Below are 144179 nucleotides of genomic sequence, written 5' to 3' on the forward strand. Positions count from 1 at the left end.
AAATGCTCATAACTGTGAAAACGAAAGTGAAATGACTTGGAATTTTCGACGATAACTTAATAAGACATAATGACCACTCTTTTATGTTCGTTACCCGGTTTGACCAGAGGTGGGCCCACAACACCCGAGACATACGTATAGGGTTTTATTTGCCTTATTTTAGTACGATAATTAATGAAAACTTTTGACTAATGTTCTGAGCTTGTTATGAGTATCTGGTAACTTAGATGTGGATGCGCTGATTTGACTATTCTGTTATAAACACTCCGACACGAATGATCTGATGTGAAAATTTGGGTAAGCAGTCCGGTGTAAATATTCTGAAATAGAAATTCTGTTATAGGTATGCAGATATAAGTATTCCGCCATAAGTATCTGGATATGAACATTCTGGTACGTGTGTCTGATATGAGCCTTCTGATCTGAGTATTCTGATATGAGCGTCTGATATGAGATTTACGATGCGAATATTCGCTATGAGCATTCTCTCGTAAGTCTTAATGTTCTCCACATACGACCCGGATCGCTTGGAAAGTCCGAAGAGGTTTACGTATGTTAAATGCTTATGACTCTTCGATGCTAATTCGGAAGAACCGAGAGTTGTTCGAATCCTCGGATGTTAATAAGTGTATGTATTCATCGAGTCGATTTCATATGCATATGTTTTACGCACTACTCTGCTCGTGCGCGACTCAATGTATCTTTCACTGAGTCCCGGGCCAGGGCATGTTACGATCTCGTGTGTACGTTTCGATACGATTCTGATTCACTGAGTCCCGGGCCAGGACATGTTCTCGTGCGCACTTCTCTGCATATATTCACCGAGTCCCTCGTACTTGCGGGCCGGGACACGTTATCTGTATGTAATTATGATGTGATGTTATGGGGACGGTGGCCAGGATGGCACATGATTACTATTCACCGAGACCGCGATAGAGGGGCGGGACACGTTATGTATACATGATTCGATATGCATGATTTTATCTACCGAGTCCCTTAATAAAGGCGGGACACGTTGTTTGCATATATGACATACGATTACGCTATACATGATCCTATTCACCGAGTCCCTTAATAAAAGGGCGGGACACGTTATTTGCATATGAGACATCGGGTTTCGTTATACATGATTCTAATCACCGAGTCCCTCGTTAGAGGCGGGACACGTCATACACCTTTGAGATTTATGATGTTGATATACATTACGTAATGTCGTCCGATATATGTCATCTTCTGAGACTTCGGTATGTTTTGTACTCTGTCCGATATCTGTCAGTATCTGTACAATCTATACGTTCTGTATTGTATTATGTCCGGTACATGACCTCTTCTGGACATTCTGTACGCTCTGTACTTCGTCTGACGTGTAACATCACGGGTTCACTCGGTATTTCTGGCACCTCTTCGGACATGCGGTCTGTGATTATAAATAAGTATTTTGGTACTCCGTTTGATCCGTTTATTTTCTGTATACTTTTGACATAAGGAGCAGGTATGTGTAGGTTGTGTCTGAAATGTAAGCATCTGTTGTTCAGTATGTATGTACTTGATAGTTACATACATTTCGATTATAGATACTTTTTACGTATTGTATGCCTTACGTACTCGGTACATTTTCCGTCGACCCCCTGTCTTCGGGGCTGCGTTTCATGCCGCGCGGTACTCCCGGATGAGTGATGTTATTATAGAAGACGTTCCCGGCGGAAGATGGCAAGCTCCATTTTCCGGGTCTTCTTGCCGAGTCGAGTTTGTACGTTATGATTTGATTTTACGGATCCGTGTTAGAGACTTTGCGAACGACATTGTGGGTATGGTGTGTGTTCATCAGCGGCTCCATCAGCCGACATGTTAAGTTATGTTATGTAGTAAATTTTGTACAATTACAGATTTTGTCAAGTTTGAAAGCTTTATTATGTATTTCATGATTATTCAGTTTAGAGATCTGAAAGAAAAAAAAAAAAAAAAAAAAAAAAAAAAAAAAAAAATTTTATGTGTACAATAGGAATCCGTGGGTTCGCTCGGCTCCGGATGTGGGGTCGGGTGCCCATCACGTCCCTTGGAAATTGGGGCGTGACACTTAGATAAACTAAGTTGGGCAAGAACCCTCTCTACCATTTTGGCGACATCCTCGCCTTTTTCTATGGTGTTTGCGGGAGATCTCATGCCTTTTGAAGAAGAACCAAAGACGACGACGATTCGGCGTGCTTGCGAAGCTCGTTCTCTTAGCAATTTGGCTTGGTTGACGGGTCGATGCTCCCACGAGTAACATCTAGGATGTTTTCCACGACGGCGAGAATTTGGATCCGATAATTTTTGCGGATGCGGATTTCGAGTTTTATCTTGGAAGCCATCTTAGTGTTTTTGAACTTCAATTGTTGGAGAGAAGAGATGAGAGGTAAAGATTGTCCCAGCTGGCGTGCCAAATTTGTAACGACTAATCTTTCGTTCGAAAATAATAATCAAGACAAGAAAAATAGCGACAAAGAATAATATTTGATTTCAGAATTTGTGCGGGGTTACAATCTTTATGAAATCTTAAATAAAAAGATGTAATCCTCTGATTCTTCTTCTCACGATACGGCCGTTAATCAAGGGCTTTACTTGTTCTTGAATGGATAGATCACTTGTTGTTGATATTTCACTACGAATGCGGAGTCGAGCTTTAATCACAAACGTAGAGGTATGGAAACTTGCGGCTCACCACTTGGAGCGAAGACTTCTTAGTATGCAGAAGACTTGGTGCTGAGAGCTTCTCTATGTATTTTTTTTTCTTCCTCCTCCTTTTTAGCTTTGTGAAGACCCCTATTTATAGTTGCAGGGGAGAGCTAGGGTTTGTATATGATTGGTTGAACCTTGTCATTTGAACACTTGGCGACATTTGATTGGTTCTTCTATTGTCTTGGCATGCTGCGTCACTTATGCACGTGGCATGATTTGACTGGTCCTTGACTTGACTTGGAGCGCCACGTCATTTGATACGTGGCACGGACCTTGGGCTAATAGAGTGGGCTCATCATGTGAAGTCCGACAAGATAGACTAGCCCAATTAAATTGGTCTTTCAATTAAATCCATACTAATTGAACTTAAGCAATTAATCCAATTATATTAGCCCATAATATTTGTTCGGACTAATATACCTTGGATTTAATATAATTCGAATTTCTTGTGAATTTACTTTTAATAAAATTTCATCATCTACAGATCCAAATATACAAACAGTAAACCATCAGCACTCTTGGAAAAACTTTTTTCAAGAAACATCATTTAAATGCAGAAAACAAAATTTCAGTAACCTATTTTGATTAATTATGATCTTTAAACTATGTCCCTCATCAGTCCAGGGGCTAAACTTCTCCATAAAAAATAATTCGATGTTTCTTTTTTTCTGGACAAGTTATGCCAAAAGTGATAAGGGAGATGAATCACTTTTTGCAGACAATTCAATAATCTTCTTAATAATAATCTCTTTTTAACTAAACGGGAAAATCTACTCTGAAATTGTTGGAAAAATATTAGAGATGATCACATTAAGAAGAAGAAATAAGAGACAAATAAAACATAGTAATAACAATAAAGATAAACATAGTTGAAATTGAAAAATCCGGTTCAAGGCACGCTATGGATGGCGCTATCTTCAGAGTAGCATTTCGTCGCTACCCTCGTGCAAATAGCAAAGTGACGTTCTACTCCCAAGATACAATGAACCACTCAGGAATCTTCTAATGTGCACTCAAATAGAAGTTCCGGAGAACCCTTTTAATTTCTCAACTGCTTTCGTAGGAATTCGGAATAAGAAGAAAAAAGACTCTCAAACAGAAAGAAAGGATAAAGTACTTAAAGATCTGAATTTCCTATTTCATTATTTTCTGCAGCAATGGGATAGTATTTATAGAAAGTGATCACACCTCTTCATGAATGGATGTACCCTTTAAGATTGGATGACACCTTTTCACAATGAATAGGTGTATCCTTTGAATGGGTAACACCTTTTCATAATATATTTTGTCTTTAAAAAATGGTGCTTTCTAATTTTGAATCACTTCTAAATAAATTCCAACAATTTACAGCCGCATAGATGTCTAAGGCTTGTTTTGGATCACAAATTTAAAAGATCTTCCTTTCTTTTTTAAACTTTATGCCTAATCAAGTGGTGTACATAAATTAGAACGGAGGGATGATCTATATTTGGAGCATCTGTTACTGCCACTTTCCAATATTTAGTGCGGTGCGGACATTTCTACTGTTTAAAGTTTGGTGGGGTTAAAAATCTGTTATTGGTGTGCACGGTTGTCTTATGGATCATCAACTTTGCTTAAAATGCATGCGCAATCTCTCATTCTTTATTAAAGATAATGTACTGTTAAATTTACACAAATCTCTCCATTAGTGTTCGCTAGTAAAATGGTGGAGATGCTTTTATAGTGATGGTGGGTCGTGGTTGTGGGGGTTTGGGGGAGGGGGTGTTGGGTGGGGGAGGGTTGGTAGGTGGCGTGGGCAGTGGGTCTGGGGGTATGGTTAATGAAGAATATCCAAATAAAGCATGCATATTTTGGTGCTTCTTCGAAGCTGCAGATATTTGCTTTCAGGGAAATACATTTCTCGGTCAAATACTAATTGGCTTCAATCTCTGAAAGAACATTGGGCCGTCATAGTATCTTTTCTCCCACTGGGCGGACTACCAAATTGGACCTTGACAATGATGAAACTTGGAACTTCTCCTTTATATAATAACGAACATTAATGTCATTAAGCTAAATTTTTTGTTTTTTTGTTTTTTTTTTTTTTTTTGTTTTTTGTTTTTTTTTTTTGTTTTTTGGGATAAATCACATCAAATCGACAGATTGAGTTAAACAGAAAAACAAATCCATTAGTGATTTGGTATTGAGAAAAAAAAAATCAACCATGACTGCTTTGATTTGGTATTAATTTTTAAAAACAAAAAAGTCAAACCGAGAACACATTAAGCGGAATATATATATATATATATATATATATATATATATAATTCTTTAAAATTATTTTATATATAAAATTATTTAAGTAAAAATTTCTTTAACTTTGTCATAGTTTTATTTTGTTAACATTTTAACACCATTTTTGGCTTTGCATTTGGTCTCATTGTCTATATACATTAGCTTGAATGAAGCCCAAATCAAGACCAAATATCCCCCCATCCCTAAATAGTAACTTATATTATAAATGAAACCATTACACATCTCTAATGATTCCCTTGTCGATAATAACAATCCATCCATTTTTAATAAAGGTTTTTCATGTATATAAAGTTAGAAAGAGCTCAACTTCTAATAGTAGTTTGGCATTGTGGTTGATAGTTCTGTGTAATTGATTACAATGAACTGAATTAGCTAGGTATAATTGTATGAAATAGTGTGACATATACATCATATTTCACAAAAATAAAAAATAAATCTTGAAAAAAATCGAGAATGACAAATTCGATTATTTATTGCTTTGATTTATAGATATAAAAAACAAATACATTTGATTTGATTTAATAAATAAAAAACCCGAATCAACCCAATTCATTAGGTGAGAACAGAGAACCTTGTGATTTGTGAATGAATGACTGAATACTAATCCTTCTTTTGTTGAGACGTTTAAGCAACATCCACTAGACTAATCTACAGGTCAACAAAAAGAAACTACAAACTAACAATGGAAAACGAAAAATATTATGATGCGACGTTATTGAATTTAGAGCTATATAAAGAGCCAAAATCATAGTAACAAAGTCTACAATAAAAATTACGGTTGGCAAAAATTTAGTTCTCCAAAAATTGTATATGGAATATTATTTTTTCTAGATAATTTCATATATATGACCAAATTTTTTTAATTACTTATATTCCGTCTTCCATTTCTCTTATACAGTTTTTCCTTCAACTTTAATGTTATCGGTTAAGGCCCAAATATGAAACCGCTTTACGACCAGTCAAATCTTTCATTCAATTTAATGACAGCCACCATCACCCCTCGTTGCCACCCATGACTCTAACCCCAGCCCTTTGTGGAAGAAGTCAACATAGAATCCACTTTTGGTCAATGGTCAAATATGACTACGACATTTCTATATATAGTCATGTCCATGCATATACCTTAACTTCCACACTCTTTAATTAGCACGCTATCCTCTACAAATTCAATCCATATAACGAGAAACATAGAAGGTGGCCAAGGTGATGGATAACGAAGATCATGGAGGAAGAAGAGAGAACAAATATCGAGGCATACGACGAAGACCGTGGGGAAAATATGCAGCGGAGATACGCGATCCTAATAGAAATGGCTCACGTCTCTGGCTAGGTACTTTTGAAACAGCTGAAGAGGCGGCCCGAGCTTATGATCGGGCCGCCTTTTCTCTGAGGGGCCATCAGGCCATCCTCAACTTCCCTAACGATGGACATTATCATACCAATAATCATACTAATGTACCTCTAGGTCCTGGACCAAGCTACACTTCCTCGATGGGAAACGTGCACGTGTCATCATCTTCTTCTTCAACTACTGGTTCTCATCATCAACAAGAGGATGTGAGATTGGAGGGACATGATCATGGAGAGAAGGTTGAATTTGAGTATTTGGACAATAATCTTCTCGACGAGCTTCTTGGCTCACAAGTTCATTGTCAGGCTAATAAACGGCCCAAGGTTTAGATTGTTTCGAAAAGCTTGAAATGTTTAGGCCCTTTAAGGACCTTCTCAATCTGTTGGTTGCATGTTATTTCCAACTCCTTTAATTTTTTTCTACTACTTAATTTTACGTCCAACTTGCTTTGCTATATCTGTTGTATTTTATCATGATCATTTATTTCTATACTCATAAGTTAAGAGGATGATCCAAATGTTTTGACAGAGACATATAACCCCTAATTGATACCCTCTTTTTATTGTACTGAGCTTCTCATAATAATTTAAGGAAGCATATCGTTCCATGTGTAAAAAAATTAAATAGAGCATCGATTTGGCAACAATAAAAAAATTAAAATGACAGACATTAAAGTTTGTGTAGGAAGCCTTAATTTATTAGCCCAAGTACTAAATTCTTACATAAGTTTTTGTCAACTATAAGCATTTAATTATCTCGCAGCTGGTTATTACTTTAACAATTTGTACCGCGATGTTTCTCTAGTGAAAGTTTGTATAGGTCTCAAGTGAACAATTAAATTAGGAGTTTGATAATTGCAATAAATAACTTAGATTTTCAATCAAAGTAGAGAGATCACGAGCTGATGTTCGAATTCTTTCATTATATTGGGTTCGTACCTAGTTGAAGAGAGAATTGAAGGCAACTGTACATATTGATATCAGTTGAAATTAAGAGGACAAATAGTTATCCGAAAGACAGTTATGCAAGCCGGACTTAACGACAGATCTGTTTTCAAAATATATTAAAGAATCTGTAATAATTCTATTGATATGGATTAAAGTAGGTATAATATCTAGAAACTTAAAAATCCTCTGATTCTAATTTATGAATTGTTATAAATCTAAGGGGTTGTTCCTGGATTGAACATGGATTAATCTTCTCATTTTCAGTAATAGTAACCTATAAAGATTGAAAGACTAGCCAAGTGCAAAATAAATTGAGCTAAATTCATAACATAAAGAGAGCATTTTCGGAGAAACGAAAACCCACTTTCATTCTAACTAAACGGAGTCTACAGAACTATCCAGAATAATGCCTTATAAAAATCTGAAGGGAATTTTACATAAATGACTACACTTTGGGGGTTTAAATTTTGCCATAGCTGTAGTTTCAATATTTACATTTCGTAGCTACGATTCTACCCATTTGTATTCGAAAAATGACTGTTGTATTCATAAAACTACTAACAAAGATTCATGAATACGAATAAAAAATTTCAAAAATTCTTTTCATTTGTATAAGTCATATGTATTCAACTCAACTGTATTCATGTCAAATGTATTCATCTATAGCTACTTTTACATTGTATTTAAAACCGATTGTATACAAACAAAAAAAAAATCCTTCAAATTAAATACACCCCAAAATACAGAATTTTGCACTAAAAAAATTAATGAATACACTAAAAAAACTGAATACAAAGAATTAAATTTCACTATATTCATTTGTATACACTTCAAAATTCACTGTATTCAACAACAACTAACGAATACACTCAACAACAACTAATGAATACACTCAAAAACTGAATACAGAAAATAAAATTCAACAGATCTGAAGAAGATGATGACGGAAGAAAGAAGGGGAAGGAGCAGTACCGATGGTGGTGACAGATCTGGAGGAAAAATGAGGTGGTGTGTCTTAATTCGACCCTTTTTAATTGATACATAATGGCTCATTTTGCTCTTCTCCATGTTCTGGTAAGCTTCCCCAACTTCTGTTTCTTTTTCCTCCATCCTTATTTCTTGAGATCGATGTTCTGTAAGCTTCCCCAACTTCTGTTTTTTTTCCTCCATCCTTATTTCTTGAGATCGATAAGAAGGGGAAGGAGCTGAGGATGGTGGTGACGTCGGCCATGGTGGTGGAGGTAAGGAGAGAGAAAATGGAAGAGAGAGAGCGAAGGGACGTTAGAGAGAGAGAGAGACAGACAGAGAGAGAGTTGTAGACGTTAGAGAGAGGAGGAAGAGGAGAGAGTTCTGTATTTTTTACATTAATAGCTAATAAGTGTCATTAACATACAACTTTTAGCTATGGAATGTAATTATTTTAAACTATAGCTACTATATATAAATATGTAATAGAGTTAGTTATGCTATGTAGAATTCCCAAATCTGAAATATTAAATCTACTTATATTACAGTGGGCTGTACATCCGAAAACCCAAAAAATGAGTATTGGCCCATTTACATTATAAAGAAAAGATTCGGGCAATTCGCATAATTGCCCTTCTTTTGGGGTGGTCTTTAAATTTTACCCCTCATATTTAAAATCTTTAAATTTTGCCCTTCGGCTAAAATCCATGGGTTCCAGGTTCGAACCCCCACACAGTTAAAATTTTAAAAAAAATTCGCAAGGCAGAGTTTAAATTTCGCTCTGCCCCCACCGGCATACACTTGTGAAGGAATTACCAAAGTTATGCCGGACCCGGCATACTTATGCCTTATGGGCAGACTTGGCATAAGTATGCCCGGTCCGGCATAACTTTGGTAATTCCTTCACAAGTTTATGCCGGGTTCGGCATAAAAGTTTGCCCATTAAAAGTATGCCCCCACCGGCATAAACTTATTAAGGAATTACCAAAGTTATACCGAACCCGGCATACTTATGCCAAGTTTGCCCATAAGGCATGAGTATGCCGGGTTTGGCATAAATTTGATAATTCCTTAAACAAGAGTATGCCGAGTCCGGCATACATGCGACCCAAACCTTGCCTTGCAATTTTTTTTTTTTTTAATTTATGCTTGAGCGGGGGTTCGAATTCAGAACCTCATGATTTCTGCGTGAACGCTCAGAGTTGCAATGCGAAGGGCAAAAATTAAAGACAAAGAATATGAGGGTATAATTTAAAGATCACAAATATGAAAGAAAATTTAAAGACCACCCCAAAGAAGGGCAATCCGCGCAAAAAAATGAAAAGATTCAGTAGCCCAAACATTACCGTAACTCCAACACCCCCCTCAAGTTGGAACGTGGCCCAACTTGTTGAGCAAAAAATGATGTTGAGCACATGTTAAAGACTTTGGTTAAAATATCTGCGGGGAAATAGTAGCCACATGGCTTAAAGAAATGAGAACATCAGCCAACTTGGTTTGAATGACATGGTAGTTCGCTCATGAAAGTCAGGATTTTTGGTGATGTGAATATAATGGCTGTGTAACCGTCACAAAAAATTGGAATCCTTTTACTGATATTCAATCCTAAATTCAAAAATGAACCCACCATCTAGGACAACTCAACAATAATCTAAAATGACCGCACGTCGTTTCGATTATTAGGACCATTTTTCCCTAAATGACACTCTCGTAGGCCTAAATGTGGATTATGACTTACAAGAACGGGTGGCATAGGACCCAAGGATCCGGACGCATTTCAGAGAAGAAAATAAATAACTACTGCCTCTGTTTCAATTTATTTGTCTTGCTTTCCTTCATAAATTTGTGTCATTGCCCTAGAGGAACTATCCTGACATTGATGGATTAGGGTGCTAAAAATATCTCAATAAATTACCTCTTGAACAAAGAGGAAAAGAAAAAGAGAAATGTCTACTATGCAAATGTAAACTGTACTTTTTTAGAAAAATCTGTTCGTTAAAATGTTCGTTTTTATAGTGGTGCTCGTTTACTTGTATTTATGAATTGTGTGAATGCGTCTACTCTAGAAAGTTTAAATATTAGAAAGGAACACTTTTGGTTATTCAAGACTACAGAATTTCTTAATAAGTTCTCCCTCTCCATTTCGTCAAACTAGGCCTTGGGCCTAATTCACACCCTAGAAACTAGCTCAAGGGAGGAAGATTGTCCAAGCCTTATAAGGAGTTTAGAGTTCTCGCCCGTCACCGATGTGGTATAATCTCTTCACCCCTCCCCCCTCACGACTAGATCCGGACATTCTTTTTATTCGGGGTTCCATTATTCGGTCTGGAGCGTGCACATTCATGGACTGGGGCCATTTTTACCCCCATCGGTCCGGTACCCATCAATTGGTCCAGGGACATTCTGCCCTCCTCTTTTTCTGGGGCCCACATCAGATTGGCTTGGGCCTGACTCTGATATCATGTCAAATTAGATCCTATGTCTAACTCATTTAAGCTTATGTGACTCAAACTCCTTGCACAAGACTTGACTTAAACTTTTTTTTTTTTTGTTAATTTTTAGTGAACATAAATTTATTATTATAAAAATATTATGAAATGTTTAAGGCCACAAATTTGGATGTAACATTTAGAATAGAGAGAAATTGAAAAGGACAACAAACAGTAATGCTTATATGAACAAACAGTAATGCTTATATGAACAATGCGTCCATAAGATGATGTTTTCAAGCACTAGAACGTCATTCATTTAACAGAGATTAATTCGAAAAGCTAATTAATAAATAATAATACCAATGTCACAATTAAACAGATTTGACAAAAGAATAAAAGAAAATAAGGTCTCTGTCGATTAATTTCACGTTTCAACAAGATTGACGTATATTGATATACACTACAATAAAAGAGGCTTTTAGTGGCAATATATTTTCCTTTTAACGGCAATAGCTATTGCCTCTAAAACATTTACCAGCACTCGATTAAATGCCATTGCATCTAGGGTCGCTGAAGCCTTTAGTGATATTTATGTCGAGTCTTTGGTAAAGACCCATTTTATTGCCGCTAAAAGTTATTGCTAAAAGTAATTACTCTTAGCGGCATTTATTTAGCAGCAATTACTATTGCCAGTAAAGCTGCCTTAGAAATGTGATATCAAACATATTTTGCGGCTTTTGTTATTGCCGACAAAAATGTAATAATTGCCACTAAAGGAGACCTATTTTAGTAGCAATTATTATGACGACTAAATTTGCCCATGAATTTGCCTTAATCGACATATTGAACCAATCACTCTTTTATTGCATCAAAAATAAAAATCAGAAGAGAAATCAATTTGAAGGTAGTAATAGAAGAATTACCAAACTCAAAACGTCATTTACTTAAAACAAGAACAATCAAACTCAATAAGTCCACTTTCTTATCTTCTACCGATACCAAAAAGTGTGAATTATCAAAACAAAAAGAATTCGTCCAACAATGGATCGAGTAACTATGGCAGGTTCCTGGATCACGACCATTTGCAATATGTGCCATTTCTTGAACAAGCCCACAGTTTGAAAAGATATCCGCTGTACACATATTTAACAACAGATGGTCAGATGACTTGGAAATTGACATAACAGTTGCACATCTTACTAACCAGGAACTAAATGACTAAAATCTGAAACACAAAGACACAATAGAAAAGCACCAACCCTGGCAAAATGTCTCAGAACATGGTTCTGTTGTGTAAATCCCTATGCATTGGCTACAAAAGCAAAACATGATGGACTCAAGTTCCATTGTCCTATTCCTCACTTTTTTTTTTTTTTTTTTTGGGTAAATTTGTATTCTTCAGCATTATGGAGATGTTGGGGACCTTCAAAAGAAACAAAGAGAAAGAAATACTTACAGAGATCCTAATAATTTTACCAATTGTTCTGTTTCCTCTAAATCTTTTTCTTTACACCAAAAATAAAAACGATATATTCCACTTAACCTTCTGAATGGAATTGGACCTATCTTCAAAATTTATACTTTTCCTTTCTTTCCACAACGTCCACCATATGCAGTGTGTGATTATCCTCCACCATGCCTTCTGGCTCTTACTTCCCCCTCTTCTAATCCAACCTCTCTATTTTTCCTTTCTCAAATATGATATCAGAATCAATATATTAACCTACGAAATCATGCTAAATTTAGCATTTATGTAATGACACACTTGCCAAAAATCATCATTTTGAACTTTTGAATTACTATTGTTAGTCCAGATCACTTCTCATGCGAATTTTATCTCGAGCCACAGTACAAGTGAAGTCAAAATTCAAGTTATCCATTTCCTCATTGAAATATAAAGCAACTAAAAAAGGAAAGCAACAACCCTAGGAAAAAGAAACAACCCACCCACTAAGCAACACAGCTCCAGCTAAAAAGCTCTAATTATCTGGAAAATATAGCAACACAGCTCCAACTAAAAAGCTCAAATTATATGGAAAATATATGACACTCTCGAGTGTTGGGTGTGCGAACAAAGTACCACATTGATAGCTGAAAAGAAAAAGGAGCTACTTATAAGGAGTTGGATACTCTTAATGATGTGAGGCCTTTTGGGAAAACCATACGGCGCTTGGCCCAAAGCGAACAATATCACATCATGTTAAGAGTATCTTTGGGCCGTTTTAGCCCAACAGCGGTATAGAGCAAATGGTTTGGCGGGACGAGTATGAAGATGGCGGAGTGTGGCGTGGGGCCCGGCTTAGTGACTTGGCCCGTCTATGGGCCGGTTTACGACCTTTACCCGTAGCTTTGAAGACGCATTCACAGCCTTTGGGCTTCGGTGGCCGTAAATACTCTGACAGTGTGGGTGGCACACAGACATGTTGAATCTCTGACCCGTGGTATGATAATGAGCCATGTGGAACTTAGTTCGAGGGGGAGATTGTTGGGTGTGCGAACAAAGTACCATATTAGTAGCTGAAAAGAAAAAGGTACTACTTATAAGAAGTACTCTGACAGTGTGGGTGACACACAGACAGTGTTGAATCTCTGACCCGTGGTATGATAATGAGCCATGTGGAACTTAGTTCGAGGGGGAGAGTACCACATTGGTAGCTGAAAAGAAAAATGAGCTACTTATAAGGAGTTGGATACTCTTAATGATGTGAGGCCTTTTGGGGAAAACCGTGCGGGCTTGGCCCAAAGCGGACAATATCACATCATGTTAAGAGTATCTTTGGACCGTTTAGCCCAACATCGAGAACTGGAAAAAAAGCCGCACAAATTTATCAAGTACACATGCCCAGAACAATATAAACCAGAAAGTTTAGATTAGAAACCTGTGTATATCGGTCATGAACTGTTGAAACTCCACAGAATATAGTCGGCTTTAATACTAGAAGATCCTCAATCAAGTATCTAATGTCCTGTTAGTCAGATGCAAATATCTGCTTGCATCAATTGGCCTTTTAAGACACAGAAAGTTTACAGTAAAGAAAGTTGTAAGTAATTTGCTGCACAAAATATATATGGATCCACGCCTTGCCAAAATCCTGAAGCACAGTTATATGTGCAATATGTCTCAATGCCTGTCAGGATTTTCAGATGATATGATATCTTAAGTTCAAGTAGTTCCATTAGTGTACCTAATTGTGCAAATATCAGTCTTCCGTTTCTGAGGAAGTTGATGATCCAAATTCTCTGCATGGATTGACATAACGCTTAAGTAAAGGGATGAATAACCAACTATCAGAATGCAGATCACTGAATATGACATCTGCATTAATGTGTTGCCTTTACCATTTGAACAAACTCTTCCCATGAGAAGCAAAGCTTCCTGGTCCCTCAGCTTCACTTTTCTGTGTGCTGCAAAATGTTTCCAAAGCTGACGATAGCTTAAGAAAAGATATACAAGTTACTTTTATTGTACTTGCAAATACCAGCTTTATTTGGGAAGGTTAATAATTTCACGTACTTTTTAGGAAAGAATTGCACTTTGACAAACATGATAAAATCTGCAAAAGAATTTAATCGTTAGGTAACTTAAGCAATGTCACCTAAAGCTAAATGTCCCTAAAATTTGGATGATATATCTATCAGAAGTATTAATGCATTAGAATTCATTGAAAGATAATGAGCAGTTCAATGAAAATCCACATAGAAATTTCGGAACCATCAGTTTAGTCCTCATTGTCTCAGTCCTAATGTACAATGTAATTTGCAGTTCACGAATAACAAAGCAAAACTATGACATTAAGGATAAGAAAAAGAGAATATACAGCCGGTATCTTGATTTCTTGGGCAAAAGCTACTGAAACTTCAGCATGGTTTATGATATATTCCACTGCATGTGCACCTGCAATTCAGACAAGTTCAAAGAACAAATTTACAATTATGCTCTTGTGGGACAGAGGGATTGAGAGCAAGAACATATGAAATTGCTTGGCTGTTACAAGTCTGTGATAAAGAACAGAACTTTTAATGGCGGAAATGATGCCTCCTAATGGGTACTTTTCGAAATTTGATGGTACATATCCAGCTTTAAACAGAACTTCCTGGCATTGCGTTTGAGTGCGTTAATGCTAGTCAAGTACCACGCATAATCACTATTTGATTAGTTGACTAACAATGAAGAAAAACTTGTAAATATTCACAGCATATAGAAGAAAACTGTAGATACCAATCAATGAGAAACAGCATATTCAATTATCAGGCATAATCACTACATGGTTAGTCAATGGACATTGAAGAAAAACTTGTAAATAGTCAATTGAAAACAAAAAGAACACGGCATGACCAAAGCCTATCGCTTCAGCCTTTGTCAACCCCTGCAAATGCTAAACCTAACCTGAATTTAGCAACCAAAAGATAAAATTATGTGCTACTTTCAAACTAGGAATCCAACATGCAGGAAAGTATGAAAAGGTATTCTCTAATGCAAAAAGTAGTCTGTGTGGCATTTTCACAAACAGGTTAGCCACAAGCTTTATTATTTTTTTTTTTTTTTCTGTTCTCCCAAATAAATAAAAAAAAACCTTGGATCATAACTACTCTCAATTCAATGAGTTAGTCGGAAATGAGTAAATTGACTTTAAATCTGAATAGAAATAAAATATTACTACATTTAGAGGGAATGTTATTACCGGCAAAGGTTCAATTGTACCCTAATAATTAACTTCATTAAGCAAATTAGTGGCAATTATCTAATGGCCACTAAATAAAGGTAAAGCGCTCAAATATGCTGTCAAACAATTAGAAAAGGTTCATTCCCACTCGTTAATAGTTGGGCTTAAAAATATCATCGCCGTTACCATTTTGAGTCATATATGCCATTACTTACTAACAGAACTCTGCTACTATCAAATTTTGCCACGTGACATTATCTAAACCCTTCATTTTAGGAGTGGCATCTATGAACCATTTCGTAGTTCAGTGGCATAATTGAGCCTTTTCCCAATTTATATATAAGAGCCCGTTTGGATTGGCTTATAACTCAAAAAAAAAAATTCAGTTTTTTTGAGTGTTTGACTGGCCAGCTTATAAGCCATTTTGTGCTCAAAATAAGGCCAAAAAAATAATTGGGCCCGTTTGGCTTAACTTATCTAAAGCAGCTTATAAGCTGAAATAAGCCAAAAAAAAAAGTTGGGCTACCCCAATTTTTTTTTTTTTTTGGCTTATAAGCTGCTTTTTTTAAGCCCATCCAAACAGGCTCTAAATCTTCATCTTTTCTATTTTATGTAACAAGCTTATAAGGACAAGTTTATCTCTTTTACTAATAACATTATTATTTTACATGGAAAAACTATGCTCTTTTATTTAATTGGATTATGAATCTAATTATTCTAATTCCTTCGCAATTTTTACGTACTTTATGACTCTTAAAAACACAAAAAATTTATTAAGCAAGAAAAAGAGAGATAAATTTGAAAGAGAATACACTAATGAGGTATAGATGGGTTTGAAGAGTTACATATGAGTGTAATTTCGGGTGTTAATAGTGGTCAAGAGAAGACTCAAATTTGTCACACTCATATGTATTTTTCATACCCATCTCACCGCATTAGTGTCCTCTCTTTTAAACCCTTCTATGTTTTTCTTGAACAAATTTATGATTATTTAGATCTTTTTAAAGAATCATAAAGTACGTGAAAAATGTGAATGATGTATAAAATTAAAGACTAGATTCATAATATAACTAAATAAGAGAGTATATAGTTTTTACATGTAAAATAATAATGTTATTAGTATAAGGAACAAACTTGTCCTTATAAGCTTGTCACATAAAATTAGAAAATATGAAGATTTATATAGGAATTGGAAAAATGCTCAAATATGCCACTGAATTACGAAATGACTCATATATGCCGCTCATAAAATGAAGGGTTTAGATGATACCACGTGGCAAAATCTGGTAATAATAGAGTTCTGTTAGTGAGTAATGGTATATATGACCCAAAATGGTAACGACAGTGGCATATTTGAGCCCAACTATTAACGAATGGCAATGCCACTAAAAGGTTGTTCTGTTGGGATTGAGCTCCTCTCCATTTTTCCAACTTCTACCTTAGATTAGAGACACATGACATGGGTTAGAATTAATGGTTAAGATTTAGTTGGCTAAAATAAGACGCTAACCATTATTTACATAATTAATAACTTATCCATAAATACAATATTAAAATATTTCTTACTCTTCCAATTTTGATTTTCCATTTTTTTCAATTATGACAACTCTTTAATGGTGATATTGTCCTGATTATAGACAACCCTTTAAGAAATATACAATTACAATTGAATAATGGGGTCTATATTCTGTGAATTAGTAAGCATTATAATTGAAGAAAATGAAAAATATCACCAATTGAATAATGGGGTCTATTTCTGCGTAGGGAAAAGAGATAAGTGGGAGAAATAATCGGTTAAAGGAGTAAAGATATTTTACTGTGTAAGAAAATTAAAATAGGAAGAGAGAGAAAATATTTTAATATATTTAAAAAAAAGTTATTAATTATGTAAACCATGATTGGGGCCTTGTTTTAGCCAATTAAATCTTAGTCATTAATTTTAACTCATGCCCTGTGTCTCTAATCTAACGTAAAACTTGGAGAAAATAGAGAGGAGCCCAATCCGTTCCGTTGTAGTGTAAGCTCATTTAGATGACGCATTATTTCCTCGTCAGATATCTTGTATCAGAAACTAAGTCATCACAATTTACTCCATGACGCAGAGGACAATATATATTTTCTAAATTAGTGTGTTATTAGATATAGAATTGAATACACTTTTTTCTATTCCTCCTACGCAATTGGTTAACGTAGACTCCACAATCTTTACTTTAGGGAGAACGAATGTCGACATTACTATTACTACTATATAGAAGCATGGGTCTCAACCCATGCTTCGTCGTCCGTTTATTAAAAAAAAAAAAAAAAAAAAGTGTGATCCCCATATTAAACACCAACCAATATTAAAAAAAAAAAAAAAAAAAGTAAAAAAAGTAGAACCCGCCATCTCCAAACTCATGAAGCATGGGTCTCAACCCATGCTTCGTCGTCCGTTTATTAAAAAAAAAAAAAAAAAAAAGTAGAACCCGCCATCTCCAAACTCATGAAGCATGGGTCTCAACCCATGCTTCGTCGTCCGTTTATTAAAAAAAAAAAAAAAAAAAAAAAGTGTGATCCCCATATTAAACACCAACCAATATTAAAAAAAAAAAAAAAGTAAAAAAAGTAGAACCCGCCATCTCCAAACTCATGAAGCATGGGTCTCAACCCATGCTTCGTCGTCCGTTTATTAAAAAAAAAAAAAAAGTGTGATCCCCATACTAAACACCAACCAATATTAAAAAAAAAAAAAAAAGTAAAAAAAGTAGAACCCGCCATCTCCAAACTCATGGGGAAAAAAAAAGTGAACCCCATATTAACAAAATCAAGCAATATAAAAAAAAAAGTGAATCCCATATTAAAAAAACAAACAATATCAAAAAAAAAAAAATTGCAGACTTTGTATTCTTAGCAAACACTAATATAATAAAGTTTTAGATACGAAGCACAAACTATAATGTTATATTAATCGTGTTTTGAACATAGTATATATATATATATATATATATATATGATCTGCATAAAAATAGTGCAAACTAATAATGTCCAAAAGGGTGGGCCCCATACTAAACAACACCAAGCAATATAAAAAATAAAAATAAAAAAAAGAAGAAACTATATAAAGCATGGGTCTTCGTCGTCCGTTGTCCCTTAAAAAAAAAAGGGGTGGGCCCCATACTAAATAACACCGAGCAATAAAAAAAAAAGGAAGAAAAAAAAGTGGAACTCACCATCTCCAAACTCATGGGAAAAAATAAAGTGGACCCCATATTAACAAAATCAAGTAATATCAAAAAAAAAAAAGTGAACCCCATATTAAAAAAATATATAATGTTAAAAAAAAAAAAAAAAGTGCAAACTTTGTATTCGTAGCAAACACTAATATAATAAAGTTTAGATACGAGCACAAACTAAAATATTATATTAATATATGTTTTGAACATAGTATATGTATATATATTATATGCATAAAAATAGTGCAAACTAATAATGTCCAAAAAAAAAATGCATCCCATAAAAGGTGGACCCCATACTAAACAACATCAAGTAATATAAAAAATAAAAAATAAAAATAAAAAGTGGAACCCACCATCTCCAAACTCACGGTAAAAAAAAGTGGACCCCATATTAACAAAATCAAGCAATATAAAAAAAAAAAGTGAACCCCATATTAAAAAAAATAATGTTAAAAAAAAAAAGTGCAGACTTTGTATTCGTAGTAAACACTAATATAATAAAGTTTTAGATACGAAGTACAAACTACAATATTATATTAATCGTGTTTTGAACATATATATATATATATATATATATATATATATATATGCATAAAAAAATAGTGCAAATTAATAATGTCAAAAAAAAAATGCACCCCATATTAAAAAATCAAACAATATTCATGTAATTTTCAAAGTATCTCATTAAGTCAATAATGATGAATTCATTGCCACATGCGTATCAATCCATTAGTGGGAGCAAATGAAATTGCTTTTCTTCAAAAGGTTAAGTAGTCAAATTATACAATTTTTATTTTATTTTTTTATATTAGCCTGAGATCTAATCTAGATATTAATTTTCGTTGTATTTGCTATTCCGCCATGTCATTTATTTGTTATGTTTACTAAAATAAATATACTTAAAATATTTATATTTTAAAATAAGATAGAATTTAATTACTTTTTTATTTTTATTCTTACTCTAATAAATGTGAAAAGAGATTAATGTCGTAAAAAAAAAAAATCAAATGGAGATCAAATAATGAATAAGGTAAATTAGTCAAATTATAATTCTAATCGACGTTTTCTTAAAAGACCATGCAAAAGACAACATGACAAGTAAAATGAGCTAAACCGAGAATATTTACCAAAAAATAAAAAATAGTATTTCTTCGTTTAAATAGAAAATCAATTTCTACTTTGTTTCGTTTTAAATATGTAAAATTAATTTAATAATTTGAATTAGAATTATCCAAATCAAAATTTGATAAAAAATAATAAGTATTTTACACCTTTAAATTAATCGAATTAAAATTGAAAGTATCAACTGATGCTTAAATATTGCTATTGTTTTATCTCAAAGAGAGGAAAATAGTTTCCTTTTAAACAAATCTTCTCTTTTAAAAAATATTAATAAATTTGCCAATTTTGTATTCGTAGCAAACATTAATATAATAAAGTTTTAGATACGGAGCACAAACTACAATGTTATATTAATCGTGTTTTGAACATAATATATATATATATTTTTATATATATATATAGTTGTCTTTGAATATATTATATATATATATAATATCATTTTTATTCAAAGACAACTACATACACATAGACGCACTATAATCAAAGTGTTGGTCCGCGCGCACGGGCATACATCTTGACCTAGTTTCTACTATATAGAAGAGTGAGTTTTACTCACTCTTCGTCGTCCGTCGTGGGCCCCTCCCCATAAATAAAAAATTTTGGCCCCCCACCCCCATAAACACCCCCATAAATTAAAAAAAAAATCCCCCCCCCCCCCCCCAAATATTAAATAGGCCCACAAAATAAAAAATAAAAATTTTGGGTCCCTAAAAAGTGAAACCCATCACATCCAAACTCACGGGAAAAAAAATTAGACCCCATATTAACAAAATCAATCAATATTAAAAAAAAAAATGAATCCCGTATTAAAAAAAAATAAACAATGTTAAAAAAAAATTGTGGGCCTCATATTAAACACCATGCGTATCGAAGAAACACTAATATAATAAAGTTTTAAATGCGGAGCACAAACTACAATGTTATATTAATCGTGCTTTGAACATAGTATCCCATATTGACAAAATCAAATATATATATATATATATATATATATATATATATATATATATATATATATATATATATATATATATATATATATATATAAAAAGAGTTAATCTCATATTAAAAAAATAAACAATGTCAAAAAAAAAGTTCAGACTTTGTATTCTTAGCAAACACTAATATAATAAAGTTTTAGATACGGAGCACAATAAAATGAGTTAAACGAAAAATATTTACTAAAAAAAAAAAATGAATCCCGTATTAAAAAAAAATAAACAATGTTAAAAAAAAAATTGTGGGCCTCATATTAAACATCTTATGCGTATCGGTAGCAAACACTAATATAATAAAGTTTTAAATACGGAGCACAAACTACAATGTTATATTAATCGTGCTTTGAACATAGTATCCCATATTGACAAAATCAAGCAATATATATATATAAAAAAAAAGTTAATCTCATATTAAAAAAATAAACAATGTCAAAAAAAAAAGTTCGTACTTTGTATTCTTAGAAACACTAATATAATAAAGTTTTAGATACGGAGCACAATAAAATGAGTTAAACGAAAAATATTTACTAAAAATTTAAAAATAGAAGTTCTTCATGCCCCATATTAAACACCAACCAGTATTAAAAAAAAAAAAAAAAAAAAAAAAAGTGGAACCCACCACATCTAAACTCTTCGGAAAAAAATGTGGGCCCCATATATATTAAACAACAACTAATATTAAAAAAAAAAATGAATCCCATATTGAAAAAACAAATAATGTTAAAAAAAAGTGCTTAGAAAATCAAACAATTAAATCAATAATGATGGATTCATTGCACACGCGTATCAACCCATTAGTGGGAGCACATGAAATTATTATATACAGCAACATACTTAAAATACTTATATATTAAAATAAGATAGAATTTAATTACTTTTTCATTTTTCCTTACTCTAATAAATGTGAAAAGAGATTAATGTCATAAAAGAAAAAATAATATTAAATAGAGATCAAATAATTAATAAGGTAAATTAGTGAAATTCTAATTCTAATTGACGTTTCCTTAAAAAACATGTAAAAAACAACATGACAAGTAAAATGAGTTAAACAAAAAATATTTACTAAAAAAAAAAAAATAGAAATTCTTCATTTAAATAGAAAATCAAATTTCTACTTCGTTTCATCTTAAACATATAAAATTAATATAATAATTTGAATTAGAATTATCCAAATCAAATTTTGATAAAAAAAATTATATGTATTACTTTACTATTACGTATATAGAAGAGCGATTTATAGAGGCAACATCGCCATCGTATTCGGTCCTATTTTTTTACTTAAGAGTAAAAAAAAATCCTTTATATTACCAACTCTTCTAAAAAGTAGATAGAAATGCTTTATTATATTTATTATGTTTACTAAAATAAATATACTTAAAATATATATATTTAAAAAATAACATACAATTTAATTACTTTTTTTTTATTTTTATTCTTACTCTAATAAATGTGAAAAGAGATTAATATCAAATGAAGATCAAATAATAAATAAGATAAATTAGTCAAATTATAATTCTAATTCGCGTTTCCTTAAAAAACCATGCAAAAGACAACATGACAAGTAAAATGAGTTAAACCGAAAATATTTACAAAAAATTAAAAAATAGCATTTCTTCGTTTAAATAAAAAATTAATTTCTACTTTGTTTCGTTTCAAACATGTAAAATTAATTTAATAATTTGAATTAGAATTATTCAAATCAAAATTTGATAAAAAATAATAAGTATTTTACACTTTTAAATTAATCGAATTAAAATTGAAAGTATCAGCGATGCTTAAATATTGCTATTATTTTATCTCAAAGAGAAGAAAATAGTTTTCTTTTAAACAAATCTTCTCTTTTAAAAAGTATTAATAAATTTTCGTAGCAAACACGAATAAAATAAAGTCTTAGATACGGAGCACAAACTACAATATTATATTAATCGTATTTTGAACATAGTATGTATGTGTATATATATATATATATATATATACAACTACAACTACATAGATACACTATAATCCGAAATGTTGGGCCCGTGCGCAGCACGGGCATAGGCCATCTAGTTTGGCTGATAAATGGAAGGTGTTTTGATGGAAAAAGTGCGGATAAAAGATTAGATTATAATTAATAATTAATTTCTGCTCCAGTCATTATGCATCAAGTCATCCTTCAGCTTATATATTTTACCTACAAAAATTAGTGAACTAGAATACTAGGTGATGAACTGATGATCATCACGCCATGTTTCGTCTCTTCTTCTTTTTTTCCTGAGTGGGGACTTAAATATGGAAATTATGTAAAAAGAAAGATTTCTGACTGTAAGTCTGATATGAATGTTTTCTCTGCTATCTAATTTAATTTTTTTGAGCTACTTGAAGGGGTTAAAAGCTTAAACTAATAGTTTGGAGTCCGGGGCCAAAATGGCTTTTTTTTGGAGCTAATAGCCCAAAATAGGATGCGTTTTTTTTTTTTATTATACCAAAATGGGTATTTCGTTGGTATACTGTTCCTGTCCGGATTTGTTGCATTTCGCTACACTTGTACCGAAATGTAACAAATAATTTTTATTTATTTTTCTGCATTTCGTTTGTATTCCAACGAAATAGGATTTTTTTTTTTGTATTTCGTTTATTAAAAAACGAAATAGGAAAATAATTTTTTTTATTTCGTTTATATAAAAACGAAATAGGAAAATATAATTTTTTTTTTTTTTTTTGTATTTCGTTGGTATATGAACGAAATAGGATTAATTTTTTTTTTTTTTTTTTTGTATTTCGTTTATATAAAAACGAAATAGGAAAATATTTTTTTTTATTTCGTTTATATAAAAACAAAATAGAATATATATATATATATATATATATATATATATATATATATATATATATATATATATATATATATATATTTTTGTATTTCATTTATATAAAAATGAAATAGGAAAATAATTTTTTTTTCGTTTATATACCAACGAAATGTTTTGTTCCATTTCGCAGGTATATAACGAAACACCCCCCCCCCCCTTTTTTTTACCGTTTTTCTGCTCTCCATATCGCTATGGTTTTAATTTTATTTTTTTGTTCATTTCTGTTGGTTCAATCAGTTTCAGACGAGCATTGAATAGTTGTCAAAATAATATCTTTTACATTTCGTGACTTAATTTGCGAAATTTTTTACTTTTCTCCGTTTATAAATATTGTCCGAAAAAAAAATTATTTTCCTATTTCGTTTTTATATAAACGAAATACAAAAAAAAAAAAAATTATCCTATTTCGTTCATATACCAACGAAATACAAAAAAAAAAAAATTATATTTTCCTATTTCTTTTTTAACTATAAACGAAATAAAAAAAATTATTTTCCTATTTCGTTTTTTTATAAACAAAATACAAAAAAAAAATATATATATTATCCTATTTCGTTCATATACCAAAGAAATACAAAAAAAAAAAAAAAAAAATTATATGTTCCTATTTCGTTTTTATATAAACGAAATAAAAAAAAAATTCCTATTTCGTTTTTTTATAAACGAAATACAAAAAAAAAAAATCATATTTCGTTGGAATATAAACGAAATGGAAAAAAAAAATTATTTGTTACATTTCGCTACAAGTGTAGCGAAATGCAACAAATCCGGACCGGAACAGTATTGATTGTGGGTATTTCGTTGGATAACCAACGAAATACCCATTTTGGTATAAAAAAAAAAACACATCCTATTTTTGTCTATTAGCTCCACAAACGAGCCATTTTGGCGCCGGACTCTAATAGTTTGGCTCATGTTAACTTAAATTTTATGCAATGATATGATAGTGAAATTAAAATAGTATTAGTATATTCAATTAAGTCGTCACTGAAAAGGTAATTACAAGTATATTTCTAGGACCCGCAAGGGTGTCTGAGTTGGTTGAGTAGGTGATCTCCCAAATGGGGGGTTTTAGGTTCGAAACCCCCTGCATGCTTGCTCGATCGAGCTCGTCACACGAGGTTTGCCTAGTGCGGTATGATTTACCTCTCCTATGTGATTTGTGGACTATTATACTGGGGTGGGTTTTATCTCGTGCACATCCAGGACAACGGCCGCGGGTAAAAAGAAAAAGGAGGCCATGCATATTTCTAGGATAGATAATAATCAGTGATACGGTAAAAAAATAATATCTAACCTACTTAACTCAAGTTAAACTACAATAATAGTGTAAAACTTTTTTGTACACTGTCAATATAATAGTGTGTCTGATCCTATAACATGAGTCCTAATTGAAATGTTCTTTTGTCAATACTCAATAAAAGTCTTTTGACATTTTCCATCTTTCATGTCAAATTTCAAAGTCAACTAGAATAGAACCGTGGAAAGTCAGAGACTATACATTCCCTTTTCTTTTCCATAGGATTGTTTCAAGCGCAATTTACGAATAAACATTAAGCTTTTTCTTACACTATCAATTTATTTTAACTACTTATAACATGTAATTTTATTTAGGTCTATTTTTATATCATGTGAATAAATTCTTACACTGTTAATATACTTAAATCAGTTGTACTAAGTAGTTCATTTTATTTTTCAGGTTACTAATCTTATTTTTTATGAACACTTTACATATCTTTTAGGTAACATAATCTACACAAATTAAACTTGAAACATAAAGAAAAGCGAAAATTCCATTTGACAGGTGAGAAAGGTATACTGTGTCTCAAGAAATGACAGCAATCTTCTTCTTAAACATGCATATATAAGCAAACGTAGATAACCAACAAAACACACATTCATTCTGGTAGCTAGCTACTTAAAACGGGTAGTGTCATCATGAGATTCCAGTCCAAGAAGCTCCTCCAACAATTTGTCATCCAAGTACTCAAATTCAATCACCTCTTTCCCTTCATGTGGTTTATATGCATCTCTGTTGTTATCCACATTATAATTGTAATTAAATGTTGAGGATAAGGTTGATAATGAGGATGACGATGATGAAGATGACGATATTAGACATGAAGAAGATGATGATGAAGGACATGAAGAGGAGAAAAATGGATATTCATGGGGGAAGTTAAGAACTGCAAAACGACCTCTCATTCCAAAGGCTGCTTTATCATAAGCTCTTGCAGCTTCTTCTGCAGTGATATAAGTTCCCAACCACACCCTAACCCCATGCCTATTGGAATCTCTTATCTCCGCCGCGTATTTCCCTGACGGCCGCCTTCTCACTCCTCTGTATCTAACTTGTTCTCCTCCATTTATCTCCTCCTTAGTGCTGCTGGAGTTCTCTTCGTCCATTAATTAACTTAGACCTTTTCTTTTCAATGATTTTGGAAACTATATTAGTAGTAGTATTATAAAAGGCAAACAGTAGTGTTTACAGTTAATATGCTAGCGGCTATTTATAGTGGAAGGGACCTCGTACAAGAACTATTCAAGATTATTGCTATCTTAGTACGTGATGGATGGCTCTAAGGGGCCTTTTCAAGTTATTTATTTTTAATATATATTCCTCTTCAGATGGCTATTAGTAAAAGTCAACTTTTGGGATGCTAGATTAATTGTACGTAATTGGTAATTTATAAGCCTGCTTATTTAATTCATGAGCAGCCCTTCTTTTCTACTGTTTCTTTTGACAATATTCTATATTCTATATCTACATGTTAATTAATATTCCCTTTATTTCAATTTATGTGAACCTATTTCCTTATTAGTCCATGCCAAAAAGAATGACATCTTTCTATATTTGAAAACACTTTACCTTTATGCAATGATTTACAGTCACAAAAAATAAATGTGACTTATTTAGGACCACAAGTTTAAAAGTCTTCTCTTATTTCTTAAACTCCGTGCCCAGTCAAATGGGTTCACATAAATTGAAACAGAAGGAGTATATCATAAAGTGATTATTAGTTAATTAATTAGAATCTATGAAGATGCTAATAGATTACTACTAGATACAGAGATGCATGGATCCGGCTCCTCTCCATTTCTCTTCTCTCCATTTTGCCCAAGTTCTAGCTTAGATTGGAGACACATGTCATAATTCTAAATCAACGGCTGAGATTTAATTAACTAATACAAGCACTAACCATAGTTAGAAATTAGAATAATTAATTACTTACCTATATAATTTGAATCTCACAATTCTAGATCTACATTATATCTTTCCTAAATATATTAAAAACTTTTCTTTTTTCCTTATTTCCTCTACGTAAAAAAATATTAAACGGTATAGTTAACCGAATATTTTCCACCTTATACAGTATCCTATTTAAAGCATTTACGAGTTAGAATGGTTCTAAAAAAAAGTGGACATACAGTAATCATCCTAACTGAAAATTATTTTTGGACGGATTGTACAAAATATAAAGGGTAATTCACTAGATAGAAAATTACTCCTTTGTGCAAATAACGATGGAAAATTTATAAATATTCTTTTTTATTTTTTAAATGTTAAAAGTTGATTCAATTTGGTCTTACTCTTCCCACTAAGCTAATGATGTCGATTTCTCTCATATTTGATAGGAATGTAAAGAAGAATTAGGTAAAAAAAAAAAAAAAAGTATAGAACTAGTAGTTTAGTACCTCTACAAAAATAAAAATAAAACCAGTTAAAAAACGGAACTAGTAATAAAGTAGGAAAAGAAAGAAAAAGAATTAAATATATTTATGAATGAGATAACGTTTTAACTTGAATTGTGGGATTGCCAAAAACTTTTAGAGTAAATAAAGGAAATATATGTTATTCTAATCATGGTTAAGATTTTACTTTGGGCAATTAAATCCTAACCTTTAATTTTTTACTATGACATGTGTCTCTCATCTAAGTAGGAACTTGGGGAAAATGGAGAGGAGCCCCATACGAGATGCATGGTACTCCGCCGTGAAAAGTCCATAGGGATGACGATCAGGTTGTCATGTTGATTACGTACTCATTAATTAGAGGCTTATAAGGATTAATTTAATATATAGTGGTGAAAACAGAAAATAGTATTAGCATAGGTAGATCCCCCTAAAAGATTCTTAAAGTTAATATAGAGTTGTATTAGATTTGGTTGGTGTGCAAGTGGCTTGATATTTAGCATGTGTTAGTCCTACTTAAGTGAAAACGATGAGATCATGCGCACCAATATGTAAGCATAGTCTGTATTCATAGAATCACATAAATCCTGTCTTTAGAGTGACTGAAAACACAAAACCAAACCAATCCAATCTAACTGCAGTAATTAAATAGATCAATGCGTATTTGCTGGATTTGATTGTTTCCAAATGCTTTATCACACTTATCACATCAACCTGCTGGTCTTAAATATCTTGGAGGAATATTGATTTTCTGGTCAGGTAATTATGTTGAAAATTTCAAAATCCTTAATCCACCGTCACACGAATCAGTATGTTCAAGTCATAATGCACCATAAATATTCATATTATAGCTTGGTTATGATTATTGTATTTACAATGACAGTGTTAAAAGCTTTTACACAATCATCATATACTTTTAATTTCTTATTTCTTATAAGAGGTAATCTACCTTGTTTGTAGGTTATCAATCACTTTTTGAATAATTCCGTGTAATTATTTTTCAAGCATCTGAGTGTAAAGTGTATTTTACATTATTTTTAGTGTATAATAGTTAAACCGTAAAAAGAGATGTACGTCTACCTGTAGTGGATAACTTAATAAAGTCGCAATTTTCACAAAAGCTAAAGACGTCAAGATCATTAAAGGATTTGAATTTCTTGAGTCAATAGACCTTTTGACTTCTTCTATGTTTCAAAACAAAAATTTCAAAGTCAAAACAAACAGAATCGTAACCGTAAAGAGTCAAAGAGTACATTCCTTGTTGTTTGCTGAAGAATTCAGAGATTGACAGAATTAGAGTAGGAAGAAAAGAACTAACAACATTCAAGAACACAAGAAAAGGGAGAAGAAGGAAAGAGAAGATAGTAGTTTTAGAGAGAAGATATATTCACTTCTTTTATTGATTATTGTAAAAGATGATTTTCAATCTAATGTACAATCATGTATATATACAAGTAATTAATGAAGTTACTAAGCTCACTCATTAATCTGCTAACTACTTGTTTATTTGTCTAAGCTAGTAACTAACTTTGGGACTTCATAACTAACTTTTGAGTCTTCCAGTAATTGCATCTTGGTCCCTGTGTTTCCACTTCACTTACTTTGACCCTTCTTCACTTACTTTGACACTCCCCCTCAAGCTAGGATCTGTGGCCACTATGAAGATGTTTAGCAGTCCTAGTTTGGAACATAGGTGTTGATGTTGGAGTCTAGTTAAGCCTTTTGTAGGAATGTCAACGGGTTGGTTAGCAGTGTTGATGTATTCAGTCTTCACCATACCTTCTTTGGATTTTTTCCTTAATGAAGTGTAGGTCTATCTCAATATGCTTTGTTCTCTCATGGAACACAGGATTTGCTGCAATTTGAATAGCAGATTTGCTGTCTGTGTAGACTGTGATTGGAACATTAATCTTGATTCCAATTTCTTTCAGCATCCCAAGTATCCATGTTAGTTCTGCAACTGTCACTGCTAGACTTCTGTATTCAGACTCAGCAGAACTCCTGGATATGGTTGATTGTTTCTTTAACTTCCATGAGATGAGTGACTCTCCAAGCTTTGATTAAATAGCATGTGACTGATTTCTTTGTATGTGGGCCTGCAGCCCAGTCAACATCACAATATGTTGAGATAGTTTCCTGTGACTTACTAGATAAAAGGATCCTTTGACCAGGCTGTCTCTTGATGTATCTGACTATTCTAAGTGCAACATCATAGTGAGATTTCTTTGGTTGTTGTAAAAACTGACTGAGTGTCTGTACACTATAGGCAATATCTGGTCTAGTGACTGTGAGATAGAGAAGTTTTCCTATCAATCTTTGATAAGAGTTGATATCTTGGATAGCCTGATCATCTGGATTCTGTTTTTCTAGCATATGATCATCATACTCCTTTGTGGTGAGTTTTGTACTGCAGTCAATGGGAGTGTTGATTGGTTTTGCTTTAAGCAAGTCCTAGTTCTGAAATCAGTTTTAATGCATACTTTCTCTGATGCATTAGAATTCCTTTGCTTGACCTTGCAAATTCAATCCCTAGGAAATATTTTAATTCTCCCAAGTCTTTCATCTTGAATGCCAGTTGTAGTGCTTGTTTTGTTTCCTCTATCTGTGTCATGTGATCACCAGTGATTAACATATCATCTACATACACTAGTACTAATGCCATTCCTTTGTCTGTATGTTTTATGAACAAGGAATGATCATATTGGCTCTGTGTAAATTGCAGTTGGAGTAGTGCTTTTGTTAGCTTAAAGTTCCATTGCCTTAGAGCTTGTTTAAGTCCATACAAGGATTTAACTAGCCTGCACACTCTATGCTCCCCCTGGCTTGTGAATCCTTGTGGTAGTTGCATGTAAATTTCATCATGCAAGTCACCTTGTAAAAAGGCATTATAGACATCCATTTGGTGTATGCACCAGTTTCTAGCAGCTGCTATAGATAGGACTAACCTTACTGTCACCATTTTAACCACAGGAGAGAATGTTTCTTGGTAGTCTATACCTTCCTGTTGACTGTACCCCTTTGCTACAAGTCTAGCCTTCAGTCTTTTAATCTCACCCGAGGCTTTGTACTTTATCTTATAAATCCACTTACAGCCTATAGGGGTCTTTCCCGGTGGTAAGTTGACAATTTCCCATGTATTGTTGTTTTGAAGTAAAGAAATTTCTGCCTGCATTGCCTCAACCCACCTAGGATCTTTAAAGGCTTCTATGTAGTTTTTAGGTTCAGTCACATCTGAGAAAGCAGTTAGAAATGCTTTATATTTTGAAGCTATAGAGTCATAAGAGATGTAGTTGGCTATGGAGTTTTTAGCAGTTGGATTTGGTGTAATGAAATCCTTCATCCATATTGGGGGTTGTTTTGACCTTCCTGATTTTCTAGATGGGGCTTGTATTGGGACAATGAGCTGATTTTGTGGTTCAGTATTGCCACAAGGTATTGTAGGAACTTGATTCTGAGTTTCAGGTATAATATTAGGATTTGGTGTTTGAGGTTGAGGGACTTCTGAGATATGAGGTGAATCAGACACTGAAATGACCTGGTGTTGGAGGTTTTCAGGTGGATCACCTTGAATTTGATCAGATGGTTCAACATAGTTTGGGAGATTTTGATTTATAGGTTCTTCATTCGGTTCATAGGTCATATCATGTAGGAAAAAAGGAGTTTCTGAAGTGTTCCATTTGAAGGGAAATTCAGTTTTTTCTAAAGCTCACATCTCTATTTACACAGAATACCTTGTTCTTTATATCATACAATATATACCCCTTTTGCACTACTGAGTATCCCATCATCACACAAGTTCTTGTTCTTGACTGCAGTTTATCAGAAACTGTCATGTCTTTGGCATAACACAAGCATCCTAATACTTTGAAGTGAGATAATGAAGGTTTTCTGTTGTACAACTTCTCATTGGGAGTCATGCCAATAACAGATGTAGGAAGTCTGTTTATTATATACACAGCTGCTTGAACACACAGACCCCAGAACTTGAGTGGGATATTTGCTTGAAACCTGACTGCTCTGGTTATTTCAAGTATGTGTTTATGCTTCCTTTCAGCCACCCCATTCTGCTGTGGTGTATAAGTACATGACCTTTGGTGTATAATACCTAACTTTGAAAAGAGATTGTTGCACACTTCATTTACAAATTCTGTACCATTGTCACTTCTTACCATTTTAACAGTTTTGTTGAATTGGTTTTTGACATAGTTTAAGAAAAACTGTAAAACCCCACACACATCTGATTTCATCTTGAGTAAGTAACTCCAAGTCATTCTTGTAAAATCATCTACTATTGTCAGAAAGAACTTGTTTCCATCATAAGTTTGAACTTTATATGGCCCCCATACATCTGTTAGAATGAGATCAAAACTGTCTTTACTCTTAATGCAACTAGTAGGAAAAGGCAGTCTCTGTTTGTTTTGCACAAGGACAAACATTACATTTATGAAGTGTATCTATTATTACATCAGACTTAGCAGAAATCAATTTACTCAAGGTACTACTAGAAGTATGTCCAAGTCTCATATGCCACAAGTTTATTTCTTCTTCATTGACTGAGGTATCCTTCTTGGCTGTCAGACTGAGCTTTAGTTGGTTATCAGCTAGTTCAGCATTTGACTTATTCAGCAGTATATACAATCCATCTTGTACTCTACCAATCTCCTTCACCCTCCCATTGTAGAGATCCTGAAATAAACAGAAGTTAGGGTAGAAGGAAGCAGCACAACACAACTCTCTAGTCAACTTTGACACTGACATCAGATTATACTTGAACTGAGGTAAGACAAACACATCCTTAGGTGTACTTCTTTCTGAAACTGTACTTGAACCAGTGTGTGTGACATATGTGGCATCTCCATTAGGTAAGTATACTTTCTTTGGATCAGTAGTTTTTATAACTGTGGCTTTATCCAATAAGTCTATATCAGACACCATATGATTCGTAGCACCAGTATCTATGAACCATTGCTTCAAAATATTTGAAACTAAAAGTGCTTTATGACAACTAATACCTGCAGCATTGGCAGAGGCACTTTGATTCTGAGTTTGGGCCTGGTTTCCAGTTGTTTGATGATGACTCATGTTTGCATTCAGTAGTTGGACTATTTGCTCATACTGTCCTTTTGAGAAGATTGGAGAACCCCCAATCTTTACTTGACTGAGATTACCAGTCAACTTTGTTGATCCACTCCTTACAGCACCATCATATGTCTCATTGAACCTGTGCCCTGGTGTACTGTTTTGTTGATATAGACCCTCAGTATACACATTATATGTAGCATGTTCTCTCCTCTTTGACTTGAAACCAGGTGGATATCCAACCACCCTATAGCAAAATTCTTTGGTATGCCCTTTGAGCTTACAGACTTTACAGTACAGATTAAGGTTTTTCTTGAACTTTTGAGGGCCTGCTTTGGAATACATTCTTTGTAGGGTCATGACTTGTACTACCACTTTGATTATGGCTCAAGCCACTTGGTACTGAACCCAACAACCCTGCAGACCTTGCAGATACACTTTTCTGATTTTCATCACCAGTAATCATAGAGTAAGCTTTGTTCACAGATGGCAGGGGTGACATTAAGAGGATTTGACTTCTTGCTTACATATAATTCTCATTTAAACCCATCAAGAATTGATATAGTTTCTGTATCTGCAGATATTCTACAAAATCTTTGGATTTTTCACAGTTACACCCAGGTGCAGGAACCAAAGACTGAAATTCTACCCACAAATTCTTAAGTCTTGTGTAATATTCAGACACAGTAGAGGAACCTTGACTTAAGGTAGCTATTTCTCTATGTAGGTTATAAGTTCTTGAACCATCTACCATAGCAAACCTTTCTTTTAGGTCCTCCCACACCTCATAAGCAGTCTCAGCATACACCATACCACTCAATATACTACTTGAAACAGTGTTCATTATCCAAGACTGCACAATGACATTCATCTCATCCCATTGATCCCACAACTCCTCTCTATAGTTTTCTCTCTTACAGGAACCATTCACCAAGACAAATTTATTTCTTCCTAGTAAGGCTAGCCTCATTGACTGACTCCATAAAGAATAGTTTTCACCAGTTAATTGAAGAGAAATGAGAGAAATTCCACTTACATCAGAGGATTGAAGGTAAAAAGGGTGGTTGTGATCAAGAATTGCTCCTGATCCATTTGAAACTGATTGAACACCATTGTTGTTGAGTTCATTTGTAGTCTGAGGAATTCCACTCGAAGAGTTTCCATTGGTCTGCACTGGAGTTGTTCCATTCGTTTCAGACATCTTTGACTAGCAGTTTTCAGAACTGATATCGTAATATACTTGATATTCTTGAAAATATATACTCGCAGAACTATGCTTATGAACTGCAGTTTTTGAACAAGAATGCGGAAGCAAGATCGAACAAATGAGTAGTGTACTCACTGCTCTGATACCATGAAGAATTCAGAGATTGACAGAATTAGAGTAGGAAGAAAAGAACTAACAACATTCAAGAACACAAGAAAAGGGAGAAGATAGTAGTTTTAGAGAGAAGATATATTCACTTCTTTTATTGATTATTGTAAAAGATGATTCTCAATCTAATGTACAATCATGTATATATACAAGTAATGAAGTTACTAAGCTCACTCATTAATCTGCTAACTACTCGTTTATTTCTCTAAGCTAGTAACTAACTTTGGGACTTCATAACTAACTTTTGAATCTTCCAGTAATTACACTTTGGTCCCTGTGTTTCCACTTCACTTACTTTGACCCTTCTTCACTTACTTTGACATTTTCCCTGAGGAACATTGCTATAAAAAAAAATGAAAAAGAACAGAAAACATAAATTTGCCATTAAACAGCTGAGAAAAGTACGGCTATGTATCTTTATTAGAATGATCAGCTGGGAATAGCGGCTGATGCAACATAATAGTAATGGATTCATATGAACTGAGGACTTTGACGCGAGACATAAACTTATGTATAAACATCCATTAAAATTGAAATAAACAGTAGACATGAATATATAACTTTAAAAGTACAATGTGTTTAATGCTAAAAATCTTAAAATTAAGTTGAACACATAAAGTTTAAATTCTGAATCCACCAATGACCGGGAGCGACAACGATCTCCTTAAACATGCATATGCAAAAGTAAATAACTCAAGACACCTAATAGCTCATATCTACTTGTACTGGGATTTGTCATATTCGAAACAAAGAAGCTCCTCCAATAACTTATCATCCAAGTACTCAAATTCAATCACTTCTTTTACTTCATGCCCATTGTGAACAGACGAATGGGACGTTGATGATGATGACGAAGATGACAAAGAATATGAACAAGACGAAGAAGAAGAAGAAAGATGGTGAGAGGATAAAGATGGATACTCATGGGGGAAATTGAGAACAGCAAAACGACCTCTCATTTCGAAGGCGGCTTTATCATAAGCTCTTGCAGCTTCTTCTGCAGTAGCATAAGTCCCCAGCCACACCCTTGCTCCGTTTTTGTTAATATCTCTTATCTCCGCCGCGTATTTCCCCCATGGCCTCTTTCTCACTCCTCTGTATTTAATTTCTCCTCCACCTGAATTAGACTTATCTTTATCCATAATGTTTTGAATTATATTTTCAGTAGAAGGTGATGTGAATATGGTGCTATTTATACTGGAGGGGAGTCCTAAAAAAAGCGTTCAAGAATAGGACATATGAATTAAAAATGTTCTCAGGATGAATCTTAGCACGTCATGGCTTAAGGCCTGGCTTCGTTTGTTATTTATTCTTTATAGTATTATTATACTAATGTCTCTTTTTCAGATGGCTATCCAAAGTCAAACTTTAGGGAATTTTGATTGATTGTGTAATTGGTAAGCCATGCTCCAATCAAGACGCGCAGCAGTTTCATTTCTCCTATTTCCTTTATTCCATATTTAAAGCGCAACTACGTTTTACTATACCATATTTAAATGTATTCTCTAATAAATAGTCTATTAATTAGAATCTATAAATGTTTTTTTTTTTTTGTTTCCCACCCGGTGTCTGGCATTCTCATTGGAGCCCGACTATATCCAGATTCGCGTCGCGTAGAGCCCCATCCAAGGGAAAGCACTCCCTACTAAGGATTTTTTCATATCCAGGGCTCGAACTCGAAACCTCTGATTAAGGGAGGAGCAACCCCATCCGCTGCACCACATCCTTTGGTAGTAATCTATAGATGTTAATTAATTAGTCTCTAAGAGGTGATGTCCATAGGGATGACGTCCTTGAGGTGGTCCCGTTAAATACGTACTGAGTTACAGGCTTTTGGGGATTTATTGAGTTTAATTTATTATAAATAGTGGAGAAAACAGAAGTATAAGGATATATTAGTTTGTTTGGCCAAACTTCTAAATTATCTTATTTTGAAAATTGCTTTCTATATGATATTTTGCATAATCAAAACCACGACATTTTGATTATAATTCGTAAGCCATGCTCAAATCAGGACGCAGCCCTTCCTACTCTCCTATTTATTTATTTAAAGCGCAACTATACTTTACTATACCATAGTTAAATATTATCTACAGTAAAAATTCGATTAATTAGAATCTATAGATGCTAACTAATAGATTGCTAGATACCAAGATGGTCCCTGGAGGTGATGTGAGGTGGTCACGTTAAATGCATACTGAGTTAAAGGCTTTTAGGGATTAATTGATTTTGCTTTTAATATATATAGTGGAGAAAACAGAAGTGTAAGGATATAGATAGGTCCCCCTAAATGATTCTTCAAAGGAAGTAGGTTAGATTTGGTGTTACGTTGCTCCAGCAGCCTAGTTTAGTAGTTGTAAATAAGCTTGCTATGGAGCCTTCCTTGAGAGGTTTTGGTTTATGTCTTCCTCTGTGTGTAATTATTTTATTAAATATATAAGGTAGGGATCAATGTCAAACCCCTTATCCCCTCAGTTGTGCATAACCTGGGTGATGGAATTAAGGGCCTATTTGGAAAGCCACCTGGTAATTGGAATTGGTGTGATTACTAGGGTAGTAATTACACAGTAGTGTAATTACAACGATCAGTTTGTTTATCATAACATAATTACAGTATAGTTACAAGCGTGTTGTTTGGTTGCAGAAGTGTAATTACACAGTTAGTTTAATATAAAAATAAAATTTAATAACAAAAATTTAAAATTAATATTTAAAAAATATTTGCCTTTATAAATGATATTAAATTAGTTATTTAATAACACATTGTTCTTGAAAATACATTAATTAATAATCAGATATTTGAAACTAATATTGTAAAAATAATTGATATATATTTTTTAAATTAATAATATTTAATTTTAATTACTTATAAAACTTAAAAGAAGACTTTTTTTTGTGAGAACATCATGGATTGAATGTTTGACAAAAAGATAATATTTATAAATATTATACTCTCTCAATTACACTCAATTCTCACCTAACTGTGTAATTACTTGATCAAACAAACATGTCAAACTGTGTATTTACATTCAATTCAATTACCTGGGTGGCTTTCCAAACAGGCCTTAAGGGGGAATGGGTTAGATTTGGTTGGTACAAGATAAGTGGCTTGTTAATTTTATCATGAGGAATCGTACTTAATTGCAAAGGATATATATTATGAGATCATGCACATTACTGATGATGTAAGGCATCGTCTGAAGATGTGATTACATTACTAATGATGTAAGCATAGTCTGTATTCATAGAATGAGGAAGTCACAGATGTTATGTTGAGCTTAGATATCAATTGGCGTAATACTACTCAATGATTAAATAATTATGTTAATCGATGGGCTGTACTCTCTTTCTATAGAGTATATACCACATGTTTAATAGTTGTCGCGCCACAAACTATAGGCGGCATTCGACTAATTAATCCTCGTCGAGGGAAACACTAAACCTCCTGCTTTACAATTGCGTAAGCACATGAAAATTATTTCCTCCGTCTCAATTTATATTGCACCTTTTTCTTTTTAGTCTGTCTCAAAGAAAATGCCATCTATCTACAATAAGAAACAATATAACTTTATAAATCTTCTCTTACCCTTAATGATGTCTATAACCATACAAATATTTAAGATTTATTTTAGATCACACATTTCAAAAGTCTTCATTTTTTCTTAAATTTTGTGTCAAGCTAAAAGTGTTACGTAAATTGAGACGGAAGGAGTATAACACTGACAATTTCAATCAAACATACTTGTTAGCCAATGTATCTCAATCATAACTAAACGTTGTTTACATCTGAAATCAGTCATGAGCCATCTCGATGAAATAGGAATGCGACATTAGTCTTGGGTTAAATCCCCAAACAAAAAGAAAAAGACAAAGATAATAGGTAGAAAGATCAGAAAGTCACATAAATACAACTTTTTCAAATGGTAATTAAAAAATTACAACTATTTTTAAAAAATTACATAAATACAACTTATTCAAAATTTTAACTTCTTGATTACAAAAATACAACTTTTTACATTTCTAAAATATTAATAATACTTAATTTTAAGAGTTACTACCATTAATGCATCTCCACTTTTTACTTTCTCTTTCTTTCAAAATCATTAGAATGTAATTTTCCAAATAAACATAACAAAATCAACTTCAAATCTCATATTTCATCTACCGTCTTAAAAAGACTTTTTTTCTTTCGTTTCCTCCTTTGTATTCTTTTTTTTTTTTTAAATTTCACTTGATGATGATTCAATTATTTTTTTGTGACTAAAAGAAATTATTTGAATATATTAATATTAAGAAAATTACATGAAAAGATATGGTATATGGAAATATGATATAAGAAATGTACATGAAAATATACCTTAAAAAGTATATGGTATATTCAAATTGGTATATTTAACTAAAAAGATGATAACAAAATATTTGTGAATATAATAATAGAAATTAGTATATTTAAGTTTGTATATTATATATAGTATATAATATAATAATATTATTTGTGTATATAGTATGTACGATATACCTAATATATGAATATATTACTCTATGTGCCAACCAATTGTACTCTACAATAACATATACAATATACAATTTATAGAAAGAATATTATAATTACTTATGGATTACCACTAAAATAGGATCTTAATAAATAATTGACACCCCTTCCCATAAAGCTTGGCTTCCTTTCTGCCATCACATATTAATTATTCAATTTTTTTTCTCTCTTCCATGAAATAGGAAAATTAACTCAATTAAATTTATATTTTTATACATTTAATATAATAAACAATATATGCCTAATATATACAATAATGTATGTGGTCATATATATATACACACACACACACACAGAGAAAGACATACATACATATACGTAATATATAAGTACAAGAATATATATACTTGTTCAAGGAATTGTATAATATATATATCATATAAACAGTAGTATACTATTTTATGGATTAAAATGCTAGTAGAATATATTGGGATGTTTAGAAAAGTAATTAATGTATTTTGATATGTATTTAATTTGATTATCACTAATATAGAAAACTCCTTATTATTAGCCTTTTATTCATAGCAACAATTTTTTATTTATGGTATAAAATCATACATCTACCCTAACTATAGAGTATATATTGTAGATTATGTAATTTAGTTAATAATTGTAGATTACGAAATATTTTACTTATTTACTTGTATTTATGTAACTTCCCCTTCTGAAAGGCAAGCAGGGCTCACCAAAAGTACTCATGAGGATGCGAGCTTTTAGTTCATATCCGAACAGATTGAGTACTCGATTACAATACTAAGCAAGTCACATTGGAAACCTACTAAGAGATGGGACTAGAAATTAAAAAAAATATAAAATGCACAGATAACACAAATTCATTTCTGTTGGGCTAAACGGTCCAAAGATACTCTTAACATGATGTGATATTGTCCATTTTGGGCCAAGCCCGCACGGTTTTCCCCAAAAGGCCTCACATCATTAAGAGTATCCAACTCTTATAAGTAGCTTCTTTTCTTTTCGGCTACCAATGTGGTACTTTGTTCGCACACCCAACAATCTCCCCCTCGAACTAAGTTCCACATGGCTCATTATCATACCACGGGTCAGAGATTCAACATGTCTGTGTGCCACCCACATCGTCAGAGTATTTACGGTCACCGAATCCCAAAGGCTGTGAATGCGTCTTCAAAGCTACGGGTAAAGGTCGTAAACCGGCCCATAGACGGGCAAAGGCACTAAGCCGGGCCCCACGCCACACTGTGCCATCTTCATACTCATCCCGCCAAACCATTGGCTCGATGCCGATTGTTGGGCTAACGGCCCAAAGATACTCTTAACATGATGTGATATTGTCCGCTTTGGGCCAAGCCCGTACGGTTTTCCCCAAAAGTCCTTACATCATTAAGAGTATCCAACTTCTTATAAGTAGCTTCTTTTTCTTTTCAGCTACCAATGTGATACTTTGTTCGCACACCCAACAATTTCAAGCTGTAAAATAATAATTGCAAATTGAGGAAAAACAGAATACTTTAAAGCATAGTATGTAAGAATAGTTTGTTAAATCGATGGAATTTAGTGACACTTTCTCACATCTGTGGTGAAAGGCTTCTTTAAGAGCCTTATAAGTCTTTGTCCTTTGTGTACTTTGATAGAATACGCATATTTCTAAGTATGTGTAGATAAGTATATTATATATTATATTTTAAAGTGGTCGGGTCGGATCCAAAATGAAATATTTTATTTTTATTTCTGTACCAAAATAGTAGTTTATTTGAATTTCAAATTTTAATTAAAATTCGAATAAACAAATGTGTCTATTTATGAAATATACATCTTTTCTGAAAGGGTCTGATGGTTGCCTATATAAACAAGGATTCCCAACAAAGTAGTATAGAAAAATCCGCAAGTATATTTTGGTTTTGTTGCATCCTGAAGAGAATCGTTTGTATTTCCCCAGAAACAGTATATGAGTGATACCTCTTTAAGGACAATCGATGTTTACGCCTCGAAGCCATTATTTTGTTTAATTCTCTGTTAATTTTTCTTTCTTAGTGTGCAGCTAATTAATCAACTGAATAACGCTGAATAATTAATAATCATAATTGTGGTTATGCAAACATGTTGATATGCTTGGAAGTGTCAAACCTTACTCTAGTAAAGTCAAGAAACTATGGCTACGGCAAGCAGACACACCTTGTTAGGATAACGTTGTCAGGAAGAAAAAACAAGCAATACAATTGTACAACAAATTAATGGTACCTAGCACTCTGGTATATCTTCTGTTGGTAGTAAGAATCACGTCAAGGGTAATAACACTGAACTGTTGGAAAATATTATCCGAAAACACAAAAAATATATGAAGTAGACAAAGATGAAGGTTTGATAATATGAACAATGAACACAGGATTGGAGACTTGAAACACGTGCGAAACGCTTTCCTAAAAAAGACATTTGCTCCCTCTCCTTTGCGAGATTGCTATGAGATCTATTAATAGCTTTTTAGTGGATATTTAGTCTTTGAATTTTTGCTAAGCAAATAGTGAAGAAATTCATGTAGGAAAGCAAGAATTCTCAACTTGATCTTTTTGGAATTGGAGAAGAATGAGTATTTTGTAGATAGAAGAAAGTTACTATGCAGGATTAGAAAGTTACACTGTAAAAGTTTCGTTGAAATGTTAATAAGTAGACTTTAAATAGAACTGGTGGTAACCAAAAAATGAAAGGACACACCCTTTCATCTAAAAGACACCTTTTTATTTAAAATACTTCACTTTATTCAAACAAAATTCCAACATGAACGTGGTTCTAAAGGGAAATAAGGGAGTTCTAAAGGGAAATAAGGGGGCAGTAAAGAGGCTGAAAACAATAAAACTTAGTGACACTGGGAAACAAGGAAGTCAGCACTTGTCCAGGCAGAATTTTTTGGCTAGAACCAAGTACACTACTTCTAATTCTACGATGGGTGATAATCAACGTTATTAAGTCCCAATTATTTCCCTGTTCTTGTGTGGTCCCCTACCTTCTGGACTTCATATTCTTCTCCCCTCATGAAGGACATTTGGCCCCAAACATCAAATCCAAGTCATTCTCAAGTCCAAAAAGATCCTGGAATTAGAATTCAGTCCAGTACTATTTGGTCAGATATTGTTCAATGACTACTTAAGATCATGTCACATCATCAAAATTGAATCTAATAGCTCTAATTTATTTGTATTAAATTAAAACACAAAAGATAATTCACAGGGCAGCCTTTTTCTAATAGGCACTGTGTCCTCGGAAGGTCGAGCCTCACTTCAACAAGCTCAAAATGAATTAGAACCAGTTCTCTAACTTATCAAAGCAATACATGAGTCTAGCTTTTTCGATTAGTAGTAAAAACAAAGGATACTAAGCTTCTTGGATTGGGATCCAGTCCAATACTATTCAGTCAAGTATTGTTCAAGGACTTCCTAAGATCATGCCACGTCATCAAAATTGAATCTGATAGCTCTAATTTATTTGTATCAAAATTAAAACACAAGAATTGAATCTGATAGCTCTAATAAGTGAGCTAAGTTAGCATAATCAGTGTTCTTAATAAATTCATGGGTTCTTATCTCTCCAATTAACTATGATTTTTCAAACTTAATACCTCCCATGTATGTCTTGTACTCATATTCGTCCTTTGGGAAGCAACAATCAAACACAGTAAAGTGTGAATTAAAAGGAAAAACAGAGAAGGATCAATAGTTATAAAATCAACCACATAAATTATTGGTCTAAATTACATCCACCTTTAAGATTATGATAGAAAGCCACAAGGCTATAGCTTAAAATTGTAACACGATGTCTTGAGCAAGTTCACCTTCCCAGCCACAAAGCTCAATAGCTAGGCAAGCTACCAAAATGATGGAGCATTAGAAAGATGATCATCAATAGCTAGGAATGATATGGAAATTAGATAAAACCGTAAAGGAGCCAAAGGTTCGATAGCAACAAGTTCATAATTAGATCTCTGAAGGAAACAGGGGAAAGAGGTAGGATTAGATCTCTGAAGGAAACAGGGGAAAGAGGTAGGAAAGAGAGAAGAACAATGATGAATTATCCTTTACGGAGTATATTTTAATTTAATACAAATAAATTAGAGCCATCAGATTCAATTTTGATGATGTGGCATGATCTTAGGAAGTCCTTGAACAATACTTGACAGAATAGTATTGGACTGGAACCCAATCCAAGAAGCTTAGTATCCTTTGTTTTTACTACTAATCGAAAAAGCTAGACTCATGTATTGCTTTGATAAGGTAGAGAACTGGTTCTAATTCATTTTGTGCTTGTTGAAGTGAGGCTGGACTCCTTGAGGACACAGTGCCTATTAGATAAAAGGCTGTCCTGTATATTCGGTCCAACTAATAGCCAATGCCCATGCCTACAGTTTGGGTTTAAGTGTTCAAACCATAGATCTGTTAAAGCCATTCTTTTAACAAATCCATTTTATGTGTTCGTGTCTATGTATTTTAAAACGAAAAAAAGTACCAGATATACTGCAACTAGGCAGTAGGGTAGAGCAGGAGACCCGAAAAATAAAAGGCTTAACCTTGCAATATTGGCTCAACAAATATATAGCTTATAGTTATAGCTTGACATCATTATAAATTCATCTCAACTTTCATTCAAGAGTTTCAAGAGGAACACCGTCCATCTTTTTTTCTTTATTAACTGCAGAAGATACTAATCAATATTAAACTATGCATATATTATATGACATAAGGGAACATTTCTAGTGAAATTTGTCCCTAAACGGTTCTTAAAGTTTGTCTATTTAATTAGCAATTGGTTCAGGTTGAAGCTTGTAGACCTCTAGTGTCTTCTTATATAGGATCCTTTTTGGCTATATAGTCATCAAGAAACTCATGATATTTGAATGCCCGGAAAAGTGCAGGACTACCACCATTGACAAGTGCCTTTGTTGGCTCCACTATGCAATCTCCAAGAGGACCAGCAAAGGTCCCTATCGATGTTCGAGCAGTTTCTGGATTCGTAATTGCATGGTGTTCGCCAGCTACTAGCTTATTGTTGCTGATAATCTGCATTTAAATTTGTTAAAATTGAAATATCAAACAATAGGAATTGGAAATAGCAGGTTACTTGCTATTTTACCATATTATAAGCTAGTAAGTAAATATTTATTTTAAAGATTGACTTGTAATTACTTTGATCTGATTGTGTATGTGTATTTTACACCATTAGTACATCAAACTTAAACTCTCATCAAAATAACTTATTTCGCACCAGGCTGGATGTATCCTAAAAGGCAGGGGCGTGCGTGCATATTCATGACATTTGACTTGATTGAATATCTAACTGAATTTTTCTTTGTAAAACTATATACATGAGTTAAATCTATACTCATTCATCCAAAGCAGTCAGTGCAATGACCAGGCGTGATAAAAATAGTTCATAAATACATAATCCGCTCAAGTCCCAAGCTTGGGCACGTTAGTGACCCAGCTATTAATTTGCTCAACTCATTTTGACCTGTCTGAATAAATATCTAGCCTAAACTGATACATGATAAATCTTGTCAAGATATTTTAATTTTTTTTGTTTGATTTTTTTTTTTCAACAACAATAACGTACTGATCACTCTCTATAACTAAGACCCGCATATAACAAAGAATCTCTATAACAACTAAGATTTTTGGAACCGATTTTTTATGTTATATTTTACTTTTTATAATAACATTTCACCTATAAAAAGAATGTACCAACTTTATAGCAAAGACGTTTCTTTGTAAAATTACCCCCCATATAACGACTATCTTCTTTTTTTGGTACTATAATAATTAACCATCTTTATAAAAATAGAATATCTATGATTACCAATAATAAGAGTAGAAATTTTGACCAAATATTTGATCATTTAATACACTATTTATGACAAAAAATATCATATGAATATAATATATTTTCATCATTAAACGATTCTCCTCCGTTATACAAAGTGTGATTAAGCTTAGAATTTGACAATTAAAAATGAAAATTTGATTTTATGCATCTTTTTTGCCTATAACAAATAAGTATTATTTAAATGTCAACGTCGTTATAGGTGTATAACGACCATTCTCTATAATAAATGAAAATTTCGGACCCAACCATGCTGTTATAGAGAGGTTTGACTGTATCCGGTGTAATCTCACAAGTGGGGTCTAGAGAGGGTGGTGTGTACGTGGACCTTACTCCTATCTTGTGGAGATAGAAATGTTGTTTCCAAAAGGCCCTTGGCTCAAGTAAAACATTTCAAAGCAGGTTTGAAAAGGAAATACAATAGTGAAGAAGTAAATAATGTAGAACAAAACAATAGCAACAACAAATAATATGATGACCAAAATTAAAAGTATGTAATAGTTGGGTGGGTTAATATACCTCCTGTTGGTAAAAAATGTTGACAACAAATGCATAGGGAAGAGGATGATCCCCAATCCAGTGACCACCTTTGAAGATCTCAAGTCCATAAACTTGCTGTTGAATGAAAGTTTTGAGGTTAGGGTCACAATGAGCAGGTTTTCCATTGGCTGAACTTGGATAATGGTTCACCACCAGAGTTTGGCTTTTGATCAGCTCATTGTTAAATTGTACTCCCAGTCCTTCACCTATCAGCTCCAATATCCTCATGCTCAACTTCCTCATTTCACTTGAATATGTTTCAACTAGCTCCCTATACACACAAAATTGCTCTTTCAATTTCTTTATATATGATACTCTATTACTCCCTCTGTTTTCAATTTGTTTGGCTTGATTTGGATTAGCACAAGGGTCAAACTAACTAATGTTCGGTATGAATTCGGACATAGGATCTTCAATTATTTTGAAATAAAATTCACAATAGTTAACAATTTAAAGAAAAAGAAGGTATTTGAAAAAATTATGGTCAAATAAAATATCTTTTAACTGCCCAAATAGTAACTAAGGCCAACAAATTGAAACAAATGGAGTACATTTTTTGTTTCATTCCAGAAACAAAATGTGTTTTTTTAAAATATATATATTTGTAAACTCGTCAATTTAAGCATTTTCATTTATCTCTGATGACAATTTTGACATGACATTTTGTTGATTACGAGATACCAAAGGTATTTTGGGTATATTATGTACTCCCTCCCTCTCTTTCTTCTTATTAGTTCTCTTATACTAGAATAAAATATTCCTTTTACTTATTCGTTTTAGAAAATCAAGAGAAATTTATTATTTTCTTTCAAATATTACCTTTATCACTAAGTTAATACATAAAGTACTACTCCACTAGTCAAATTTAGATTTTCAAAACATAGTTAGAATGGAGAATTTAGTAAAACAAATTTATAATAATTGCTTTCTTAAGAAGAGTGTCAAATCAATAGAGACTTAGTTAAAGAGAACGGAGGAAGTACTTTAATTAGTTTATGTGAAACTCTGCATATATATAGTCAAATTAAACACCACAATATGAAATGAAACGAGGGAGTACTTTCTTGGCTTTTGGTTCATCAAAACTGAGACATGTTCATTGTAATACCTCGGCTAATATAAGCAAACTCTGTACCTAGAATAGATTGATTATAACTTAGTTGTAATGTACCTGCTGAATAACCAAATTTCAATTGAAATGAAATTTTTAGGATAAATCAATGTAATTTAGGAGGAATCCTGATTTCTCGAATAGAGAGAGAGATCATACCTATATCTAGGTGGATTGTCAAGCCAATGTTGTGTCTATTCTTAAATAGGAAAGACAGGTTGTATGAGAAGATCTTTCCAGTAACGAACCTCTTTGTTGGCGTGATTAATAACCCCACTTCCATACACTTTGCAACTCTTATTTGAACCCTCGAATAACTCCTTGAATAAATCCATCACATCATCCATTAACTTTTCCGATACTCCATGGTTTACAATCTGTTCATAATTGAAGCCAAAATGTTTATTAGCCATTAATTCATTAGTATAAAAGGAAACAAAGATGATTTAATAGAAACCTTACGAACCTGAAATGAACCAAATTCTTGACTGGCATTTAGCATTTCTTGGACTAAACCAGCATGATTAATAGTGCTTGATGATGCTTTTGCTAGATCAGTCACTGGAATATTGCTACCAATTGAGACAAGTTCACTAGGCTTTTTATCAGGTGGCATTACATAATTTTCAGGCACGATGTAAAAGTTTTTAGCCCCGTCTGAAACAAGATTTGCCATTTGATCTCGATATTATGTTGACATTATACTAGGCAAGCGCTAAATATATATACAAGCATTAGGCAAGGGTGAGGGTGAGATTTTATAGTCACAATTGGTCAATTTATATGGTCAATGTACTTTATTTACTCTACATAGTAGTAAAGCCATACAACATTTTTAATTTGTCACATTAAAGTAGCTAAACTATGAGTGAATTGTTCAGAAACTACAAATGACGCGAGGTAAAAAAATCTGGCACCCAGTTATGACATGTGTCCGCTCTTTGCCACTATGTTAGTTCCACGTCAGAAAATTAAAAGGAAAAAAAATACTTGATCTTGATGAGAATAGGACAAGAAGAGAGTTCGAAGTGTTTAGGCAATCGACCCAAAAACTAAAAAGAGCAGAAAATGCCCAATCTATCTATATATAATATAAAGTTAGGCATAGACAATCCTGTGTGGCACCTCTCAATGGCCTCCATTGACATTTATCTTTTTTCTCATTGTTTTGGATTTTTTATGAACTTCTTTTATATAATAAATCAGCCAAATCATCTAAAAAATGCCTCACAAAAATAAATGCATCTGCAGCCCACGTTTGAGTAATCAATATAGCCTTTTACTAAAAACCAATAAAGCCCAGCCCACGTAGTAGCACCTTAAACCATATTAAATTGGTTGGCATTAAACCCCAAAGAAGCGTTTTCCAATTTCATCCAAAACCTGAACGGTAAAACCAAACAAAGCGTTTTTTAATTTCCTCCAAACTCTGTAAGGTACGCTTTCTTCCACACAGTTTTCTGATTAAAGAATATTCATCTTCATCATTTGCAATTACAATGACTTTTAATGTTCATTAATCCCTGAGTAATTGCACTGGTAATTATTTCTTGTGCCTCTTCATACTCTAATTCTTACACTATATATAGATTAGCAGTGAATCTTCTTCATATTGTAGATTGCTTAGTCTGTCTTGCTTTATATTGAATTTTAGAATGACAAATTCTTTTCTTTCAGAGTTGGTTACTCATAAAGACGATTGGATCATAAGGGTTAGGATTTGTCGAATGTGGGATGCCATTAATCCCAAGAATAACGGCGAATTGATCAGTTTGGATATGATTTTTATTGATGAAAAGGTACTTTCGTACATGATTTTTATTTCATATATCAATTTTTTTGATACTTTTGATCCTCAATTCACTTTCGGGTTTCTTATATCAGGGAAATTTGATGCATGCTATTGTTAGAAAGAGTCATGTTCACAGGTTTAAACACAAGTTGATTGAAGGTGCTTTATTTACCATCAAGAACTTTAAAGTCGTAGAAAGTTGTGGTGGATATAGACCTGTCGAAAGTTCATTGAAAATTATTTTCTTTGCCTCAACTACGATCAAGAAATTATCCGAAGATATTGGTGATATTCCTATTAACGGATTTCAGTTTATTAAACCTGATATGATTGAGTCAAGGGTGCACAACAACACTATCTTATCAGGTATATACACTTAGTATTATGAATTTTTGTGGTTAGTTAATTAAATATCAACGATATTCTAATAAGAAATACTTTTTCGTCTACATTTGTAGACGTGGTTGGTTGTTTATACGGAGTTGGGGATATGGAGAGCGCTGGATCAAAGTGGAAAAAAAGGGACACCCAAATTGTTACGGATTAGTATGCCCCTTATCTCATTTTAAGTATTTTTTGTTTGTAAAGGTGATTTTGTATTACAAAATACACAACCTTGATAAATTTCATCGATCATTGAGTCTTTTTAAACTATATTCATTGGATTCCGGCCTGAACAGTGTTTTTATGATAATCTAGATGCCAACGAATGTGTACTCATTATTGGAACTCTTTTTTTTATACCTGTTAAATTTCTACATTATTTGCACATGTCTATAAGTACATAACCTCTTAATCTCCTCTTTACAGTCACTCAATAGTCAACATTATTGGAACCAGATGTTGGTCGCTTCTTTTTATTAGATTTAGATGAACTATTAAATTGTGATTTGTCTTTTTTCTGCATAGTTCGGCAAAATAAAAAATTACCTTATGGGAAGAATTTGGAGAACAGTTTGCTCCTTATTTGTACAAGAAGGATTCTGGCCCGTATATAGTCATTGTAACTTCCACCACAGTTAAAGAATTCCGTGGTAATTGTTTCAGATTTAATTTTCAGTGTCATGTATTTATCTGTTAACTTTCTAAGTAATGTCACGGTTATTTTCTATTGCATCCATTGTTAATAGGTGAGGTTAGCTTCTCCACCACCTCTGCAAGCAAAGTATATGTAAATCTTGATATAGATTACATAAGATCTTTGATGCAAAAGTTTTCCACCATGTCCGTGGGAGTGCAAATTATCGAAAGCTCTAATGTTAATACTATTTGTTGGCATCCAATTTTGTCCCTCCTTTATTTCAATTTATTTTCTGGAGCTTCTAAATTTACTAACGAGCTAAATATTTTATTTTCACTGCTATTTTTATTTCTACTACTATTAATACAGTTACCTTCATTTTTCACTATTTTTACTAGTATTACTTTATCGCAAATTTCAAAGGGGTTCATCATCACTTCATTTTCGGATTTTGTACTCGTTAAATTAATTTTACTTTATTAAATCCTTTACTTTCTACATACTAATTATTATTTGTCTTCGAATGATATATATTGTACTAGTTGTTAAATTAGAAGCCCACAAATAATTTAAATAAAGAAAGAAGAACTCGTATTTTCGGACCAACATTTGATCCCAAATAACCAGCCCATATATTAAATTTAATAGCCCAAATGATCAAGCCCATTATCCATCAGTTCACCCGACCCGATCCAGCCCACAATTTACCTGACCCGGCCCACTATTCTTATACCACTAAAACCTAATGAAAGAAAGGAACGCAGCCACGGTTTGTCGTCTTCTTCATTTTCGTTCTTCTCCTCTTCCCCATTTCTAGCAAAAACCTAATCATCTTTAGCCCCAAGCAGTTTGTCTAACCATTTCCATACAAGATTTGTCTCCATCTTTGCTTACGGGCATATATTTGGTCATCAACAGAATAGATTTTCCATTTTTTGGTTTCGAATCACACGGTAATCTTCAAAGACCAGTTGGTCGAACCATCTTCGGAAATACCAAAGCCGAATCACGTGATCATCTGCTCCTTTTTCTGATTTCTTACTGGCGAATCCTTACAAAGTCTGAAACGTTCAAATTTTGAATTGGTTTTGACCCAATTTCGAATGGTAGATTTTAAAATCCCGCCCAAATTTTCGAACCCAGCAAACCCTAGAAATCTTCCTATAAATGTTCGCTTTTGGGTCATTCGAGAGGGGGGTTTTTTTTGGGAGGAAGGGCGAAATCTGTTCTCTAAAAGACATAGTGGTAGTCTTACGAAAAAAAAAAGAGAAAGAAAAGAGAGCAAAAATCAGTCAAGAAATCATTCTATCGTTTTGATTTGAAATTGGGTTACGATAAGTAGGTTCGAGTTCGTCGCGTTCGAGCGTAGATCGAGGACCTCACACCCAGTTCACTGCACCAAGAAAAGGTAATTTACTATTCCTTTTATTATTTTCAATAATTATTTGAGTGTTCTGTGCTGTTTATGTGGTCTGCTTTTGATTAATTTTATATCGGTTCAGGTTTATAGTGTTTTAGCTATGTTATATCTGTCTAATTTAGATTAGTCCTGTTTAGTTTAGTCCTGCAGTTGCTTAATTCCGATTTGTATGCTTCATTGGATTGGTCATATGTTAGTTTAGATGGGTAGTCTGTTAATCATGTCTATTTGCTTAACTTTTCCGATGATTAATTGGTCTGTAGTGGTTTATTTAGGTTTTGTTCTGATTAGCCATGTGTTAATTAGTCTATAGCTGTTTAAGTTTAGACTGTATGTTTAATATTGATTAGCCATATGTTAACCTAGGTCTAAATTGCTTAGTTGTGCTATACAGATTCAAATTTTGGTTAGTTATGTATTAGTTAGCCTGCAGCTTGTCTAATTGTGCCTTTATATGTTTAATTTCTACCTATAGGTTAGTTTGAGTCTATTATGTTCCAGATGCTTAGTTTGGCTTTATATCCTACTGTTTTGGTTTACAAGTTTATATATTTAAGCATTGTGGCCTGGGTTCTAGTTTGGTGTGTTTTGATTGGTATAAGTTTTCTTTAGACTAAAAATGACTTCTGAAGCCTATTGACACTTGGTTTTGCTCAGTGTTAGCCTTTGCTCAGTTTTAGTTGGTTTTAATCATCTATGACTTGATTAAAGTGAAGTTAGTTTGGTTAAACTTACTTATTAAGTTCAATATATGGATCCTGCTTATTCAAAATGATATCTGATTGCTTGGGGAATTTATGTTAGTTTTGTTAGTTGGACCTTGGTTACATATTGATTGATGAACCTGTGAAGGCATACTAGTTTGAACCTAAATGATATGAAAATCTTGTCTCGTTTAATCCAGTTTGTACATGTCACCTTAAATTGGTCTTTATTGCTCGGTTGTTTTTCCTTGTCCTAGTCCTATATGTGTTCATATATAAATGCATACACTAGGATGTACATCTCATCCTGTTTTGATAGTAATATTCACGTCTGGAGTGCTATAATCAGGTGAGGCATTTTCTTCCTTTTGCTTACTAGAAAAAGCTTTAAACAGTTCCTTTTAAACGTATGTGTGCTAGCAAATGAGTAGTTTAAATTTGAGAACCAGTGCCCACGGCTAGAACTGACTAATTGGGTGCTGTTGTGTTTATAATGATTAGTTTAAGTTTCTCCACAACCTGTCTTGTTACCATAGTGTGAAATATGCCAAATTTAGAACTTCTTTAAATTTTGAGTGTTGATTCCAAGTTCAGTGGCTAACTAAGATTCTGTCAAGTTGAAATGCCTTTTTTCAAGTGTTAAAATGCCAAACTTCAGTTTTTTCTTTTTTTTTCTTTTTTGGAAACTGCATACTTTTTTACTTCTCAAATGAGTTGCCCAAAACATGTTCAAATAGTGGAATGTTTTAAAACTGGTGATAACTTTCGTTAACAGTCTTTCTTTGAAATACTAACTCTTGACCTTAGTACATGCTCGTTAGTTTGGTTTAATATAGCCCAGCGGGTGTATAATTAAGTCTACTAACCATGTTGCCGTATTATTGCGATGCATTTTGGACATTTTTTGTGCAACCCTGTCTCCATTTCATTTTTGAAATATACACGTATTATATACATCATCTACTGATCTATTTTAAGTTCATGTTTCACATGTCTTACCTTGTTCGTTGAGAGTATACTAATCCTTTTCCTTATCTTTCTTTTGCATGACCATCGCATATGAGTCCGAGGGACTCGTTCTTCTTCCGCATTCGATGTTGGGCTGAGGCCCAACGAAATACTATTTCCCTCTGTTCCAGCCCTCTGTCCGCAGCAAAATAGAAAACATGATATTCTTGGCCGAGGCCCAATAGCAGAAACAGTCCACAGCAGCTATTAAAAGAGAATTTCTGGGCTAAGCCCAACAGCATGCATGATCACAGTAGCCCAAAATGGGCTGAGCCCATTTATTTACATTTCTTGTGCCTCTATTTTACTTTATTGCATTCAACTTGTGTTGTTTTGACTAACACTTTATTTTATTTTGTCTCTTAGCTTAGATGAATCATAGGAGAATTTATAGGGATTTAGTGTGATTAGTTTTAGAATGATGGGTAGTTAATTTAAGGAAACTAATAATTAATTCCGCAAATTACTTTCTCTGCTATTTATGTTAAAACTATTTATAGCACCTATAATATTCATTTTTATTGGAATAATTGATTTTCGAAATAGCTTGAATGTATATTTTGAGCTAAAAGGGATCATGACTCATTCGTGATATATTAGAAATTTAAAATGTCGTTAATATGCGAATATGAACCCAAATATATCTTAAATACAATTTTTCAAGATTTATCAAATTATACATATTTTCAAGCCGAACACAGTGAATAAAGTTAGTAAAAAGAGAAAGAAATTCTATCACTTTTTGCATTCTATTTTAAGTCTAGATTTTCTACACATAATGTAATTTTATTCCAAGTTTAAATTGGCTAGATCTTCTTTTGAAAGCTTCTATTTATATGCAAATCATTTATTTTGCAAGTCTTACTTTCAGAACAACATTATTATTCAAAGTTTAGCAATATTATTTAAAACCTTAGCACATTTTTTTTAATCTTATTTTAAAATGGCATTCTATTTGAATCTTATTTAAAGCCTTTTTGTGTAAGTCTTGTTTTTAGTTGGCATTTTTATTTAAAGTCTTAGCATATTTTAAATCTTATTTTAAACAACGCTATTATATTTTTCTTTAAAACCTTAGTAATGTTATAAGCTATTTTCTTTTCTATAACGCTATATTTACACTTAGCCTAACTAATCATAAGTCCGGTCGGTTAACCATTGTTAATGGGTCTTAAAGGGTGCCTAATACCTTCCCTTTAGACTAATTGAACCCGTACCTAGAATCTTTTTGGTTTCGTAGATTTTAACACCAAATCAACTTTAGGTAAATTACTTTAGGTGCCCTAATTCACCATAAATAATTAGGTGGCGACTCTTAACTTTAAATAACCCCGGATGTTGTAAACTATTTTGACTTAGGTTAAAATAGGGTATAACACCATTCCTATAGAGGAAGAGATGTTTTTTAACCGGATGGACATTAAGGAGTTGTTAGAGTCTGATTGGAGTCCTGAAATACAGGTTATATTTTCCTCCTTAAGTTGTTGATTTCCCTTTTAAGCAAATCAACCAGATTACTATATACTTGTATTTTTTTTTAAACATTTGTAGGAATATGTTGTTACTCTAAGGGGAAAAATTACAGGAATATGGGACTATTTTGGCTGGTACTACATTTCATGCAATGTCTGTTCAAAGAAGATTAAACCCGCAGATGGTGTATATCGATGTCACCGGTGTAATAAGGATTGCAAGTTTCCTTTGGTGAAGTAAGGAAGAAGTACTATGAATTTGCTTTGTATTGTGATTTAATCTAACGTATTATCTAAACATAGGTACAAGATACACATAAAAGTGAAAGATAAAACTGGGGACACTACCGTTGTCCTATTCAATGATGTGGCTGAGAAACTCCTTGATACATCAGCTCACAAGTTGTTCAACAAGCTGCCGTTGAGTAACAATAATGATGTGCCTGCCCAAATCGAAAGCCTCTGCGGGAAAGATTTTGTTTATAAGCTTAAATTAAATAAGTTTAATTTGATAGAGGGGCTTGAAAGTTTTACAGTATCCAAGCTTTGGATTCCAGATGAGGATTTGGAAGTACAATACAAGCTGAGGAAAGAGGAAACGGTATTGTAATATAGATTGTTTAAATATGTAATGCACAATTAGAGTATAATCTGTAAATAATCTATTTTTTGGTTGCTTTTGCAGGGGAAGAACTTACTAGAGGATGAAAGCGAGCCTAAAGATCAGGGGAACGAAGGATTGTTCAATGAAACGGTAATTCAATTAACTGTTTTAGTTATGAAGCTTAAATAAGGTATACATGTTTAATAGAAATGTTGAGAAATTTACTTTTCCAAAAACCAACAGGCATCTGCTGTTGTTGTAGTGGATAGCTTGGAAGATCCTGAGGAAGAACTACATGCCATTGATGGGGCTAAGAGTAGAAAAAGAAGAAACCTAATCGTAGATGACGACGAATCAAGTGATGAAGACACAAATAAGTGCAAGAAATAGACTGTTTAGTGTTGCCACGGAACTTTATCTGTTGTTTGAGCTTAGACAAAATTGTTCGGTCCTTTTTCCTGTCACGACCCGGCTAGATAAGTAACAGAACGAGCGGTGTTCGGTGGTTAGCCCCGGATACCCGTCATGGCCCGTAGCCGGGTCGTGACATTTCCCTTCTTAATTCAGTGTCCCTAGTAGAAGTATGTTGATGAAGAAAATGCTTTGTTAATGTCATGTAACTATAGTCTGAAGTGATGATATCCATACTTGTATGGTTTTATCCTGACTTTTATTTCCTCTGTTTTTGGCTAAATAAAGAGTTTGCTGTTATCGGATATTTGGTTGATCAGTGTTTAATGTTTATGTTTACATTGTGATATAAACTGCAAATTTGGATGGGTAGTTGGATTAAAATCTCCTTTGATCTCAACTGTGATTGACTTAGTGTGGAATGGGAAGAAGATATAATAGATGGTGACAATGTCTGGGAGAGAGATTGGAGCAGGGGATATGAAATTGCAAATAAGAGGAACTCTGAGACTTTATTTTTCAGAGCTTGAAGTGGAAACTTTTAATTTAATTAAAGATGAAAGATTACTTATTACTATGTGGTTAAAAAATGACATTATTTGTAGTTACATCTGAAAAGTGAAAACATTGTTAACTTTTAGGAAATTTCGGACAAGTTACTGGCTGGAATTTCTACTTTAAGAGATGCCAAATAATCTTGATCCGCCTCTCCCTCGAACACCTCCCCATTTTAAACGTTTGTAACATTATTTGACAACTGCAAACTTGGGAAATCTTATGGATAGTCATTCCTGCAATTTGCAAAGAACATGGCAGCCTATTTGGTGATCATAAATTTTGTGCATTTGTTGCCCTTTCCTATGGCTCTTTCTCCATGGCAGTTAGTTTTTCATCCTCTTTACAACACAATTACTTTATCTCCTTTTATGGTTTTATGTTCACAGGTGTAAAAGGCTACTAATAAGTTTCAAGTATCACCACAATAATTTCCTTGAATTTTGCAGGTTGGTGGTTTTTACATATGGACATACACTTAGCAGCAAATAAGAAGCTCATCGTTGGAATTGAAAGCACTAAAATAAGCAGAGGGAGAAGTTGTTAAGGAACCAAACAAGGACTTCATACAAATTAAAAGTCTTACCTTCTTGGCAACAATTCTCAAGATCAACTGCCTGTTAGTGTGACAAAATCCACGAAAAATCAAACAGTACTTTGAATGCTACTACCAGTAATCATATTCATTTTTAAGTAAGTGCACACTGATAGAAATTAAATATTTGCCATATTCTTCTTTATTTGATGAAAGATTGATTGGACTTTTAGTGTTATAGGGAAAAGGGTCAAAAATACCCCTCTCATCCTTAAAGTTTTCAAATATACCTCTGTCTTGACGGAAATTAATAAGTTCGGAGGATATTTTTAGCCCTTTTTCCAAAGTAGTTTTTTACCCTTTTCCCTTTTATTTATTCACCATCTGATTGTCCCTTTCTTTTTCTTCTTATCCCTCTTCCCTTCACCAACAGTTACTTTTTCCCCACCAAATCAATAACGGCTCTTTCCTATTAATTAACTAGACAAATCCCTTAAATTACTCCTTATCTTATTCAGTTACCCTATTTACACAAATCACTAACGATTCTTTACTGTTACATGACTACAACAATCCCTGATCCTCCTTCTCTTATTCAAACTTATGGTACTCATCTTTCCAAATTCTACAGCCATTCAACCATCCATCCATTTTTCCCCTTCAAAGTCAAGAAAGAGCACAACCTTAGAAGGGGGAGAAGCTTATTTAGTAATTCAGGAAACCTAACGTAGCTGCAAGTTCACACATTTCATTCCATTTAATTTCATTGTCATCATCTGGGCTGCGCGTTTTGTGTTTTGGCTGGTTTGTAGACTCATTCCTATTTTACTCGAACAACATTCTTTAGTTCAAAAATCACTTTCAAGATGAAGTACTGTTTGTTGCTATATATTTTAAAGAGTCATTTTCTCTTCTCCTCGGCAATTAAATTTCTTACATTTTCAACAATGAAGCAATTGAATGAATACGCTCACATCTTCCCATTATTTCATCCTTACATATATGTTACATGCTGTACATAATCCTAATTATTAAATATCCTCTGTGTTCCTTACCTGACAATTAATTTCCTTGCCTGATCACACACGCATGTTTTCTTCCTGTTCATTTAGTATATTTGGATATAGCAAAAATATCTAATTTTCATATATTCTACTCTTCCCAAACATTTATAACAGGTTAAATGGAATTGGTATCTGCTACTGTGAAGGAATACAGTGGCTCGGTGAATATTCCATTGGAAATTAACCTCCTACAACAGCTTCTGCCCGATTTAGCTCGGCAAGAACGGATACTAAAATTAAAAATGAAGAGATATGAATCAACAGACGAGTGCACACAACTGAACAAGGAACTAGGTCTTTGTAAAAAATAGCCGATGCAAGTATTCCAGATTGACGCGAAAGGTCGCCTTAATTAGAAAACAATACAAGTACCATCCAAAAAAGAAAATTATTCAGCTTCTACGTTTCGTGCGAAGATTCACAAAGTTGATGAAGATGACAAACATCTCAAGGAGACATGTTCCGATTCATCAAAATGGTATGTTAATCAATACCATGATTTATGTATTAACAAAATGCCAAAGTTAGACTTTTTGATGATATGTGAAACTAAATAAAAAATATGAAAAAACATTAGGCATGTATAAAATGCTTATGTTTATACTTGGATTCCTGAATTTTGCAGGCCACTACACAACAACTTGGAATTTTGGCCCCCCAACGTACACATGCCAATATTGTGGAGCCCTTTTATGGTATGAAGAATGGAGAAGAAAAACTGTGCAGCCAACAAATCCTATATTCTCATTTTGTTGCATGGAAGGAGGCCGTGTACAACTGCCGTTAATGAGTGAACCACCCCCTTATCTCAAGTATCTTTTGGGAACAGAATCCGGACAATTAGGTATCGACTTTCGTAGAAATATCAGGGTCTACAACTCAATATTTTCCTTTACATCTATGGGAGGCCGAATTGATGGATCTATCAATCACTCAAAAGGGCCATACATTTTCAGGATGAGTGGTCAGAATTACCATCGCATAGGCTCTTTGTTGCACGAAATTGGTAAAAACCCCCGGTTGCTCGGCTATATATATATATATGATACCGAAAATGAGATAAACAATAGAATGAATTGTCTCTTGCAAGAAGAAATTGATCCAAAAATTGTTCAAGCCTTATCTGAAATCTTTGGACAACCACAATATTTTGGAAAAATCATTTCGAATGGCTAGGGATAGATATAGAGAGCATCCTGAATCTATGTTTCGGCTACGACTCATATCTAACGGGACAAGAGATGGTCGACAATTCAATATGCCAATAACTTCAGAAGTTGCAGGATTAATCGTTGGTGATGTTACTGAAGAAAACTTCTAGCGAGATATTATTGTAGAACATCGCAAGAATGGGCTTCAAAGAATTACAGATTTACACCCAAGTTTCATGTCTATGACATACCCATTAATACATCCGTATAGCGAAGACGGATATAGACCTGGAATTCAATTGGCAGATGTGAACAACAAAAGTTACAAGCGTCAAAATTTGTCAATGAGAGAGTTTTATTGCTTCAGGATACAACAAAGACTTAACGAGGGGCAAACTTTCTTAGTAGCTGGTAGACTATTGCAACAATACATTGTTGATGCTTACATGGAAGAAAGGTTTTGTTATATTCGGAATAATAAAAAAAAACTCAGAGCTGATCTTTACTCTGGCTTAATGGATGCCATACTCCGAGGTGATTCAGATTGTTCAATGATAGGGAAATCTGTTATCCTGCCTTCATCGCACACTGGGGGGCCTCGATATAGGGCACAAAATTATCAAGATGCAATGGCAATTTGTAGGTGGGCTGGGTATCCAGATTTGTTCCTCACTTTCACTTGCAATCCTAAGTGGCCAGAAATAAATGCAATGCTCAGCTTACTAGGGCAGCAAGGCGATGATAACCGGGTGGACATTATATGCAGAGTTTTCCAGATAAAATTATTCCAACTAATGCAAGATCTGAAAAAGCAACAACCGTTTGGGAAAACAATCGCATGTAAGTTCAAATTTATACATACCCATTGAAGGCATCAGTTATTATTTCATCTAATCTGTTTTGCATTAGGTAATAAGGTTGAGATTATGCTTTTTGTTAGCTCAAAACTGAAAAGATTATTGGGAATACGCAGCTATCGTATAATTTACTTGGTTATTCATCTTACTATTTTGCTGTCGTTATTTTCTTTTCTATCGGAAACACCTCACAAGGTATAGGGGTAAGGCCTGCGTACATCTTACCCTCCTAGAAAAGTTGGATGTAATAATTAATATCAACCAAAATACCTAATTTCTGACCTTTTTAAAATACACTATGGAACCAATCTTCTTAAAGTGTGATGATCATCGATAAAACTTCAACCCTTCAGAATCACATGTTACCTTCCTCTCTGGTTCACATATATATTTAACAGACCAATGATATTTAATTCACAATGAAAGATGGGAAAAAGGGAAACTGTTGAGGCTTTTGATCTTCCAATTGGAAAGAGCACGATTATCCCTTAATTAAAATGAAAACTGTTGTTGTCCACTAAGAAGTGCTGGTAATTAAAATTTGGAGGTTTTGGAAAAATTAAAGGGAAAAGTGGGGTATTAATTATTGTGTCATTTAATGTTATTACAAAGATACATAAAATTAGTAGGGAAAACCAAAAAAAAAATAGAGAAAAGTCAAAAAAAGGAGAAAAAAGATAAATATGAATGGAAGCCATGGAGAGGTATTTTCTTAAGAAATCTTTTTCTTTTTTCTTAAAAGAAAATTTAATAACAAAAAGTAATTGGCCATCTAAGCTCATATATATATATATATATATATATGTGTGTGTGTGTGTGTGTGTGTGTGTGTTGAATTAATCTTTTTTGTTATATACATGAAATTTAACTCTTCTATCTCCACTATGATGCATAAAAAGTTTAGTTTCAATATTTCATTGATGTTACATATCCTGCATCCTAACCAATACTATACCATTAATTCTATAGGTTTATATACGATAGAGTTCCAGAAAAGAGGACTGCCTCATGCACATATATTGCTCTTCCTCCATCCCACATTAAAAAGTCCCTCCATCGATCATATCGACACAATAATAGCAGCTGAAATACCTGATATGGAAGTTGATCCGGACGGCTATAATGCTGTCAAGAACTACATGATGCACGGACCTTGTGGAGAACTCAATCCCCAATGCCCATGTATGAAGCAAGGAAAGTGCACCAAGCATTTTCCGAAGAAATTCAACAATCAAACAACTTTTGATGCAGATGGATTCCCTATTTATAGGAGAAGGAACACAGGTACTCAAGTCAAGAAAAACAATGCTCTCTTAGACAACAGATATGTCGTTCCATACAACAGGAATTTGATTGTCAAATATGATGCACATATAAATGTTGAATTATGCAATTACTCAAGGTCGGTGAAGTACCTATTCAAATATGTCAATAAAGGTTCGATGATGAGATCAAAAGATATCTGGCGACATACATATTCGACATGGAGGATCTTTGCATTTGACATACACGCTGGGTGTTGCCATTCCATTTACAGGGAGAAAACACCATAGTATTCGAAGAAGAAAAAAAATGGAAAAAGAAGGAAAACAAAATGGGAAGATGCGCGAGCCGACATTTGATTTTCCTACACCTTTGGGTGTGGGATGCAACAGCGAAAAAATGGAAAAGAAGGCAAAATGGGAGGGCAGTTGGTAGGATTTACTTCGCACATCCTGCAAGTGGAGAACGGTTTTACATGAGAATGCTGCTTAATTTTGTCAAAGGAAGCACTTCCTTTGAAAGCATCAGAACAATAAATGGAGTACCGCACAAAACATATAAGGAGGCATGCTACGCATTAGGATTATTGGAGGATGATAAAGAGTGGAATGACTGCTTGGCTGAAGCTGCGTGCTGGGCATCAGGAAACGAGCTGAGAAATCTCTTTGTGACGATACTAATTCACTGTCAAGTATCTGATTCATACAAACTCTGGAGGACCAACTATGGAATTTTATCAGAAGATATAATATCATTACAACGGAAGAGATTTCAATTGAAAGAATTACAGCTAACTGAAAAACAAGTTGAAGCATACACATTATTTGAGATTGAAAGCATCCTACGAAAGATGGGAAAAAGTTTAAAAGACATAGATGGGTTGCCACTTCCAGATTCTGCTTTAATGAATGAGACAGGGAATCGTCTAATCAATGAGGAGCTAGATTATGACAAAGGAGCTTTAAAGAAAGTGCATGATAAATCATTTGCCCTCTTAAATGATTGCCAAAAGTCGGCGTATGAAGCAATTCTAACATCAGTTGAAAAAGAAGAAGGCCGTTTATTTTTTATAAATGGACATGGTGGAACCGGAAAGACATTTCTATGGAATACAATAATTTCCAAGCTGAGATCACAATCAAAAATAGTTCTCCCAGTTGCTACTTCGGGAATAGCAGCTTTATTATTACCAAATGGCAGGACTGCTCATTCACGGTTTCATATTCCTTTGGACATCAGTGCTGAATCAACTTGTGAAATAAGACAAGGCAGCCAGTTAGCTGAACTACTCTTAAAAACTTCTTTAATCATTTGGGATGAAGCGCCAATGGCAAATAAATTTTGTTTTGAAGCCTTAGACAGGACTCTGAGAGATATCCTCCGAGTGAAATACGAAAACAGCTCTGACAAACCGTTTGGAGGTCTTACAGTCGTATTTGGTGGTGATTTTCGTCAAATACTACCAGTAATTCCAAAGGGTAGACGAGCTGATATTGTTGATGCATCGCTAAACTCCTCATACTTGTGGCCATTTTTAAGAATATACGAATTGAAGCATAATATGCGACTCCGCAATGGAAGAGTAACTGATTCTGAGGCAGCTGAAATTGCAAATTTCGACAAATGGTTGTTACAAATTGGAGATGGATCCTTTTATGATGATACTGACAATGAGCTTATTAAATTACCTCCCGATATATGCATCGCATCATCCAGCGATCCAATCGGATCAATTGTCAAGGCAGTTTACCCATCACTCTTGCAGAAGTACAATGACCCAACATATTTGAAAGAAAGAGCAATACTAACGCCAAAAAACGAAATGGTGCATGAGTTGAATGCCACAATTATGCAAATGATACCAGGTGAAGGAAGAACATATTTTAGCTCGGACAATGTGTGTAAAGCAAGTGTGAACACTAATGGCGAAGATCTGTTGTACCCAACTGAATTTTTGAATAGCCTAAGATTTCCGGGAATCCCTAATCATGACATACACTTAAAAGTAGGCACTCCAGTTATGCTTCTCAGAAATCTAAACCAAAGTGAAGGCCTATGCAACGGAACAAGATTGATTGTCACACATCTTGGTAATTGGTCTGTTAGCGCAAATATCATTTCGGGAAAGAACATTGGCTCAAGAGTAACAATTCCAAGAATCATTATGTCTCCTAATGATTCAAAGTGGCCATTTAAGCTTAAGAGACGGCAACTTCCTTTAGCTCCATGTTTCGCCATGACAATTAATAAAAGTCAAGGACAATCCCTTAACCATGTCGGATTGTATCTTCCGAAACAAGTATTCACCCATGGCCAGTTATATGTAGCTATATCCCGAGTAACAACAAGACAAGGATTGACTATACTGAATGTTGATGACGACATAGAAGACACTATGTTTATTAAAAATATTGTCTACAAAGAAGTATTCCAAAATATATGTCCACCAGCTCAACACACAGAAGGTATTTCTTCTTTTATCCCTATAGTATTATATAATCTAACAAATCCTAACTCATTATGCTCATCCAACATTGCTATGTTTTTGTATATGTAGGTATACAATAGAAGAATGATGGTGTAGCTGAAGCACAAAGAACTCTCCGAAATGCTCTCTAACGAATGAAAAATGATATTTAGGAGGTAAATGTGTTTTGTCACATAGCTAAAACTATAAATTTTCTCAAGAACATGTTACATATCCATGGTACTTAATGATCTTTTACTACATCAATAATGATCTTATATATTATTGTTCCTTTATATTTTTAAAAGTTTCCAACGTATCATATACTATAAATAAATAGGCAACAGGGAAAAAAGTCATTCTTTTATGTAGCTTTGATTCTTTTGTGATATTTGTAATTATCATTGCTCAGGCACAAGTAAAAATGCAAACATGTGCGAAGAGAATAAGAGCTCCCAGGAGGAAGAAGGAAGAAGAGGACCTCCCCCTTTTAGGTGCCTCGGGAAAATGCAAGCAAAAAAACAAGTTATGACGTTGCTTTTATGGTTTGGCTCACGTACCTACTGCTGAATGTTTTATCTGCTTAACTACTCATCTCAATGGAGATGCACACATTAAGGACACCAAAACATGTAATAGGTATATACCAGTAGATTACAGTGACTTGGGAATGCCCATTTCACAACCTAATTTTGTGGGGGTTAGGTGACATGTTCCCCTGACTTGATTTCACTTTTCAAATTTAAATATACATGGTAGGGGTCTTTGCCAAACCCCCGCCACCACAAGGCGGCTTTTGCAAAAGAAGAAAAAAGACAAAAGAAACAACAGTACCAACTGAAAAGTAGGCCATGGAGATTGATTACGAATAATGCTATTCCAAGGCAAATATGGACATGACGTGGAAGTTTTCCCATCATATGAAATGTGTTACATTGAGAAGGAACCGGAACAACCAAATAATCCAACAATACATATTTCGGAGGTTGCATATCAGATGATGCTCAGTTAAATCAAATCGGTATATGCTCCGGACTCAATCTATCTGCCAATTATAACATCATAAAACGCCTGAAAGCTACTGATTGATCCATGACTATAGATTTGGTTAGATGAATTACCGAGTAGCAAACCTACGGAAAGAAACTCTCCAAGAATTAATCACATTAATGTTTATATTTTGTAACTATTTTTAGTTATTCAAAAAAATAACTTTTAATTGTTATTTTTAAAAGCATAGCGTGAGATTAATGAGCTATCTTCTAATGAACACCACAAAAAACCAGCTCTTAAAAAACGGAAAAAGGCTTTCGGGTAGATCATACAAGAAGAGGAATCACCTTAAACTTGTGTCGACTTACCTAAACAATATGGTAATATCGATTCTTATGATTTTATAAATTACAATTAACCCATACACCTGTATGTTTAAACATCCCAAGTTACTGCATAAATACGTTACATCACTTCCCACTTTATTAAAAGGGGTAAAATATAAACAAATATTATAATTCAAAACCAACAATGATGGAATCAGGTAACATTTGCCATTAGTGATATTTATGGTTAACTTTTCAATTTATTACACCATCCATAACAATTTCTCTACACCTTCCATTCACTCTATTAGCGTCACAAATGAATAACGGAAGTTTCAGAATAAATAATAACAAGGCAAACCACTAATCTTCCTCCTACTATTAATTCAAATCATGACACTTATCTTACTCATCAAGGCTCTTAAACATGCAAATATTTGCTCATTATTGCTACGAAATTGACCTTACTTATTTTTAGATAGCTTTTAATTAATTACACCATCCTTAACAATTTCACCCCACCATACCAATAACTCTATTACCAAAACAACTAAATAACGGTTGTTTCGCTTCCAAAAATAACAACGTTTCAAACATCCAAATATTGCCTCATTATTGATGTGAATTAAATACAGCACAATCAACGTAGAGGAAAAGATGTTTAAATACTACAAAACACTGGACAACAACCGCATACAGTACACTCCATAAAGCTACACACAGTCATCATCTGTCAGAGTGTTTGATCTAGGTTGGTTTGCTAAATATAACGTTCATTACTATTGCACCTGAATAAATTCTCTTTTGTTCAAATATCGACTTTGTTTGAATTTGTCAAATACTTATACAGGATTACTACAATGGATGAAATGATTAAAGATCAGGCACGTCAAATTGGTTCAGATAATGGTGCAGGTAAATTTTACATGGCAACTTCAATAATTTTATTACTTGGTCCTGCATGCTATATTATTAACATCAATTTATCTTTGCTTACAGATGCAACTGCAGGAAAAAACGTATCAATAGAGGTGATAGTATGCAAAACTTGAACAAATGCGAATTGAGTATTTGAGAAAGGAACGACAGCGATTGAAATCCATATTATATAAAGGAGTACCAGATCGATCTGACAAAGAATGATAGGACGTGCTGATGTATTTGTTTGGGACCTCCTGTCAGATGCCCGTCCACTGCAATAAAAATGACCCCAATTAGTTATAATTGTTCTACTATGCATCTATTATGCCTTTAATTTATAATTAGCATGTAATTTTTAATTAACTATAAAATGTTTGCCTCTATGCTTATGACTACCAATTCGTTTGCGATTTTGATTATCTTTGTTTATTAATCAATTGGATACCTTTTGGACAGAGGATCGTGACAAACAAATTTGTGATATCCTCCCATTCCCCTTTATTCTCCATATGTATTATCTACCGGTAAATTTACTGTCATTATGTTTTTTCGCATATCCATTTATGTTATAAAATTTTCGCCCCTTGGTGCAAACACATATTTCAATAAACTAAATGTGAGGAATTAAACTCTATATATTTATTAAACTTAAAGACATTGATTTTCAATCGCGCGAAGCGCGGCCAAGTTACCTAGTTACATATAAGAATGAGGTGAAGCAAGACTAACTCTATCGATCGAGCTATTTTTGAACAAGAAATTAAAGTCAGAAATCATAAATATAACGTAATTTCTTATCTTGGTTAAGCACGGCAGTTACAAGTCCCCTTTTCTATGATGGCCTATCTTTTTTTAAGGTATTTCTTTCTCTGGGGAATGAACCTTACTTGATTGTGGCTGCAGATAATTGCAGAAAAAAGAAATCAAACAAAAATCAACAACTGCATATCACTAATTAATTCATTCACTAATTACCCAAAAAAGAATCACTAATTCTTTTGTTTACTCCCATCAGCAAGCTACAAATATAATAGAAGTAGCTAACTTTTGATGCATTCCAGCATGCCTCTCTTGGATTAAGTTAACTGACAGAAAATCATTTCAGGTTAATTTGAGCTTAACTTGGTTAACATAACATATAAATGGATTTTATTTATATTCATTGAAAGTTTAAATGAATTTTCATACAACCAGCTGAGTTTACCATATACTATAAAATGTTACTTGCCTTATCTTCGAGGTACGTAATCGATTTCCTTTATTCTGAGTTGTTACCTCAAATTACTTTTTAAGTGATCTGATATATAGTGTAAATATTTTTATACTGTATGTGTATAAGCTAAGACACGTAACACGTTGTAACATATTAACGTACACACATAGTATAAAACTATTCACATAATTCATGTATATAAGTTAAATTCTTTAAATTAATGCAATACAATATGATTTTCTTATTACTGATATAGTGTAAAAGTAGCTACGAATGAATACACTGAATTGAATACATCCGAATATCAATGTATTTCTTTAAATTTTTATTGTTAGAATACAACCGAATTGAATATAGTGTAAAAGTAGCTACGTATGAATACAACGGAGCACAACCGAATATTGAATACAGCAAAATACATAACTATGAGTCGTAATTAGCTAAGCCATAGCTAAGGCTTGTTAGAAGCCTCCAAACTATAGTTTTTGTAAGTTACCCTTAAAAGTATATACGCTATGTAAATTCTTCTTGTTTTAGGTAATAATTTTTCTTATTATAAAAAAGATTCTACTTATTTTTCAAAATAATTTAACTGTATAATATTTGTATATTGTGAGTGTATTATCTGAGTTGGTACTGGGACCTAAGTGTTTTATCTTTTACCATGAGTTAGACCAGACAAGATAAGGATTACGAGGAAAAATGACAAGACAATGATCTTAATAGGAAAAAGACAAGATAATGATGCTAATGGTAAAAGTTATCTAAGTAAATCACTTAGCACAGTCTAATTAATGATAGGATTTGTTGATATATAATAATCAAGGATGTCAATGCATAGTCTTTTAAAAACGTCTGCATAGCAGAAGGAAATCAAAAAAAGAGAAAAAAAACGCTTTCAACAATACAAGAAAATCTATCACATACTAGTAATTACTCTTCATTACTAAATATGAAATTTATGAAAAGGTAACTGTGTGATATATTAAATATATATTATGAATAAATAATAATAACAGAAGAATAAAACTAAGGTTGTGGAATGAGGCAAAAATGGAGTTCCCTCGCTATTATTAATGCCACATGGTCAAGACGGGGACAAAGGTAACATGTCTTCGATTAATGGTGTTAATCAATCGTATATTTTAGTCCATATGTTTTTATTTTGTTCCACCTTCTTCCAAATGAATGAATTGTTTTTTAGTAGTCACACATCGGCGCGTATGATGATGATTTGTCTTTTTTATATGATTTTGAATAATTCTCACTTTTTGAGCTAACTTTTGAGATTGAGTGAGACTCAAAGTTCATTCTCCTATGTGATACCAGAGCAATAGATCTAAAAGATTCAATATTCAATTTTTTTTTAATAAACCACCTATAGGTGGAGAGGGTTAGGTATAAACCCCGAATATTTAGTAGAGTTCCTTTTTCTTTCAATCTTCTATTCTTCATTTGCACAGATATGGGATCCACTTCAAAGGTGACTTCTAATTATACTAATTTCTACCTTAAAGAATGACAAACTCTCATCCCTTCTATTTGGCTCCCTGAGATTCACTTGGAGCAGTGCTGGTGAATGCCATCTTTGAGAGTTGTGATTATGTTGGTGGGCGCAGGGCAATGCGCATTGCTCTCTCAGGTTAAAACAAGATCAACGAGAGCTTCTCAGAATTAAAATCAGATTTCTTAAAATTCAAATTATGTGTTGATGCAATGATATAGTAATTTCGTGGATTCCGAACTCACTGATCACTAAAAAAAATGTAAGATTGAAAGAGAGATTTGGTCACGTCTATAGGATCTATTTGGACAATTTAATAGCGGCAAACAATTTATAATCTGCCGAAGGAACTGAGTGAGTTGACTCAAGGGTCAAATCATATTGCCAAACTTATTTTACTAATATGAAGAAACTATATATGAGATGAGTTGGATGCATGCATTGAATACATGTGTTACCTGCACTTGCAACTGCGAGTGTGGAGGAAAAATCAAGCTGCAAAAGGCTTTACAAGATCAAAGACTCATCCAATTTTCAACGAGGTTGAAAGAATATTCTTCCGGATCAGTAAAGACTAAAGAGTAACGTAACATACTTAAAATTTCACCTCTGCAACTGTAAATCAAGCACAGTTACTTCCTATGCAAGATAAAAAGCAAAGGAAGGTTAGAGTCAGCCAACCATTCCCCCATAGATTCATCTTCTTTCCCAGCTAGCATCAAACACACGTCAAAGAGTTATCTCAGATAGTTCTTCTTGTAGCTTTGGTTTTCTATATATATGGTATCAGAGCCAGATCCATCAAATTCTTATTTCACCAGATGTTGTAATCCCATGTGATCATGTTGTGCTCCAGTTGCCATGCCAAGGCGTGGGTGGTGTTAATACTACCACATCGGTGGGTGAGATGTCAATTTATCTTTTATAGGATCTTGAACATTAATGCCACCTCTTAAATTAGCTTTTGAGGTTGAGTTAGGTGCAAATTGCATTTTCATAAGTAAACGCTAGTCATTTTCACATTGAGGGACTTTGCCCGCCAAATTTCAACTATAGAATATATATTATATGACCCTATCAGTTTTAACTTTTATATATTGATGGAGCAAAAGATATTAAAATCACCAGATCAACTAAAAGATAACAAGTAACATCCAACAATGTAACAACTGAGATTAACAATATAGAAAATAAGGTTAAATCCATTATAACCCATGTTTAGTTCAACATTGCACTAATTATAGACTCGGTATTAAATTTTAACATGTCTATATTTGGTAAAATGAGTAAAATAACCCGGTAACAAATCTAGCTTAGTGACTCTATAATGTGTATGATTCGGTTGCAATTTCTAATTTCTTGTGTTTATATAGTTATGTATGTATCTAAGATTCTCAAAATCTTACCATGGACGACAAAAATGGCCGGCTACGTTTTGTATTTAAACCACAAGTTGTTCAAGGTCAAATAAATTAGGCACCTTAAAGTTGGAGTGATAACGTGACACTGAACTAAGAAAGTGAACTTTGCAATAAAATAGTCATGGGAGTTTGTGGGTTAGTTGATTAATTGAAGTATGTGTCTCTTTCTTTTAATCAATAAAGAAATAATTAAGCAACTATTTGCATGACCACCAGCACATGTACTTGTGTATTATTATAGCATTAGCTATTGTAATCCATGTTTAAATTTTCTGAAAGAAGATTTCAGGGCAATAATGGAGAAGCATAACTCAAAATGGTTCAATGTTCAATCTGTGCCTCAGTGCTATACATTTCCCCTAGAAGAAAGACCAGGAGAAGCCCCTATACCAATATGCAAGAAAATCCCAATAATTGATCTTGGAAAATTCCTAGTAAGTTCTTCAGAAAAAATGGAAACAATCAAGCAAATTTTGCAAGCTGGTCAAGAATTTGGTTTTTTCCAGGTAAGATCGACTTTTTTTATAACTATCTAGCTTTTTATTTCAAGAAAAACAAGTAGTATGTTATTTCAGTACCAGTGGTAGATCTAAGTCTTTGACTCGAACCATGTTTATCCTATATGTGAAAAATTAAACACTAATAAATCTTGTATGTGTAGAGATATAAAATAGGTCGAACTCACTATGAATTCGCCATCTCCAAAACTTTAAATCGCTTCTAGTTCGAGACTAAAATAATGTGTCATTGATTAGTGGCGGATCAAAAGGGGCTAGGGGTTCAATGGAATCTCCTTCGTCGCAAAAATGGGCTAAAAAAAAATTCTTTTTGTTATATATAAACTGTTGAATCCCTTTTAGATAAGAAAACATTCTACTACAATGGTAAAGAGGGTTCAGAGTTTAAGTACTATCTTAGATTACAAATTCGAATGCTAGGTGCGACACTAGTGTTTTCCTGAATCCCTTTGTATGAATTTTTAGCTCTACCACTGCAGGTAATCAACCATGGAATACCAGAAAATGTGGTGACTCAAACAATGTCTACCTTTAAAGAGTTTTTCAACATGGCTGACGAACAAAAAACAAATGTACCTTCTAAGAAAGGATGGATCTACACAGGGAGCAAAGATGAAGTTAAAAATGGTGTCCATTTATGGAGGGATAATATAAAACACCCTTGTCATCCTCCTGAGAAATGCATGCAAAGTTGGCCTGATAAACCAGCTAGCTACAGGTAATTAAAGAATACCGCTACCCAAACTAATATAGTTGTTCAACTACTTCACATCCAATTTTAGTGGATCTATATAGTCTTTTGGCTAAACTTTCAAAACCTGCTTATTTTAAAAAAATATTGTTTGTTAAAAATATTTTTCGAAAAAGTACTTCTGAAGAGAGTAATACTTTGTGTTTAGCTAATCAATTTAAAGACACTTTGACAACATTAGTGCGTCAGTTTGTGCTTGGCCAAGATTGCAGATGTGGTTCTGGTTAAAATAAATACTTTTTTGGCTTCTAAAAACTGTTTCTGCTACTATTCAGAAACATTTATTTTTTTCCTAAAAATTTGACCAACTCCACCTCAACTCTCTAAAATAAGCATTTTTCAAACTATATATAAAAAACACTTTTAACTATCCAAAAGCTTGGTCAAACAGGCTCATATAATCTAGTAAAATCCAATTAAATTACTTATAGATTTTGTCATTAATTACAGAGAAGTAGTGGGAACATACGTAGAGGAAATAAAGAAGCTGAGTTTGACAATTTTGGAGCTGATATGCCAAGGATTAGGAATTGAATCAGGCTATTTTGAAGAACAAAGCCAGGTTCAACTGTTGTCAGCAAATAATTATCCACCATGCCCAGATCCAAGCCTGACTTTAGGCATATTAAAACATCTTGATCCAAGCCTCATAACAATAATTTATCAAGGGAATGTGAGTGGGCTTCAAGTTTTGGTAGATGGACAGTGGATGTGCATTGGGGCTCTTCCTAATGCTTTTGTTGTCAACATAGGCAACCAGCTAGAGGTATTCTACTTTTTGCGTATATATATATATATATATATATATATATATATATATATATATATATATATATATATAACTTAAACTGGTCTTGCTCTTCTTGGATTTTAAGTTATATACATTGATAATGCAAGAAAATAAAATTACATTATCAATGCGATTTAATTTGTTATAAAAATAACGTGATTGTGTAAAACAATGTATTCTATCAGTAGATAGATCTAACTTAAGCTCATTGTGATTTCATCTCTAACTTATTTACATTAGAGTGAGTCGTTACGATAAGCTAATTTAATAACTTGGACCAAAAACTTAAGAAGAAATTGCACGGTTTCCCTTCAAATGGACTGGTCTTTAATTTTCGTCCTTCAAATGAACTGGTCTTTAATTTTTACCCTTCAAAATCAAACTTATTCCTAACGGGGCATAACTTGTGAGATATTTTAAAGCAAAAATATAAAAGAACTTATGCCCCACTAGGCATAAGATTGATTTTGAAGGGAAAAAATTAAGGACCAGCTGATTTGAAGGACAAATATTAAAGACCGGCACAAAATAAGGACAAAAGTGCAAATGACATGAAGAATCTTTTCCATTATTAGTGTGGTGGATTTGCAGTGTGCTAAATGGACATATAGTCAAACCCCAAATGACCTTTTAATGCTGCAAGAAAGCATCCTAAGCTCTCTCATATTGGAGTTAGTATCATGTCATACGATGATATCTAAGTCCATTAAAGGGCCTCATCCTTCGCTTGAAATGAAATACGTCTTCCATCCATTCAGTGTGAGATTCAATCTCTGTTTAAATGTAGACATAATTATTTAAATTTCAGTTTTTAACTTAAATAGAAACTAGCTAGAGAGCATAAATGATAGAGTAACTTTTTATAGTGAAAAAGTATTTCTACAAAAATTGTAGTCGAGGATAAAAAAAGAAATTGATTCTCCAGTAATAATATGCTATCATCATTTTTTTTCTTTGGGATGGTATATACGACATATATGCAAACATAAAGTTCTATATGTATATAGGACACTTCATGGTGTGCATGATTTAATTTCTCACTTTTATTTTTATTTTTTAATGAATGAAATAGATAATCAGTAACGGGAAGTTAAAAAGTGTGGAGCATAGAGCAGTGACAAATTCAAGGGAAGCAAGAACATCGATTGCCATTTTTGTAAATCCAGCTCCCAACTGCATCGTTGAGCCAGCAAAAGTACTGTTGAATGAGTCTAATCCCCCTCTCTACAAATCCATTCTTTACAGAGATTTTATCAATGCTTCCAAAGCTTTTGGTATTCATACTGATGCCATACAAAATGAAGCTTAACTTAATGATATGTACTAGTATTATCGTTAAAATTTCACGGGGTATTCTATTTGGTCGTCTTCGTTTAACATGTATCAACTTTTTTGGAAAAAAGCTTAATTGGTACTCATATTATAGGTAACTTCATTCAAAATTACTTCTGCTATGCTTTTCATCTCCTCTTTCTTCTTCTTCTTAGTTGTTGTACAATAATTTTTTTCGAACTTATAGCAATTGAAAATTGAAGTATAATGTTTTGAAGATGGTAGTTGAAAAAACTTAAAAATTATGACAAATCACCATTGTCGCAAAATGAATTTGTAAGATTTGTTATTGTTTTGTGAAATTGATGATTGGGTTTGTTCTTTATGATATATGAAACTAATGCTTCGAATTTGAGCTCATTTGAGGTGGATTTGAATATTGAATTGTTGAAATTCGAAGAACAAATTGCTGGTTATACATAAAAATATATTCACTTGAACTTCATGCCAAAATGTCTGGAGTGCAGCCAAATATATGTTTGGCCTCATGCTAAAATGACCAAAGTGAAATATTATATGTCTGAAGTTTGGTCATGCCAAGGCCACAACTTCAATTAAAAAAATGTCAGAAGTTGGTCTTGACAAGACATTATATGTCCGAAGTGCAACTATTATATGTCTGAAGTTAGGACTTGTCAAGGCCACAACTTCAGTAAAATATGTTTGAAGTTGACCTTGGCAAGCCAAACAAAAATGTCTGATATTTGATCTTGACAAGGCTACACTTCAGACAAAAAATATCCGAAATTTGTCAAACTTCAGACATGATTTTTTGCAAATTCTGTGCCATATGTTTGAAATGGTTCCAAAGTGATATATTTACAAAAAAAATCAACAACAGGTACAACTTAAATGGCAACCCCCAAACCGGGTATTTGTACACTTTGTCCAGTATTATTGTAGCACTCCCCAATCATTTGATTATATTTTCTGTTCTCTTTGTAAATAACGAGTCACAAGTTGTTAGTTTTGACTTTTGACATTACCGTTGTAACCTTAAAGGACCATGCTATAAAACTTTGATGATGATTAGGGTGTCAAATGAGTGTATTGGGTTTAATTGGGGCGTGTCAAAAGTTAATAAAGTTAAAATAGGATGGGTCAAAATGAGTTAAATAATGGATCATGACCCAACTCGCCAATTCTTATTAAATTTTCAATTGGAATATTGACATCAATATACGACTTCCAATTGATATTGGCATATTTTTGGCCAAAATATATATTTAGCTATTTAAGCCTAAAAGTATTGGCATTGTACCCATATATCCAGCGAAAATAAACTAGCTAATAGCACATTCTGAAATTCTCCTCCTAATTTCATCCTTAAAATATATATCCCCTTCCAAAGATTAAGTTAGCTAGTTTCATCTCAGATCAAAGAACACCAAAAGCAAAAATCAAGAGAAAAATGAAATGAATGGGTGTGAGTGGTGACATATTTAATACCACAAGATTAAAGGGCAAATTGGTACATTAAACATATCTTTCGTTTAAGATAACAAGATTCAAAAGTCTTCTCTATTTTTTTAAACTCCGTCCCAGTCAAACTAAGACGAACAAATTAAAACATAGGGAATACAAAATTCGGAAAAGGCTCAAATATGTCATCGAACTATCAGAAATGGCTCATTTATGCCACTCGTCAATAGTTTGGCTCATTTATGCCATCGAACTATCGGAAATGACTCATTTATGGCACTCATCAATAGTTTGGCTCATTTATGCCATCACTGTTACCAAAATGACTCATCCATGCCATTTTTCATTAATGCCGATTTTATAATACCAGATATGACACGTGGCCTCCAATTAGATGTCTACGTTGTTTAATTAAACCAACCCAATTTTAAATCCCAAATTAATAAAAATCTGACCCATACACCCGACCCACCCACAACCATAATTTAGTTGGAGGTCACGTGTCATATCTGGTATTGTAAAATCAGCGTTAATGAAATGACATGGATGAGTCAGTTTGGTAACGGTGATGGCATAAATGAGCCAAACTATTGATGAGTGGCATAAATGAGTCATTTCTGATAGTTCGATGGCATAGATGAGGCAAATTATTGACGAGTGGCGTAAATGAGCCATTTCCGATAGTTCGATGGCATATTTGAGCCTTTCAGTACAAAATTTGAGAATTAATAGAAGGGATATGGACTTCTTTCAAGAAAAGACCTACAAAATGCATCTGCCACCTGTGTATATGACATTGTATATCGTGTCTATTAATGTATATCATATGCAGGTTTTCATGAACGTTACTGCGACATGTGTATATCACGTTGTATATAGTGTACATCAGTGTATATCACTCACACACACATGTATACACAGGCATATATATACCTACACGAGGATTAGAAGATAAATGGATGTATAGTGTGACATACATTGATATACATGGGATATAATCGATACATGATGGAGTCGTCTTCAACCTCAAGTTTTCAATTTGCTCAAATCATCTCCAAACACCTCTAAAATTGATACTCCCTCCGTTTCATATTATTTGTCTAAGTTTGACTCCGCACGGAGTTTAAGAAAATAAATAAGACTTTTGAATTATGTGGTCTTAAACTAAAGATACGTATAATGTACCAAATTGGTCTCTAATCTTGTAGTCTTAAACATATTATGTGAGATGTTGGGTGTAAAGAGTTACTAAATATAGATAGTGACATTTTTCTTGGAACCGACTAAAAAAGAAAGTAAGACAATTAAATTGAAATGGAGAGAGTATTCACGATTTTTAAGATGTTTTCAACGAAGAATCGCAAATACACGTATCAAAATTACAAACGACAATTTCGAAATTTTATTACAATTGACTAAATTGCCCAAAAAACCAATACAAACTGACATACTGAATTGGTTCACGAAGGATGGGAAGCAGATGGAACGGTTAAAACATGAAACCCAACAATCATAGTCATTTTTTTAGTAGAAAACAATCAAAGTCCTTGAAGTTCTACGAATCAACCTCGCACAGACAAATATTATCTTCTTTCCCGAACTCCATCATTGTTGATATCTTTCAATATTTTCTTGATAATTCATACTATTCGTAAGTTTTTGAATTGTCGAAAAAAAAAGAGAAAAATTAGAGAGACAATGATATAATGATAGAGAGATTTTGGGAAAATATTTGAGAGATTTGGAAAAAGTAATTACATAAAACCTTAAGAAATAAGAGGAAATTTGCAACTTTAAACCTATTTTAAGGAAAGATTTATGAAATACATATTTTATAGCCATGAAACATGAGTATAGGCTATGGGGTTCCAATATATAAACATGGGGTTGTTTTATGTCAGTTATTTCGCCAACTTGTCACATAGTGTCAAATTTTCTTTTCAATTTCTTTATTTGTTTTTTTATAAATTGTTTAGAAGTATTTTGACAAGATCTTTGAGGGTCAATTTGAACTACATGTCAACTCAACTTTTACAAGATTTTCATGGATCAAAATGGATTGAGTTAATAAATAGGCTAGTTAATGACCCGCTACAGCTTCGGCCGGTTGGGCAAATCATATTTTCATTGACTTATTTTGTCACCCCTAACGATAGCAAACTCATATTATATCATTTCAGCTTAAGTTTAATTTCGCAACTTATAAGGTTTCAAGAATATTTCTGGATCACCAACCTTTGCAATATAATTGCTTAGAAATTCTTTGAATTAAAAAGTTATTGTTGCTTGTGTCTTTAATTTTTGTGAATCTTGATTATGTTAAATTTCTTAGTGGGTTTGGGAAACCTATTTTCGTTATATGTTTGAAAAATTATTGTTCTTTTAGGTATGGGAATCATTCTTTATAGAATTAGGAACCACTTAAGACCCATATAAAGGCGTTGTAATTGAGGATTCTTTGGCTCTTATTCGTAATGAGAATCTCCCTCTGTTTTTACCCTCAGGACTAGGCTTGGCTGAACCTCGTTAATTCCTTGTGTTACATTTTCTCTATTTGCTTTGATTGTGTGATTGCGTGCTAGTTAACTCACGATCTTCCGCTACATTTGGTATCAGAACCTAATTAATCTAGGGTTAAAATGACGTCTTCATCTTCAACAAAATACAACGTAGAAGAATTCAATGTTTCAGTCTATGGAAAATTAGGATGAGATCGCCTCTCGTGCTACAAAGGTTATGGAAGGCAATTGCTGATGATTTCCTAAAGAGATAGAAAGAGTCAGAGAAGGCAGGCCAGCATACTCCTTTTGATTTATCACATCATTTTTCACTTTGAACAGGAAATAAATGAACACTTGAATTAAATGAGACAATAATTATATTCCTTTAGAACTTACTCAACATAATATGGTTGACCAAAGAAAATTCATGACATGTTTTAGTTGTTTTCATTCCAAGAATGAAATTTGTCTCACCAAGATCTTTCATATCAAAATGGTGCTTTTAATTTCTCCAATCACATTCATGTTAGGGTTAAAGATTAACAAATCATCTACGTAGAGACAAACAATAACATGAGAATTATTCCAAAACTTATGATCACTTATTACACTCGTTTGATCTAAAATCACTATCAATAAGTGACTATGTATCTTAATAGTGACTAGTTTATAATGTTTGAGATTTTTGAAGTCCGCAAGTAAATATTAGTTTAAAATGTTTGAGATTTTTTAAGTCCGCAAGAAAATTTTAGTTCTGCGAGTGTGATTCCCAAATACAGAAAAAGGTGAGCTATTTTCTAGGCCGCGACAGTGCCCACTGGTTCATGCTTAGGAAATGGGTCAAATACCCATGACATTGAAACCCTTTGGTTCACACATAAATTGGGTGTATGTGATTTTAACAACAAATTTTCTGGGTCCTATAACATACTCACCTTTCATCATTAATTCAAAGGAGAAAGAAAATGGAAAATCTTTGATGTGGCTACCATTTTAATTATTCCACAGCTACCTCAGTGATTTTTTCAGGTAGTACAATATGCTTGATAATTAATGTCACTATTACGAAACAATCCAAGACAAAAAAAAAAAAAAATGAAGGGATCACTTGTATTGATTGGGTCTAATTCATTTTCATGTCGTTTAATTTACATACCCTTCTTTGTGCTTGATAAGCTGCCTCACTTTTAGGCAGCCAAATCACCCCAAATGAATGGTTTTGGAGTTGAAAACTATGTAGCTTTTATTTCTTTTGGGGCTACGCGTTCCTTCTGGGGTAGGAAGTTCATGACCCCAGTGTCTAATCAACTAGACCTAAATTCTTGTATTTTGTTCTCTCTTAACGATGCACTTGGTGCTTTATACGCCCTGAAGGCTACACAATGTATTGCACCCGATTTTCCATCAGCACTATAAATTAAAAAAAAAAAAAAGGACGAGCAAATAAGTAATGTCCAATTGAATATAACAAATGCACATTTAAGTTAAGTCTGTCTTTAACGTGCTTTTATTTCACCCACGCATTTAGGAAGACGAGAACATGTTCTCCGTTATATCACCTCCTTAAAAAGAGAACAACATATGTGGTGCAACCCGAGCATATCCATTAGCACCCCACATAATGATGCTCCAATTTTTGATGATGAAATATGGTTTGTCATTCACAATGTCGAACCCGATTACAAGTACAATCAGTGGCGGAGCCACATAGAGCCAAGGGTGTTCATCCGAACCCCCTCGGCGGAAAAAAATACTGTTTTTACAAGGTTAAAATTATTTTTTATGTATATATAGTAGATGTTGAACCCCCTTAGGCTTCTTTGTATGTTTACTTTTTTATATTTTGAACCCTTACAAATGGAAATCCTGGCTCCGCCACTGAGTACAACATGACACAATGGGCTTCCATCCTTTTGTAACATTAGTGCTTCATCCGTTTATAGAAAATAGACATTCATTATGTCTACTACAGATTTATGCGGATAATAATTTATGAAGCGGTAAGATGTCTCACCCATTTTGGATAGAATGGTAAGTCTAAAAAGAGATTTTGATCCACTAAAATTGGGCTTCATAAAATAATTGGCCTAAAGCTAATTTTTAGCAAGAGGCCTTATACATTTAATATAATCTATATATATAAGCGTCACATTCCTTTATTTTTCATACTTATTGTTTATATGATGGTATTTGTACAAGACATGGAGTCTATTATTTATAATAGTAAGGGTTAATTCAAGTTTATAAGATGTTAGTCATATGTTTGCGATACATTACCTTAGATCTTGTTGTAAGAAACTTTATTTACTAATATGATGATTTGAGTAGTTTAATTCAAATTCTAAAATATTTCTACTGTTAAAAAGAAGACAATCTTTCTTCCCTTCACTTTTTATAAAGGGTTTGTAATTTTTTTTTTTTTACAAACTACAGTATTTTCTAATTAAGTAAAATAAAATTGTAGATTCACTATTAAAAAAATTTGAGGGCCTAAAGCGAAGGATTTATTAGCATACTCCTTGAGCCACCCCTGTGATCCGGATCAAGACACTTACAAGAAGAGTTATATTCACTCAAGTACGGGTAATCTTCCTCAGTATGTAAATCCCTCCAAAACACATAGCCATAACCCATTAAATAATAGGTCCTTGTATGAGTAATGGGTAGGCAATCTAGAGGGCTTTGAGTGTGATCTTCATGAGCATTATGAATAGCATTCGAGGTTACTGCAAAATCTTTTACAACAATGTCATGGAAGAAGCTGGAAGATCTGTATTCTACGGAATCGCTAACAAATCGTGTAGCCCTGGAATTCTAGCGGAGTTTGTGAGTCAGCATTGGACAATAATAGCAGTTTCGGTGATGAGTCAACTGTCTTATTCAACGGCAACATTGAGTTTCTTCATATATATGTAGTTATTTTTCTTTTGCTCAACCAGTTATTGTATTTGATGCTCATGGTTAGTTTGTATCAGGTACTATGTAAATGTGATTTGGCTTTCACATCATAGTCAAATATTCGTAGACGATTATTCTATTCGTGTCTTTTACTTAGACTTGATATCTATGTGAGTTCAGATTATTGGTTTTATGTCTATGATTCGCTTGACAAGGGGATTGTTGGGTGCCAATCATGGTTATGATAATTTGGATAGTGACATTTGTCTAGTTGAAATTGAATGCATGCTATATTATACCTCGTATAATCCAATTTTAGTCCTATGAAGTATGAACCAAACATAGTATATCCGCTAACTAATCACATCATTATTTAATGTCATATTATGTATAATCCTCCTACTATAATTTCGGTATAACTTATTTGCAAACCAAGCGATCCCTAGCTATTGATTTTTGACATAAAAAGTGCAAGGTAGTTGCTCTTTGCTCAAGAAGTGGATGCAACTTATAATAGCATCGGGTTCATTTGAACCTAGTACTTTCATTGCGGAATATAAATTTATATGTGAAAATTTACTTAGGATCTGTTTAGAAAGTCACATGGTAATTGGAATTAGTGTAATTACTAGGGTAGTAATTACGCAGCCTAGTAATTACACAGTATAGTAATTACGAGGACCTGTTTGTTTGTCATAACGTAATTACAAGCATACTGTTTGGTTGCACATGTGTAATTACATAGTTAGATTGATTTTATAAAATAAAAAAATAGTACTTAACAAATATGTGCCTTTATAAATGATATATTAAATTAGGTATTTAAGATACATATTGTTTCTTGAAAATATATTAATTAACAATCACATAGCTGTAAATAATATTGTAAAAGTAATTGTATACATTTTTTAAATTAATAATGTTTTAATTTAATTAATTATAAAAATTAAAAGCACACATTTTGTAAGAACATCATGGGCTGGATCTTTGACAAAAAGATTAATATTTATATATATATAATGTCATAACATTATTCAAATGTTTGACAAAAAAATAATCTATCAATTGTAAGTGGAAAATGAATAACATGTAATGTTAAACAACAAGTGAATAGTACTAAAGCAAATAAATTGAAATCGAAAACATAACATAAATTCAAAATTAAAAAAAATGTTTAACATGATACTTTTATGTCAAATCTCAACATATCATAAACTAAGTTCCAACATAACTTAAATAAATATAATTTAAAAGAAAGTGAAAACAGATATAAGTCTATAACCTCATTCAACAACGGAATTCTACTTTAATAACATCACTCGTTATATGTCAAGCTTGTTAATGACTAATTCTTTCTAATATTAGGAAGTGTAATTTCAAAAACTAGAATAATAACGTAATTACGTTAAATGAAGAAAATAAGAAAAAAAATTAAAACAATACGAGCAATTACATGAAATCAAAAGTAAAGGTTAGGAAATGAGAAGAAAGAAAATGAAAGATAAATAATATAAAAAAATAATTTAAAATGTAAAACTTAAAAAGAAACTAAAATAATAATCTAACATTGATGAGGTCACCCACGCCGGGAGTTGCATGGGCCACTTTGGTCTGCAAGATTTTGACGTTAGTTAGGGTCCATGTCTTTTCCAGTTCCAAATTTCCACCTAGCTAGCAGAAAACATTAGGAATCGTGCAATATACTTCAAAGTACTACTTTAGGTCTTGTGAATTATTATCCGATTAGGCGCCCATATTTTCTTCATTCATGACTCATCCCATTTCCTATCTACACATGAAAATGATGTTTCATTTTTTTTTTTTTTTTTTTTTTTTTTAATTTTCTTTTACTTCCATACCATTGTTGTTGTCCACGAATATTTAAGTTTCAACATTTGACAAATTTGAATTTCATTGTACTTCGAATCTACAAGTAAATGATTCTTCATTCTTGTCTATGAATTATGATACGCAGCAATTTAGGCTGAGGGCTTGATCATTCGTATAGAGCACAAAGAAAAAAAGAGCTCCACCAGCTAGAATAGCATATTAGCATGTTTACACATTTGAAAAACATTTAATAGTCGTACTCATAGAAGTATATATTTAAACTTTAATTTATTTTTACTTAAATATCTCACTTAAGTAACTGAAAGATTTGAAAAATGAAACTTATTTTTCTAAAACGTCAAATATTTTGAAATAAATTCAATTTGTTAAAAACAACTACTCCTTCCCTCCTAATTTTGTTGCGTCGTTCAGATTTCGAGAGTCAAACAAGTTTTTTTACCGCGATTTTTTCATGTCTTATAAATATTTTGAATTGTCAATTATTGTGATTTATAGTACTTTTTACCTAGGTTCCAGATATGCAAAATTTATTTCGAAAAAATTAAAGATTTCATGTTCGAATACACAATCAAAATTGAAAAGTTTGACCCTCAAAATACGAACTGTGCCACATAAATTGAGACAGAAGTAATATTTAGAAGCGGAGGTAGTATTTCAAACTTACATATAAATACTGCTGCATTATGTTGGGCTAAACGGCCCAAAGATACTGTTAATATGATGTGTTATAGTCCGCTTTGGGCCAAGCCCGCACGGTTTTCTCCGAAAGACCTCACATCATTAATAGTATCCAACACCTCATAAGTAGTAGCTCCTTCGCCACACTCTGTCATCTTCATAGTTGTTGGGCTGAACGGCCCAAAGATACTCTTAATATGATGTGATATTGTCATTTTAAGCCTCGCATGCGGTTTTAAAATGCCTCACATTATTAAGAAAGATTCAACTCCTTATAAGTAGCTCGCTTTTTCTTTCCAAATTTCCGTGCGATACTTTGTTCACACACCCAAGACATTAGACAATTTTTTTTATGTGTGACGCATTTACTCAAGCATAAGGACACAACGCAAAGTAAAGGGAAAAAAGAAATGGAGCACATACCAAGTGGAAATGTGAAGTCTGCTTCATACTCTATTGCTCTTGTAGTTTAATACTCGAGTCAACTTGCGTTTTTTGTTAACTCCAGCTCCCATCTCCTAGTCTCAGCATTTTCAAACACTTGTGTTTAATTTTTATCGGCATCTAACAGCAATTATTACACATAATAATTAAGTGCATGTGTTCCTCAAAACTCTCCCCCACTTCATTCAATGCTATTATTTCTTTATTTATATTTGACTTCCGAATTTTCAGCTCTTGATAAAACTCATTCACCTCAATGCTAACCCCTTCCTCCAAAAGAAAATTTTTCTTTTTTGACCTGAAACACAAATTTTACCAGCCAAATCGATCTGACCTTCGAAACTCTTTTCATACTCCTCGTTCGTCTTTCTAACATCTTCCTCCAATTAGCTCTTCTCTTGCAAAACCTTGTATGTTCGATTGTTTTCCTAGTCTTCTTCCTGCTTCAATTTTCTCTACTCCCTTGTTTTTCTTCACTAGCACAAAACATATATATGTGACTCCATTTAGATCTTATCAAACTCATCATATTCCTTCACTATTCATCTGTATTTCAAATAGTCTTTTTCCTTATAAGCAAGCATAGATATTACATGGATGCAGTAGCAGCACATAAACACAACTCCATTCATGTATCACAGGTTCTTTTTTCATTCAAAAACCAGCAAAATAACATTAGTATAACTCAAATATCTCCTATGGCTTCAGTTTCAGGGGAAGGCTTTCCGATAATTGGTGTTGCAATGTTAGGAATCATGGCTATAGGTTTTTTGCTTGTCAGCTACTATATCTTTGTCACAAAATGCTGCATCAACTGGCAACAATTCGACCCTTTAAGGCGCTTTTTCAATACGCGGTCACGACAGTATGAAGACCCTTTAATGGCCTATTCACCTTCAAGAGAAAGCAGAGGACTTGATGAATTGGTTATAAGAGAGATTCCAACTTTTCAGTACAACAGAAACAAAGTTGGTGAAAGAAGTTTTAGGAGATGTGTGGTTTGTTTGAATGAGTTTAAAGAAGATGAAATGTTAAAACTTCTTCCAAAATGTAGCCATGCTTTTCACTTGGATTGTATTGATATTTGGCTTCAAAATAATGCTAGTTGTCCTCTTTGTAGAACTAGCATTTCAGGCACTACAAATAAACATCCACTTGATGTTATTGTTGCACCAAATTCATCACCTCAAGATCCACATATTCCACTACTTAGAAGAAGCAACATTTTAGGAAGTGATGAAGATTTTGTAGTGATTGAATTGAGTGGTGAACTTGGAACCGAGGCACAACAAAATAGAAGTAACTCTATTAGCAGGGAATCAAGAAGTTACTCTTCAAGAAAATTTGCCAAACAACAAACAAGAAAGTTGTCAATTATGGGTGATGAATGCATTAATGGAAGAGGAAAAGATGCTCATTTTTCAGTTGAGCCAATTAGGAGATCTTTCTCTATGGATTCTGCAGCGGATCGACATGTTTATTTATCAGTACAAGAGATGATATGCCATAATGGGCACCTTAGTCAGGTGAGAAACAATGGTGAAAGCAGTAGTAGTAGTAGTAGATCAATTCGAAAATCAATCTTTTCTTTTGGACATAGAAGATCCAAGACTTCAGTTTTACCCTTTGATTTTTAAATTTTTTGATCTTACAATCTGTTTGTTTGTTCATTCTTTGTTGCAAAGTTGTTCACTAACATGGTTTGTAGTCTCTTTTACCTTAAGTGAAGATGTTTTATTTGTTATTAATACAAGAATAGGATAGGACAGAATAGAAGATAGATGAAATATAGGCAAAGAGGCTTTTTGAGAAAAATCATTGTAAAGCCACTATGGCATGGCTAGTTAGCAAAAATAATTTTGTTCTTTTGTAGTTATTATTCATGAGTGAATATGATTGTGTTCCAATTGATTTCTTATCCTTTGATCTTGAGTGCGAGAAAATCAGGAGTGGCAGATAAGGTTCCAATCCATGGCAAGGGACCCATTACAGCATCACAAAGTTTTTTGGCCATATTTCTGAAGTTAATAATATAATCACCACAGATATGAACGGGTCAAACATGAAGAGCACAGTACATTTTTCTAGGCACAAACTCATGTGAAGCTGTCTTGTCGAACTTCCTCAACCAACTATGTTACCTACTTCAATTCATTAATAATGAATAAGTAACATACACTGATAGTGAAAAAAGTTTTACACTAAGTACAATTAGATTAGTTATAGCAAGTGATTTATCCTCCAGATTATCGTATCAAGTTTTATTCTAAAGGGTTACATGTTCTTTTTCTTAAGATTGTCGTATCGGGTCATCTTATGCGTACTTTGATTATTCTACTTAGTACCTGTTATCTTTCACCAACGCAGGTATCAGATAATTTTGTTCATCAAAAACATTACGTAATAATAACTGTCTTCACTGAAATTTGAACCTAAAATCTTACGGTTATCATTTGACCACTAGACCATACTTTGAGAGTCATAAAGTTACATGTAGATCAAACTAACTTGAAGATCTAAAATATTTATATATTATCTGTACATTGGATTTATTAAATATTCACCAATTGCCGAATTACGTTTGAAAGATCCTTGCGTTAGTCCAACTGCTTCGAAATTTAAGTTTGAAGGCAGTTAGTGACGACTATTTTCTTTTTCCAATGAATTTAAAAGGGAATTGAAGAGCTTTCAACATCCCCCCCACCTAATATAACTATTCTTTAATTGTTTAGCTAAACAACTCTGTAAAAATCACTCTTCATTTCTTGAATATATTTCAGAGGTGACCACACAGTGGTGGAGCCAAAGTGGACCATTGCTTAAAATGTTATTTAACTGTGTGAACGTACTAATAAAGTATTAACAAAAAAGAAAGTCAAAACCTCAAGATTCACAATCTACGAAAAGAGTGGAGTAATTCAAACTCCTCTTGTCACGTACAAATTTTTTATTCAAGATTCTGCGTGTTCCAAATATTTATGTCACAAATTGCTGAGACAATAAACGGAAATGTAGCATAGTCAATTCCCACGTCCATTTTCCTATTTCCATGCCACGTGAGAACTTGCCTGTCGAGTTTCGTCAGCACCAACATCAGTAATTCCTATAATTCTCCAACAACACCGTCCACATTCTTGAAGCATATGCTATTAAATAACCAGTTTACAAATACTCCCTCCACCCCAATTGATGTGATATAATTTAATTATGCGCGGAGTTTAAAAAAGAAATGAAGACTAAATAAGTTATAGATATTTGTGTAGCTCTAAATTCATTAAGAGTAAAAGGGAAAGTTTTTAAGTTAAATTATTTTTAAATATAAAAATGTATCATTCATTTTGGGACAGACTAAAAAAAAAGTGTATCACACAAATTGAGACAGAGAGAGTAACAATTACACTTCAACTCCAAACAAATTCCAGTCAACAATATGAATACTCATTGTCTATGTCGTTCTATTTAAGCAAGTCAACAATATGAATACTCATTGTCTATTTCGTTCTATTTAGGCTCATCTTTCTTGATTATCAATGTCAATCATATAAACAAATATTTCTTTTTAAAACAATAAAACGGTAAAAAGAAATCAAGACCGAGAACCCATAAGCACCCAACTCATTGCTTCCTTCTTTGCTCATCACAAGGAATCCGTCAAAGCAATGAATGCACTAAAAAGCACACTGTAGCATGCATGAAAAGAAGGTTTCTGCGTGACTAAATAAGTATTGAAGGAGGCTTCGTACGGCTTACAGCCAAGGGAAAGAAAAACTTGATGGAAGCGCAAACACATGCGATTTTAGACTCATTCAATGATTAGGCATAGCTGTTAAAATGAATATTTAAACACATCAACTAGATATACTTGGAATAAAAATGAACTGGCCGCACTCTAAGCAATGTGATTTCCGGAACCTAGTAAATAACCTCACCAGGAAAGAGGCCTCAAATGTGGAAAAAAAAAAAACCAACTATTATGACAGTTGAAAGTTGCAGACTGATTGATCTTTGTAGCTTTAATATCTTTAGTGAAGCTAATAAGAATAGGTTTATAAGAAAGGATACATCAAACTAATTAAAGGTATTATTCCTAAAAGGCAAAGAGCACATTAATAACATTATGCAGAACTTTATTGATTCAGCATTTTAGTTGCATTTCTTTGCCTCTCAATGGCTGAAACACCAACTTGTTAGGTCCTACTAAAGCTAGCTTCACTAGCATTAGCCAAAGGCAAGGCCTTCATCATAGTCCCATCGGATATGCCAGAAGCTTTCTTCTTCAGTTGTTCAAGAAGTCGAGGAGCTTCTTTAAGTTCGTCTACTGCACTTGGACCATGACCTTCCCAAGCCTCAATTGCTTTGTCCTGGAAGTTTATTGCAAGGTGATAGCTGAAAAATCCCAACTAAAAGGTTAGACATATTTTCACACTCAACTATGAACATCATAAAACTATAACAAACTGTTCAATTTTCTGGAAGATAAAGAACTTCCCATTTCAAGCCTTTTTAGGAGCTTAAAGTTATAAATGAGGAAACTCACTTGCAACAGTCAATTTAGCTTAGTTCTCAACAAATATGATTAAAATAACTAAGGTTTTAGGATAACATATACAGGTCCGTGTAATTATGTCGTTGAATTTGGAAGCACATCAAGTTTCAACCTAAGAGTCCAAGACAGATGCAGTAACAGAAAGCACGGAGAAGAATGACAACCCAGAATTATATGAATCTAGCCAATTGGAATTAATTATAAAACCATATTACAGAGAAAGTCAATATCAGAATCGGTCTATCAATATATCATCCAAAGTTATGAATTATTTTATGGACGCATAGAGAGGCCCCTTAAAGCCATTATCTAACTCAAGAAAATTCAAAAAACAGAAGTCGCCAGATGTTTAAATTTTTAGTGTAGCGGTGATTGAACAGCTGCAATCCTTGCATAATAATCTAATGTTCTGTGCTGCTGCGACAAAAGAGAAGGAATCGAGAAAGATGCTATTCCATTATAATTAGTAACGAGTTGCAATAAATTTAGCGTAAGCAGGATCGGTGACCCCAAATGGAATTAAGTGGGACAGTTGACTCCAATTAAACAATTGAAGTCTTAAAGACAGTGCACTACAGGTGGAATGTCTACCTTGACACCACTAGGAAATGCTAAAAACAGAGGTGAGTATGATTTGTGCAACCTACGACGCTGGACACCATTAAATAATACTCAAGTAACAATTTTGAACTGATCAAATTGCCAGGACAGAAAAGGTTTTGTTTGAGTTTTCCATTTTTCTTAACTTTATTTTCTTTTTCAGACAAATATAACTCTATTGACGTAAAAAGGGAACTCCAAATGCGGGGCTTGCCTAGTGCGGGTTATCTCTCCTGTGTGGTTTGCGAGCTATTGCACTGGAGCAGAGTTGACCCTGTGCACACCCCAAGGGTAGCGGCTGCGGGTTCCCATGTCATCATCAAAAAAGGGAACTCCAAATGTAGGGTAAATCAAAAAGGCTTTTACATGCATAACATCTTTCTTTAATCAAAACAAATTATACTACATAGTCTGTTTAATAAGCCAATCCATGGGTGTCCTTTGTATAGTATACAAATATAAATCACTTAGTTTGATGTTGAACTGTTGTCCATAGATCAATCATTAAATAAACTATTTCACAATCTCAAAACTAGTCGGGATTGGCTACATATTCCTCTATGTCCATTCCGGTTTATTCAGGTTTATTTCATTCCAATAGTATTACACAATTGGTGAGACAAATTAGGAGTCCCCTAAAAGGCTAAAACCAGAGGTTGTCTGGTTTATGCTGATGATGCTCTCATTTTCTATGGTGCGGAAGTGAAACAATTCTAATAGTTAAAAGGGCCATTTTGATTTCATTCGAGGATTTGGGCTACATATAAATGTGAGGAAGAGCTCTTTGTTCTCTTTGTTTCAAATAAACGAGTTAAGGAACCAACAGCAATTAGCACACTTTGGGTTGTAGAGTTGGAGAAACACCAAAAGTATGCTTGGACCTTCCTTTTGGAGTGAAAAAAACAGGTGGAACCTGATAGGTTTGAAAAGAGACTTCCAATAATGAAAAGGCAATATGTATCTATAGCAATCATGTTAGTCCTAATATTGTCTTGGATAGCATTCATACATTTATAATGCCCATGTTCCCTATCCCCGCATATGTTGAGAAACACTGAACAGAATAGGGAGCAGCTTCCTACGAGAAGGAAATTCCGATCCACTCGGTGAAACGGTCTATCGTATTCGTAACAGCAACCACAATAGAGGGGACTTCAGTATTTACCGGGAAAAAAAAAAAAAACACTAGACTGTACAGATCAAATGCCTGTTGTTCAATGGTTATGCCTCTCGAGAAAGATAGTAAGTGCAAATAACGGGATGCACATCAGTTTCAAAAAACAAAAGTTATAAAAAGAAAAGCAGTTTCAAAAAATTATGGGATGCACATACCCTGGTGTACCAGGACAGTAACCCCAACATATCGATTTGCTCTTTGGAAGAGCATAAGGAACTTATGGCATGAAATTTAAGACACTGGTAAAACTGAAGGTTGATAATGAAAAGAAGATCAAATGTGGAAGAAAAAATGGTTAGAAGAAGGTCCATTACGAAAGCATTTCCTGACCTGTATTGCATTGCCATGGAGCAAGAAATACTATTGAAGACTGAGGATAAAATGACAGGTGGGAACAATAATCCTGAATGTAATTATAAGGACCTGGAAATAGAAAGGGTGGTTCAACATATTCTTAAGCCGGAGAATACCCCAAGCCTAGGCTCAACACTAGATTTACTTGCATGGAAAGCAGGTAAGAGTAGCTCATTATCGGTTAATTCTTGCTATAACTTGCTGGTTACAAGGAGAAGAGGATTAAACTGGCCCTGAAAGTCGTGGATGAACAAGACACCCCTAACAGTTATGTGCTCCACATGGATGATAATGCACAATGCCTGCCTCACCCAGAAAAAGCTATGGAGGGGACAATTATATTGTTGCAGATGCTACCTGTGTAATAGTGCAGAAGAAGACTCGGAACACCTATTTCTTCTCTGTACCTATTGCTCATCTATGGAGAATGCTTAGAAGGCTGTTGGGAGTTAGATGGATGATACCAGCAAAGTGAAGGATGCAATCAGTTGCTGGAGAGCAGTACTGCACAACAACTGAAGACAATATGGAACATCATACCCCTGTGCATTATAAGGACAATAAGGAAGGAAAGAAGTTCCAGTTTATTGAAACAACAACAACAAGAAGCCCAGTATAATCCCACCATGTGGGTCACGAGACCTAACCCCCACCTTGAAAGGTAGGGCGGCTGTTTCCGAATTCCAGATTATTGAAAGGATTATTGAAATCCATTGTATAATTTTTGCTTGTCTAAAGACACCTTTTTTTTTTTTTTTTTTTTTTTTTTTTTTTTGGGTGTAAGATGAAAGATGTACATCATTTTGACACTCCTTTTAATCTACTGACACTCCATTTGACTTTAGACTCCTTGTACTTTCAATAGGACATTGAATAGGACACTAAGTCATACACCTTGTCCAGTTTCCAGCACTCTCTTGGCCGGGAACCTATAAGCGCCCAACTCATTGCTTATCCCAAGGAATCCCTCAAAGCAATGAATGCACTAAAAAGCTCACTATAGCATGAAAGAAGGTTTCTGTGTGACTAAATATTGTATTGAAGAAGGCTTCGTACGGCTTAGAGCCAAGGGAAAGAAAAACTTGCTGGAAGCGCAAACACATGCAATTTAAACTCATTAAATGATTAGGCGTAACTGTTAAAATGAATATTCAAACACATAAACTAGATACACTAGGAATAAAAATGTACTGGCAGCACCCTTAGCAATGTGATTTCCAGAACCTAGTAAATAACATTATCAGGACAGAGACCTCAATGTAAAAAACAACTATTATGACAGTTGAAAGTTGCAGACTGATTGATCTTTGTAGCTTTAATATCTTTAGTGAAGCTTAACAATAGGTTCCAGTAAAAAGGATAACATCAAACTTACAGAAGGTATTATTCCTAAAAGGGAAAGAGCACAGTAATAAACTTACACATAACTTTATTGATTCAGCATTTTAGTTGCATTTCTTTGCCTCTCAATGGCTGAAACACCAACTTGTGAGGTACTACTAAAGCCAGCTTCCCTAGAATTAGCCAAAGGCAAGGCCTTCATCACATTCCCATCGGATACACCGGAAGCTTTCTTCTTCAGTTGCTCAAGAAGTCGATGAGCTTCTTTAAGTTCGTCTACTGCACTTGGACCATGTCCTTCCCAAGCCTCAACTGCTTTCTCCTGGAAGTTTATTGCAAGGTGATAGCTGAAAAATCCCAACTAAAAAGTTAGACATAACTTTCACACTCAACTAAGAACATCATAAAACTATAACAAACTCTGCAACAATATCTATGGCCACCACACACACAAATATGATTTCCATAACTAAGGTTTTTTTTTTTTTTTTGGAGAAACAAAAATTCTATTTCCATAACTAAGGTATTAGGATAACATATACAGGTCCAGGTAATTTATGTCATTGAATTTGGAAGCATAGTTGGCCCTGACACTCCTGAAGTTGTGTGAATAACTCACTGTACCAACTTCTTCAGGATTCTCAAATTGCATTTCCACAGAGCCTTCTCCAGATTTTATCTATTTTCTTGTGAGGATTTTATTTTAAAAGATGATTAAGTCTGTCAGAACATTATAAAGATAATCAATTTGTCCTCAAATTTAGAAGTGTACGGAGAACACGCTATATAGCAATTCAAATTTAAAAGAAACCAAATTCGATAGAGCCTTCTCCAGATTTTATCTATTTTCTTGTGAGGATTTTATTTTAAAAGATGATTAAGTCTGTGAAAACATTATAAAGACAATCAACTTTGTCCTCAAATTTAGAAATGTACGGAGAACACGCTATATAGCAATTCAAGTTTCATCTAAGAGTCTAAACTTCAGTAACAGATAGCACGAAGAAGAATGATAACTAACAATTATGTGAGTCCAGCCAATTGAATTAATTATAAAACCATATTACAAAGAAAGTCAATATCAGAATCCGTCTATCAATATATCATTCAAGGTTTTGAACTATTTTTATGGATGCATAGAGAGGCCCCTTAAAGCCATTATCCAACTCAAGAAAAATCAAAAACAGAAGTAACCAGTTGTTTTAATTTCTAGTGTAGTGGTGATTGAACAGCTGCAATCCTTGCACAAACTAATAATCTAATGTACTGTGCTGCTGCAACAAAAGCGAAGCAATCGAGAAAGATGCTGTTATTAGTAACTAATTATCTAATGTACCGTGCTGCTGCAACAAAAGCGAAGCAATCGAGAAAGATGCTATTATTAGAAATAAGTTGCAATTAAATTTAGTGTAAGCAGGACCCCAAATGAAATTGAGTGGGACAGTTGACTCCCAATTAAACTATTGAAGTCTTTATGCAAATGCACTGCAGGTGGAAGTGGAAATATGGCTACCTTGATACCAGTAGAAAATGCTCAAAACAGAGATGGGTATGATTTGTGCAGCCTATCAACATCAATTAGATGCTGGACGTCATTAAAAAATACTCAAGGAATAATTTTAAATAAACTTCCTCCACTGATCAAATTTCCTGGAAAAAAGTTTTGTTTGAGTTTCCATTTTCCTTAAGTTTACTGACATAAAAAGGAAACTCCAAATGTATGGTAAATCCGTAAATCAAATAGGCTTTTACAAGCATAACATCTTTCTTCAATCAAAATAAATTATACTACATAGTTTGTTTACCAAGCCAATACACGGGATCTTTGTATAGTATACAAATATAAATCACTTCGCTTGATGTTGGTCGATTGTCCTAAGATAAATCAACATACAAACTATTTCTCAATCTCAAAACTAGTTGGGATTGGCTACATAAACCTGTATCCCCATTCCGGTTTATTTCATTCCAAAACTAGTACCCAATTGGTTATTCCATTCCAATAAATGGTATCTTTGTATAGTATACACATATAACTCACTTTGCTTGATGTTGCTCGACTGTCCTAAGATAAATCAATACACAAACTATTTCCCAATCTCAAAACTAGTTGGGATTGGCTACATAAACCTCTATCCCCATTCCAGTTTATTCAGGTCTATTTCATTCCAACACTAGTACACGATTGGTTAGACAAATTCGGAGTTCCCTAAAAAGCTAAAGCCAGAGGTTCTCTAGTTTATGTTGATGATGTTCTTATTTTCTATGGGGCAGAAGAGAAACAACTGTAATACTTGAGGGCCATTTTGATTTCATTCGAGGTAGTATTTGGGCTACATATAAATGTAAGAAAGAGCTCTTTGTTTCAAATAAATGAGTTAAGAAACAAACGGGAATTAGCACACTTTGGGTTGTGGAGTTGGAGAAATACTAAAAGTATATTTGAACCTTCTTTTGGGAGGGAAAAAACAGGTGGAACCTGATATGCAAGGTGTGATTGAAGGGTTTAAAAAGAGACTTGCAATATTGAAGAGCAATATGTATCTATAACAAACAAAGATGTTAGTCCTAAAGTTGTCTGGGATTTTTTATTTTTTTTGGTTAAACTGGTAAATATTGCGTTCCTCAGCATTAAGGACATGCTGGAAACCTTCAAAAAGGAACAAACAGAGTAAAAAGAGATACTTACAGTGATCTTAATAAGTCGACAAGTTGATCTATATCTTCTAACCCTATCTCTTTACACCAAAAATAAAAAGATACTATACAATTCATACATTTATAATGTCCATATTACCTATGTCTGCATACGTTAAGAAACACTGAACAGAAAACGGAGCAGTTTCCTACGAGAAGGAAATTCAAACCCACTCAGTGAAACTGTCTATTGTAACAGCAACCACAATATAGGGGGATTTAGAAGTATTGAAAATAAAAATAGAGACTACAGAACAAATGCATGTTGTTCAAATGGTTATGAAGATTCATAGAGAAGAAGCCCTCTGTAGAAAGGTAGTCAGCGCAAAATATGGGATGCACAGCCCTTGGTGTACGAGGACAATAACCCTAACATATCGCTTTGCTGTTTGGAAGAGCATAAGGAACTTGTGGCATCAAACACTGGTAAAACTGAAGGTTTCTAGTGAAAAGAAGATCAAATGTGGCAGGAAGAGCATGGCTAGAAGAAGACTCGGAACACCAATTTCTTCACTGGTTCTATGCCCGTCTATGGAGAATGCATACAATGCTGTTGGGAGTTAGATGGATGATACCAGCAAAGTGAAGGATGTAATCAGTTGCTGGAGAGGAAGAGTACTTCACAAAAACTGAAGACGGAGTGAAACAGCATACCCCTGTCCATTATATGGACAATAAGGAAGGAAAGAAGTTCCAGATTATTGAAAGAATTACTGAAATTCGTTGTATGATATTTACTTGTCTAAATTCTTCTTTTTTGGTGTAAGATGAAGATGTACATCATTTTGACACTCCATTTGACTTTAGACTCCTTGTATTTTGAATAGGAGACTAAGTCATACATCTTGTGCAATTTCCACTTTCCAGCACTCTCTTGCCGCTGTTTTTGTGAATGACCTTTACTTATCAGAATGAAGAAAAACATTTACTCAGCCTCAAATGTTATTGGTGAGTTTTAAATCCTTGACCTAATCTACTAATTTAAATTCTACACCACTAAGCTAAATATGTCTTGTATTTTGATACCGGTAGTGTCCGGCCCAACTTGCATACTTTGTCTATCCCATCGGGTATTACATATAGCTACTGGGAAACTCTATCCACCAAAATTTAAGCAAATGTTAAGAAATCACCTAATTCTTTTGACCTCTGCTCGGATTTGAACCATTATCTCCATTGATTTTTATTCCAACTTCTTCGACCTCTAAACTACACCCTTGGTTGCAAAGCTACTAATGTCAACTTGTCTACTTAGCTAGATAAACTTTATCAGTTTCATTTGTGTAAATCAAACTCGAACAACTAATAGTTGCAATTAAACCTTCTCAATTTTTCAATTGTGTTAAGTCACTTGCCGAGATGAATAAGAACAAGATTTGGTGTTGTTTCCGTCTACTATCCTGCTTTACATATCTCCATCTAATAAAATATTAAGAACTCATACCAACCATGATTGATTCATATAGATAATTGATCAAATCTATTGGTAGTAAGCTGTCTCAACATGATCAAACTGAGAAGATGTTCTGTCACTAATGAAATAACATGTCAGATAAATAAACAACGCATACTGAAGGCTACTAAGAGGAGCACCTATTCCCTTGACATCTTAACATGATTTATCTGAATGCATGAAAAGAAAAATTAACCATATAAGATACATATCAACAAATTCAAGAGGCAAGAGGAAATAAGAAAAGGCAGAAAGTAATCTCAAGAATCAACTTAAAAAGTTTATCTTCTTTTTTCAATAAATGTTGCATGGACACATTTAAATGTACACGATACAGGGGTGTGCCAGTATTGGATACGAATACGGAATACGTGCAGTTTGTGCTATTTTTCATTATATTTGGCATGATGTACCTATACCTGCCTCACAGGCCCGTTTGAACCGGTACATCAAAGACAAATGAAGGATTCATATAACATACATTTCAATTGATCATATGGTATACTTGGTAAAGGTACAGGCATTCAAAAGAGAAAAATGGACACTAACAAATGCCAAAATAACTTAAAGAAAAGATTGAATTTTTTACCTCCCCATGGCAGCATATGCTTTTGAAAGGTTTTGGCATGCTTCAATTGAATCTGTATGATGAGGACCAAGAGAAACATCCATGATATCCCTGGCATATGCAAAAACCTGGGCAGCAGATTGTGGTCTATCTAATTCCAAATATGCAGCACCCAAATTATTGTAAACATAACCAACTGCATAATGTTTTGATCCAAAGCTTTCTTTCAGCCTTTCAGCTGCATCCTCCAAGAAAGGAATAGCATGCTGGACCCCACCAGTTAAGAGCAGTAACCAGCCAACTCTTGCTGAAACGCTTCCAACTGAATGTTGTTCCTGAGGTAGCTTTTCAAGCAATGACAGTGTTCTCTTTAATAGCGATATAGCAGCTTCAAACTTATCCATTGTCTCATACAACATAGAAATTTCCATGTATGCCTCGGAAACCTCAACAGGGGAAATTTTTTCTTTCTTTCCAAGGATTGAACATGCAATTTCAAGGCACTTCTCTGCATCCGTGGACTTCTCCTGGTTGCATAACGCTTTTGCCATTGAGATAAACACCATAGCTCTATCCTCACTCTCTTTTCCAGTCTGTTGAACAACACTACTCAAAGTATTAATGGCCTCATCATATCTCCCCAAGGCTATCTGCATGTTGGCTGCATCGATCTCAGCACGAAGCAAATCAGTATCAAGACCCCAATTCTTCAAAACTCTCTGTGATAATTGATTTTGTTCCAATGCCTTCTCATGTTCTTCTAATCCAGTATAAATAACTCCAAGAAGCCTCCTATCATGTGCAACCTCTACAGAGTTTTGCCCAAGTTGTGCCTTGTGTATATCCAATGCCTTCAAACAAAACGGTAGAGCTTCTTTAAAATGTAATATCGCGACATACGCCTCGGCTACATCCCTATTAGCATTTCCAAGTTCTTTACTGTCTCTTTCAAGAGTCATCTCTTTCAACTCCAAAGACTTTCTAAGATTAGCAAGGGCCTCTTCTCTTCTCCCCATGGCCGTTTTCGTATTACACAATTCAAGCTGAACAGCATGAAGAATAGGCCTAATATCCTCAACACTACAAGAACCATCCTTTTCTAATTGACCAAGAACCCTATTAGCTCGATTAAGATATCCTAAACTGTCATTAAATCTTTTCAAACTATAACAAGTTGAACCCAACAATTGCAAAGTCATAGCAAGAGGTAAAGACAATTTATCATTACTATCCAATATTTTCAAAGCTCTATTAGCGAAAGATAAAGCCTTTTCAGGATCCTCACCTGCTTGGTCAAGTTTAAGACCAATTCTCAAACATGCCAAACCAAGTTCCCTCTCATCAAAACTTGCCTCCATTTCTTGAAAAACATGAAGCATTTCTTGAATACTCTTTGCTGACTCAAAAGCCTCTTCAAGTTGTGATCTTTCTTTAATCTTTCTTTGTCTTGATGATAATTGAGGTGGGTTTTGCTCAACAAGTGTGTTGAAAGTTTGAGATTGTTGGGTTTTGACATTGGAAAAGAGTAAAGACTGAGTCTTTTTGCAAGATTTGAGATGGGTATTTGATGATTGAGGGGATAATGGTTCATTTGCATTGATGGGGTTAGTGCTAGTACTAGAGATGAAGTCTTTAGAAATGAGAGAAAATGAAGTTTTGGTATACTTTTGGAGATGTGGAGAAGCAAAAGATGAAACTCTTCTCATGGTGGTGTTTAGGAAAGGAAGGAACCTAGTATGATGCTAAAAGTGCTGGAGTGATTGGTTCTGTTAAACCCTGCAAAACCCTTGGCTCCAAGGGTGTTCAATCCATCATCGCTTCATGCTTTATGCGGGCAGATGTTTTCTCCTTTTTTTTTTTTTTTTTTTTTTCTTTGGGAAAATATAAAAAATGCCTTCTGGAAAATAGTGTTAGAATCTTGGATGATGACTCAACTTTGGTAACTGGTCATTATAGTCCGCAACTTTGTTTAGTCTTTTAAAAGTCAGTCATTGAGTTAGAAGCTTGAATGGTCACTCAACTTTGGATAATTGGCCACCATAATTACTCAATTTTATTTTATCTTCTAAAAGTACCACTTTGATTAATTAGCTTCATCAATCATTTTAGCCGAAAATATAATTATCGATTTCTATCTATAATGACATGGCAGCTAGAAATTTTTAATAAAATTAATTATAAATTTATTTAGGATCCAGTTCATCATAATTAGTGCATATAATACTAAATTTTAGAATATTATTCATCATTAATACATAAAAATAATGGACATATAAGTATATAAAAATTTAGATTGAAAAAGCAACTTAAATACAATATTAAGAAAACTATACTAGATAAGCAAACTAATTAATTAGAGCATCTATAACTAAATTTTAGAATATTATTCATTATTAATACATAAAAATAATGATCATATTAATATATACTTGTACGTGATGTCTCAAATAATACCTTAAGACATAAAAGAATTTATTCTATCTATCCATATATATATATATATATATATATATATATATAGAGAGAGAGAGAGAGAGAGAGAATAGCTGAGCCAATTTTGGGTTTAACTACACAATTATATTTGCACATTTTAGAGGTTCAATTTGGCCATTAATCATGAAAGATGAAATAATGTTGCTCTCAATAGCCTGTTTACCTTCATAGTGTATGGATAAGATCTGCGTACACACTACCCTTCTCAAATATCACTAATGGGATTACATTGGGTTTGTTATTGTTTTAGTGTTGCTCTCCAGTTGAATTTGATTCAAATATACCCTTATCGTTGAAGACTTAGCTTAAATTTGTCACTCAAAGCTATGAACCTCCACCATCTTATTTTTAACCATTTAAAGTATATCATTGAGATGGAGTGCCACCTTGAAGAAAATAATCTAACCCTAAAAAGATCTTGTGGAAGTCTAACCAAAAATATTACACAAATCCAGGATGATTAAAAGAGTTGAAGTTACATCTGATTTCTCATCATGTCCTGTCTTTTAATGGTAGAACTCTTAATTTGAGAGATATTCAGCAACATTTCTTAAATGTTCTCTCTGTGAAAACCTCCATTCTGTCCTTTCTGATTTGAAACTGTAGCTTGGACAGTTCAATTCGGTTGCTTACACAACATTCACAAACATATAAGTTCCAAAGTTGAGTGTTTAACTGATAGGTACTCCGAATAAAAGTTTATTGACAATTTCTCTGTCAATTGTTGTTGCTAATTAACTCTCTAGTTTCATCAACTTTGCAGGAGATTTTCTTACCGCAGCTGAAGTTTATTTTACCTGAGGCTTGAGATAAACAAGATCTTGTGCGTGATGAATGTACAAACTATATGTAGCCTGAACTTCATGTTGCATTAAATGCTAATGCAGTTGAAATTGACGAGAATCTAGAAATCCGGCGTTTTAAGGTTTATTGACTTATTCTTGTTTAATTGAAATTGCCAGCATGTATTAAGAGTTGGAGTAAGACACTTTGTCACTTGTACTCCGCGTGAAAACCTGCTTGTGAAACATACGATATTTGAAGTGAAGCAAACTTATAGAAAAAGGCAAAGGCTCAAATATACTCTCAATTTTGCGATTTAGAGCAGATATATTCCTCGTAAAAAAAATAGTATAATATACTTCAACCGTTACAAAATGGTACGAATATACCCATGCTGTTACACAAGCGGTCAAGAAATATACCCTTTTCACTGACGATATTTAAAAAATAAAAAATCATTTAGGTTATATTTTAATTTAAAAAAATGCCACGTGACTTTAATATATTTTAGTAGACATATTTTTCTAAAGCCACATGGTAATTTTTTTCTGGTGTGTCGGGTCTCGTTCGCTTAAAAAAATATCTCCGTGAATTTTAAAAAATAAGTCTACCCAAACGAACAAGACCCAACCCATTAGAAAAAAAATATATTACCATGTGGCTTTAGAAAAGGGGAAAAGGACACTGTGTGTCCAATGGCCCAAAGTAATGCCACATTTGGCCAACATTTGGGCCTAATACCCCTAGGAGTCCGGTCGGCCCAAATTAATGCCAAGAAATGGCCAGTCGGCCCAAAATAATGTCAAGGCTGGCCGGCCCAACAGCCCAGGCGCTTAAAAAAAAAAAAAAAGACTTAATCGCTACTAAAGGGCTACTACAGCATATATACATATGTTGGAATTATATATCCACTTTATATACAAGAATTATACAGTTTATATACATATGCTGGAATTAATCATACATTTATTATACATAAATTATACGTTAATTATACATTTATTAGACACGTCTTATACAATAATGATATGATATTTATTTTTAACATATATAATAGTGATATATATTATATACCACAATGATACGGTTTCTATAATACATTTTTTATACATATGGTACACTTTTTATACAAGACTGATACAGTTTATATACACATGCTGGAATTATATATACACTTTCTATACAAAAAATGATACATATTATATACAAAAATGATACAATTTTCTATTCTATACAGGGCAATTGCACTGTGCTGATACACATTATATACACAAATGATACATATTATATACAAAAATGATACATATTATATACAAAAATGATACATACCTTAGCGATTCATATTTTATACAGTTTCTATCAGGGGCGGATCTACTCAGTGGCGTGGGGATGCCACGCCACCCGCAAGCTTTGGATGAAACTGTATGTATATATAGGTTATATATACATAATGTATCGGTAAATATTAAAGTGGCACCCTGATGACAAACACACGCCGTAGTGCCACTGGTGGATGCATGGGATTGAACTCGCTTAACGACTTTCTTTTTAGAAAAAAATAAATTTACAACAAAAATAGACAGCATCAGCAAGCAGCAATGTAAGGTAGAAATCCTCCTTTTCTAATCTCTTTCTTTTTCTTTTTAATAATTCGAGCTGACTTAGTTTCAATTATTAGTTATTTATGTTGACTAATTTAATTTATTATTCTTGGATCTTTTTTATTTCTTATTAGTTACTTTTTTTGTTTTTGTTTAGATATATAAACTTAACAACATAAGTTCTTTCTTCTCTCTCATCCATGAAGCGGATCAAAAATGAAGTGCGGAATAGCATTGGTGGTCAATATCTGAATGATTGTTTTGTATGTTACATAGAGCGTGATGTATTTACAAATGTAAGTAATGATGTCATCATTGATCATTTTCAGAAGATGAAACCTCGTCGAGGACAATTGTAAATGAATGATGGATATTTGTGATATTAGTAATATTATTGGAACATTTATGCTTTTCTCTTCTGTATATTGCTATAAACAAATGTTTCATCGGAAAAGACGAATAACCCGAATCAAAGCCCGAAAAGACGAATAATCCGACCCGAAGCCCAAATTGATTGAATGACGCATGGCACTCGAAAACTTCAAATCCTGGATCCGCCTCTGGTTTCTACACATTACATATAGGTACTGATACATATTTTATACACAAATGATACATATTATATATAAAAATCGCCTCAAATATTTTTATGTTTGGGTTTTTATTTGAAAATTGTCTTATTTAAGTTTTGGCTAATGGATGAGATTAGGTTAGTGGGTATAATTGGATTTGGGAAAAAATGGGGTAGAGGGTGGATTATTTGTGGCCGACCGGCCATGTATGTCTTTTTCCCTTAGAAAATGGGAAAAGGACACTGTGTGTCCAATGACCCAAAGTAATGTTACATTTGGCCAACATTTGGGCCTAATACCCCCAGGAGTTCGGTCGGCCCAAATTAATGTCAAAAAATGGCCGGTCGACCCAAAATAATGTCAAGGCTGGCCGGCCCAACAGCTCAGGCGCTTAATACGTTGGAATTATATATACACTTTATATACAAGAATTATACAGTTTATATACATATGCTGGAATTAATCATACATTTATTATACATAAATTATACGTTAATTATACACATATTATACAATAATGATATGATATTTATTTTTAACATATACAATAGTGATACATATTATATACCACAATGATACAATTTCTATAATACATTTTTTATACGTATGGTACACTTTTTATACAAGACTGATACAGTTTATACACATGCTGGAATTATATATACACTTTCTATACAAAAAATGATACATATTATATACAAAAATGATACAATTTTCTATTCTATACAGGGCAGTTGCACTGTGCTGATACACATTATATACACAAATGATACATATTATATACAAAAATGATACATACCTTAGTGATTCATATTTTATACAGTTTCTATACATTACAGATAGGTACTGATACATATTTTATACACAAATGACACATATTATATATAAAAATCGCCTCAAATATTTTTATGTTTGGGTTTTTATTTGAAAATTGTCTTATTTAAGTTTTGACTAATGGATGAGATTAGTTTATTGAGTATAATTTGGGTTTGGGAAAACTTGACCTAGAGGGTGGGATTATTTATGGCCGACCGGCCATATATGTCCTTTTCCCTTAGAAAAATATGTCTACTAAAAAAAAATGGGTAGACTTTTTTTTTAAAGCCACGTGTTATTTTTTTAATTAAAAAATAAGTTAAATGATTTTTACAAAAAAAAAATTGTCAGCAAAAAGGATATAGTTGCATCATTTTGTAAATGCCACTTTTTTAACGAGGGGATATATATGCTCTAAATCGTAAAGTTAAGGGGTATATTTGTACCTTTTACCTATAGAAAATAAAGCAATAAACATTTGCAGATTTTTGTAGACAGATGCATAGTGTTTACTACTGGGATTTGTAGAAAACATTTCATACACTTCTATTTACGTATGTTAAATTAAGTAATCTATGACAAACCTTCGACTGGCTTAAAGAAATATTTTTAACTCTGTTTCTCAACTAGAGTCAGACATAAAAAGGATAGTCTACGAGTTTGAGGAAGTATTAGATTTACCTTAATTTTGCACATAATTTTGATAAAATCACAGCTACTTTGCTGATTGAAATAAACAGCATGAAGAGTTAACATAGTGGATGGCCATGTTTGGCAACTATATTTAAGTACATTTATTTGAACGTTCTGCCTGATCTCCTCTGCTTCCCGAAGTCCTTCAGAAGAAGGAACTAGTGGTGTTAATTATATAAGTAAATTATATTTTAGATAATTTATGAAAAACTGGCATCTTGTGTATTGGGCAAAATACGGAGGACACAACTGGACCAATACGGCTAGGACACATGGCATAGAGGACAAGTCATAAGATGAATCAGCACAATTACCACCGGTGGTAGAGCCACGGTACCGGAAAAAGCGCAAGACCCGGTGGTAGATTAGAACAGCTCCGTACGAGAGTGCAACGGTCTTCCGTTACGGGTCAGTTCAGGCGTTACGAATATGTTGTAATCATGCTTTATGGTCCTCTTCATTAATTGCTATGTATTTAAAGCTCATTATGGGTAGGGGCGTAATACATGAAATGTGTGCCCCTAGCTCTTAGTATATATAGGGTTTGTCATTCCCATTGTAAGGACACGATATACAAGCTAATACACTCGGTTCACACAATTATTCTTTGCTTACACTTTAATCTTATTGTCATCTTTTACTAAGCTCCAGTGCCACGGCCGGACTGGAATTACTAACGGCAGCCCAGCCTATTCCTTACCACTCACTTTGTTTATGAGTATTTACATTAGCTTAATACGAACATCTTAATCTTATTGGTTACTCTGATTCACGTGTCCTTGACCACATCTACAAATTCAACTGAACCGTTTTACGGGTAAACATCTTGTGGGGATGTTCTCTTATGGTAATCCTTGACCAGTCTTCAAGGATTACATGCCACTTGATACTGTCTTTTCAGTCACAACTGAAAGCGGTTTGATGTCATTAGTCTCTTTTTCTTTTGCAGTATTAACAAGTTATCAAGTCCTGAGGCAATACACACGAGACTAGATGAAGTCAAGTGAGAGAAACAAGAAGATAGTTGTAAATAATAGTTTGTTTAATTAGATTGATAACTCAATCCATCGATCCATAGTAGTGTTTTATACAATTGCTATAGAAGTTGTGTTCGGTACAGTTGAATTACTATTTTACTAGACTTAGGGTTGCTTGCAAGTTAGGTATAATGAGGTTTAATTTTGTAAAATATGGACCTGTTGTCCTTGTTGTAGCCCTGAGCTTCGTCGGTAGTATAAGAACAAGAATAGAGCACAAAAGACTTGTATTCTTTTATTGAATCAATGCAGCCTTTATATACAAGAAGGAATAACCACTTCCTAAACTAACTCCTTTGAAAGAGGAGGACTAAACTACTTTGCTAAGCTAACTCCTAGGAAAGGGAGATTTTATTGAGAAGATAAAAGACAACAAACTCCTAATGACTAGCTAAAGAAGTGGTCAACTCGATTACGATCGAGCCAGGTAACATGTGCTCCAATACGCCCCCCTCAAGCTAGGCAGTGTGTAACAACGCCTAGTTTGAATAAGTGTCTGTCAAATGCTGGCTTTGGTAGAGGTTTGGTGAGTGTGTCCGCGAGCTGATCCGCAGCATGTATATGAACAATGCGCACTTGTTTTTGCTGTACCTGCTTTCGAACAAAGTGAAAATCCACAACAATATGCTTCATACGGCTGTGGAAAGCTGGATTTTCGCACAGATACGTTGCACCAATATTGTCACAGTAGATGATTGGTGCTTGTGGAATTGAAACATTTAGTTCGTCGTGTTGCATTTGTCACCCAATTTGCTTCGCCCATCGCACTTGCAGAATCGCACGATACTCGCTTTCCGTTGATGAGCGAGCAAATCGTCCGTTGTTTCCTAGATGACCGCTAACAGAGATTTTGTCCGAAAACAAAATGTATCCGGTAGTGGAGGCGCGGTCACCGACATCGCCACTCAACCGCGTCGAGTACATGTGGAGTTTAAAATCATTGGCTTTCTGAATGCGAAGACCAAGATGAATTGTTCCTTGTAGATACCTAAGCACTCGTTTGAGTGCTTTCCAGTGTACTTCAGACGGGGAGTGCATAAATTGTGACAATTTATTTACGGAGAAGCTGATATCTGGACGAGTGAACGATAAGTACTGGAGTTTTCCAAGAACTTTCCTGTAGCGAGTGGCATCAGTTGGTTCTCGTCTCCATCATTTAGTTGGAGCAATTCAAGGCACTCATCGGAGTTTTAGCGGCTTGCAGATCCTTCATGTTTTCTTCGGAGAGGATTTCATTCACGTAATTGGACCGTGATAATGTAATCCCATCGCAACACGAGCACCTCAACTCCTAGAAAAAAATTAAGGTTCCGAGATCCTTGATGGAGAATCGTCCGCGAGACACATTATAGCCATCTACATTCCTCCGATTGAAGTGTTCCCGGTGATGATGATATCATCGACGTAAACCAGGACATACAAAACACTATTCGACACTGTGCGAATGAAAAGTGAGGCATCAGATTCCGACTTGACAAATCCCACATAAAAAAGAAACTCCTTCAGTTCATTATACCAAGCCCGAGGAGCTTGTTTCACCATATATTGCCTCTTCGACGACAAATATGAGATGGGAAGCCGCTCGTCCTCAAAACCCGTGGGTCGAACCATGTACACTTCTTCTTCCGTATGTCCGTGCAAAAAAGCATTGTTGACATCAAGTTGTCGCGAGGCCAATTTCGGGCGGGACAAAGAATTGAAAGCACCATACGCATGCAGTCGGTTTGACAACCGACTAAATGTTGCTTGATAGTCAACTCCAGTGTCGCCGCGTGAACCCTTTTGCAACAAGTCGAGCCTCGTAGCGATCAACTGTTCCATCGACCTTCCTTTTAACCTGTATAACCACTTGCAAGAGACAATGTTTTTCGTGGGGTCATGCGGTACTAATTCCCACGTCTGGTTATTTAACAATGCATCAAATTCAGTTTTCATTGCTCGTTGCCACTCTGGGTGTTTGTTAGCTTGTTTAAAATTGGTAGGGGTAATAGTGGGGGACAGGTGAGCCATGAAGTCAAGAATGGTTTTTGGTTTGTGAATGTTGTGTTGGGAACGAGTGACAACCCGATTTCTTTCGGAGAAGGGAAGGTTGCGAGGTTCGGATGCGGAACAAAGTGCGGGGAGGTTGTGGGGGTGGTGCATCGAGGCAGAGGTGAGGAGCGGGGTTGTGGCTTGCGGATGCCATTTTTGTGTTTCTCCTCACGCGTACACAATTGGAAAAGATGGTGATTGTGGTGTGGGACCGAACAAGATGTGGGCGAGAATATATAGTTGGTGAGGCAGGGATTGGTGATAATGCAGGTAGTGATTGTCTTTGGAGAGGAGACGTTTGAATTTCTTTAGATAACTGTTCGAGCTGGCAACAGGGGATAAGATTGGGGATCATTGAGAGAAGGAGGAGCAACGAGAATTTGTTGGGGATGAAGAGGGAGACGTACTGGAGTGATTCTGCCGGGAGCATAGGCGAAGGAGACGGTATCTTGGTGAGCGTTGTTGTTATCGCAGTTGGGAGAAGTATAGGGTTGGGTAATTCACTTATTATAGGGGAGAAAAATAGGAGATTGTGTAGGGTTAGTTTCAGTGGGGTTTTCCCACGTGAGAGTTTTAAAAGTTGAAGAAATATTGGAAAATATATGTTGAAAAGGAAAATTATTTTCAAAAAAATTTACATCTCTAGATAAATATATTTTTGAGGACTTCGGATCAAAACATTGATGACAATAATATTTTAAAGGAAAACCTAAATAAACACAGGGTGTGGATCGTGGCTCTAATTTATTCGTTGAATATGGTTTGAGCCAGGGATAACAGAGACACCCAAAAATTTTTAAAGAACTGTAATCCGGATTTTGACCAAACAATATTTGAAAAGGTGATTTATTTTGTAAAAGTGAGGTTGGTAGGCGATTGATAAGATAAAGCGCATGTTGACAAGCAAAAGACCAAAGAGTCGGTGGTAGCGATGCTTCGTGAAGTAAAGTTCTTGCCGTTTCAATAATATGTCCGTGTCGTCTTTCGGTAAGGGCGACTCTTTGGGGGGTGTATGGAGGAGATAAAAGATGTTCAATACCTTGAGAACTTAGGTATGGATCAAGACTTTTATATTCGCCACCACCATCTGTATAGATAGAAAGAACTTTCGTATTAAAACGGCGTTCTACTAACGCTTGAAAATTTTTAATGTACTCTTTAACTTCACTTTTATTCTTTAATGTGTAGAGCCAAGTATATTTAGTGTACCGATCAACAAAAATGCAAGTAATATAATTTTTTGTCAATCGATAGAACCGGAGAAGGGCCCCATAAATCACTAAATATTGTTTGAAACAGTTGCGTACTTGATAAAGTAAGCTGTTGAAAAGGATGGCGATGAGCCTTATTTGATGAACACGAATTACAAACTAGGATTTCTCGCGAGCAAGGTAGCGAGAATTTATTCAAAACATAATTGAAAACTCTTGTTTGTGGATGACCCAATCGACGATGCCGGGTAAAAATGGATGTGTTGGTGGTGGCCAAACGAGCCTTAGGATAAGGTTTGGAAGGTGTGGGTGGCCACTCATAGAGAGTCTTTACTCCGACCGTGCACCAACGGAGTCCGCGTTTCCGTGTCCTTCATTTAAAAATGAAAAGTGGAAGAATTCAATAGAGGTTAGGTTATCTTGACAAAATTTAGAGCGAAAGTAAATTGCGTTTAATCTTAGGAGCACAAAAGAGTGTTAGAGAGTTTGAAAGCATTATTTGATGCATGTAATTGTGTTAAACCAGTGTGAGTAATTGGTATTTTGTTACCATCACCCATAGAGACCCCCTCCATGCCATTGTATTCCTGCAAGTTGTGAGGTTCAGTTGTTATATGATGAGTTGCTCCAGAGTCGAGAATCCAAGGATTGGCTGTTGTAGGGGTTCCTGAAACATAGTGAGCCTTGGCCTCCAAATGATCGTGAGATTTGGATCTACAAACACTTGCAACATGACCGTGCTTGTTGCACAATTGGCAGCGAACACCATCATAAGAGTTGTTGGTGTTTGGGGATCGCCACTGGTTGGGTGAATGAAAGCGATTGTTGGATCGCCATTGTTGGTTGCTGCCCGTGTTATTGTTGGGGCGGCGATTGTTGCGATTGTGCGAGGTACCAGTCCTGTTGAATGTAGCAGCAGCAGCAGTAATCGGGCTAGGAGCTTTCTTAGACTCTTCATGTTTAAGGAAAAGCTCATGGTCAAGAAGCTTTTCATAGAGTTCTTCATACGTGATAGTGGAGTCACGAGCACGGATTGCAGCTGAGATCTCACGGAATTCTGGACCTAAACCACTCAGGACTTTGACAATAAGTTCAGAGTTTGTGACCGGGGCACCAGCAGTAGATAGTTCATCGGAAATAGATCGAATCTGCTGCAAATAATCAGTGACTGGTTGGGAGTCTTTTGTGAGTCTCGCAAGCCGATCGCGAAGACTGAAAATTCTGGTTTGGGACTTGTTTGCATATGCGATGTGCAATGCATCCCAAGCTTTCTGTGCTGAATCAGCAGCAGCAACAGTTGAAGCAATTGTTGGATCAACAGATGCCATGAGTGCATTCTGAATGAGTTGATCTTGACGAAACCAAAGAGGAAATGCTGGATTGGCATTAGTGACTGTGCCGGTGGTGATAGTGCGAGATGGGGCAGGAGTAGACCCATCGAGATGACCGTACAGATCATGACCATGCATAAGCATGGAAAATTGTGCTTTCCATGTTGTAAAGTTTTGACTGCCATTTAGTTTGATTGGCAACTGTGATGCCGGGTTGAATTGGACGACTGTCGCAGCGACATTAGTATCAGCGTTAACGACTCTGGGTGTATTGGCCATATGTGGAGGGTGGGTGGGAAAAAAGAAGTTAGGATCTTACTCGTTAGAGTGTGTTGAGGCTTCTGATACCATATAAGAACAAGAATAGAGCACAAAAGACTTGTATTCTTTTATTGAATCAATGCAGCCTTTATATACAAGAAGGAATAACCACTTCCTAAACTAACTCCTTTGAAAGAGGAGGACTAAACTACTTTGCTAAGCTAACTCCTAGGAAAGGGAGATTTTATTGAGAAGATAAAAGACAACAAACTCCTAATGACTAGCTAAAGAAGTGGTCAACTCAGTTCTGATCAGCAGGTAACATGTGCTCCAATAGGTAGTACCTGTATATATCCCTGAGCTTCACTGTCTTTATATACTGGATGACGTTGATCGATGAAATTTCTTGCTGAGCTGTGTATGAAATTATTACTATTCTCCTTGACAGTAGCTTACAGAAAGAATGTCCAAAAGATCCTTTAATAAATTGTCAATGTGCTCATCTTCATTTAAAAAATATCATTCAAGTCAAAAGAAAGTATCTTTCCAGGTAACATAGCTTTTTTAGGAAGTTAATTTCAATTGGTTGTCATTTTGCAGAAGGCAGGCTTCTGTATTGCATTGTTTTTATTTCTCGAATTAGCCGTCCCATTGGGCCCTTTTCTTGAGTTTTTCACCCACATTATCCATCTTAATTAAAATCCATTTATACCGCCAATTAGGTAGAAGTTAAAGGGCTATTATGACCACACATGAACTGGATCTTGTAAAATCCATTATTTAAAGGACAAGAAAAGATATTTGGACAGAGGTTAGAGTGACATCAAACAAGAATCATTTGGACATATTATGTGTTAAGAGTGGTTATGTAGCCATAAAAAAGCAGTAAGATTGTGAAAAGTGAATTGGAGATGAGGCAAAGGGATTTACTTGAGTTTAGGACACCCCAACACCCATCTTTGGGTAGAAATAATTGGGGTGGTGCTTCTCCTCTATTGGCAAGAAATGTACCTAAAGAGTCTCTGGAACAAAGGTATGCCAGGCTGAATACTATTCGGACTAAGGATGAAGTTTTTTTGGAGCTGGAAAATGACAACTTTCTAAATTTGTTGAATGCTGAGGCCTCGAAATATGAGTGCCCTGCAGCCACCCCAGTCCGCCGAGGTAAGTTCTGGAAGCTAATATGGAGACCGCGACAGAAGCTGAATATAGTGCGACCAGCTTCTTCTCCCGGTTCGAGCTCATCTCTAGGTTCTGGTTCAAAGAAAAAGAAAATTTTCAAAAGATTAGACCACAAGAACAAATGGCCTAATGGTTGGTGTTGATATAGTGAATTTGCTGTTTCCATATTAAATAATACTCTTGTTTCAACTGTGTTGGTTTTGTCATTGTTATGGCTTTCGTTTGTTTGTTCTTGTAAAAGTTAGTCTTCTATCCTTGTTTATTTGAAAAGAAGTGGCCGTTAAAATTAGTTTGTGATAACCACACTAGGAAGGTTAATTTGCTACGTACGTTAAACCATATCAGAAGTCCTAATTGTACGACTTTGGTACGATGTGTCGATGTCCTTCGAATATGGATTCATGTGGAACATCACATATGGATTTTTCTTGTTATTTAGGTCTTTAACATGTGCGGAAGTAGTCTACTCTTCATAGTAGCAAAGATGAATTTTTACTTATAAATGCACATTTCTCTTACAGCGAAAGATTTCCGTGATTGTGCTCAAACATAACGCTCGTATAGCTCGATATATTTAGTAGTAAGCAACTTTTTATCTGTCGATTCTGTTTATGGAGTAGCATTAAAACAAAGGATTCCTATTTTTTATGTCCTAAGAAAGGCATAAGTTTATCGGTTTAAAGTGCATTGAGCAGTAAGGATCAAATTGGTTCAATGAATCAATGGTCAGTAACTTGCTCACTTTCACCCCCAATCCAGTTTCAATGAGTGAAAAAATGCGTTGGCATCTTAACCCAAGATGGCTTAACTATCCGATTCATTGACTGAACTAATTAAAATTCATGTCACATTGGACCCACTAAAGATGGAATGACTATCTAGAAGGAGTTTCTCCGTTCTTTGGGACTCAAAATTTAACATCTCTTCGTATAGTTGGAAACCTAAGGATCTTATCGCACTACACTCTTAATTTTGAATAATATATCTATCTATATTATTTTAAAAGCATGAATATAAATGTTGGTTGACTAAAATATCCTTCAAATATTGAATAACTTTTTTGTCCTTTATTAATTATATAATTTCTATAACACTAATGTACAAAAATGTAAAAAGTGTTGAAACTTGATTAAACTCTGTTATATAATTCTTGTCTAATACGGCTGCACAACACAAGGCCAAGGATTCTTATTATGATAGAAGTTATGTGAGTCCGGAGCCAAAATGGGTTATTTTTACAGCAAAGAGCTCAAATGGTAAATCGCTTTTTTTTTTTTTATACACAATGGGTATTTCGTTGGCTATCCAACGAAATACCCAAAGATTTATCTGCTCATGCTTAATAATTTCAACCAAAAATTTTTTTTTTTTTTTTTTTTTGTATTTCGTGATGCTATTCACAAAATAGCATTAAATTTTTTTTTTTTTTAATTTGGTTCATACAAAAAACGAAATTAAAAAAAAAAAAATTTGTCCTATTTCGTTGGTAGTCCAACGAAATAGGACAAAAAAAAGCTGACTAATTTTCTCTACATATAAAGTTGACTAAAATAACCTTACAGTCAAACAAAACTTACTTCGGGCACCTTTTCAACCCCTAAAATGACTATCCGAATGTCTCATGTATCCTGATGTATCGCCTACATTATTGTACGTTAAAAAAAAAATATCAAAGTTCTATATAAAATATTGACGTTTGAGTCTTAACACACGACTAATCGTTGGTCAAAGTATGGAAAAAACACTAAGTTTTTTCAAACAAAAAAAAAGTTTACCAAATTTTTTTTTCTAATAAGTTAGCTATATTGCATAAAGATTTTATCGCGCTATGCAAAAAAAATCTTTAGCGCAGTATTTTACTGCGCTAAAGGTAGTTTTGTAACTCTTTTTTTTGTTGGGGTATTTTGGTTCATTTGGTTTTTTATTGAGTCATTTTTGTTCCGGACCCTTTTTTGTATGAGCCAAATAAAAAAAAAATAAAAAATTTAATGCTATTTCGTTAGTAGTATCATGAAATACAAAAAACGAAATAAAAAAATAAAAAAATTTGTCCTATTTCGTTGGACTACCAACGAAATAGGACAAATTTTTTTTTTTTAATTTCGTTTTTTGTATGAACCAAATTAAAAAAAAAAAATTTAATGCTATTTCGTGAATAGCATCACGAAATACAAAAAAAAAAAAAAAAAAAAAAAAATTTGGTTTAAATTATTCTCGCCATGAACAAGAATCTTTGGGTATTTCGTTGGATAACCAACGAAATACCCATTGTGGTATAAAAAAAAAAGAGCAGCCCATTTTGGGCTCTTTGCTGTAAAAATAACCCATTTTGGCTCCGGACTCGAAGTTATGTAGCAACGAACAAAGTTAATTTCAGAATGCTTAGGAAGTACTAATTGTTACTCCCTCCGGATAAAAAAAAGTGTACACTTAGCTTTTTTTTCTTGAGTAAAAAAGAGTGTTCACTTATCAAATCAAGAAAGAAGTAACCTTATTTTTTCAGATTTGCCCCTATTAAGTGCTATGTGACCAAATCCCAATACCTATTTAATTAGGGGCAGTTTAGTCAAATTACCTCTTTTTGTCTAGAAGTTAGTATTTTCTTAAGGAGTGTGCAAATGACTGAGTGAACACTCTTTTTGATCCGAGGAGTATAAGTTAGAATGTAATAAGGATAGTAGCTTCCTGCATCTATTCAAGTTCTGATTAAAGGAGACAATGTATATTAATATGGTAAGAAGCCACCTCAAATTAAAGAGAACATGGTGTACTAATATACCAACACATGGTAAGAAGCCAATGAAAAAAATTCAACGTGTTTTGCCTTAGGCCTCATTTGTTTGCACTTATTGGAGGTCTGAATCTGAATGGTTCAGACCTTAGGCTATTAAGTTTATTTGTTTGCATTAAGATCTAAGCACTTATTGGGTCTGAATAAGTCTTAATCATTAAGATCTTAAACCAAGTCTTAATATCATTAAGAAGTATTCTTGTATGATTTTTTTTTTTTTTACCATAAGCTCCACCCCCAACCCCAACCCCACCACCCACCCTCCACTCCAACCCACCCCCACATCACCACCCACCCTCCATTCCAACCCCACCCCTCCACCTCAACCACACCCACCCTCCACTCAACCTCACCCTACCCCCACCCACGCTCCACTCCAATCCCCACTCCCCACCACCCCCACCGGACCAGGGGCCGGAACCAAAATGCCCAAAAAAAAAACAGTTTCAACCAAAATATCCCAACAAAAAAAAATGTTACGAAAATACCTTTAGCGCAAGAATTTATCGCGCTAAAGTAGTTAACCCGAGATGGTTCCGTTAATCGCTATAGCAAAGAAATTACCTTGCGCTATAGTGTGCGTGTGTTTTTTTTTCGACTCTTTTGGTTAACCCTTCTTTCGCTACACTTTTTAAAGTACTTTGACCATAGATTAATCATGCTTCGGGACCCCGAAACTTCAATATTTTATATAGAACCCTACTTATTTTTATGCGATTAATAAGGTAGGCTCAACACATCAAGGATACACAAAAGTTCGGATGGCCGTTTTAGAGGTTGAAAAGTGCTCGAAAGTTAGTTAAAATGGCAGCATTCATACAAAAAAAAAAAAACTTAATTAAATTGCATCATTCATAACCTTGAGTAGATGAAAATACTTAACATATTAATATTCTTCAAAATAACAACATAATGATATATTAAACTTAAAACTAAAATCACAACATTCTTAATCATCATCGCAGTACAAGTCCTCAATATCGTCCTCGTAAAAAAATATTGGCGGTTTCTTAAGACACATCTTTTTCGGTAGCGCTAGTTCTCTACCGGTTGATGATGCTTGTTCTTCGGCCAACTTTAGCATGTAAAATCTACATCGTCTTACCAAAGATCCCGTTGTTTTCTTTTCTAATCCTTTGCACGGCAAGCTCGCAAGTTTCTGGACCTACTTGAGGCATGGTTAAGGAGTACCTTGTTGGTATTGGAGCGTTGAGATTTTTCAAGTCACGAACAAGACGTTCTGATTCGGCAAGCCGATGTGACCATTTTCGGCGTAAACCGCAATAATATTCCCGCGGATCTGAATATTTCACACTGCAGAAATCATCATTACGCTCTATAAGAAGGTGGGGATTTAGCTCATCTAGTTTGAAATCACTGGTATCGCTCGAAAAACTACTATGATTTGAACTCTCATCATCACTGCTATTTGGTTCTTTTGGAAGGAGTAAAGACCAAGCTGAGTTTCTACTACTCGACATTGAATATGGTGTAGTCTAATAGCAAAGAAAGGGCTACTTATATAGTTGCAAACCCCCAAGTACCTTGGGGGGGGGGGGAGAGGGTCTTTATGACTCTACCTACTTACCTTATTGTAAGAAAAATATTAATCTTCATCGGACATTTCACTAAATCAATCCCACTGGATCTAAATCTTGTGCTACCATGTATACCATATTCTACCCTATGGTAACGTATTTGCATCCGATTGTTCTCTTCACAAAACGACTAAGAGCCAAATTAAACTCTTTGTGGAGTTCGCGAGGCATTGACATAGCACGTTTTTTTTTGGGCGTTTAAGCCCCATCGACGCTAACTTGTGCTCTAAACCTCCCTAACACGCCAATCCCTTTCCTCTCTCATTTTATTATTGTATTCTCGATTGAATCTATCGTTAGGGTTATTTGAGTAATGAAAATCATCATCATCTAGTTCTTAGGTCCTACCCATTGCTTCAAATATGTTTGCTGGAGTGAACGATATAACACGATTAATATCTCTAAATTGGTCAAAAAATGACATACTAACTCAATTTTGTGTGGTTGGTAACAACTATTCGTCAAATTACGTTATATAAAGTTTGATTCGAATCATGACATTTTTCTGTTTTTGACTTGAGGTGACAATATGGTGCAAATGCGGTATAGCGCAAGAAAAATCTTGCGTTATACCAAGATAACGCATACTACGTCACCGCGTGTATTAACGCAGTTATTTACTGCGCTATACTGCTGGAATCTGCCATAACGAGTTCGTATAATGCAAAAAAAGCAAAAAATTTAAAGTTTCATCTAGTTTTTGCGTTTTGTATTCCTCCTAAATTATTCAAAATATGGCAGATGTTCCAAGAATTAAAGTTTCTTTATTCTGGGATGGACAAATTATATTCGAGGAAAATAATTTGCGCTATGATTCTTCCCCAAAATATCATGTTAAGTTTCCACTTGACTTAAAATTCTCAAAACTACTCCAAGCCTTGTAAAATAGACTACAAGTTAGTAGAAGTGATTTTGATCTAAATATAATTGGAAAATATCCAACGTCATTTACGCTGCAAGGTGTAACTAGTTATGGACAGTGGTACATTCAAGACGATGAATCGTTGACTGATTTTTTGAAGGCGCCTTATGATTATAGGAAATGCATAACTTTAAACGTTCTTGAAATGTATATAGAAGGTCCCCATTAATCGACTTGAATTCATGGCTAGAGCTCTGGGAAGCCCGAAATAGACCTCGTTGGGAAGCCCGTCTATAATTCAGCCGAAGTCACTCAAGCGGAACCTACTTATCAACACAATTACCCCGACGACGAGTACCTATGAAAGCATTTTGACTAGCCAAATGCCTCTGGATAGTTTAAGTCAGCAATTTGACGGGCAGTGGTAAATATTCATTTTTTACATCATCATCATCATCATCATCATTCATCATCATCATCATCATCATCATCATCATCATCATCATCATCATCATTATTATTATTATTATTATTATTATAGTGGCACTTGAATGCTACTAATGATGTCGATTCTATTATTTAGGGGTTATACACCTGATATGGATCATATCGGACGGTCTCCTCAATCGGGATGGATGAATCAGGTTGGAACATCCTCAGCCTATCCAACAACTCAAAGCGATGGTCCTTCCTCAAGTTTCGGCGCAGTTGATTACTATCGGTACGTCTATTTTTTTTTAACATCAATAGTGTTATTTGATGGGTAGTAGTTAAACACCCTAATTTCTTGTGTAGGGAGAATGTGGTGGTTGCACCAAATTATAGGTAAAGGCGTGCTATGGATGGTCCAGATTATCCGAATTATATAGTGACATCATCCGTCGATAGTGAGGAAATACCTAATGCGTGAGGAAAGTGACGATGAGCAAAGTGACGATGAGATTGAGGTTGGAACTAATCCTCAACATCAAGTAGAAGCGACTAAGACATGATGAACGATCAAGACACGAGGAGGAATCGAATTCAAAGCAACCATTTGAACAAGAACAAGGACTCCGGTTCGGCCGCAAAGCCAATTTCAACGGCAAAGAGTCGACCCCGATTCGGCTGGCATTCCGATGAGATCCCCTATCTTGATCATCTTCAAGATCGCTCGATGCCTTTGTCTTTACTTAGGGATGATGATCATATTCGGCGAAGTTTGTGGAAAGAGCCGGTGGATCACAGTAGTAAAACAAAAGGCTCATATTGAAAAAGGGATGATTTTCAAAAAAATCATTGCAAAGGCGTTAAGATTTATTGCATCCAGGGGATGAGAGAGTTTAAAGTTGATGATTCCACACAAAAACTTTGGCGATTGGTCTGCAAGCGAAAGTATCAAGGCTGCGAATGGATGCTCCGTGGTAAGGAAACTGCTGAAAAGATGTGAACTATTTCAAAGTTCTACACAAAGCACACTTGTGATATGGGTGACCTCCCGCATGATCATTGCAATCTAGATACTAATTTGATTGCGCGTGTATTAGTTGGCGACATTAGAGAAAACCCAAAGTATCCCCTTCGCCTAAGTTTATTTTATTTTTGGTGTTAATATAATGTTATTTGTTGTTATATGCTAATATTTCAACTTTTTTCAGTACCCCATTAAAAGATTGTATTAGAGTCAGTCTCCGAAAGTATATAACAAAATTACTAGGAGGAAGGCGTATCTTGGGCGTAGGCTCGCACATGAAATAGTCTTCGGCAATTGGGAGGGCTCTTTCAAGACGTTGCCGAGATACACGGCAGCTCTACAACACTTCAATCATGGTACCGTTGTTGAATGGAAGCTCAAATCGAAGCTGTGTGTGCCGGTAATATTTTTGATTTTGTATTTTGGGCCTTCAAACCATGCATTGATGGATTTGCTCATTGTCGGCCTGTAATATCAATAGATGGAACACATGTGTACGGGAAGTATGACATAAAGCTGCTAATAGCAGTTGGAATGGATGTAAATGGAGCTATATTCCCTTTAGCTTTTGTAATTGCAGCTAATGAGAGCGTTAGTACGTGGGGTATGTTTTTGGACTACTTAAGGCAACACGTTATTAAGGATCGCATGGGAATATGTGTGATATCGATGTGCACGGCATATTGCACAATATGTTCAATTTGGGGTGGCACCACCCTTTGCCTACCATCGTTATTGTTTAAGGCATTTGAAGGCAAACTTCCAAAAGGCATATCGAATCCCAAAGACACTTTGCAATTGGATGTGGGCGGCACGCACAGCATCAGAGAAAAAGTTTAACTTCGCAGATGGACATTATTAGGGCGGCGAATGAGGAAGCCTTCCACTCGGTTAAATGCAATTGATAAAGACAAATGGACATTACACCGGGATGAAGGTGGCGATGGGGTATGCCGACAACAAATGTACCGAGTCATTCAATGGCTTGTTGAAATCGCACGGGGACTACCCGTCACCGCAATGGTGAGAATGACATTTAAGCAAAGTGTTGTGGAGCGGTTCGTTAGTAGATCAAAAGAGGCCAAAGCACATGCACAAGGTCTAAGATGGATGCCAAAACCGTTAAAATTGTTCGAGTACCACAAATATAAGGCTCGTAAACATGACCGACGGAGTACAACCCCGCAGAGCGCATATTTGAACTCACAACAAATGTGCACCAATTGTAAAGCGAGGTAACGTTCACACAATTTGTGAGATTCCAAGAACATGCACATGCGGCAAGTGGCAATCATATCACATGCCATGTTCTCATGCCTTCAAGTGTTTTATCACAATGGGAAAGAACGCCTCCTCGTACATGGCTGAGGAATATATAGTTGAAAATTATGCAAGAACGTATGCTGGAAGGTTCTACCCACTTGGTAGTGAGAGTTATTGGCCACCGGATCCATTTTCAATGGTTGCAAATAAAGCATTTATCCGTGCAGAATTCGAAAAAATGCATACTCGCGTATTCATAATGAAATGGATGTTCCACCGGGAGATACACTCGAAAATGCTCATTTTGCAATTATGTTGGTCATGATAAGCGCAAGTGTCCCTTACGGCATGGTGGTCAAACTACATCTCGCGGTGGAAGTACCTCTCATGGTGGAGGAAACTTTAGTGGTGGAAGTACCTCTAGTGGTGGTGGCACATCTCGCGGTGGTGGCACATCTCGCGGTGGTGGCGGAACATCAACTCAAGGGCATTAATTGATGAATGTTTTTTAAGTTTTTTTCTTACTTTGATGATTGTATTTTTAAAAGTTTGGGTTTCTTGTTAATGAATTAGTATGTTAAGTATTTTCATCTACTCAAGGTTATGAATGATGCAATTTAATTAAGTTTTTTTTTTTTTTTTTTGTATGAATGCTGCCATTTTGACTAACTTTCGAGCACTTTTCAACCTCTAAAACGGCCATCCGAACTTTTGTATATCCTTGATGTGTTGAGCCTACCTTATTAATCGCACAAAATAAGTAGGGTTCTATATAAAATATTGAAGTTTCGGGGTCCCGAAGCATGATTAATCTATGGTCAAAGTACGTTAAAAAGTGTAACGAAAGAAGGGTTAACCAAAAGAGTCGAAAAAAAAAAACACGCACACTATAGCGCAGTAATTTACTGCGCTATAGCAGTTAACGGAACCGTCTCCGTTAACTACTTTAGCGCAGTAAATTATTGCGCTAAAGGTATTTTCGTAACATTTTTTTTTGTTGGGGTATTTTGGTTGAAACTGTTTTTTTTTTTTTTGGGCATTTTGGTTCCGGACTCCACCGGACCAACCCCTATCCTACCCCATACCACCCACCCCCACTCCCCACCACCAACCCCACACCACCCTCCCCCACTCTCACTCCCCACTACCCGCACCTCCCACCACCAACCCCACTCCACACCACCCCCACTACCTCCCACCCCTCACCCTAACCACCCACCATGACTACAAATCATCTCCACCATTACTAGTGAACATAAGTGTTTTATTTTTTATCAAATAATATTTTATTTTATTGAATTTATTTTCTGATATATAATTATTTTTTATTTGAATTGTATATTTATTATATTTAAATGAATACATTATGAACATTCAGATGTTGAAAAATAAACAGTCTTAATCATTCAGTGTTCAGACCTAGAGACAACATCTTAATCATTCAGATGTGCATTCCGATTCAGACGTCTTAATCTTAATGAAAGCAAATGAGGCCTTAGAAAATAGTATACCACGAGTTTTAACTCCTACCTGAGAAATTAAGGTACGTACATTAAAGGTACTAACAATTTTATCGTTATAAAGTTTACATATCTTTGATAGGAAAAAGAGAAGGAAGCTGGGAGTTCTTAAATCTTTTGAAGTCAAAGTAGAAGAATAGAATTTATTTGCAAATATTTTTTATCCGAATTTTCATGATAAGTTAATTATATTTAGTTTTTTTTTATTAGATACCATCTACAAGCTATTTTCTTTGCTTTTCCTTCTTTTAACTTTGTCTTTTTAATCTTTCTTAGCTCTTTTTCTACATGATTATTGTGTTGGTTTTGCGTAGATATCATTTTGGTTTTTGATAGGGACCACTTCCTCCTTTAATGGAACTTACACATGGTGGATTAAGAGGCGGCTTTAAGGGTTAACATGCCTTGATTTGTATCCAATCTATTTCAACTATAAATGCTTGTTCTTGGTTATACTTTTTAATAAATTATTGCTGTATTTTTCTCTGTTTAGCATCATTAGCAGATTACACATAGACGAAGGTTAGGAGACATTGATGTAGATACTGAAGAGAACATAACTGGTAAGTGGTAACTGTTGAAACCAAAATTGGCCGAGGTTTTCTTTTCCTCGAAGGAAACTGGTAGATAATTTATCAATTGTAAGTATAACTCGGCCTAATTGCTAGACCTAATATGAATTTGCATAAGCTTGGAGTATTTGGACATATTGTATGCTACCTATTCTTAAAGTTCAAGATCATACGGAAAAAATTCTTGCGGTTAAATTTTATAGGAATTATGACAAAAGATATTTATCAGAAACACCAGGAAAGTCTCATCAAATTTTAAAAATCACAAGGCCAAAAATTGTACCACCCAATAAAAATAGATAAAAAGTAGTAGAAATTGTACCTTAAAAGCTACGCCATACTCCAAAGCAGACCAAAAATTTTAACATTAGAAATTAGACCAAGCACCAAAATAGATAGAAAAAAAAATAGTAAAAGTTGTACCTCAAAAAACTACACCAAACTCCAAAAAAATTATTTTGAAGAAGTATTATTGGTATGAACTAATAATATTTTTCTACCTCATAAAAATATGACATCTGACCACAAATAACTTAACCTAACATTTTTTCTCATGGTTGACAGGGAATAACGTGCAAAGCATGTTCGTAGAGACTAGTACTATATTAAAAGCACGAAAGGCCTTAGAAATGTTGATTGAACTTTTTGTCCTTCATTAAAAGATTCTACAATAGACAAAATTGTCATTTACTATTTTCTTCAAATTATTATTCACTTTGAAATCAATTAAAATTTCAGTTATTAAATTTCCCTTATTTGAATTATTTCGAAAGTCTTAATATTTAAGAATTTGAAACCAAGTAAACTTTTATTTATGTAAACTCTTTCCATGTTTGAATTGCACAAAATCACGTGTAATTATGACTATTTTCCTCCATGTAGAATAGGCAACCTAACCATTAAGTATTTCGGCTTTAGACAATTAGTTAGTGTTGGTCTGAAAAAATTATTTGGTTTCTTTTTGGTTATTTGTTATGTTTTGAATTGGTACGTATCTTTTGGAAAAATATTTGTCCTAAAAAAATTTAGTTTTTAAAGTTTTCTTTATTTGAATAGATCCTAAAATTTAGGATTTCAATCAATATAGAATTATTTTTTGTGCAAATTCTTTCCTTATTTGAATTAAATATCCTTTCCTTGAATTGAATATCACAATTAAAATACCTCACATGTTATGTCTTCTTCTTATTTTCTCAAGCTATTGTATTCTTCTGCTTCTTTTCTGACAACTAAAATACCTCGCGTACTACTTCTTAACTTCTTCATTTGGCCTTTGTTTTATGCTAAGTAAATTATTATCGTTTTTCTTCAATTATGATTATGTTTGTTTTACTTTGCAGCCACAAGTAGAATCAATCGTTTATTTTTTGTTTTTGGGTCTACGGTAGGTGACTCAAGCATTAACTCTTATGTTGCTTTCTCTTTACATTTGTCCAGTTATATTGTTCTCCGCTCTTAATTGAGGTAAATTTTCTTGTTTAGTTTCTTAGCATTATCAATTGTTTATGAATTTTGCACTTTTATCATTTGACGATTGATTCTTTTTTCCTTCCATATTTAATGTTGGATGTAAATTTTCACATATACATAATAATTTATCATAATTATATAATTTTTGTACACTTTCGATATCAATCTTTCAATTGAAGTTCTAGAGTCATTTGAAATTGTGCACCGCATTACACACAAAATATCGTGTATTTACAGGTATTAAAACTTCCTTTCATCATATGATCTGTCTATCAAAGATTAATTCTATTTATTTTTGGGTAATAATAGTAATTGTTTTGTCAGGAATTAGGTCTAAAATTCCTGGTTAAGGGTGAAATTTTTTATCTACCCACCACTTTTTTTGTGGTGATAAGATTTGGAGACTTTTAATTCGAGTCTAATTGATTTTTTGAAGAATTTCATTATTGTAATAAAATAAAAAAGATGATAAGAAGTAAAACTAATCTCGATTGAATGTAACTACAATTTGATGTAATTTAGACCTAGGTCAACACAAAAAATTAATTAGAACTAACAAAGATGTAGACTTAAATGGCAAATCAATTTTTTTGGTTGTGTTGATATACCTTTTGAAATTAGAATTTTAAAAACTAAATACATTTGGAAGGAGGAATTGAACACTTCTATAGAAGAAGGTACCATTCCATTTGTAAAGTCATTAACCGTAGTAGGTCGAATTGTGGTTGAAGCAAACACAAAAAGGATAGTTTGACGTAATACACTATATAAAATAGGTACTGTTAGACAATTGTGCTAAGCATGAATGGCGTCTTTCGTGGATTGTTACGCAGGGTACCACTAGATCATTATGGATGACGACTACAAAATGTTGAAAATCCCATTGAGGGTCAAAAATCACCGTGTCTACAAGTACTAATGTCCTTGTGGTATTAGAATTAGTTTCAAGTGTGGTTGTCAGATTGATATTTTGTATGAATGTTAATTCAACTTACCAACATAAAAATAAATTTATTTTGTATACAAGTTAGTTTTGAAGAATAATACGCTAATCATAATTATGATAAACTTGAATACTTCAAAATGCAAAATGCAAAACGCATGGTCACAAATTTTCTAATGTTGGACTTCATGATTTCTATGATATGTTCTGTTACATGGCTAGCAATATATGGAACTTTTAAGATGAATATTCAATGTTGTCAACAAGAACTTTTGTTATTATAGGTCAATTGAAGTGACGATAAAAAGAAACAAACATCAAAAACATCATTTATGAAGAAATATTAAGTGAGATGCAACTACATAACATATTATTATTTCATGCCATAAAGTATGTACTGTATAACTACAAATATTATATATCTGGCTTAACTAAATTATTTTCTTTGTAGATTCTGAAGGCATCTAAATTTATTTTCAACTATTGCATCTATGTAGTAATATTGTTTTACCATTTAAATGAATGTTATATTTTTTTTACGCCATTTGCTATTTCATATAATTTAATTTTCTTGCACATAATTTTTTTATTAATCTTTAATGGGTTTTAGTGTGTGAGAAAGGTTTTTTTATTAATTTTTTAGTATGGAAAAAAAAAAACCAAACTAACACACAAAAAAAAAAAAAAAATTACATAAGCAGGTTTCACGCACAAATTCTGTGTGTGAAAGGACTAAACTGTAAAGTTAAAACTTTGGTCCTTTCACGCACAGAATTCATGCGGGAAAGAGGTAACATAAACTGCCCCTAGCCTTTGTTCTTTGGCCAATTTTTTTAAAAATTCACTTTTTTTCCGTACTTTGACTGAAGATTAGTCATGTTTCAAAATACCGAAATATCAATATTTTATATAGAACTTAATATCATTTTTTGCATACAATAATGTCGGCTCATTACATCAAGTATACCTAAACGTTTGGATCGTCGTTTTTCTAAAGTGCCCCGAAGTAAGTTCTGTTTGTTTGGAAACTTGTTATCTTTAGGTTTAAGTGTCATATTTTATAGGGTTTTAATTAATTTAGGACGTCGCACGAGTCTCAAAGCTCCCAAACCTCAAATTTTGCTACAGAACCCGATGTTTGTGATTGCGGTTATTATTGTTGAGCTTTTATGTATTATTAAATCTATAAATTAATAATAGACTTAAACAATCAAAGCAAATTAAAAACTTACTAATTTTTTTCTTATTGATGACTTCATCATAAACTAACAATACAAATTAACCGCATGAGTCAGAAATTTAAAAGAACTTAAATAACCCTTAATCTTCATCAGAATAGAAGTCCTAAATATCGTCCTCAGAAAAATATTGGCAGTTTCTTAAGACACATCTTTTTTTAGTAGATGTTAGTTCTCTACTGGTTGATGATGCTTGTTCTTCGGCCAACTTTAGCATGTAAAATCTACAACATCTTGCCAGCATTCTATTGTTTTCTTTTCTAATCCTTTGTACGGCAAGCTCACATGTTTCTGCACCTACCGGGGGCATGGTAATTGAGTACCTTGTTGGGATTGGAGTGTTGAGATTTTTCAAGTCACGAATAAGACGTTCTGATTCGGCAAGCCGATGTGACCATTCTCGGCATAAACCGCAATAATATTCTTATCGATCCGAATATTTCACCTTGTTATAAATCATCATTACGCTCTAAGAAGGTGGGGATTTAGCTCGTCTAGTTTGAAATCACTGTTATCACTTAAAAAACTGCTATGATTTGAACTCTTATTATCACTGCTATTTGGTTCTTTTGGAAGGAGTAAAGACCGTAGGTTGTAGTCTAATAACAAATGAAAGGGCTACTTATATAGTTGCAAACCCGCATGTACCCCTAATTTGGGGGGGGGGGGGGGGGTCTTTTATGACCCTACCTACTTACTTTATATAAAAAAATATTAATCTTCACCGGACATCTCACAATCCGAATCCCGCTTGGATCTAAATCTTGTGCTACCATGTACACCATATTCTACCCTAAGGTAACGTATTTGCATCCGATTGTTCTCTTTGCAAAAACGGTTAAGAGCAAAATTAAATTCTTGTGGAGTTCCACGAGGCATTGACGTAGCACGTTTTTTTGGACGTTTAAGCCCTGCTGACGCTAACTTTTGCTCCGGTGCTGCAGCCTCCCTAACACGCCAATCCCACTCCTCTCTCATTTTATTATTGTATTCTAGATTGAATCTGTTGTTAGGGTTATTTGAGCATTGAAAATCATCATCTAGTTCCCATGTCCTACCCATTGCTTTGGATATGTTTCTTGGGGTAAAACATGTAATAGAATCAAGATTACCAAATTGGGTGTGAAATGACATGATAACTCATTTCAATGTGAATGCTTCCTGAAATTGTCAATCATGTTATATATATAGTACTTCATTATTTGACCATTTTGACATGACTTTAACTTGTATTGCGCACCATTTTAATGTGCAATGTAAGTGTTGATTTGACAACACACCACGCATGACAATTTCAGGAATCTATAACACATAAAGGCTTGATTTGACAATACAATGCTGCATTATTTGACCATTTTGATATGACTCTAACTTGTATTGCACACCATTTTAATGCGCAATGTAAGTGTTGATCTGGCAACACACCATGCATGATAATTTCAGGAATCTATGACACATAAAGGCTTAATTTGACAATACAATGCTGCATTATTTGACCGTTTTGATATGACTCTAACTTGTATTGCACACCATTTTAATGCGCAATGTAAGTGTTGATTTGACAACACACCACGCATGACAATTTCAGGAATCTATGACACATAAAAGATTGATCTGATAATACAATGCTGCATTATTTGACCGTTTTGATATGACTCTAGCTTGTATTGCGCACCATTTTAATGCGCAATGTAAGTGTTGATTTGACAACACACCACGCATGACAATTTCAGGAATCTATGACACATAAAAGATTGATTTGATAATACAATGCTGCATTATTTGACCGTTTTGATATGACTCTAGCTTGTATTGCGCACCATTTTAATGCGCAATGTAAGTGTTGATTTGACAACACACCATGCATGACAATTTCAGAAATCTATTTAACATGAATGTTGGACGAGTGAAAAACTCATCAATTTCATAAGTCTAAGTCTTTCAAGTCATTAAAAAAAAAAAAAAAGCAAAGTTCATAGAAAAAATGTCTCAAAATGCTTTAACTGTTAGGGTTTCTCTATTTTGGGATGGATATATCATTGAGGACAATTACTCCGTTTGTTATAGTATCAGACCAAAAGCCCATGTTAAATTTCCAACAACTTTAAATTATGAAACACTGGTCAGCTACATGCACAAAAGAATGAAAACTACACCCACTGAGTTTGGAATCTCAATAACAGGCAGATATCCACAAACAATATCAAACGGTGTAGTGCCTTATGGAATGCACAATATCAATAATGATGAATCTTTGAGTGATTATTTGGGATCGCCGGAAGAATATATTGATTTAGTATGCATTAATGTTCTTGAGATGTATGTTGAAAAGATACCTCGAGAAGAAGTCCCTCAAGTCCAGCCTATTCATGGTAACACTTATGGGAACTTTAGTTCTTATGCTGACATTTTGAGTGGTCAAATACCGCCGGAAAATCTAAGCCAGCAATTTAATTGAGCTTACAATGAAAATTGGTAAATACGCATTTTTATATTATTATTGTGCGTAGTAGCACGTGTTTGTTGTATGAATTGGTAAATAACAATTTTTCAAATCTTTATAGGAACTATTCTCAAAACTCGCCAGTGGTACCAAATATGGATGTTGGTCAATCCTCTCAGTTCGGTGTAGTTGATCATTCTCTACACATGATAATGCTTCTCAACATCAATAAGTTCATCACCTTGATATTAAATAATCCGTATATATATGATATTGGTATTTAAAATACGTTACTTTTCTTGTAGGAGGAGAAATGCACTTGATAATGAAGATTTTTCAAATTATTATGAGTCATCATCAAGTGATGATGATGAAATACCTAATAATGCAAAGGTAACCGATGATGAAGATGATGATGATGTTCAAGTTGGTATGACCAATAATATTCCTCAAAGCCAAAACCAACAAGAACCAATGCACCACAACGTACCACCACCGATGGCGGAAAACCCAACTTCTGAAAGCCCAATTCAGTGGCATTTTGACAATATTCCTTATCTTGACGGCCTGCAAGGTCGTGATAATGCATTTTTCTTCACAAGAGAAGATGATCATAGTCGTCTAAAAACCTGAATTGAACCAAAGGATCTCAATAGAGATCAATGCTACCTTGCAGTAGGAATGATGTTCGCATCCAAAGAGGCGTTGAAATGGGCTGTCAAAATTTATTATTTTAAAGGTTCGCTTTTTCGCGAAGGGTTTAGGATGCAAGAAGGCTACTTCAAAATCGTTGGTGCTCTTTCGGACTTGTTTTAAAAGAGTCGCCACCTAATTTTTAGGAAATTAGGAAAATTAGTTTTGAAGGGTTTATTCAAATACAGTGACAAAACCTTCGTAATCCAAAGTTCTAGGTAAGAGTTCTGGTGATTCCCTGGGGAAGGTGTTAGGCACCCCAGTATTAAGGATTCATACTATACTGTTGACCTTCGAATTCCAGTGTATGAGTATTTGTTTAAACTGCTTATTTTGTGTTTATTTTCTCGTAAAAGAGGAACTGTTGTGCATATCATATATTTTGAAAGAATATATCCCCTTTATTTATAGGGGTATTGTAGTTTCGGATTTATATTATCCGTGCGTAAATAGTTTTCTTTTATGTAAAAAATAAGTAATCCATGAAAAAATATTGTTTATTTTATACTCATACACCGGGACTCGAGTTGACTCATATTGATACGTTTCAGTCTCACCTGGAACTTTATATTACGCATTGGCTCTTAAATCGTTTGTCAAGGTATTTTATTTTTTAACGAGTATATCCGGCCTGAAAATAGAGGTTAATTTGGGCCAACTTGGGCCAAAACAACGTTCATGCTAAAAAAAAAACTTCCACTTGTTTCTTATTTTTTCAGAGATAAAGTTTATGGCTTTAGCAAAATCTGATTTTTTGTCTTCTAAGAACCAACCCAATATTATTCCAAAAAAAATGGGATATGCATGTATTAAATTCATTTGTTAAACCTGTCCAATTAAAGCTGGTTTTTGAAAATTCAGTTTTAAGTGGGAAAAAACTCACAACTTGATTATATATAAAACGTGGTTTGCTCGTTAAGTTTGGAAAAATCAATGGCGATCTGTTCAGGGGGCGGTTTAAAGCCTTACTTAAGTATTTAGTTATATATATATATATATATTATGTTGAGTCCGCGGTTTTTAGCAAAATCGCGTACGGGGACCTAAAGTCGACTAAACGGCATAAGAACCGTTATCCTAAGACGTCTAATTCCAATCATAAGGATTTCCACTATAATATGAGTTTGAATACATTTGTACAATCACATCAAAATGGGAGCAAGTCTTTGAATAAATGTAAAGAGACTAAATTAGGCTAGGGGCGTACCAAGCCCCAAGTTGGCCATTTTCACCCACGGCTGGGCCTTCTACGAGCCTCGCTATCTTCTTTGTCTTCCCGGACTCTATTTTTTGAAGTAGTACCCCTACTTGGGCCTTAGGCCCAAGAGGGTAGTTTATGCATTTTTTGACCCGAGTAGTCACGTGATAGGAAGAGAGGGGAAAAGAAAGAAAACACCGGTTAGTTTATAATCGCTGAACATATCACTATAATAATAATCAACTATATTTGTGTATGTATGCATATCAAGCAAAACATATAAAGTTTTATGCTTACCCCGTACTAGTCACAAAATGGGGTTTTATTTAGTTTGAGACTTGACATGGTATGGGGACTGGGTCCTTGCCCCGTATACCGGATGTCGCACAAGTTCCAAGGGGTTTCTAGAGACCCCAGGCTTGGCTAACACCAGGAAAGGCTTGGACAACCCCAACTACCATGACTCATTTCAAGACTGATAAACCCCTAAAGAAAGATAGTAGAGAGCATAAAGCTTTAAGACTAAACAAAATCAACTAAGCTCACACATAAAAAAACAACACTATCCAGGAACAAGAAATGCAAGCAAGACATAGCATGAAATGATTTGGTAAGATTCAGCAGATCAGCCGAGGCACGACATGAGAATATTATTAGCATTTTTATAGCAATTTTGCAGAAGAGCAAAGGTTACTAATATGGCAACACGTTTGAAGCAAGGTCAGCCCTAGTAGAAGAATTAATCAAGCCCATTTTGAGGTCAAGTCTTTACAGAATCAAGGAGCATGTAGGACTACTCTTAGGCAAATTAGTACACACAGGCAAACGACATCAAACTGCTCTAATCAAGATATTTGTGACCAATCATATGTGTGGGAACAGTAGCAGTTAATCACATTAGGGACAAGACATACATGGATAGGGATAGGGTGGCATGATGGGGGCCCAAGCAAAGTGCCATATCAAGGAACAAAGATCCAAACAAAATCGATTTTACCCAGCAGAGAAGACCTCAGAACAAAACAAGGCAAACAAGAAGTCATAATAGAAGAGCTCAGCACCAACAAAGGAATGCAGCATGGTCATAAGCTCAGCTCAAGTCATAAAAATGTCACAAGGGCCAATTTCTATATCTATAGTACATAGTTTGGAGCAGACTTCAGCAATGTACAAGGAGGTGGCAAAGTTGGTACCTAGGACCCCATGACTAGGTGAGGCAAAACAAACAAAATGGTGCAACCAAGCAAAGGAAGCAGGGGCAGGGAACAGGCATGTTAAGAGAAAGGGGAGGGACTATAGATGTCAACACCAAGCAAGGAAAGAAAATAAAAGGAACAAGAAAAGAGAGAAGAAAGGAAAAAAAAAAAAAAAAAACAAGCAGACCTGGCCAAACATGGGCAAACACTAAACAAGGTGAGGTAGGCAGAGATATGATAGACAAGACTTTATGATGAAGTGGCCGGAGGGAAGTTATACACCTAAGCAGTCTAGACAATCATTCAAGGGCCTTGAGGCATGGATGTTTTTGTTGACAGGTGACAGAGGCATAGAGAGACACACAGGACATAGATGATCACACACTTAGTGCAACAACAAGTATGCCAAATATGCAAAAATACTTCAAACAATGTGGCAGTTCAAGGAGAAGACAGAACTGGTTTCAGTTAAGAAGTATACATGGGATGCAGGCATAGCAAACATAGTGATCAACCTACATGGACACCTTATCTAAGCAAGAGGGCATACTTACTGACTAATTTGAGCCTGGACCAATGCAAGAGGGAAGCTTGGCAAGGTGCTATGCAGGTGCCTAAATGCATACACAGATCCATTCTAGATGAGTCATTTATACAAATAGCATGAGCAGGCAAGTTTGAATGCAAAAGGAAGAGGTATGAGGTTTTGAAATTTGGGGCAGGCTATGCACAGGTGTTGGTTCAAGGCCAATCAAAAGAAGTGCCAAGGTGTGTGTTTGGCTCTAGTTCATACAAGTTTGACCAGCAAGTTGGGAAAAAAATAAAGCAAAACTCAGGAAAAAGAAAGAGGGCAGCAAGGTGTCATGTTTAACATAAAGGGAGGCAAACTTCACCTAGGCCAAACACATATATTCTAAAAAAAATAAAAAAAAAATGAGAAGGTCTCTACTCAGCCAACATGAACAAGTAAGCAAAAGGGAAGAGGGACATGAGATATCATTTTATGTAAAAGCAGACTTAGAGTGACTCAATTTTGACACTGAAGCTAGTAGAGGTTCACATAGGAGGCACATAACAACTCAAAGAACAAGCTGCAGATTAAAGGTTGAACTAAACCACCTAAGGTTAATGTGTGATAGAAACAAATGACAAGTCTAGGTGATCACAGAATAGTACAAGGACAGACCCTTACAAAATCAGATGAGGACAGTCTTATTTTATTTCTTAGGTCTACACCCTCACAAGAGACCAAAACATGATATCAATAATATACATGTTGAAGATATCTTGAACAAACAGACAAGATTTTTCGGACAGGAGACTAACATTGGGTGCAAATGATCAAATTCTGGACAAAAGGCTCTCATAATTCACAAAGAAGCAAATAGGGAAGGCACATAAGCTATTACATCTTTCTTTTCAAAATTCACTTCCTTCTACATGGCCCTTCCCCTTTCAATAACAAGTAGGGCTCACACTATAGACATACACCAACATTAGACTAAAACATATGCCCTTACTGGTCATTTTAATCTTAACAAGTTTCAACAGGATCAAGAAGTAAACCACATAGGACTGCACCGTCATAGTATCACCAATAGGATGTCATGAACCTATCTAAGATCAGGCTGGTATCACAATTATCAGCTATTAGCTTGCTCTATCTTTCCTTTCATCCAAACCTAATAACTAGCCACTCCCTTCCTCCCTTTTAAACTATTATGTTACTCATCCATACCATTATCAGACAAAACCTCAGCCAATATCTCAACTAAACTAGTTCATTTTTTTTATCCTAAATTCAAACAAAACAGGCACTCCACCCATGGCATAGAAACAGACTCCTTTTACCAACATAATTGGACTTCATTAAGGGAGAACAAATACCATAACATGATTCAATCAAACTAGCAACATTACCTGTTGCCTACATTTATCCCACCACCACCAAACTTTAATTCAAGGAAAGTACCATGACCACTAAAGCTAATAAAAAAAAAAACATTATCAGTGCTAACAACAGACCATTCAAAACAAGCTAAATGAAAGCATATCAGACTAGGCCATCTTTACAACATAACTGGATTCCATAAGACTGAAACAAATGCCACAACATGATCCTAATCAAACCAACAACATTCATCTAATGTCCGTATTTATCGCCCAAACCTAAGTTAAGCTAATAAATTTCCATATTAATCAATGCTGGAAATGACTACTTATCACCAACAACAAATCATTCAAGAAATAAGCAAATGAAAGCAAATTTGACAGGAATTAAAGGGAAAGCAATAAACAAAAAGATTATTACCTTTTTTGGGCACGGCCAAGACCAAATGTGGATTTGAAAGAAACTACCCTCTCCAAACACAAGCCCAACAACAAAATGAAATAAAAACCAAGATTTCAGACTAGGTTTTCGAGCAAATTGAAATAAACTTAAGAAAAAGCTAAAAAAATATTCAACTTTGGGAATTTTTATATCTCCAATTTCTTAACCCTTTTCAAAGTCTGACCTCTTTTACTCGTGGAAAGAGGTTTCTATTTATAGAAATCCCAGAATGCTCCTAAGGTTAACAACAACGATGTGGGACTCCATATTTTCACAATTTCAAGCCTGCATCCACGGAGGAGAAGTGGCTCGCATTCAAGGCTTATGGCCATCAACGGTCACAACTGTAAAATGGAGTAAAAATAAATGTAAATCACGGATTGTACCTTATAGGGGTTGTTTGGATGAAAAATCGAGCAAAACCAGAGAAAAAGGACAAAGCCTTAAAGGCTTCTTCCTCTTTCAACCACCCAACGACGTCACTACACTAGTGGGAGCACAGTAATCGACGATTTGACCAGTCGTACAGAGGGGGAAGGGGAGTAGGGGCGTGGGAGCATAGAGGGGCGAACCCTAGCCCTTTTAAAAAATAACAAAAAACCCCTCTGTTTTTGGGGTGTTATACCGAGAGAGTATTATATGTCGTTTGGGCCGGGTCATCCTCTTTGTGGGCTGGACCTGGCCCTATATTTTTTTTCAAAATCTGACCCCCCTTTTTTGTATACTTCGCACGTATATGCGCACATATCAAATGTATATACGCTCGTAAGGAAAAAATAAATAATCCAATGAAAGGGGTTTTTACTCAAAGTACGTAATCATAAAAGGAAATAATTAAAACGAGAGCGATTGAAGACGTAACAAAATTAAAAAGAGTTTTGAAACCCACTTTTGCAGAAAAAGCCTCAAATTGTCCTTTCAGTAAATAAAGATCGCCATTACGGTCAATCATTGTAATTAATTGCATAAATATCCTCGCAATCAATTATTTGCAAGCGTAGCCTTACTCCGGTATTTAATTTAACCAATTAAGACTAATTTGCATCAACATCCTTAATTAATCTGTCCATGACTTGGACATTTCAATTAAGGCCGTCCGGAATTCAGAAATTTGCAAAATTGACCCCAGCTGTATTGAACCATGAGTTAGTTAATCATGAGGCGGTCACTAATGCATAATAATAGTAATTAGGCTAGAGATCATAATTAAAAATAATTTTGCCATAAGTGGCACAAATAGCCTATATAGCAATAATTCAAAGCTCGAGGGGTAAAAGTAGCGAATTCTTTTAATTACTCAAGTCCCTAGGATAAAAATAAATGAAGATGCCTTTTATCTAACTTTTCTGATTTTTTTGTTGAATTAAATGAACAATTATTTGAAATTGCATTGGCTGCCGGGGGAATTATAGAAAGTCTTTGTAAAATGCTGATAAATTTCTGAATAATTAGTAAAGCTTTGAAAGTGCCCCTATTAATTTATGGAAGTAAAAACGTTAACCTGAATAATTGTTTAAAATTATTCAGAAATCTCTGCGGGTGTACAGAATTATATTATTTATTATCCAAGGACCCTGAGTAAGTAAAGTGAATTACGGGAGGTCAAAAATCAGGTGTCAACAATTGTATTAAGAAAATGAGGGAGTTTAAGGTTGATCAGTCAAACACAAATATATGGAGGCTAGTTTGTAGATGACGGTATCAAGGCTGTCAGTGGTTGCTTTGGGGAATTGTTAAGCCTGATGGTATGTGGGCTATCACAAAATTTCGCCAAAGGCGCACTTGTGATATGGAAGACAATCGAGTAGATCATTATAATTTATATACAAACATGACTGCTCAAGTGTTACTCAAAGACGTTGCTGAAACGCCAAGGTAACTTATCCTACCTAGTACATTATTTGTCTTATATCAATTTAAAGATCATTACTAAATGTTGTTTTGTTTAAACTTGTGCAGGATCCCCATCAAAGATTGCATTAGAAATGTTCAAACCGTATATGGTAAAACTATAAGCAAGAGAAACGGATTTCTCGGGCGTAGACGCTCTTTGAGATGATCGTTGGAAATTGGCATACCTCTTTTCAATCGCTGCCAAGGTATATGGCGGCTCTATAATGTTTTAATGTTGGTACTGTTGTAGAGTGGCAGCTTATAGAGGGTAAAATTTTCAACTTCGTATTTTGGACATTCAAATCATGTATTGATGGGTTTGCTCATTGCCGGCCAGTGATATCCATAGATGGCACACATGTATATGGTGCATACGACATCAAGCTCCTAATTGCAGTAGGAATAGATGCCAATGAGTCAATATTCCCTCTTGCTTTCGCAATTGCCGCTAACGAGAGCACCGACACATGGGGGATCTTTTTGACCCATTCGAAGACTCATGTTATTAAGGATCATACGGGCGTATGCGTGCTGTCTGATCATCATAAAGGCATATTGCACAATATGGATAATTTGCCAGGGTGGCAGCCTCCGCTTGTTTACCATCGCTATTGCTTAAGGCACTTGAAGGCAAATTTGCAATCAAAGTTTCATAATGGCACTCTAAATAAATTGATGTGGGGGGCTGTGATGGAGCATCAACAAAGAAAATGGGCTACAAAAATGGATCTGATCAGGGCAGTTAGTGAACCCGCATACATTTTGGTTGATGAAGCTCGAAATTGAAAAAGGGACGCTTCATGCTGATGGAGGCAAAGGATGGGGCATGCTCACAACAAGGAGCTCAGAGTCTTTCAATGGCTTGCTGAAATCTGCTCGGGGACTACCTGTCACTACAATGGTGAGAATGACTTTCAAGCAGGTTGTGAAGCGATTTGTGATTAGAACAAGGCAGGCCAGAGCGATATTAGCCGAATGCGGGACATGGATGTCAAAGCCCTTCAAAAAGATAGAGCATTATAGAAAAAAATGTGAGCTTCACCAAATGACCGAGTATGACCCCATTCAACGTATGTATGAAGTTAGGACGGGTTATTACAACGGTAAGGATGGAAACGTGCATACCGTTTATGAGGCAACAAGAACATGCACTTGTGGTAAGTGGCAAACGTACCACATGCCGTGTTCTCATGCTGTAAAGTGCTTCGAGAGAATGGCAAAAGCGGTACCAAGTTATGTGGTGGGGGAATAAGGTCCACAGTTACCTTAAAGCATATTCCAGCTAATTCCACCCACTTGGTAATGAAGCATATTGGCCAAACGAGCCGTTTTCGATGGTTGCTAACAAGGATTACATCAGGAAATTGGGCACTAACTCACGGAGTCGTAGACCCAGTCAAATAGATGTTAGTGAAAGAACTTACTCTCGTAAGTGCTCTACATGTAAGCAATATGGCCATGACAAGCGTTCGTGTGGGCAACAAGACCGTGGTGGTACAAGCACGTCTCGAAGTAATAGAGCCTCTAGAACTTGAAGATTGTATTGTTATTGTCATTTAGTATTGTATTGCTTTGAATTACTATTGTCATTTAATCAAATGAATTATTTTTGAATTAGTATAAACCTCTCGAATTGGATGAATTATTGTTAAATAAAATATTTATATTTGTACATTCAAATATAATATTTAAACATAAAGATAACAAGTTTCCAAACAATACAAAATACACATTACATTAAAAAAATGCGGATTACACAAAAGACATTGCAAAAACAAAAAAGACAAAAAAGAAAAATAACAACATAATATAAAAAATTAAAGGTAGATCAAAATATTTTTATTTGTACATTTGATTTGACTAAATAATAAAACGCTTACATTAAAACCCTATAAAATATGACATCTAAACTTAAAAATGACAAGTTTCCAAACAAACAAAACTTACTTTGGGGCACTTTACAACCCCTAAAACGACTATCCAAACGTTTAGTTATACTTGATGTAATGAGCCGACATTATTGTACGCAAAAAAAGATATTAAGTTCTATATAAAATATTGATATTTCGAGATTTTGAAACATGACTAATCTTTGCCCAAAGTATGGCAAAACGTGATTTTGATAGCTTAAAAAAAAAAAAAAAGGCAGCCTCTTTCACGCACAGATTCTGTGCGTGAAACCTGCTTTTGTAACCTTTTTTTTTTTTTTGGTGTTATTTTAGTTCCAATTTTTTTTTTTTTTTGGTATCACTTTAGTCGCGGATTCTTGATTAAATGACTGATTTAACCCAATTGATTTTTTTTTTCTTTTCCATTCTTCTCTCCTTTGATTCCCCTTTGATCCCCATTTGTTGAAGTCATTATTCCTTTGTGACTTGAATCCACCACCTGAGTTGTAGGTGGCATTGTGGCAACCCCTCTTGTCAAAGTTCTATTTGCATTCGTTGTGATAGTCATATCAAACCTGCAACAAGTACGGGTAGAAGTCCAATATATGTCACTTTTACAGAGGCTTTGTATGAAAAATTAGCATCTAGATAAGAGATACCGATGAAGGAAAATCAAACCTAAACGTATTAATTATCTAAACTTTAGCCTTACGCATAGGTTGCACCATTGAATATCACAATATCGTATAAAATATAATTTCTTGCAACGCTAGTGATTATGATCCTAATTTGTATAAATAATTCTTCCATATAGGGTATGATAATAACCTTTACATATTTCTTTTTGATACAATTAATTAACAAAGAATAACGAAGGGTTAACAGTGCTTGGCAACTGCAATTGAGTTTGTCAGATTCAAATTGATTTCTTTAGCTTATTATATAGTCTTCTTTTAAGGATTTGAGCTAGTGATACTACGAATTAAATCCCCTTTAAATATTAGACTGCCCCCATTAGAGATGGATATTTTAATCAAAAATTAAAATGGAGGTGCTAAACATTAAAATATTTGCTATTTACATGTATTCTAGACGTGCCTTGCTACTCAAATGTCAAATCACTCCTTCCCCCCAAATTCTCAGATCAAGATAATAGTGGGAAAAATCCTTTACTAAAATTACTACTTTGTGTGATTTAAACTGATCTTAATCTGAAAACTCGTATGTTATCCCCGTCCATCCACAAAGATAACACTAAATTGAAATGAATTTATATGTTATCACTTATCACCATCCACAAAGAGAGCACTATAAATTGTGTGGATAGGCAACATCCCGTGTCTTCTTAATCTTCCTAGGTAGGTACAGAGAACAGACTATAAGAAAATCAGGTTTTCTATATATATCAACTTCAACAATTTTTGTCCAGAAAAAATAAACTTCAATGAGTTTCTATTTTATTTCTTCTAATTATTTACAAGTAAATTGAAAGACTGTATTTAAAGTTTTGATTTTTTTTAATAGATTTCTATACTAAAACCGCGGTAATAACAATGTATCGGAAATCTTCATTAACCAACTACATGTGGATATATCGTTTCCTTAAGGACAAGGCTATCGTAAGTAATTAGTATGAAATTAGAATCATCGGAAATTAATGGCACAGGCTACGAATTCCCTTTCTCTAAAATCGGAGAAATATTATATTTGATGGGATGTGCAAATAAAACACTCACATTAATAGCTAAGAGGAAAATTATACTATTAATAGTGAGCGATCTTTTGAAAAAATTGTGCGAGCTTGCCCCAAAACAAATAATATCATATCATTACAACTATCTTTAGGCTAGTTTAGCCTAACTACGGATATCAAATTTGGCGGCACGAGTATGAAGAATCAATTTACTATCTTTAGTGGCAGTTTTGGAGATACACACACAAGAAGAACTAGCCTCTAGACATCGATGTCGACCATAAATACTTAAACAATATGGATGACACACAATAGTTCTCCAATTGAACTCGATCATGCACTCATGGATCATGTGAAACTTAGCTCAAGGGATTTGTTGATAGGCCAATTGTTGTAGAATATCGGTGTAAGGGCTTATTGATAGTCACTAGAAAGTTCATTCGAGCGGGAGATAGTCGAGGTGACGCTTGACCCAAGATTTTAAGACCAGTCACTAATAGCGTAGCTGTGGCGAAAATACAAGTATATAGGTCAAATATGATTTTTTTAATAATAAATAAAATTTAACACAATGAAGCAAATGAAAGAGATAGCTCAGTGGCTAAGGTTGTGCAACATGTGTTAACAGTGAAGGTTCGAATATGGGTGAGCTCATTTAACGCTTATTGTTTTCCTAAAAATAGGCTCAAAAAAATAATTAAAAGTGATATTCGGGTTTGATCCGGGGTGACATGGAAGGAAAGCAGCAGTTGCAACCAGTGGCGGAGCCACATAGAGCCGAGGGTGTTCATCCGAACCCCCTCGGTGGAAAAAAAATATTGTTTTTACAAGGTTAAAATTATTTTTTATGTATATATAGTAGATGTTGAACCCCCTTAGGCTTCTTCGTATGTTTACTTTTTTATATTTTGAACCCTCTCAGTGGAAATCCTGGTTCCGCCATTGGTTGCAACCAACGTGTCCCAAAGACACTTTCGTTTGTTAGAGTGCACAATTAAATATCTACTAATTTCTCAAGGTATATACACATATATATACACATAATTTTTTCTGAAGCTAACGAGTGCACGTGCACTCCCACCCTTCCGTGAGACAAAAGTCCACATTGGTACAATCTTGGTGTAGCAATACTTTTACTAGTGTAAGCTAGACCTTAAAAAAAAATTTGGACTTAGCTTATATTTTCATAAAATGTTAATTGGATTGGTTGATGAACCCAATAATGTCATTAAAAATCTTAAAGAAAAAAAGAGAAACACGTAAATGAGAACGTAATTCAAAAGTGCATGTCATGAATCATGATCGAAAGTTTGACAGATATGTAGGAGGATTGGTCCACATGTTGGTACTGTTCCTTTTCTAGGTTGTCATTACAATTGTCACTTTGCTTGTAAAGTAAAACTAAATCAAACTACTAATCAATCATCATCTTTCTACGATCGATATATACCCTACTGCTTTGAAGATCCAGATGAAAATTAAAAATTGTCTTAGGAAAAAGTATCGCAGCTGGTTGCCCTACTGTTCTGTTCATATTAAATACTATTCCATTTGTTCAAAAATTCATATAATGTTATAGTTGTTTTGAATGGATCAAGATTCTTGGAAAAAAAAAAAAAAAACTAAATTTCAATTGTATCATTTAATCAAAACATACAACTTTTGTACAAAAAATATTTTCCAAAAAGGCAACTTTCCAAAACAAGCTGTAACCATGGTCCATGGGCTGAGCTAGGGGTGCAAGAAAATTTATCTGAATCCCTTCACTAAAAGTATACACGTACATACGAAGTCAAAATTATATTTTATGTATATATTATATAGTAGATGCTGAATCACCTTTGTTTCTTTATATATATTGACTTCTTTATATTTTGAATCCCTTAGTAAAAGTTCTGTCTCCATCACTAACTGTAACATATATATAGTTCAAAATCGTAACATATATATAGTTCAAAATCTCAAATTTAATTCTTTACTATTGCAAGCAACAATAATTTAAGAACTGAGCTTAACATTCGAAATTCCAAAAAAAGAGAAACTCAAAAGGCAAAAGGAAAGGAAAAAAAACGCCTGACAAAATTGACTTGAGATACACAAAGATCAAACAATTACTCATGACAAAGAAGACTAAATAGTCACTGCCTCAGATTTCATGCTATTGAAAAGCATAGCTTCAGAATCTACTTGGGATGATTTTGGTTCCCAATTTACAAATATAATTGAGTGCATGAGAAAAAAATAAAATAAAGCAAGATTATTGCAGGAATGATCAAAATAGGATGGCCTACCAGATCCAAGTGCAAAATGACATCTTAAAAAAATAGCCGCACCAAACACTTTATTTATTTGTTTATTATCATGTGCACCGTTACATAATGCTTATCTCATATGCGGATGAGAGACCATATCATGAATTAAGACATAAGCAATTGAATAAGTAGAGATCTGTAGATAAAATTGGGGCAAAGGGGCATCATTCCTCTTTTTCTCTTTTGCACTCATGATCCCTCTTATTTTCGTGTATACTCATCAATTTTTGTAATGTGTTTGAATTTAAAAGTGGATACTAAAGATTCCTATAACGATCTCTAGTAAATATATAATAATTGGGTTATAGGATTTGAACAAAAGTTAATAATTTCCGTTAATCGCACATACAATGTACATTAGATCTGCCACTGTTTGAATGGTATATTTACTGACAATGTACTTATTTTTATACTGTATTTTTATACTTTTAGTAGAATTTTCTTGTCATCCTATATTTATTAGGTTGATCTATTAATAATTATTATCTTCATTTACTTATAATTATTTTACAAATAGATTGAACTAATTTTGCGAATATCTTTTATACTATGAGTGTATAATATTACTTATATGGATGATCTTCTCCGATTTAGAAGTGATCTTAGGAGTTCAACTTAGTATATAGATGTGAAATATTAATGTAGTTACTATTTTTTATGATAGTGTATATATGTAGTTCAAGTAGTAGATAGATGTTTAAGAGGTGGTAGTTGGAGGCATTGGAGGGTGAGGAATAGACAATGAACTTGGAATGTCACTTATGGAACTTGTTTTTCTTACTTCCGTTAAGTTCCTTATTTTTAAGGAATTTATTTTCTTAAAAAAAGTATTTTCCAAAACATTTTGACAAACCAAACATGATAAAATTGGAAAACCTCCATACCAAACACACCCTAAGTCTGGTATATTCTATATGCATCGGCTCTTGATCTTCGTAGAAGGAAATATGACCATCATTCTCGTCGCTTTTCTCCTTATATTTACTAATTATTCATTCTCAAATGACAGCTTGACTCCAATATTCATTGGTAATTGGCTTGATATACCTTAGTAGGTTTGAAGTCCTATAATCTAAGCATAGTGGATTTCACTGGTAGACTTAGGGAAGTTGAGAACTCATTGACTATGAACAATGTCATATAGTATATAATTATTAATTGGATGTAATGTGCCTTAATGGTTTTGAAGTCCTATATTATCGTAGTATCTTATAGTAAAAAAAATCTGACAGTATATAGTGGAGAATTCATGCCTATCACCAATAGACTTTATATGGTAGTTGAGAATGTAGAGAAATATAACAGAAGAAAAGTAAATTGGAGAAACATAAATTTCGCAAGATCGAATTCTCTTAAGATCGGAAGATTCAAAAAGAGGAAACTATAGAAAGGAGAACTTTGAAATAGAAGAAGACTCTCTTGAATTGACTTGAATGATTTTCAATTGGGTTGATTACAAATGGCTAAGGCCACCCCTATTTATACTTGTGTAGGGATAGTTCTAGAAATTATTCTAGAAACATCTACAAGAAAAATCTAGTAAACTTTATCTTCTACAACTACTCTAGAATAACTAGATTTTTCTTTAAGTTAATTATCCAAGATCCTACACTTCATTATTCTAGATCCCTACTAAATACTTGCGAGTTTTTGTTGTATCTAAAAAATCAACTTTATTTCTTCACAGAGAATTCTTTGACAAATTAATTAAGAACAATGATTTCATGCCACCAATATTAGACTATATGAACTTTGTATCATTGAAGTGTTAATTTTATTAATTAGCAAAAGTATAAGGATGTGCGGGAAGTTACAATAGAAACTTAACAATGGTATCAGTCTCGTCATTTATCAATCAAATGAAAATTTGCCCCTAATTTAATATGTGAGCAGATCAAAGAACTTCAGACCACGTAAATGAAATTTTGAACAGCCAAAGCTTGAAATATTCAGACCCGTGTTTGAAATTCAAGCTGGCAAAAATTAAAACTTCAGAAGCTTCAATTTTGAATTTGAATTGTGATTCAAACTTCAAACTTGAATGACTGAAGTTAGGCTTGGCTAGTTTCAATGTGTCAGATCCGAAGGAATGAAATTAAAACTTCAGAGCTCAAGTTTTAAATTTATTTGCAAAGTAACTAAAAATTTTAAAATTTGTAAAATCTGATTATATTTTAAACAACAGTCCTTCAAGCGGCTATTTGTGCACTTGCCCCACAATTTGAAAAGCTTCCAAATATTAAATCTTTAGCGTTAGCACATCAATTCAACTACATTGCATGCATGTTGTGTTGCGGTTGTTGTAAACCACAATTAAATGAAAATTTCATTTTGACAAATTGAGCAGCCCTTTGCAATTAGAATTGATGGTTATGCATGCAATCATTTTCAAACTTTATTTAATTCCAAAGCATGTTTTGTTGTTTTCTCTTTCATTGGCTCGGTAAGTTTACTGCTACACCCAATCTCATTCTTTAGATACCCAAAAGAAATTGAGAAAAAGATGGTAATAATGATTAGACATCGATGGTAATAAACGTCTTGCGATTACATTGCTAAAGGAATCTTGTTATAGTGTTGAGTTGGTGTGGTACAACTAGAATAAGCTTAACAAATATGTTTTGTTTTATATGTCAATCTTTGTCATGACTGAACTACAATTTCAAACAAATTATGCCGGCTATTGTGTCTCTCTATATGTCTATAAGTAATGTTCTTTCTATTTGCTATAGAATAGGTATTCTCTTAACAAAATATATTAGTGGAAAATTTCTTTTTGAAAAATAAGTATTAGTTTTTTTTGCTTGATTGTTGATGTTTTTACGTATAAGCAAATAACTATTACCCCAAGAACATTTTTATGTAATCTAGGAAAACCCTAAAGGGGGAAAAGGGGGGGGGGGGGGGAGCTAGGGGTGGCAGGGGGTCGGTTGAACAAGGGGTGGGGTTGGAAGCGTTGGGGCCTAGGGAGGATACAATGAGCTTGGAATACCATCTACGAACTTGATTTCCCTATTTTCACTAGAGAAGTCATTTTCCTCACTTTACGGCTTGTTTATAAATTATTTCGATCAACCAAACATGAAAAAATTGAAAAGCATTTTATGAAAAATGTTTTCTCAATACCAAACATCCTCATTGTTCACTCTAAACAAACAAATACAACGTACGTATCTTTTTTTTACACGTATCTATCACTTAACTATAATTAAATAATATGTATTTTTATTTAGATTTTTTATTATAAAAATAAAGCTATTTAATTCGATGTAAACACCATATGTGAGTTGAATTAGCTCTGATTTGCTACCAATTAACAGTTAAAATTCCACAAGGATAAATACAATTAAATACAAAAATAGAGGAAGAAATTAAAAATAGGGAGACAATGGGAATGGGAGGTGAGTAGATGTCACAACTTTTAGCAGTAGAAATCATTGTTGAAAAGGCCTGGTGGAGGGTAAGTTCATAGGTTTGTTCTGGATAGATTGATGGGAAGATAAGTAGCATTTTCATAAGCCTTGGCATCATATTGTTTGCCATATAAGTGGACTATCTCAAAAACCCTTTTTATTATTCTTTTTCAATCATGACTTCTATAAATAGTTAAAGAAATAAAGAATTAGAAAAGAAAAAAAACTACCGTTCTAAGGAGCAGTTAGCAGTGAACAAGCAACACACAAAACAAATAGATATATGATATGTATTTGTACTTACATTTTTATTAATTAACAAATATTTTTGTTATATTAAATTATTTAATCATAGTTGAATTGGTTTGATGTAAATATCCGAATAAATATTTACTAATTGGATAATTTTTTTGTTCACACATGTTATGTATATGGCAGAATACTAAAAAACCCTCCTAAACTTGACGTAGTTTATTCAAATCCCTCTTAAACTATCCGTGATCCTAATTACCCCATGTATTTGGTTATTCTATAATCGTTAACTCCTTGAACAATAGTTGGTCGTAATTACCCTCATATATTTGGATTTTCTATAATTCAAGTGATTTTAAATGACGTTTGGCGTGTGGGAGTGTAAAATAACAATCACATCATATTAATCTGATGTGTAAAAAAAATTAAAATGCCATTTCCTTACATATTTAGCCATTCCAACTATTATTTCCTTCCATATGTCTTCTCTGTTTCTCCATTAAAGCTACCAATTTTTCCTTCTTGTATCATTTTTCTTTTGAGGGTAAAGATTATAAAAAAGCCAAGTACATGAGGGTGATGATTAAGGCCAACTATTATTTGAGGGATAGCGATTATAAAAAAATCAAATATAAGGGATTATAGAAAAATCAAGTATAAGGGATAGTTAGGACCAAATATAATTTAGGGGATCTTTAGGTATTTTGTACATGTATATTCATTTCAGTCCCCGGTACAAAATAACTTTTTACCAATTTAAAGTGTTATGAATTCAAATTCAAATGATATATACAAGCCAATATTCTTTTTTTTTTTTCAATATTCATTAGTCAGGTTCCCTAGTAATGAACTAACTTATCTTAGTTACAAATTTATTGGATTCAATTATACTACCATAGTACCCTTTCATTTTATTCTCGCTCAACACCAAAAGAAATAATAATCAAAAGACCAATGAAAATTATAGCATATCAAGGGGCATAATGGTGTGTATCCATACTGCACTTTTAACTAACAACAGATTTATTTATGGGTGTCCCTACTCCCCATTTAGGGATGCATGTGCTCCTTAAGACTATTATATAAAGACAAGTTCAAAATCAAAATCAAAATCAATTAGCCCATACATAGCTCGCTATACACTTTTCCTAATAGTTTTTTTCATTTCAACTTAAAACAAGAAACAGAAACAAAACAAGCAGTATATTCAAAATCTTGAAATAGTGATGGAGATTAATGTTGCAATTCAAAAATTAACTCCTAAACGCCGTAGGTACTCTTCTCAGAAAGCTTACTGTTGATAAAAGTAGCCTAATATTCTTCCTTTTGTTTGTCTACACTTCAAATTTTGAGGTCTTAATTTCATTTTATAGAAGATCAAGTATCAATTTGTTAGCCAAACTGTAGCTTTCTTGTTCTTGGTGGTCTTTATAGGGTGATCAAGATTTGATTTTTTTTGTTACCAAGTGGATATTGTTCAAGATTGTTGTTTGGTTTGGACACTTGCATGGAAAATACAATCTTGTTTGTGGGTATTGTTTTTCTTGGATTCTTGGTTTCATTTTGTGTTGCTGATTACTGAACAGAGTTGGTTGGTTGGTTGGTTCAATCAAGATTTGATTTTTATTCCAAAGTGGTGGGAACTTGCATGGATAGTACAATTTTGTTTGTGGGTATTGTTTTTCTTGGATTCTTGGTTTCATTTTGTGTTGTTAATAACTAAATAGAGTTGGTCCTTTGGTTGGTTCAATCAAGATTTGATATTTTTTTGGTGTGGGGTTTGGTTTTTGAGTTGTGGGAAGAGTTGAGAATGGGAAAAGATGATGGGATGCTGCTTCTTCCAACAATAGGACCGCCAATAAAGCGGCGAGCAGGGTTGAGAAGGAAGCAGGCAGGGAGAGGATCATACAGAGGAAGTTAGGTATTGGTGACAAGGGAAGAAAATTGGGGATTGTTTAGGTGTTATTTGGGGTTTAGGACTGGATTTATTTTGAGAGTTTGTGGTGGGGGTTAAATTTTTTGAAAGAATATGGCAAGCCAACTGCAACAAGCACTGAGGAGCCTTTGCTGCAACTCTCCTTGGAAGTATGCTGTGTTCTGGAAGCTCACACATCGAGCTCGAATGTGAGTTCTTTTGCCTCCTTCATCAAGTTCTTAGCTTCCTCCTGTAACTGATATTTCTTTTTGGTAAAAGTGAAACAAGATATATTTTTCTATGACATGTTTTAATGAGATTTATATTAGTAGACTTGCTTTCTTCCATTCTTATTGTTTCTAATCGACTCTGGACTTTCATTAGCTTAGCCAGAAAATGATAAAGGTATTTTCTTTCAGATTTATTGCGGGAATGATCCAACTTGTGTTTACATATTCATTTAAAGAAAAAAGAATCTAATATGATGTATGCAACTCCGAAATGCACATAAGGAATCTAAGTGCAAAATCTATTTTTCTCAGTTAGCAGGAGGTTCAGAATATAAAGATACAAGTAGCTTCCCCATTAACTGAGAAATCAAAGATTGCATATAATAGCTAGGAACTGCCTTTGCAGGAAATTTTTGTGCCATAACACAGAGAGACCATTATTTGTGGTTTTAGAAATATAACTCTATCTCCAACAATATTAGTGCATTTGTACAGAGTAAACATATGAAGGTAACCTTTTTAGGTAAATCTGTAATCCAAATTAGGCCTCCTGAGGCTTATATGAATGAAACCTTGATGTTGAAGCTTATTAGAAGCTTGATTTTATCAAGTACGAGGTCTCTTTGAGATGAATAGTTTT

The 144179-nt window shown here is 34.1% G+C and overlaps 15 protein-coding genes and 1 long non-coding RNA gene across 24 annotated transcripts in view; 9 read left to right on the top strand and 7 right to left on the bottom strand.

Annotated features, from left to right (window-relative positions):
- The first annotated feature begins 6137 nt into the window (after positions 1-6137).
- On the top strand, positions 6138-6730 carry LOC132069299 (ethylene-responsive transcription factor ERF098-like). The gene has a single exon (XM_059462694.1). It carries the CDS (start codon positions 6202-6204, stop codon positions 6673-6675), a length of 474 nt encoding a protein of 157 aa, XP_059318677.1. The 5' UTR covers positions 6138-6201; the 3' UTR covers positions 6676-6730.
- Positions 6731-13336: 6606 nt separating this feature from the next.
- Positions 13337-15492, bottom strand: LOC132069314 (uncharacterized). Its single transcript, XR_009417740.1, has 3 exons — positions 14031-15492; positions 13877-13931; positions 13337-13657 (listed from the first exon to the last, which is right to left on the bottom strand). It is a non-coding gene; the product is annotated as an uncharacterized LOC132069314 (long non-coding RNA).
- Positions 15493-25456: 9964 nt separating this feature from the next.
- Positions 25457-25948, bottom strand: LOC132062859 (ethylene-responsive transcription factor ERF096-like). The gene is made up of 2 exons (XM_059455338.1): positions 25626-25948; positions 25457-25550 (listed from the first exon to the last, which is right to left on the bottom strand). The coding sequence occupies exons 1-2, from the start codon at positions 25946-25948 to the stop codon at positions 25457-25459; spliced, it is 417 nt and encodes a 138-aa protein (XP_059311321.1).
- Positions 25949-31565: 5617 nt separating this feature from the next.
- LOC132069321 (uncharacterized) lies at positions 31566-34398 on the bottom strand. 2 transcript variants are annotated; one of them, XM_059462709.1, is made up of 2 exons: positions 32248-34398; positions 31566-31921 (listed from the first exon to the last, which is right to left on the bottom strand). In XM_059462709.1, exons 1-2 carry the CDS (start codon positions 32672-32674, stop codon positions 31887-31889), a joined length of 462 nt encoding a protein of 153 aa, XP_059318692.1. In that variant the 5' UTR covers positions 32675-34398; the 3' UTR covers positions 31566-31886. Both variants share the same exon structure in this region; 1 of them encodes a protein (XP_059318692.1).
- Positions 34399-34405: 7 nt separating this feature from the next.
- On the bottom strand, positions 34406-34831 carry LOC132062875 (ethylene-responsive transcription factor ERF096-like). Its single transcript, XM_059455354.1, has one exon. It carries the CDS (start codon positions 34829-34831, stop codon positions 34406-34408), a length of 426 nt encoding a protein of 141 aa, XP_059311337.1.
- Positions 34832-43049: 8218 nt separating this feature from the next.
- LOC132062886 (hyoscyamine 6-dioxygenase-like) lies at positions 43050-44868 on the bottom strand. The gene is made up of 2 exons (XM_059455361.1): positions 44605-44868; positions 43050-43265 (listed from the first exon to the last, which is right to left on the bottom strand). Exons 1-2 carry the CDS (start codon positions 44866-44868, stop codon positions 43050-43052), a joined length of 480 nt encoding a protein of 159 aa, XP_059311344.1.
- Positions 44869-45642: 774 nt separating this feature from the next.
- On the bottom strand, positions 45643-46747 carry LOC132069333 (hyoscyamine 6-dioxygenase-like). Its single transcript, XM_059462715.1, has 2 exons — positions 46203-46747; positions 45643-46113 (listed from the first exon to the last, which is right to left on the bottom strand). The coding sequence occupies exons 1-2, from the start codon at positions 46410-46412 to the stop codon at positions 45937-45939; spliced, it is 387 nt and encodes a 128-aa protein (XP_059318698.1). The 5' UTR covers positions 46413-46747; the 3' UTR covers positions 45643-45936.
- A 176-nt stretch (positions 46748-46923) lies between these two features.
- LOC132050895 (uncharacterized) lies at positions 46924-48798 on the top strand. 3 transcript variants are annotated; one of them, XM_059442244.1, is made up of 6 exons: positions 46927-47275; positions 47414-47535; positions 47621-47894; positions 47987-48074; positions 48438-48562; positions 48659-48798. In XM_059442244.1, the coding sequence occupies exons 2-5, from the start codon at positions 47464-47466 to the stop codon at positions 48448-48450; spliced, it is 447 nt and encodes a 148-aa protein (XP_059298227.1). In that variant the 5' UTR covers positions 46927-47275; positions 47414-47463; the 3' UTR covers positions 48451-48562; positions 48659-48798. The 3 variants fall into 3 exon arrangements, with proteins under 3 accessions (XP_059298232.1, XP_059298227.1, XP_059298221.1); XM_059442238.1 differs by having other exon boundaries at positions 46928-47172; XM_059442249.1 differs by lacking the exon at positions 48438-48562 and having other exon boundaries at positions 46924-47172; positions 48659-48792.
- A 4262-nt stretch (positions 48799-53060) lies between these two features.
- Positions 53061-54210, top strand: LOC132050873 (replication protein A 70 kDa DNA-binding subunit B). Of its 3 annotated transcripts, none has more exons than XM_059442216.1 (5): positions 53061-53142; positions 53233-53390; positions 53457-53754; positions 53839-53907; positions 54001-54210. In XM_059442216.1, exons 1-5 carry the CDS (start codon positions 53080-53082, stop codon positions 54145-54147), a joined length of 735 nt encoding a protein of 244 aa, XP_059298199.1. In that variant the 5' UTR covers positions 53061-53079; the 3' UTR covers positions 54148-54210. The 3 variants fall into 3 exon arrangements, with proteins under 3 accessions (XP_059298199.1, XP_059298206.1, XP_059298211.1); XM_059442223.1 differs by having other exon boundaries at positions 54020-54210; XM_059442228.1 differs by having other exon boundaries at positions 53839-53947; positions 54020-54153.
- Positions 54211-57715: 3505 nt separating this feature from the next.
- Positions 57716-59883, top strand: LOC132062896 (uncharacterized). The gene is made up of 2 exons (XM_059455370.1): positions 57716-58313; positions 59300-59883. The coding sequence occupies exons 1-2, from the start codon at positions 57716-57718 to the stop codon at positions 59881-59883; spliced, it is 1182 nt and encodes a 393-aa protein (XP_059311353.1).
- A 41-nt stretch (positions 59884-59924) lies between these two features.
- Positions 59925-64431, top strand: LOC132062905 (ATP-dependent DNA helicase PIF1-like). The gene is made up of 4 exons (XM_059455380.1): positions 59925-62058; positions 62473-62554; positions 64230-64294; positions 64379-64431. Exons 1-4 carry the CDS (start codon positions 59925-59927, stop codon positions 64429-64431), a joined length of 2334 nt encoding a protein of 777 aa, XP_059311363.1.
- Positions 64432-68531: 4100 nt separating this feature from the next.
- Positions 68532-72125, top strand: LOC132069345 (hyoscyamine 6-dioxygenase-like). Its single transcript, XM_059462721.1, has 4 exons — positions 68532-68944; positions 69436-69674; positions 70158-70473; positions 71570-72125. Exons 1-4 carry the CDS (start codon positions 68735-68737, stop codon positions 71804-71806), a joined length of 1002 nt encoding a protein of 333 aa, XP_059318704.1. The 5' UTR covers positions 68532-68734; the 3' UTR covers positions 71807-72125.
- A 9493-nt stretch (positions 72126-81618) lies between these two features.
- LOC132069356 (RING-H2 finger protein ATL1-like) lies at positions 81619-83534 on the top strand. Its single transcript, XM_059462726.1, has one exon. It carries the CDS (start codon positions 82217-82219, stop codon positions 83258-83260), a length of 1044 nt encoding a protein of 347 aa, XP_059318709.1. The 5' UTR covers positions 81619-82216; the 3' UTR covers positions 83261-83534.
- Positions 83535-85610: 2076 nt separating this feature from the next.
- Positions 85611-96204, bottom strand: LOC132050920 (protein KINESIN LIGHT CHAIN-RELATED 1). 2 transcript variants are annotated; one of them, XR_009413530.1, is made up of 4 exons: positions 94381-96204; positions 89722-89988; positions 88658-88804; positions 85611-86009 (listed from the first exon to the last, which is right to left on the bottom strand). XR_009413530.1 is itself a non-coding variant. In XM_059442256.1 (3 exons), exons 1-2 carry the CDS (start codon positions 96063-96065, stop codon positions 89730-89732), a joined length of 1944 nt encoding a protein of 647 aa, XP_059298239.1. In that variant the 5' UTR covers positions 96066-96203; the 3' UTR covers positions 85611-86009; positions 89722-89729. The 2 variants fall into 2 exon arrangements, 1 of the variants encoding a protein (XP_059298239.1); XM_059442256.1 differs by lacking the exon at positions 88658-88804 and having other exon boundaries at positions 94381-96203.
- A 35569-nt stretch (positions 96205-131773) lies between these two features.
- LOC132062927 (uncharacterized) lies at positions 131774-132621 on the top strand. The gene is made up of 3 exons (XM_059455393.1): positions 131774-131817; positions 131902-131981; positions 132086-132621. The coding sequence occupies exons 1-3, from the start codon at positions 131774-131776 to the stop codon at positions 132619-132621; spliced, it is 660 nt and encodes a 219-aa protein (XP_059311376.1).
- Positions 132622-142501: 9880 nt separating this feature from the next.
- Positions 142502-144179, top strand: part of LOC132050936 (transcription factor EMB1444-like) — a 9385-nt gene continuing 7707 nt past the window's right edge. For 2 of the 3 annotated variants that reach the window (XM_059442265.1, XM_059442271.1), the window contains exon 1: positions 142504-143518. In XM_059442265.1, the coding sequence (XP_059298248.1) occupies positions 143424-143518 (95 nt within the window). In that variant the 5' untranslated portion in view covers positions 142504-143423. Of the gene's footprint in view, positions 143519-144179 lie in introns of all 3 variants that reach the window. The other variant, XM_059442278.1, reaches the window with a different exon arrangement.

Source organism: Lycium ferocissimum, chromosome 1 (assembly GCF_029784015.1).
Source record: "Lycium ferocissimum isolate CSIRO_LF1 chromosome 1, AGI_CSIRO_Lferr_CH_V1, whole genome shotgun sequence".
In the NCBI taxonomy this organism is placed as follows: domain Eukaryota; kingdom Viridiplantae; phylum Streptophyta; class Magnoliopsida; order Solanales; family Solanaceae; genus Lycium; species Lycium ferocissimum.

Bases quoted from the DNA above. Each gene is read 5' to 3' on its own strand.
- LOC132069299 (XM_059462694.1), top strand. From the start codon at position 6,202: ATGGATAACGAAGATCATGGAGGAAGAAGAGAGAACAAATATCGAGGC.
- LOC132062859 (XM_059455338.1), bottom strand. From the start codon at position 25,948: ATGGACGAAGAGAACTCCAGCAGCACTAAGGAGGAGATAAATGGAGGA. The intron at 25,551-25,625 runs ATCAACCTTATC...ACCACATGAAGG, and splicing joins TCATCATCGTCATCCTCATT to GAAAGAGGTGATTGAATTTG.
- LOC132062927 (XM_059455393.1), top strand. From the start codon at position 131,774: ATGACTGCTCAAGTGTTACTCAAAGACGTTGCTGAAACGCCAAG. The intron at 131,818-131,901 runs GTAACTTATCCT...AAACTTGTGCAG, and splicing joins GACGTTGCTGAAACGCCAAG to GATCCCCATCAAAGATTGCA. The intron at 131,982-132,085 runs GTAGACGCTCTT...GTACTGTTGTAG, and splicing joins GAGAAACGGATTTCTCGGGC to AGTGGCAGCTTATAGAGGGT.
- LOC132050873 (XM_059442216.1), top strand. From the start codon at position 53,080: ATGTTTTTTAACCGGATGGACATTAAGGAGTTGTTAGAGTCTGATTGG. The intron at 53,391-53,456 runs GTAAGGAAGAAG...ATCTAAACATAG, and splicing joins TGCAAGTTTCCTTTGGTGAA to GTACAAGATACACATAAAAG. The intron at 53,755-53,838 runs GTATTGTAATAT...TTGCTTTTGCAG, and splicing joins AGCTGAGGAAAGAGGAAACG to GGGAAGAACTTACTAGAGGA.
- LOC132062896 (XM_059455370.1), top strand. From the start codon at position 57,716: ATGACATACCCATTAATACATCCGTATAGCGAAGACGGATATAGACCT. The intron at 58,314-59,299 runs GTAAGTTCAAAT...TTAATTCTATAG, and splicing joins GTTTGGGAAAACAATCGCAT to GTTTATATACGATAGAGTTC.
- LOC132062886 (XM_059455361.1), bottom strand. From the start codon at position 44,868: ATGAGGAAGTTGAGCATGAGGATATTGGAGCTGATAGGTGAAGGACTG. The intron at 43,266-44,604 runs GTATATTAACCC...ATTTAAATGCAG, and splicing joins ACATTTTTTACCAACAGGAG to ATTATCAGCAACAATAAGCT.
- LOC132062875 (XM_059455354.1), bottom strand. From the start codon at position 34,831: ATGGATAAAGATAAGTCTAATTCAGGTGGAGGAGAAATTAAATACAGA.
- LOC132069356 (XM_059462726.1), top strand. From the start codon at position 82,217: ATGGATGCAGTAGCAGCACATAAACACAACTCCATTCATGTATCACAG.
- LOC132069345 (XM_059462721.1), top strand. From the start codon at position 68,735: ATGGAGAAGCATAACTCAAAATGGTTCAATGTTCAATCTGTGCCTCAG. The intron at 68,945-69,435 runs GTAAGATCGACT...CTACCACTGCAG, and splicing joins AAGAATTTGGTTTTTTCCAG to GTAATCAACCATGGAATACC. The intron at 69,675-70,157 runs GTAATTAAAGAA...CATTAATTACAG, and splicing joins GATAAACCAGCTAGCTACAG to AGAAGTAGTGGGAACATACG.
- LOC132069321 (XM_059462709.1), bottom strand. From the start codon at position 32,674: ATGACCCTACAAAGAATGTATTCCAAAGCAGGCCCTCAAAAGTTCAAG. The intron at 31,922-32,247 runs GTATTAGTTGTC...TGTTTATTTCAG, and splicing joins TGCCTCTGCCAATGCTGCAG to GATCTCTACAATGGGAGGGT.
- LOC132050920 (XM_059442256.1), bottom strand. From the start codon at position 96,065: ATGAGAAGAGTTTCATCTTTTGCTTCTCCACATCTCCAAAAGTATACC. The intron at 89,989-94,380 runs GTAAAAAATTCA...GGGATTTTTCAG, and splicing joins GCATATGCTGCCATGGGGAG to CTATCACCTTGCAATAAACT.
- LOC132069333 (XM_059462715.1), bottom strand. From the start codon at position 46,412: ATGGCAAATCTTGTTTCAGACGGGGCTAAAAACTTTTACATCGTGCCT. The intron at 46,114-46,202 runs GTTCGTAAGGTT...AATTATGAACAG, and splicing joins AAGAATTTGGTTCATTTCAG to ATTGTAAACCATGGAGTATC.
- LOC132062905 (XM_059455380.1), top strand. From the start codon at position 59,925: ATGGGAAGATGCGCGAGCCGACATTTGATTTTCCTACACCTTTGGGTG. The intron at 62,059-62,472 runs GTATTTCTTCTT...ATCATTGCTCAG, and splicing joins ACCAGCTCAACACACAGAAG to GCACAAGTAAAAATGCAAAC. The intron at 64,295-64,378 runs GTAAATTTTACA...CTTTGCTTACAG, and splicing joins TGGTTCAGATAATGGTGCAG to ATGCAACTGCAGGAAAAAAC.
- LOC132050895 (XM_059442244.1), top strand. From the start codon at position 47,464: ATGTGGGATGCCATTAATCCCAAGAATAACGGCGAATTGATCAGTTTG. The intron at 47,536-47,620 runs GTACTTTCGTAC...TTCTTATATCAG, and splicing joins TGATTTTTATTGATGAAAAG to GGAAATTTGATGCATGCTAT. The intron at 47,895-47,986 runs GTATATACACTT...CTACATTTGTAG, and splicing joins CAACAACACTATCTTATCAG to ACGTGGTTGGTTGTTTATAC.